The sequence below is a fragment of the Mesocricetus auratus genome, unplaced genomic scaffold, assembly GCF_017639785.1.
Source record: "Mesocricetus auratus isolate SY011 unplaced genomic scaffold, BCM_Maur_2.0 Super-Scaffold_100028, whole genome shotgun sequence".
NCBI lineage: Eukaryota > Metazoa > Chordata > Mammalia > Rodentia > Cricetidae > Mesocricetus > Mesocricetus auratus.
Window position 1 is genome coordinate 23,899,933 of NW_024429209.1, and position 135,791 is coordinate 24,035,723.

The 135,791-nt window shown below is 52.4% G+C and overlaps 4 protein-coding genes and 1 long non-coding RNA gene across 9 annotated transcripts in view; 4 read left to right on the plus strand and 1 right to left on the minus strand.

Moving 5' to 3' along the window:
* Positions 1 to 13,568, plus strand: part of Slco4a1 (solute carrier organic anion transporter family member 4A1) — a 19,419-nt gene extending 5,851 nt beyond the window's left edge. The window contains exons 2-12 of one of the 2 annotated variants that reach the window (XM_005074520.4): positions 2,439 to 3,351; positions 4,201 to 4,291; positions 5,671 to 5,792; positions 6,209 to 6,320; positions 9,771 to 9,925; positions 10,707 to 10,902; positions 11,086 to 11,251; positions 11,348 to 11,520; positions 11,814 to 11,878; positions 12,268 to 12,416; positions 12,885 to 13,568. In XM_005074520.4, the coding sequence (XP_005074577.1) occupies positions 2,535 to 3,351; positions 4,201 to 4,291; positions 5,671 to 5,792; positions 6,209 to 6,320; positions 9,771 to 9,925; positions 10,707 to 10,902; positions 11,086 to 11,251; positions 11,348 to 11,520; positions 11,814 to 11,878; positions 12,268 to 12,416; positions 12,885 to 13,025 (2,187 nt within the window). In that variant the 5' untranslated portion in view covers positions 2,439 to 2,534 and the 3' untranslated portion in view covers positions 13,026 to 13,568. Of the gene's footprint in view, positions 1 to 2,438; positions 3,352 to 4,200; positions 4,292 to 5,670; positions 5,793 to 6,208; positions 6,321 to 9,770; positions 9,926 to 10,706; positions 10,903 to 11,085; positions 11,252 to 11,347; positions 11,879 to 12,267; positions 12,417 to 12,884 lie in introns of both variants that reach the window. The other variant, XM_040732943.1, reaches the window with a different exon arrangement.
* Positions 13,569 to 40,273: 26,705 nt separating this feature from the next.
* Ntsr1 (neurotensin receptor 1) lies at positions 40,274 to 81,925 on the plus strand. The gene is made up of 4 exons (XM_005074521.4): positions 40,274 to 41,743; positions 75,905 to 76,118; positions 78,398 to 78,488; positions 79,513 to 81,925. The coding sequence occupies exons 1-4, from the start codon at positions 41,045 to 41,047 to the stop codon at positions 79,760 to 79,762; spliced, it is 1,254 nt and encodes a 417-aa protein (XP_005074578.1). The 5' UTR covers positions 40,274 to 41,044; the 3' UTR covers positions 79,763 to 81,925.
* LOC110341732 lies at positions 49,421 to 56,006 on the minus strand. Its single transcript, XR_002383715.2, has 3 exons — positions 55,903 to 56,006; positions 55,460 to 55,607; positions 49,421 to 49,584 (listed from the first exon to the last, which is right to left on the minus strand). It is a non-coding gene; the product is annotated as an uncharacterized LOC110341732 (long non-coding RNA).
* Positions 81,926 to 118,440: 36,515 nt separating the features above from the next.
* On the plus strand, positions 118,441 to 122,095 carry LOC101843142 (MRG domain binding protein). 3 transcript variants are annotated; one of them, XM_005074522.4, is made up of 5 exons: positions 118,451 to 118,691; positions 119,178 to 119,299; positions 120,246 to 120,327; positions 120,637 to 120,711; positions 121,071 to 122,095. In XM_005074522.4, exons 1-5 carry the CDS (start codon positions 118,544 to 118,546, stop codon positions 121,256 to 121,258), a joined length of 615 nt encoding a protein of 204 aa, XP_005074579.1. In that variant the 5' UTR covers positions 118,451 to 118,543; the 3' UTR covers positions 121,259 to 122,095. The 3 variants fall into 3 exon arrangements, 2 of the variants coding, with proteins under 2 accessions (XP_040588815.1, XP_005074579.1); XR_219790.4 differs by having other exon boundaries at positions 118,442 to 118,691; positions 120,246 to 120,711; positions 121,071 to 121,145; XM_040732881.1 differs by lacking the exon at positions 121,071 to 122,095 and having other exon boundaries at positions 118,441 to 118,691; positions 120,246 to 120,711.
* Positions 122,096 to 126,031: 3,936 nt separating this feature from the next.
* Positions 126,032 to 132,493, plus strand: Ogfr (opioid growth factor receptor). Of its 2 annotated transcripts, XM_005074523.4 has the most exons (7): positions 126,032 to 126,251; positions 127,782 to 127,850; positions 128,396 to 128,474; positions 129,349 to 129,427; positions 130,126 to 130,192; positions 130,593 to 130,741; positions 131,212 to 132,493. In XM_005074523.4, the coding sequence occupies exons 1-7, from the start codon at positions 126,111 to 126,113 to the stop codon at positions 132,179 to 132,181; spliced, it is 1,554 nt and encodes a 517-aa protein (XP_005074580.1). In that variant the 5' UTR covers positions 126,032 to 126,110; the 3' UTR covers positions 132,182 to 132,493. The 2 variants fall into 2 exon arrangements, with proteins under 2 accessions (XP_005074580.1, XP_012972145.1); XM_013116691.3 differs by lacking the exons at positions 126,032 to 126,251; positions 127,782 to 127,850 and adding an exon at positions 127,871 to 128,176.
* The last annotated feature ends 3,298 nt before the right edge of the window (positions 132,494 to 135,791 follow it).

Sequence of the window (135,791 nt, forward strand, 5' to 3'; positions counted from 1 at the left end):
CGTGTGTGCAGGTGCGCACGGCGTACATGTATGTGAAGGGCAGAGGACAACCTCGGATATTGCAAGCACCATCTACCTTGCTTTTGGAGGCAGGGTGCCTCTCTGACTTGGAAGGTAGACTAAGCTGGCCAGTGAGCCCCAGGAATATGCTTGTCTCCACCCCTTCGGTGCTGGGATTGTAAGTGTGTGCAACGTGAAATTCAGCTTCAAAGGGACCGTGCGTTCCGGGGACTGGAACTTGGGTGCTCGTGCTTGCAAGACAAACACTTTACCAGCTGAGTGTGGCCCATTCCTAAGCATTTGTTTTTATTTATGTGGCTGTGTGTGTATTTGCCTTCTGTGTACAGGTGCCCACAGGGGCCAGAAAAGGGCATTGGACCTTCTGGAACTGAAGTTATAGATGGTTTCAAGACACCTATGGGTGTTGGGAACGGAACTTCAGTCCTCTAGGAGAGCAGGGAGTGCTCATAACCACCGAGCCATCTTTACCACCTCACAGCTCTGTCTTTCTCGAATAAGATTCTGTAGCTTAGGTGGGCCTTGAACTTGCGACCCTTCCATCTTGACCCCACTCCCATATGCTGGCATTACTGGTACGTGCCACGTGTCTAATCAACTTTGCCACCCTAGAGTGGGACGGTGGCAAACGTCAGAAAGCCACTTGGCTAATATTTAAAGTAGGATTTCAGTTTGCTCCTTTCAGTGCAGAATGCAGATAAGTCTAATTTTAGATTGTGCTTCAAATATTTGTCAGTGTTCTTTGCTCAGGTGAAACCATGGCGATGTTGGTGCTACGTGACACCTACGCCTAGAATGCTTCTGTGGTGGCTTTCATTTTCAGGGAAGAAATGCCTCTGTTTCCCGCTGTCCTCTACTGACCACAAAAAGCTGCCATCTGAGTTCCATTCTACCTATGTATACCGATCTGCCTGTCACCCGTGTAATCAGTCCCCAGTGGCTCTCCAGGGATAGGGTGGCGGGAACACAGTGGGCACGAGGCCAGCCTGGATTAAAGGCAAAACCAAACAGCACTCTGGCGACCTTGAGTTTGGCAACCTCCGAGTCTTTTCCTTCTGGCTCTGTGCCCTGAGTCTGCTTTCTGTTTCAACCCCAGGTTCCAAGTCTGGCGTGCAGTATGGCCGTTGTCACCTTCTACCTGGCCCTACCCACCCTGCTCCTCTCTGTCCCTCCTCTTGTCCTGTCCCACTGCGGTTTGAGAAAGTAGAATAAGGGAATTGACTCAGGAAGTAAAGAGCTTGCTGCCCAAATGTGAGGACCTGAGTCAGATCCCCCACTGCGTACGGAAAAAGGACAGGCATGGCGACACTCACCGGTGATTTCAGACCAAGGGAAGCCAGATCAGTGAGCTCTGGGTGTCATAAGACACCCTGTTGTAAAAGATAAGGTGATAAGCTGGGGAGAGAGCTTAGCCTGTGGAGACACTTGCTACCATGTCTGATGACCTAAATTCAATCTCTAGGACTTACATAGAGGAAGAAGAGGACAGACTCCAGCAAGTTGTCCTGTGACTGTCAGATGCAATCTGTGTGTGAACACTATAATTTTAAAAGTAGAAATTAATTGGGGAAGACACCCAATGTCGACCTCTGGTCTCTACATTGCACATATGTGCGTGTATACACACGTATATACAAGTTACTGTGACGTTTACATGGGCCCTGGCTACACTGGCTGCCCAGAGAAGATTTGAGTCTTCTTCTGGCAGCATGAGAACTGTCCCTGCCTCGGGTACTATCCTCTGGCACTGTCTTCCCCAGGCAGGAATACGAGCTTGTAGAGAAATAGTGGCACAGTCACTGCCACCAATTATACCAGGAATGTGTATGCAAGCATCTCTACTGTTCATAGTCTCAAAATACAACTACCGATGCCAACTTGTGACAGTCAGTCTGGGACCAGTGTGGGGGGGGGTGTTGTGTGTGTGGTGGGTCACAGTGTCCTCCGGAAGATGTCTCTGTCGTACTATGTGGACTCTGGAACCAGCAGCCATGTGGTTCAGGTCTGAATTACCGCTGGCTGACCGTCAGGCACTTCTGCTCCTACAGTAGAGGACAGCTCAGGCAGGCAAGGCAAAGCCAAGAAGGGATGGAGTGCAGGCCAGGCCACACGGGGGGCTTATAGGCCTATCCATGTCTCAGCTCTGCTAACTGCTTGGTGACTTCTAGCTTGTATCTCTTTTCTTCAGTGTTTTCGAGTGTGGCCACACCCTCAAAGTCTGCTGGACCAGGCCAGGTGTGGCTCACCGGCAGCAGGGCTGTGGTCAGGAGCAAGATGTGAGGGGCTGGCCAGGAGCTACTCCGGGTCGGAGAAACCTTATTCCAGTGATGGACTGTGTGGGAGCCAAGTGCTCGTGTAGGAACTTCAGCCGATTAGGGGACGGGTAAAGGTTTGCTAACGAGGAGGAATTCTATTCACAGAATAGACCCAGTGACAAGAGGCTCTCTCATCTCGTCAAGCCAGCTCTGAAGCCATCTGACCTGCCACGCTGCAAAGCCCTCGGCACAAGGCCGGAGATGCCCCAGCACGCGATGGGGGACAAGCATTTCCTTCCCCTCCCGAAACACGTCTTCACCAGCGCGTCCCCGGCAGCCACAGACAGCGGGTGTGGTGGGTGTGACACCCCACTCAGCAGCAGAGCGTCCCCAGCCTCCCTGCGCTCGGCCCACAGCCCCCTGGGCTCCTCCAGCCAACCCCTGTTCGAGCCCCAGGTTGAGAAGCAGCGGAGCAGCCAGACAGCCCGCGGCGGCGAGGTGCAGTACGTGTCTGCGGGGCCCAAGAACGCACTGTGCGGTTGGCGAGCCTTCACCCCCAAGTGCCTGCAGGTCTTCAACACCCCCAAGGGCTTCCTCTTCTTCCTGTGCGCAGCCTCCTTCCTTCAGGGCATGATAGTGAACGGCTTTATCAATACCGTCATCACCTCCATCGAGCAGCGCTTCGACCTGCACAGCTACCAGAGCGGGCTCATCGCCAGCTCCTACGACATTGCCGCCTGCCTCTGCCTCACCTTCGTCAGCTACTTTGGGGGCAACGGGCACAAGCCACGCTGGCTGGGCTGGGGCGTGCTGGTCCTGGGAATCGGCTCCCTGGTGTTCGCAATGCCCCATTTCACCGCCGGCCACTATGAGGTGGACATGGACCAGGGGGTGGGGGCGGGGGCGTGTCAGGCCAACGGGAGTCACGTGGAGTGTACGGACTCGGGCCTGTCCAGCTACAGGCTGGTCTTCATGCTGGGCCAGCTGCTGCATGGCGTGGGCGCCACACCCCTCTACACACTGGGTGTCACTTACCTGGATGAGAATGTCAAGTCAAGCTACTCACCCATCTACATCGGTGAGTGGGGCTTGCCAAGGAGTCAGGAGGGGTAGGCGACACTGGTGGAATGAAGTTGAAACCTTCTGGGAGTCTGGCTGGGGCGGGGGAGATCTTATGTCCTTCCCTTAGCCACACGACCCAGGTGCCTCTAACCTGAAGTGACATAGCCATCGGGGAGGGGGTTCTCCAAAGGCAGGAAGAGTGGGTGCTAACGTCGGGTAGGGCCTGCTCAGGGAGCTCCAAGTCCCCAGGCAGGGCCTTGGGGGTGGAGGCAGCTGGCGCTGAGCCTGTGTGTGGTTTGGAAGGAGCCTGTGAGAAGAGGTTAAGTGGAAAGGAATGGAGCCTGGCCCCCTGTGTGCTCTGTGCCCGGCCTCACTAGGTGGGAAGCAAGTGGAGAAGATTCGGGAACGCTGAAGCAGAGCCAGGAAGCAGCTCCTAGGTTCTGTCAATCGTGGCCTCCGGCCTTCAAGGCAACTGCGTGCCCGTGCCGTGCCGCTAAGCTGGCTGTCCACCAGGTGGCCTCGGATAGGGGCGGTGGTAGCGGGGGGGGCAGCTCAGGGCTTACAGCAGGCTCCGCTCTCTCCCCCCAGTGGCCTCCGTCTCCTGCTTTGCCCACGTTCCTTCCGCATGGACACTGCCCTCACCATGCAAAAGCAGTGAGTGAGAACGATGTCCGAAGCCCACTTTCAGGGCACGTTTTAAAGGTTGATGCCTGCGTGGCATTCCTGGTCGCCGGCCACACAGATGCACTCTGACCGGAAAGGGGTCCACAATGGGGCCTGTAGACACAGGGACGTGGTGGGGGCGCCTCTTAGGAGGGCCCCACCGGGTGGCCCGTGACGGCTGCGTGCTCTGTTTGCCTTTCAGCCATCTTTTACACGGCAGCCATCCTTGGACCCGCGGCAGGCTACCTGATTGGGGGAGCCATGCTGAATATTTACACAGAAGTGAGCCAACGGTGAGTAACCGGGCCTATCCGCCTGCCCTCCTTGGCGCCTGTGGGCCCCAAAGGATAGGTCTGATAAATACAACTTGAGGTTGGAGCAGGGGAAAATCTGGGCTACAGGGGCTGGGGGTATGAAGAGAGACTCGGGGTCTTTGGGTGGCTTCAAGGACATAACCAGGGAAAGGTGGGAGACGGGGGTGGGGGGTGGGGGTGGGGAATGGGCTCAAGGTCGCACGATTCTGAAACCCTGGCCATGCGTCTTCAGGCTCTTTAAGTGACAGGCCGTGCATCTGTATCTTTAGTACCTAATTCCCGTAAATGCAAATGGGAGAGTGAGGAGTGAGAGGGATGGAGGGAGAGGGATGGAGGGAGACAGAGCTCGGGGCCTGGGGCTGGCCCTGGCTGACTACTGCCCAGCAAGGCTGTGCAGGTGGCCTGGTCCTGTGTCCTACCACGGAAGGGCAGCTCTTGTTGAGTTTTCCTGGTGGCTGTGCTGGGTTTCCGGCACCACTCCACCTTGGGACTCTCTCTGCAGATGGCGCCAGCGAGGTTTCTAGTGCTCTGCCCTCTCCCAATGCCGCCTCTAGCCCTGGGTTGATACTATGGGGTCAAGGGTGCGTGGTCTATGCAGAGCCTGAGGTAGGTCAAGGCTCGTGTCCCCCAGATCTGGATGTGCTGTGCCCTTTGGGGTCTGGGTTCTGTGTCACTCTGCACATGGGGGTGGGAGCATGATCCAGGTCTCGGGGCAGCTTCCTTATTGGACCAGAGCAGAGGGTTTGCACTGCTGTCCTGGCCTTGCTGCCTAGAGTCCTTCCCCCATCCTTCTCCTGTCCCTTGTCCTGCCCATCCCTCCATCCCCTACCCCCCCACCCCTGCCCCCTTTTCTTCCAAAGTATGAAATCCCATTGGCCAGTTGCTCCCTTCCCATGGCTTTCCCCCGTTCGGTTTGAGAGCCCTCCTCTCTCCTCCTATGCAGATGGCAGTCGGAACCCTAATGGTTCCCGGGTGGGTAGCTCTGTGAACTCCAGCTGAGCCCTTGTCCTCTGAGCTCTGTGGCCCTGAGGATGCCAGCTGGTGTGGGGAGGGACACCAGCTGTTACTTGAAGCTCCTGTCCCCAGTGGGCCTTGCCCCCAGGGTCTCAGTCTGAGACCCAGATGCAGCTTCCCTGGGTCTAGCAGGCAGGGCCTGAGTGAGGAGCCGCTACTCCCCTCCCAGGGGATAGCCGTATCAGAGGGCTTCTCCAGTCTGAGGGAGAGGCTGTAGTCCCATGGGCCCCTGTTGCCCTCTGCACAGAGATCCTAGGGAGAGTGAGCAGGCTACCCCCATGCATGTACTGGAAAGGACATGTGCGTCTGGTCAGTAATCCAAGGGCCACGGCTTCTCCCAATAGGACGGATCTGACGACTGACAGCCCACTGTGGGTCGGCGCCTGGTGGATTGGCTTCGTGGGAGCCGGGATCATCGCGTTCCTCATCGCCATTCCCATCCTTGGCTATCCCCGGCAGCTACCGGGTGAGTTCCCTGCCCTGGTCCAGAGGTCCCATGCAGAAGGCAGGATAGAGTCTTTCCTGTCCTTTCCCCCTACTTCCTGTATTTCAGCTAATGAGGAGTGCAATCGTTGGTCTCTGTGGAGAGGAAGGCTGAGCAAGCCAACCTGCTGTCCCCACCTGTGTCTCCACCAGAAATGACCCCTCCACCCTCTTCCATTCTTCCAGGCCCACGTGGCCCTCTGCTCTCCCAGCTACAATCCCGTCACATAACAGCCTTACCTTTTCTGGCCCAGACCTTAGACTGCAATACTGCCCGCGTGTCAGCATGCCGTGTCCCCAGGTCCTGAGGGGTGGAGGGGTCGGGGTGCAGGGGCAGCCTCCATGGAGTATGTGATGTCCTCTTGGAGCTTCAGCTGTCTACTGACTCTACCCCTGCAGGCTCCCAGCGCTACGTCGTGATGAGAGCAACTGAAACACAGCAGCTAAAAGACCACAGCCACAGAACAGTGAGCAATCCGGCTTTCGGCAAGACTGTCAGAGACCTGCCCCTGTAAGGAACACGCGTGCATGTGTGTGTGTGCGTGTGCATGTGTGTGTGAGTGTGTGCTGTGCCGTGGGTCCGACGCCACCCACAGCCTCTGAATCCCCCTTCTTGGCCCACCAAGCACCCTGAGGCAGGTGCAGCAAGCTCCTGGATGAAGGCACAGGTCCTGGTTGAGGGCAGAATCACTGTGGGAAGCCCCACAGAGCAAATGTCTTTCCTGCAGGCCCTGGGGCCCTCCCCCCAGAAGGCCCCTCAGGCAGTGTAGACCACTCTTGTCTTTTCACTGGGCATCACCAATGCATTTGCTATCCGAAACTCCAAGGAGGTGCAATTCTGTACCACCTAGGACGGAGAACCACAGGAGCAGAGGCCTCTTCCAACTCTTGCCTCCCTCATTGGCCGTTCATCTTCCCCTGGGGTGGCCTTTTTTCTGTGCGCTACACCTTGGCTCCCTTTTCTTCACTTCCTGCATCCCCTTTTCTGTCTGTCTGTCCTGGCTCTGCTGTCTTTACGCATCAAGGTACAGTCTCTGAGCTACTGGGGTCTTAGAGGACAATGTGGATTCTAGGAGTTCCTGGTATCTACCTACTGTCTGCTCCTTGCAAAATTGAGGTTCCCATAGACCTAGGGAATGTGGCCTTTGGGACGCATTGCAACTCCTTCTTACGTCCTGATTTTATGAATGGTGGCATCTAACGGACCACTTGGGAGTGGAGGGTTGTTGTGGGTGGGGCTGAGTTCCACAGCCTGTCCTTAACACAGGGAGGGCAAGGGGAGCCCCCGCCCCCAGAGAGCCCAGAGGAACAAAGTGAGGCTGGTCTCACAGGCTTTGTATCTCATAATTGCCCACCTAGGAGAGCCAGGCGCCGCTGCCTAACTAAGAGGGCTGAGCTCCAGGCATGGCTGAGCTGGCTGAGGGCCTGCTAACCATGGTCTAGTAGTTGGTTTTAAAGTTGGTCTCTCCTCACCCCAACAGCAGAGCTGTCTGGTGTCAAGCCCTCTGGTGCAGCAGCATAGCATGCCTAACCCAGCTGGGGAACCTGGGCCTCTTACCAATCACTCTGCACTAAGAGACAGAGGTGCATGACCAGGGTTGGTGTCTAAAGCCAGTTGCTGGAACAAACACGCACAGTATGCCTCCTTTACGGTCAGGGCAGTCGTGGCCAGTTCTCGGGAAGACTCAAAAGTCTCAGCCAACCACCCTGCAGTGGGATTAGATGCCCTGTGTAACACGTTCCGCATGGCAGAGCCGCCCTTATCCTCAGCAACCGACAGCCTGAAGCTAAGCAGGCCTAGGCAATAGCTTAGGAATGGATCAGCCTGTCTGTGCATGGCTATATCCCACACCAGCTACACCCCAGCTGCGGAGGGGGGTGCTGTGAGGGGTCAGCACCCTGAGCCTGTAGGGTCCCTGTCGGGGCTGGGTTCCTCCACGCCTGCCTTCTTTCTTTCTTTCTTTCTTTCTTTCTTTCTTTCTTTCTTTCATCAAAGCACAGAGCTGAGCGATTGGCTGGGAAGACTGTTCAGCCCTCAAGTTAACAAGTAAAACGTAAAAGAATCGGGTGTGTTCTGCCTCAGAAGGGATCCCTGTGAGTGTGTCACTGGGGCCTGTCGGACCGCCCAATGTTCTGGGTCCGTGCCTAGGAATCAGGAGGTTCCCTCATGGAGCCTGCTTACGGGCAGCGCTGGGGCTGTGAGCCGGTCCCGGTGTCTATTCAGAGCAAGGTGTACTTTGGGCTCACATCCTCCCCTGGCACAGTGGGAAGCTGTGCGGAGGAGCTCTCTCACTGATGCTCAGGGCCTGTCATCTCTTCGGTCTGGATCTGTCGAAGAGAGCGACTCCCATGGGGGTGGGGGTGGGGGTGGGGTGGGGTGGGGGTGGGGGTGGGGGGCCACTCACACAGGAGGCAGGGAGCGGGCACCAGCTCACCAAGCATTGATGAGCCAAAGGAGCAGAATAGATGCGGCACAGCATACGAGCTGCGGTGTCTGTCCTCTCCCTGAGAACCGATCGCCTTCCCAGGCTTCTGCAGGCAGGCATTGCTACAGAAGACAGTGTAGCTACTGCCCCGTGCATTAGCCAACACTAGCGTAGTTACTGCCCCATGAGCTGGCTTCAAAGGAAGGCCTTGCCCCTGTGCGACCTGTGATGAGATCCTTGCGCTGCAGTCCCTCGCACGATGACCAGCTGTGTCCCCCAGACTCCGTGCCCAGGGGCTTTGCAGTGTTACACGCCAACCAGACTTCTGTGATATCTCATGTTTAACCCCACGGTCAGCACATAGCCCTCACCCCCAGGGAAGCTAAAGCCTGACTGCCAGCCAGCAGGTAGGCAGTGCCTCTAGAATCGCTGCCCGGATGGGTGTGCTATCCTGGCACGGTCTGTGCTGCCGCACCCCGGCTACTCCGCCATGTGGTCCTGGGAAGGCAAGTCAGGCACCTTCTTATTGTGTGACTGATCCCTTTCACATCCCGGGCTCGGGGAGGGAAAGAGCCGGGGGTTGCAGTGTTGGGGCCTTAGATTCTCAGGACTCCAGGACAAAGTCACTGTGGGATTAGCAGCCTGCATCTGACTACGAATCCTGTCATCACCCCTATAGCCACTGTCCCCTAAGTACAGGCCAGGAGGAAGGGAGTTAGTCAAACCCACTAGGGACTCCTTGAAGGCCCCTGTCTCCAAATGCAAACTCCTGCCCCTTTCTCCCCAGAGCTTGTGGTTGGGAACCTGTGCCTCTTTTGATGACTCCTGTGCCATCTAGATCTCTGTACCTTGGTGACCTCTTACCCCTTGGAGATCCCCCCACTCCTTGGTAGTCCCCCTCCTAGGCCTGTCCAGCCCTGAGCTTGGCCGTCACTCTCACCCAGAGCCTCTGCTACTTTGTCACAGTGATCACCGTCTTCTCACCCAGAGCCTCTGCTACTTTGTCACAGTGATCACCGTCTTCTCATCCAGAGTCTCTGCTACTTTGTCACAGTGATCACCGTCTTCTCATCCAGAGTCTCTGCTACTTTGTCACAGTGATCACCGTCTTCTCACCCAGAGCCTCTGCTACTTTGTCACAGTGATCACCGTCTTCTCATGCAGAGTCTCTGCTACTTTGTTACAGTGGCTACCAGAAGTGATTACTGTCTTCATTCACTAGGGGGAGCTCTCTCCTTGTCCCCACACTGGAGATAGTCATAGCAGTGACTAGTGTTTGTAACCGGTTTCAGTAACTTTGAGGGTAGGTGTGCCAAAGCCTCACAGTGGGGGCCATTAATTCACTACCTGCCCGGCCCAGCCTTCCAGCCCCTCCCGGTGTCTCTGGGATAGATGTGGGTACCACTTCGTCGCCTCCACAAAACCAGGGTCCCTTTGTGTGTGAACAGCCTCAGGAATGGCGGGTTCCTTGCACACACAATGTGGCCCATTCTGACGGTCCGACTCTTTCTGGCTTCTGTTCCCCTTTCACCCAGCTCCATCTGGCTCCTCCTAAGAAACCCCACATTTATCCTGCTCTGCCTGGCAGGGGCCACTGAAGCCACACTCATCGCCGGCATGTCCACCTTTGGTCCCAAATTCTTCGAGGCCCAGTTCAGCTTGAGTGCCTCTGAGGCTGCCACGTTGTTTGGTAAGGATTCTGAGCATTGGCGTCCTTGGCAGAGAGAGCTATGCCTCCAGCGCATGTTAGCCCCGGCCTTCAGACTCCCAGTGGACGATGCTCCGAGAGGGAGGGCAGGGTCAGCTCCCACTTACAAGCTGCTTTGCCCACCACACATTGCAGAAACAGGCTGAGCCTGGCTATCCCCACGAGCCATGCAGCTGGTGCCCCTAGAGTCTTGGGGATCTAAGTTCAACTCTGGGGCAGGCTGGCCTTGCAGGGACTGCAAGAGTGGGTACCATTAGAGCCCTGGCTCAGCCAGCACCCATGGGCCCCCTCCCTATGCTGAGGGCAGGACTCGGTCTTACCGATCACACTTTTGGCTGGAGATGCCCCATGCACTGGTCAGCACCGGGCTCAGCCTAGGGTCATTGATACCAGGGTGGATGGAAAGCATCAGCTGTAGACCACCCTGTGGGTCTCATGGTCTGGGTAGTGAGAGGGTGTCATACTGGTGACCCCACTCTCCCCAGACACACCCCCTTACCTGGCCCCAAATGCTCATACCCGGTGGTCCCTCCCTTTCTTAGCACCTTTCTGTGTTGACAACCCCACCCCGTGTATAGCCACGGATGGGCCTTAGTCATCGAGCTCTGGGCCTCCAGGTGGCCTGAGAGATCCCACCCTACTCCCACAGCTATCCCTGAACACCCACGGGGCGCTCATTCTCCCCTTTCCTCAGTGTCCACGGTAACGATGCGACACCACAGGACTGGGGTTTTGGGGGCCTCTCACTGAGTTCCTTCCTCAGGATACCTGGTGGTGCCTGCGGGAGGTGGTGGCACCCTCCTGGGTGGCTTCCTGGTGAACAGGTTCAAGCTCCGTGGCTCTGGGATCATCCGGTTCTGTCTGTTCTGCACCTCGACAAGCCTCCTGGCTTTCTTTGTCTTCCTCACACACTGTCCCAACATGCCCATGGCAGGCGTGACAACCAGCTACGTTGGGAGGTGAGCCTGGTAGAGCGCACCCCCCTCCCCGGCATTCCTGAGGAGGGCTGGCACCGGCGTCGGGGCAGGGCCGGGCAGGGCAGGGCAGGGCGGGGCAAGGTAACAGCAACACAGGGGCGGGGAAGGGTACCAGCGTGCCTGCACACCTGCTGACCCACCGTCTACCACAACCTCTTTCTGCAGCCCCCTCCCTGAAGGCCACTTGGACCTGAAGGCGGCTTGCAACGCCATCTACTGCTGCCAGGCAGAGCACTACAGCCCCGTGTGCGGCTCAGACGGCATCATGTACTACTCGCCCTGCTATGCGGGCTGCCCTGCGGGCGCTGAGACGGACCCGGTTGGCCAGAAGGTGAGCGTGGTCACTGCCCACTGCCCACCACCGTGGCCGGGACCGGGGAAGCCTCCTGCCTTCTTGTATGATCAGCGTTGTTGTTGGGCTCCCCAGATATACCGAGGCTGTAGCTGTGTCCTTGAGAAGGTTTCCTCTGGCTTGGGCAATGCTACCGCAGGGAAGTGCACTTCCACCTGTCAGAGAAAGCCTCTTCTTCTGGCTCTCGTGTTCGTTGTAATTATCTTTACATTCCTCAGCAGCATTCCGGCCCTGACCGCTACCCTACGGTAAGAAGCTCTCACCACATTTTCCCCCCTTCTCTCTTTCAGTACCAGCAGGTGGCGCTCTGCGGATGCTGGTGGGGCCCCCCGGGGGTAGCGTGCAGGCCCGGGAAATGGGCCTCGTTCTGGGTGGCATCGGGGCTGATTGTCTCTGGTCCCCAACGAGGTGTTTGGCACCTGGGGAGGTGGCGATGTGACCAGGACTCTTGCTGGCTTAGGGGTGTGTGTGTGTGTGTGTGTGTGTGTGAGGTTTGCGGCCAGGTTGCCATGGGCTCTGACATTGCCGTTTTGCATTGCAGGTGTGTCTGTGACCAGCAAAGGTCCTTTGCCCTGGGGATCCAGTGGATTGTCGTGAGAACACTAGGTACTGTGGGGGTGAGGAAGCCACGTGCAGCTGTGCGGTGCCTTCACGAATAGGGAACCTAGGGGGTGTCCTGTCACCAAGCTGTGTGTTCCTATGCGGGTACGGGGGTCGTGGCCACACTGAGATGGGCCTTTTCCCTAGATGCCCACTAGAGGGCCCCATTGTCATTTATTTACCCGGTAGGTTTCTTTGCCTCTACACAAAAGGGCCCTCTTGAGAAACCTTGACACTCCTTGCCCAATGCCAACTCTTCAGGAAAAGGAGTTAAGTCCCCTTTGTGCCCCCTGAGAACGATAACGGTCGATATGGCCTTGCAAAGGACTTCCCCCTGTACCCCCTCTTCCTTTCTTCCCCCACCAGGGCATTAAGCGAACTCTCTCCTTTGGCAGGCAGTATTCCGGGGCCCATTGCCTTTGGCTGGGTGATTGACAAGGCCTGCCTGCTGTGGCAGGACCAGTGTGGCCACCAGGGTTCCTGCTACGTGTACCAGAATGAAGCCATGAGCCGCTACATGCTCATTGCAGGGCTCACTTTCAAGGTGAGACCGCCTTCCGGGGGTCTGGCTCCACCGGGGCCACTGCCCACCCTCTCCCTCACCATCCTCCCACTCCGCCCCCCCTACTCGGCCGCACGCAACGGAACAGCCATGGGGTTCCGGGGAAGCCCCGAATCATCCAGGTGACCTCACCTTGAGGTCTTTTCTCAAACCTTCGAAGAGCCCGCGTTGTCTGGGGCAAGGGCTGGCGCATGTCTTCTGGGGGACCCTGTCCAGTCAGTGCCTAAGCCCTCCCACCTTGCCTTGGCTCTGCCTATAACCAAATGGTAGTTTTCAGTCTCTAATTGAAGTTCCGCCCCCCCCCCGCCCACCTGCCCCACGAGGGATTGGCTACGCAGGAAACGGTGTCGGTGTCATCTTTGTTCCAGAAAGAGTAGGGCCCGGGAGGGTGTTACAAAAGCAGCCCCCAGGCTGAGCACAGAGGGGCAGCATCTCCTCCTGTCTCCCCAGGTGTTGGGCTTCATCTTCTTTGTCACTGCCTACTTCCTGTACAAGTCCCCGAAGGCGTCCTCAGATGGCCTGGAGACCTCCCTGCCCAGCCAGTCCTCAGCCTCCGACAACCCCACAGAACAGCCCCAGAGCAACGTCTGACACCGCGGGCCTGAGGTCTCTTCTGGTATTCGTGAACCCCCACCCCTCACAGGGCGGTAACCCTTAAGGACCACGTGGAACCTCGCACTGCATTCTGGGGCCTCGTGCTGCTCCGTACTGTGACTGAGCAGCCTCTGGGACACTAAGGGGGGAAGGAGTGTGTCACATACGAACCAGACACAACCCCCAAACCCTAGAGTCTCCTAGGCACCACTACATTTCACGGAATGCCACCTGGCCCTGACTTCCTGTGTCTACTGAGGAGCCCCGAGCAGGGCAACAGTGCCCCGGGTGGTATAACCCTGTGGAGCCAGCTACTTGACGCTTTGCTTGAATCTGCTCCTGCTGCCTGTGCTTGGAGCCCGGTGGAAGGTCTCTACTGCCAGGCAGGAGCAACTTGAATCGATCGTTATGTCTGGACTTACATTTTGCACTGAACAGTGTTTATGGAATCAGTTTTGTACCTGGTCATGTGACTCGTGTCCGAGCAAACCGTTTTTGGTTAAGAGTGTGTACATAATATATTTTAATATTTAAAGTGGTGATCTTTGTGTAGTGTGTTATTTCTATGGGTCTATGATTTGGCAGGTCAGCCTGCCCGTCTTTGATGTAGGTTTCCATAGCAATAGGCTGTCCCAGGCACTGGCTGGGCCCACAACACTTCCCAGGGAGCCTTCCTACTGCCTTTGTGACCAGAAACAAGACAACAGTGGTGTAGGCTTCTGCACCCTGGCCCCAGACCTCTGGACCTCCCCCACTTCCTGGATGACTCAGGCCACATCTGTGAACCTCGGGGTTGGGTACAGGGTGGCCGGACGCTGCTGTCAGTAAGGTGTGAGGTATGTGACCATACGTGCTCTGTGCAGACACAAGCACATGCAACGTGAAGGTTGCATGATGGTTTGAGTACAGAGTCTCGAGGCATGCGCACACACAAAGGCACCCATGCCCACACGGATAGCCTCCATGCGCAGGCAACCCAAATCCAGAGGAATGAAGGTCGCAGGGCCCCTGTCCCAACTCATGGCCCAGCCCCTCACATCTGCTGAAAAAATACCGACGTGCTATGCTTTGGGTCTCACACGCTTCACTGTGTGTTGAGAGGGGGCAGCTAGAGAGAAGGTCCGTGTGGGCATGTGCGCATGTAGAGGTCAGAGGAGGACCTCCAACGTCACTCCTCAAGCACCATCCGCCTTGTTTCGTGAGATGAGGTCTCTCACTGGCCAGGAGCTCACAAAGTAGACTGGGCTATCTGGTGGAGGGACCTGCCTGCCTCTGTTTCCCCAGCCCCGGGATTGCAAGTGTGTGCTGTCATGTCTGGCTCTTCGCCTGGGTGCTGGGCATTGGCCTCGGGTCCTCTTGCTTTCATGGCAAGCGCTTCACCAACTGAGCTGCCTCCCCAGACGGTGAGCCTCATTTTGAAAGGCTAGCGCCTCCAATCGTGACCAAGGCCACTGCAGCTTCCTTCTTATCACAGCTGGACATGGTGCAGGTCACAGCACCTAAGCCTGTGACCCTTGGGGCTGGAGCTCAGGCTTGCTCAGAAGTCCTGTCTAGAGAAGTGATGGGTACCACACAGTCACACCAACACACAGATAGACAGACAGACAGATACACACACACACACACACACACACACACACACACACACTTGCACTCCAGCTCAACCTGCAACGGCCATCGGGGCTCCCAAGGCTGTCAGTCATTCTAGGAGATTATGAATGAGGACGACAGGGAGCACTCTTTGTGTAGGTAGATGCCCTGGAGAGTCAGCCTGACTTTCCTCCCTGGAACCTGCTGGCTCCCACCAGCTGAGCCGTGAAACGCTGGGGCTTCCGACCACAGCCTTTCCCTCTGAACACGCGGCAGTCCCACCCACGGACTGTATGACCCCAAACAACCTAAACAACCTGCGTGGCTTTTCTGTGCCTTGATTCCCTCCTCTGCAGAAGACTTCAGGTCGCCTGTCTCAGAAAAGCTGGTTGTTGTTCATATCATCTCCAGCAGCATCAGGTTCAGACACCCGTCTGGTACTCACAGTGGGGTCTGAATACAACTTTTTTCCAGACCTCACACCTGAAGACCTCTGCACACCCCACTGAGGAACTGACCAAGTCCACAGCGACTTTTTCTGACTGTGTGCCTGGATGCCTCACTCTGGTTTCTGACTGACTGTGTGTCTGGGTGCCTTGCTCTGTTTTCTGACTGACTGTGTGCCTGGGTGCCTCACTCTAGTTTCTGGCTGACTGTGTGCCTGGGTGCCTTGCTCTGTTTTCTGACTGACTGTGTGTCTGGGTGCCTCACTCTGTTTTCTGACTGACTGTGTGTCTGGATGCTTCACTCTGTTTTCTGACTGACTGTGTGTCTGGGTGCCTCACTCTGTTTTCTGACTGACTATGTATCTGGATGCTTCACTCTGGTTTCTGACTGACTGTGTGCCTGGGTGCCTCACTCTAGTTTCTGGCTGACTGTGTGCCTGGGCGCCTCGCTGTTTTCTGGGCACCTTCATATCTTCTGTGTGTTTTTAGCTGAGACCCTGACATTCAGCTGACCCCACCTAGAGAAGAGACACTGCAGAAACTCCATCAGTTGGATGAGTGTCCCTTTCATGAGACATAAGCTAAGATGTTCTCGCTGGAGACTCCCATTAACTGGGTGTATTTTCATCTGTTATGTCTGGTCACCCCTAGTGTGGTCACCCAGGAACAGAGTGGCCTCAAATCAGAAAATATTTCATCTGAGGCCACTGGGGATGGGTGGGCGAGCCCAACCTGAGAGCAGACTCAAGAATCACCATCCCAGGGACAGAGGCCAGATCCCACCAGTACCCTTCCAGCTGGCCCCCAAGCTACCAGGACTCAGGCCATTCCAGCTCTTAGTCACTCATGGTTTCCTCCCCAAGACAGAGCCCCAGGACCTATCCCATTAGGGCACTAAGACCTCAGGGACATGACTTTCAGTGACTCACGCTATGCAAATCCCCACATGCTAGCACCCAGAGAACACCTGTGGAATAAATACACACTGCTCCGAGGCTACAGTCCTGCTGAATGGCACAGGCATGTGGCAGAAGGCAGCAACAGCCTAGCCCACACCTGGCTACCCTCCAGCATCCTAGGGATCAGAGTGAGGGACATATTAACCAGGCTGCCTGTGGGGAAAAGACAATCCCAGGATTAGGTGTCGCTGTGACTGAGATTTACTAAGCTCTGAGGAATGTTTCTGGTTTGTGGTCTTGGGTTCTTTTCAAGTAGCAAATGCCAGTGAAGGATCGATGGCTGTCGGGCCATATTACTTTTATTCTCACATTCGGTTAAAAATAAGCAATCGCAGAATTGCTTTAAGCCTCAGACAATGCCTCCTCATTCCTGGTTAGCAGACATCTGGAGGGATAACCGTCTCCTTCGATCATAGATCCCCAGATGGAAATGAAGGGCTTCTATGCACACAGAGGCCGTATACCTGGAGAGCTCCATGCCAGAGGGTGGCACACCTGGGAACTGCATGGAGGTCACATGCCTGCCAGCGCACACTATGGATCTGGGCTGTCAGGCCCACATCAAATGCAAGCTACCATTCCCAGCATGTCTTCGTCACATTGGTCCAGTTCCGGGCGCACAAAGCCCTCTGTGCCCCCATGCCAGCCCAGTGGAGACCCAGGGCAGCTGCGAAGCATCATCTACCCATTCCCCAGCTGGCCAGTCCCTGCTCCTCCAGCAGAGGCCTGGCATGGGACACACCACTTATAGTGCGGCTTGGTGCTCTGCCCCAAGACTGCTCCGTGGAGCTGGAAGCTTGCACATCATCTCCCTGAGGAGCTACAAACGTGCACATTCTAGAGCCTCTGACTCAGGGGCCCAGAAATCTGTGACCTTAAACAAAAAAATCCTACCCCATAGTGCCCAGGTTCTCTTTAGAGAAGCACTGACTCCCAGAGGTCTCTGAGCAGATGTGGCAAAGGCTATCATGTTTAGTACCAAGAAGGACGGGAGGGTGCAGGACCTCCGTACCCAGAACCACCGCAACCCAAGACCTTGCCTGCAGCCCTGCAGTACTTAGGGTGGACCAGACCCATCCCTGCAGTATCCACATGCACTTAGGGTGGAACAGACCCATCCCTGCATTATCCACATGCACTTAGGGTGGAACAGACCCATCTCTACAGTGTCCATGTGTACTTAAGGTGAACCAGACTCATCCCTGCAGTATCCACATGCACTTAGGGTGGACCAGACCCATCCCTGCAGTATCCACATGCACTTAGGGTGAACCAGACCCATCCCTGCAGTATCCACATGCACTTAGGGTGAACCAGACCCATCCCTGCAGTATCCACATGCACTTAGGGTGGAACAGACCCATCCCTGCATTATCCACATGCACTTAGGGTGGAACAGACCCATCCCTGCAGCAATCAGTTCGCACTGCACTGACATGGGTAAGGTCTGAGAGGCCCTCAAAGGTCCATTGTGACTGCTGGGAGGTCCTCGGGTCACTGGCAGCATCAGGCTGTGCTCCTGCAACCCTTTACGGCTTTGTGAGAGCTGCGGCAAAGGGGGCAAGCCTCATGCCACCCACACTCTGTTTCTCCTGGAGAAGCAACTGGCACAGCACTCACTCTAACCCATGCTCCTCTCGTTCCCATCTGCTGTCCGTGACGATGGCTTCACCAGAATCTTGAGTGTCGCCCCAGACTGTGAGCTAACGAACCTCTGGCATCATTTCCTTATAGCGATGAAAAAGACTTGTGGTTCCAAACTGAAGAGGAAGACAGAAGGGCTCCAGTGATGGCTGAAACGATGACCTTGTGCAAATCCGGAAGACAGAATGTTTTACACGGACATGAAGCAACCCCTTCTGCCAGCGGTGGGCACAAATGCCCAAGTGACACAACAAACAGAGTTTGAAAGTGATAGGCGCAGGACTCCCAGGCTCCAGAACATCAAAGTGAGCTAAGGGAATGTCACGCCCACCGTCACCGGCTCTGCAGGCTCAGCCATCCCTGCTGTGGGTAACCCCGCCACACATCAGCCTGTGAGGCCATCTGTCAAGACCAGCCTGGGATAGGCAGAGAGGGTGGGTTGGGGAAGAGGCAGGTATTTTCGAGGCAGACATTGTGGGCACTCCAAGCAACGGTGACTCCTGGAGAACAGAAGTGCTGCTCAGAGTGAGGGACTCCCGGGAAATGGAGGCCACCCAACTGCCGGGCAAGCCCAGAGTGTCTCTCTGACCTTCACCTCCATGGCTATGACCGAGAATGTCTGGGAAGAGAGCAGCATTCTGCCACACGGGGCCCTGCCATAACAGAGCTCTGAGGCCTTGCGGCCATGGCCTGCTCAATCCTAGGACCACTAGGTGGCTGTTTGTGGGTGGAAGCTGGAAGCCCATGGTCCCCAGAGGCCACGTACGAATGAGGCAGGAGAGGATTTCAGGCCACAGTAGCTCTGTGAGGACCCAAGATCAGTGCAGTCCAACCCCATGAGATGATCGTTTGCGCCGGGATTGACTTTAATCAGCAACACATTAGAGGGGCTCATGTGATAACAGCTTAATGACTGTTACAGGGATAATCTATTTTATTCTCAGCTGGTTCCCGTGGTAATTACATTTCTGTTGTGTTTAATTCATAACTTGATAATTTATTCCAAGTTGTGTTGGCCTTAGACCATAAGCTCTTGGGAACTTCCTCAGAAGGAGCCCAGACTGAGTGCTTCCTCCTCTGCCTAGGCTGACAAGGATTCCTCTCATTGTCTGTCTTCCCCCCTCCCTCCCTCCCTCCCTCCCTCCCTCCCTCCCTCCCTCCCTCCCTCCCTCCCTCCCTCCCTCCCTTCCTCCCTCCCTCCTTCCCTCCCTCTCTCCCTCCCTCCCTCCCTCCTTCTCTCCTTCTCTCCCTCCCTCCCTCCTTCTCTCCCTGTCTCCTTCCCTTCCCCTCCTCTCTTTATTGAAGACAGAGGTTTGGGATGGCAGTTCCAGATCAGGGCACATTCTCTACCAAGCGTAATTACTTCCTGTATACTCTGTTCCCAGCCCCCCACGCCCACCCACCCACCCACCAATCATGCAAGGGCCTCATGGTCTCTGGGCAGACCATGGGATTGCAGGCATTCTATTCCTGCCTCAGTTTCCCTACTTCCAGAAAAGAGGTGGCACCATGTCCTGTCTTCACTGGCGTAGAACACATCGTTGCCTGGTTTCCAGCGAATGCAGATTTTTACCAAATAACAAAAAGACATCTTCTTCATGCTTGTCTGGCAGGGAAAGAAAATGGTACTGAATGTGGGGAGGCTGTGGCGGCCACACTGGCATCAGGTGGTGCCCTGCCAGGCATGCGACCTCTTCTTGGAGGCCCAGTCTTCCTAAACACTCCATCTACTGTGTGAGCATCTTCGGAGGTTGGGTACCAACATTTCCAAGCAGATTGAGAGTTCCTGCCTCTAATGGAAGTAGCCAGCCACCACTGCAGGAGAGTCTCAGGTGTCCGGGGTCCCAGGTCCCCAGATTGTCGCTGAAGCCAAGGCCTCTGACAGACACCTCCCACACCGTCCCCCAGATCCATCCCCATCATTTAGTTCTGTGAAAGCAGTTGAGGAGCACTTGGTGATTAACTGTCAGCAGCCCAACTGCTGGGCAATTACCACACCTGAGAGTCACTAATTAGGGACCTGATTAGCCCCAGGCCCCTTCCTGGCCCACCTGTGACCATCTAGGAAACACAACAAGAAGAGCTGCTGTTAATTTCTCACACAGAGAGCGAAAGATAGGCCAGTGGGCAGCCAAAGACAGGAGCCTTTTGTAAAAGCCACGATATTAATATAAACCAAGACTTGTCAGGACAAGGTTGGTGGGTGGGGTGGGGTGCTGGGGGTGAGAGGAGGGGGGACGGGATTGGAGGGGGAGAGGAGGCTAGCAGGGGAAGCTGAGGATGGTGAGTGGAAGTGGGTGAGCAGGGAGGGGCTCTGGGGCAGCTCAGTGCGAGCCCCTTTGTCCTTTGCACGTGTCTGCAGCAGGTTGTTTTCTCGTTTGATTGCTCTTAGGAAAAAAAAGAGAAAGATGTACCATACAGTTTGTGCCTTGCAAATAGTTCTCTTCTAATTGAATTTTTGGCCAGGGTCATGATGAATGCCCAGGACACACATGGCCACTGAGCCTGTGCTTTGGAGGAAGCGCGGTTCCTCACCTGGGAGGCACCCACAGGTCCCTGGTTGAACAAGGATGAGCTGCAACTTGGAGGCTTAGGCTTTCATTCACTCTAGTTCTGGGTGGGGCTCTCCAGACTTCCTCCAAGAGTGAAAGCTGACCCCCCTCTCCTCCCTCCTTCCCTTTCTCCTTCCCCTCCTCTGCTCCCTCCCTCCCTCCTCTCCCCTCCCCTCCCCTCCCTCCTTTCTCTCTAGCCTCTCCCTTGTTCTCCCTTCTCCCTCCTTCTCCTCCCTTCTCTTCCTTTCTTCCCCTCTGTAGTGATGGAGCCTTCTCTCTCCCCGACTCCGCAGCTGAGAGAGTTCTGAGGCCTCCGAGCTGAAGAATTAGGAAGAGAGCAGGGTCGGGGAGCTCTTCCTTCCTTCCGGGTGGGTGGTGGTTCCTGGGTCCAGAGCCCCATTGTATGGCTGGGTGATCTTAGCCCCCACATCTGGGGAGAGCTGACTCTGTCCTTGATCAGAGCCGCCCACAGACTCTTTCTGAGAAAACCGAGCCCTGCGTCTCTATAAATCTCCCGCACCCCTGTGTGCAGCTTCCTGGCTAGGATGACAGGTGATGGTTAAATAGCTATTCACAAGACATTATCTCCAAGCACCAGCTCAAATGAGCCTTTTCTCCCTGCGCAGCTGAGACAGGCGCGTCCCTCTGTTTACCGAGGACAGCAGTCGGCTGTGGAGAGGCGTGCAGAAGTCTACGACTCCACTAATGCCACAGTTGTGACTGAACGTCATGTTCTATAGCTCTGGAATGACGAAAACTCAGCCACGCTGAACAGCAGGGAGGGGGAGAGGAGGAGGAGAGGGAGGGGGAGAGGGAAGAGAAGAGGGAGGGGAGAGAGAGGGGGAGAGGGAGGGGGACAGAGAGGGGGAGAGGGAGGGGGAGGGGGAGAGACTCCTGAGGAGAGTGTGGCACAAAGGGGGGAGGAGGCCCCTGGGCAATAGGAGATACCCCTCCACCCACACCCTCCAATGAGGAACCCTTTGCCATGTAGTGCCAGGAGCCAGGCAGGATTGCAGCGGGGGAGGGGGTAGCAGCACCCAGAGGGTTTTCTCTGCCATCCTAACCCACAGCCCCCCCCCCGCCAGAAACTCCTGCTCCTCATCCCCAAGTGTGTCCCCACCTATGAGCTGTGACCCCAAATGCCACCTCTGTGTAACCCTGACCCTGGGCGCCCCTAAACCTGCACAATACAACCTCCTGACACACACACCATCAACTCCACTCACCCTGACCCTGCTCACTTGCAAGCCTGCTCGTATCAACTCCCCCTACCCATGGCCCCGCTTACCCTTACCCACCCCTTACTCTGCTCACCTCTGGCCCTGATCCATTCTGACTCCAGCTAAACTTTGACCACACTCACTGCTGACCTTGCTGACCCCTGACCCTGGTGACACACACACGGGGAGCAGCTCTGCTTCTGTTTCCTGAGGCCTCTGTGGGGAAACAGCGCAGCTTTGGCTTTGAATGAAAGTCCAAAGCATTGAACCTTTGAAGGCGGGGCTCCAACTTAACATGGAGGTTGACTCCAGGGGATGGGGGTAGTGGGGGAGGGGCAGCAGGAACCCCCGCCCTACTCCAGGTGTAAGTGGGGGCAGCAGCTTGCTGTGGTTTTCTGGGTAGCAGCCATGGCTCAGCCACACAGCACAGTCACGTGACTGCCACACGGAGCCCACAGGACCGGATGCAGGGCTTCAGGGCTGGGTCCTTGCTAGCAGGAAGAGGTCTCATTTTTGTGAGACACTCACTAAGCCCTTCAAGGAAGTCACATGAGCACCTATCTTGTCAGAAGCCCACATCAGGACTTTAGTCTGGAAAGGGAGATTCATCACAAGAGCCCCCGGAGTTCAGCCAGGTGTGATGGTACTCCCCGGCCATACCAGCTGCACCCAGAGGCACAGGCAAGAGGACTGTCGTGTTCCAGCCACCCTCTGGTCTTTCCCCTATACTGATGGAGCATAGCCTGATGCAAACCAGGCTTTCTGTCATCCTTGCTGATTGGGTTGTTCTCTGCGCCTCCTGCCCGTCTCCTGAACCGCGTGTCTCCCTTGTCTATCCTGTCTTCCATTGCATGTGGCATTGTGTGAAAACCAGAGTTGGGAGAGGTAATCCTAGCGCCAAAGAGGCCAGACACACAGACACACAAGCGGATACTCAAAGGTCTCTGGGCAATGACCCCGTAGTCCCTAGGACTGGGCGAGTGGTGGGTTCCTGTGTGGGATGTAATAGAAGGGACTGTTGGGTCCCGGCCCCAGTAGACTGGGTAAGCCGGTGTCCAGCACCTTGGTCGCTGGGGTAACACATCTCCATCTCACACTCACCCCTCGTGGGATTGATTGTTTTTTTTCCCAGGAATGTCCTGGCGGTCTCTGCTGCCCCTTTAAGATGATCTGGAAGGCAGTAGCCATGCCTAAAAAAAAATTTCACCGAGGTTGGTAAATCAAGACTGCCACCTAGATGAGGACCTTGGCGAGTGGAGAGGATCCTGGCCATCGACATCCCAAAGGCTGGTTTGCGTTCTTCCTGATTGGAGGACACCAGAGTTTAGAGGGCAGGGGGATGGAAAATAAGGAACCACCATGGCCGAAGGAGGAACTGGGCTGAAGGAAAAGCCTTTTGTGAGAAGCTGGTCTGCAGGAAGGAGGGTCAACTTCACTTTACTCCTTAGGCCACTTACGACTGACTCTGCTCACCCCCGACCTCACCTCTGTGACTCTGCTCACCCCCAACCTCCTCGCCACCTACCGTGCTGAGGCATCGTCCGTCTGTTGTACACCCGTGCCCTGAGGGACAGCCCTCTATGGATTCCTAGCAGAACATAGTGTATGGCCTTACCTGCACCTGCCCCGTGTCTGTCTCGGGGCCACAGGGTTCTGTAGGATCTCATAATCCCCAGGGTCAAAAAAATCACTTTCCCGTCCACCTCCAGGGAAGAAACCGCTTCAGAGGGCCTGCCTGACCCGGTGACTTTCCGCCCTCCCACCTCAGGGAGGGGGAATCCCCACAGGAAATCGAGGGAACGAAAGAGACCCACAGCCCCATTCATCTAACCGATTCACAGAGCCCCGGGCAAAAGCCCCCTTCTCTGCTGTTCTAGTTAAGGTTTCAGCTCTGCCACTTATTTCGCAGCAGAGGGGCTGTGGTGACATTAGCGTTCATGCGCACGGCGGTGGGGCACCACAGCAGACGATTCAGAGATGACCCCTTGGTAATGAGAAGGCCAACACCCTACCAGCTTCCAATTCAGCGACGAGATGATCTACAGACTCCGTGGAAATGGTCCCATCAATGCCTCATCTTTGTTTTACTGATTGCCCTGTTGGCTTTGCTGTGGTAAGCGCCGGGCTCACTCGTTAAAGTCAGGCTGGTGCCATGACCCCACGTTTCTCAGCCCGCTTCAGCATTTTTCAGCTCGCAACTGCCCTCCAGTGTGTCTTCTCACCGTCCCATGTGTCCCTCATCATTGACGGTCATAGCTGACCATTCTCTGGCAAAATGGAGAAACTCTCCTCGAGCACGGGGCAGGTTCAGGATGGAGGCCAGTGACAGCCTTCCGGCGGGGATGTGGCCCAGCTCAGCACTGTTGAAAGAGAACTGTGGCTGCAGGTGGCTCCTGGGGTCACCAGCCACACTTAGGAAAGCCCCCAGAAGAATTCAGCCTTCCAGATCCCGGACTGAGATCTTTTGTACATACGGCTTCTCCAGGGGAGACACAAACAAGCGTCTATGCACACCCCCCCCCCGGACAGAGGCCCGGCAACACGCCAAAGAAATGGTTCTACTCAAGTCTAGTGTAGTGAGTCGGTGAGTTTTCAGGGTTTCTTACAGGAAAACGCACGGCCGAGCTATCACTGAGAAGCCCATGGGTAAGCTGCACAACTTTGTGGGAAGCTTCCCCCTTTCCAAGGGTCTCCCCTCCCCAGCCGCTGTTACTGTGGATATAACCCCAGGCCTTGGGGATCTTGTAAGCTTCAGGATCTTCCTGTGTCTTGTAAGTTTTGCTTACTTCCTAAGTATCACAGGCCTCCTTCCTCTTTCCAGGGGTTTCAATTTGGATAAAATCATGAGACGACAAATGTGCTCCGGCCTTCAGGGCTGCTTGGCAGGATCTTATGGACAGGTCTGGAAGACTGAAAGGAAGGAAATGCAATACTAGATGTAGCCCTTGTTATGGTGTGCCTGTGGGACATCCTTACTTGGTCTCTAATCTGGAAGTACTCTTTGGAGAGGTTGTGGAGTCTTTGGGCAGTAGGCAATCATAAGCTACTAGGGGCAGACCCTTGAGGGTTCTAGCCCTACTCTTTCTGGTCTTGACGGCTTCCTGGCTGTTTGGCAGGTGAGAAGCCGCCACTACCATGGGTAGGTCTATCCCTGCTGCCGCTGTGGTGGACAAGGATCCCCTGAACTGTGAGTCACAATGAACACGGCCTCCCTTAAGCTGCACCTGTCAGATGTTTGGTCACAGAAATGAGAGAAGTTAACTAGGACAGTCCTCAGAACCCTTTTCAAGTAGCTCGCCTGTGCGCCGGCGGCCTGCTGTTGGGGAGCCGACACAGGAAGAAGTAAATTACCTCCATTATGCTCCCACTCGCCCAGAGCCGCTCAGAAACAATCATCTCAATTATTATCAGGCCTGGGAATTTCCAGGGAAGAAGGGAATTATTTTCATGTGGACATAGACCATGCATGGGCCCTAAATTTGTTCCTGCCCCTCCATTTTTCCCCCATCCACAGTCTCACAGTTGTGGTAGAAGCCCCGGGAGTCACCATCCAAGGCATCGTCTGTGCTCAAGGGCACACAGCCACCGCGTCAGGTGCCGGCGAGGGAGCCCGAGTCAGACCAGCTCCACGAAAAATGGGAGCAGAGCAGAACACATGCGCCGTGGGACTTGGCAATGGCATCGAAGCTTCTTGCCATCCCAACGCTTCCCTGGGCTACCAGAAATCCACTTAGCAACCAGCGGGGGTGATGCGTCCATCTCGGACAATGCCTGTCGGCATGTACCACTCTTGAGGTGTTTCTGACTGCCTGACAGGCAAGGGAGGAGAGGCCCAGTCCACTCTAGGCCCTGCATGCCTGGCTATCAGGAGTGAAAACCTTGGGACCCCATAGAAGGAGTAGGATAGGTAGGGTCTCAAAATAGAGACCCCTTTTGAAGGGACTCTTGTCGGCCAGAGCATGGCAAATATGGCTCTGATCGGGCTTACTGTTCTCCTCCCCGCTTTCCTCTCCCTTGCTAAAAGCCATTAGATGACATTCCTAAAGCTGGCCACCAAGGTCTATCCCCTTATCTGGCCACTTCCTCCTCCTGAGGCTGACCACCATGGTCCAACTATCAAAGTGTTGAAATCCAGCAATCAAAAGCTCCCTTTGGGGGAGCTGGGGAGATGGCTCAGTAGTTATGAGCACTGGCAGCTCTTCCAGAGGGCCCTGGTTCAATTCCCAGCACTAAATGGTGGCTCGCAACTGTCTGTAACTCCAGTTCCAGGGGATCTGACACCCTCATACAGACACATATACAGGCAAAACACCAATGCACATAAAATAAAAATCAATTATTTATTTAAAATAAGCCCCCCCTTTTGGCTGCCCTAATTAACATGCCCATCAAAATTAAACAGCTCATACTAACAAGGCTTTTCCCTTTTAACTTTACAAGCTGTCATTTGCCTATTACTACATCTGCCTCCTTTCTATCTAGAGGCAGTCTTTTGTCCCTCCCGGACAAATGCTCCTGCCCCTTCTCCCCTGTCCTCTTTCTCCTGTCTTTGTCTCTTATGTCCCCGCGCTTTGTCTCCCTGGGGCAAATAAGTGTTCTTTGTGCTAAGAACCTGGTCTTGGGGTGTCTTGTGCTGAATACCTGTCTCTTCACTTCTAGTCTTCACTTTGCTTCTTAGGTAGGCAGATGAGAGCTTCTGGGCTGTAGCCAAGGTTAGCAAAGGGTCAACGGGCTGCCCCCAGAGGACAGGTTGATAAGAAAAAGCGACTTTTTGGGGAAGAGCCTACAGATTCAGAGACTCCAGAAAAACTTATCAGGAGCCTGAAAGATGGCTCAGAGAGTAAAGGTGCCAAGCTGCCAAGACAGGCAACCTGAGTTAAATTCCCCAAGACCCCACATTGTGGAAACAAAATGCCGACTCCTCCTGTAAGTTGTCCTCTGTCCTCCACACATACTTGTTATGGTATGTGCATGAACACTCACACATGCATACACACACACACTCATGCACACACAAATAAATAAGTATCCTACCATCATTAAACTACATCCCCAGTCCCCCAAGGTTTTTATAAAAGTTAAAAAAAAATACCCGTCTCTTTGCTCATTATAGACAGATGCACACTCAAAACATCATGTTGAGTGTGTGTGTGTGTGTGCAGACAGAGGGAGGGAAGGTGCACACATACACACACACACACACACACCACACAAAGGCTTAGATTCCCACCATTGTGATGGTAACGACATTTGAGTCTCCCAGGCAAGTCCTTGTGAATGTGTTGGAGAGAAGAGGTGTGATTTCTGTGGGCACCATAATCTGATTTTGTTTTAGCTGCTCATTTATTTGGGAACTCAGTTTTCTTGGGCACACTAATGCTCCTTTCCCCTCCACACTGATATTTTTAAGAACCAGATTGTAGAGCCTTGCGGTGCACTCAGAGAGATTTCTGGAGGAAACAGGCAGCAGGCACCAGCGTCTGCTGCTCCCCTAGAAAAGGGGGGGGGCGGCAATGAAGTCTGACAAACCTGGGCTTTTTGGACCACGTAACTATAGAGTTTCTTGCTCTAATGGATGGAGTGCTTCCTGGGTCTGGAACCAAGAGGGGTCCATTTTGCTCCTTGGCACTGCAAGTGACCCCTGCTCATCCCGCATTGGAAGATGGACAGATGGATAGAAGAACAATGGACAGACACAGAGAATAAGTTCCTGCTGGCTTGAGCCCACCCAGTTAGAAGATACTTGTCACCAACTAACTGCGTGAAGATCTCTCAGTAGGGCCGGTAGAGGCCCCTCAGAGCCTATTCCTGGAAGGGGATCTTCTGCTATGAAATGTCCAGGTTCTCTGTGTCTTGAATGAAGAATTGAGGAAGGCACACACACACACACACACACACACACACACACACACACACAAAAGCAGTAACAAAGGGATAGAGTTATTAAACGTGAAAGCAGAAACCACACTCCACACAGTGGGAGTCACCCAGGCAAGTCTCAACGGTCATTCATTTCTGGGCCCAGGGGCCTTTTAATTACGCAAGGAAAGGGAGTTGAGCCCACGGAGAGGGTGGCCCTTCCTTTGACTAATATAGGTGATGGACACCCATGGACTATATCACACTATATTCACTGCGCAGGAACCATCCCATGATCCTGTGTTATAACTGAAATTGTCTTTTCCTTAATGTATGCATGGATCTCAAGGGGAATCCCCCCACTGGGTTCTACTATCCACCTGTGGTTGGATTTATTTGTTTGCTGGGGGGAGTTTGGGCAGTTCAATGGGCAATCTGACACAGCACAAGGGGGAGTCTTATTTATTTATTCTGTTTTTTCCAGACAGGGTCTCTTTATGTAGCCCTAGATTATCCTGGAACTCACTCTGTAGACCAAGCTGGCCTCAAACTCAGAGATCCGCCTCTGCCTCTGCCTCTCAAGAGTGCTGGGATTAAAGGCGCAGTACCGCCATCGCCCCACCCCTCGGGGAAGTCTTTTCCAATGATTGGGTCCTGGGATTAACTTTCCTCTGACCCCTAGTCCTATTCATTTGACCCTTCCTTCCTCCCTCAAGCCCATCCTGGTTGATGCCGCCCTTCTCACGGCTCCATCCCCACTGATAGTTTGGAGTTTGCAAGTTTGGCCACCTTTGACAGGGAGTCCACTAAGGTTGCCGGGTCCTTCTGATGCTTCTGCGATCCGATGGTTGGTTGTTTTTTGTGAGACTGCTTGGGTGTCCCTGGACTCCTGGTCACCTTCCCGGGCTCAGCCTCACAAGCACTGGGGTTATAGGCGAGAGTCAGTATACCTAGCTTCTCGTGATTAAAACCCGTGCAGCAAGGCTGCCGTACTTCACCGTTGTAGCCCTTAGCGGGGGTCTCCCAGGAGCTGCTGAACATTTCCAGTTTCTCAGGCAGCCTGTGTGTGAGTGAATGGCTAGGTCAGGACCAGCACGGGGGGCGGGGGTGGTGGAAGCAGTTGGAATTCTACCTCTGTTTGACCCTAGTGAGGCCTGGAGTACAATCTACAGCTTAGAGCTTGTCTTGAGGGACAGGACTGGGCTTTTGACCCGTCCCACTAAGGTTAGTCAAGGGACTCGATCAGCCTAGAGGTATAGACTCCAGTCAACTTCAGCCAACGCCTGGTCAGGGTACGGTGATTCTAAGAATAGTTCCGTTGAGTTCTTGGCTGCAGCTCTTTGCACTGCTAGCAGGAGCCCCAGAGGCATCCTCACCATACCTGTGACCCGTCTGAGTGTGAACCGCAGACAGTGTGACCTGCAAGGTTGGAGAATCTCACCTTTCAACCACGCACTGTGGTTCAGCAGCGGGGTGTATGTCTCCCGTCACGGGAATGGATCTGAGGCCAGAGGGCATCCACTAATGTTCCCCATCATCTTGCATACTGGGGAAAAATTTTTTTGACAGAGACACATGGCTAGTAACAGAAAGGCAGATAATTTCTTAAGGGAGAAAAAAGATTTTTAACTTGGAAATGAGTCTGAGCCACAGAGGTCAAGGCTCCAGAGAGACTGAGAGAGAGTGGGGCCATGTGAGTGTTCTATGAGCTGCATGCATATTATTCATATTTATTCATATTTTCTCAGATGCTGTTTTGTCCATCCCCTAGTCACAGGACTGTCCCCCAAGCAAAGATGCTCCTATTACCCAGGAAGTTGCAAAAGTCAGGACTCCACGTGGAAAACTGGGATTTTAAATCAAAGGCTCTCTCTTGGCGTCTCCATCGCTCAGGAAGTTACAAGGGATTCTGTGCCGGGGATGGTGGCTGGAGACCCAATGCAGGTTTCTTACTGTGTCACAGTTCCACGATATATCACCGTGACAGAATGTTTTCAGCTCATGGTTTGGGAGAAGACGGCTCACCGGAGTGGGGAAGGCATGTGGAGTTGGCAGTGTCTAGTAACTTGTTGGCTAGGTGGCCCTGAACTTGGGCTGAAATCTGTATAGCTGGAACTCTCAAGCTTCCTCCAGCCCCTACCCCCCCCCCCACCCAGAAGCAATTTAATTTCCCTTACAAGGCTCTGCATCCTAAGGTTCCACAACATCCTAAACACACAAGCACCAGCTGGGGATGATGTGTTCTAACACATGAGCCTGTGGGTTCATTTCGCATGCAAACCATAATGGATGGGTGTCCTGGGGTGGGCCTTGCAGCCACAAAGAGTCCCTTAAGGTGAACCACCTGTGCTGTAGTCAGGCACTGGGGAGTCAAGGGGGCTGGGAGCATGACTAGTTTTCAAAGTGCTGCTGCTGGCACGGAGCTAGCTAGCCTCTGGGTCAGGATGGGGTGAGTGCTGACCGTGGTAATCAACGGTAGGTAGAGATAGCATCACAGTCATGAATCTCTCAAGCAGTTCATTACCTCTGGAGATAAGAACTTGACAAGCAGACACCATAAACCCCCCAAACCATGGGCTCTCCAGCCTGGGCCATTTCTGAGGGCTGAGGTACCTTGTCAGGTTTGGGCATTCTGAAGCACACTTGAGATGTGTGAGGTGACTCCTTGGTGACAGCAGGTAGAACCTTGTGGCTCTGACGCCCCCCCCAAGAAACTCCCAGGAAGGATAAGCCACGATTTCCTTTATTGATTTTGGAAGCAGCCAGTTCCATGGGAAAGTTCCAGAAGTTTGTTGACTTACAGGTTTGCTCACTGGATCACATATTTGACCACTGCTTTGCAAGTCTACCTAATGCTTTCTCGTATCACTGCCTGGTGTGTCCTCTGCTGTCCTCATACCCGAGAGCCTGTTCAGTCTTTGTACTCCATAGAGAGACTGGGGCGTGGCAATCCATGCTGTCTGCCTGAGGCTTTGGTCACAGATGGCAAAGTGGGTGACGGGGCCCAGAGCTCCAGTTCAGTCTCCAGCCAGTCTATACTGGATGCCTCTCAGAACAGAGTTCTCTAGATCCTGGACACTCTTGGGGAGGGGGAAGCAGCATTCACCTCTCCAAGGCTTGTCCAAAGTGTGAGGACATTGTGGGGACACCAGCATGTGGTCTCATCTCAAAACAGTAGCACACAAAGGCGCAAATGATGTCCGTGAAAACAAAGTAGCGTGGACGTACGCTGGCTTACACACAGGCCCCACTCCCTGAGGTTCTTCCCTCTGGGCAGGACCCACACCCTTGTTGAAAGATTCTCTCTGCCGATGCCATGGCAGTCTCCCAGCGCAGTGTGAAAGGAACAGCCCTCATTCGTGCAGTTGCTACAGTGCCACCAGTACCAGCAGCAGGACTGGCCAAAAGACTGATGAGCCACCCAGCTGGGCTCCAGTGACCTCAAGTGGCATCAGCAGCACAGAAAGATGGACCTGGACTGACGGCATTGATGCACAGATCCAACCCTTCCTAGAGAAAGGACTATCCAGAACAGACTCCCGGAAAGGTGGCTGGAAACCTTCCTTTCCCCAGTGTCCCATCTGATAAGCTGACCCTGGTTTTTGACTGGGGTGTTGGGACATGACGGACGTCACATCGTCTCTGCTAATGATGAGATCTGTGGTAGTTCGTATGGCATCAGTCCAATCTCAGAAGGGGGTAGAGACCACAGTTAGCCAGGTGGGTTGTCACCTCTGCCTCTATGACTGACCCCAGGAAAGGTCCTGGACACCCAGGCTTGGAGAAATGGGTGCCATCTAGACTCCCCTGCTAGAAGAAATGGGACTGTATTGGTCCCTCTTGATCTCTGTCTTCAAGCCCCAAACCCCTGTCCATGTTATGGTGACCTGTCCTCTCTGTATGTGAAGATAAAACTTGTGTGATTTGTCCCCAAGGTCCCTGACTATTTAACAAGTGACAGCTGTGACTGGCGTCCCTGGACCATAAAGATGATCTTATTTGAAGTATCAGGCAGAACCTACTACCTAGGTATCACACAATGTTGAGTCCAGGCAGGGTCCACATGATGGGTAACGCAGAACCAAGGCTGCGCCCACATTCTCAGCCTCAAGATCCCGGAGAAGCAATGGACGGAGTCAAGGATCAAGGGCAGACAGACAAAGAGCCTGGCCAGGCAGGGTCCAGACCTTCCTTTTCTTCCTCCGGAAGGCACAGGAAGAGGCAGCCTGCAGGGTCAGCACCTGCGTGTTATTTTGGGGGAAAGCTTTACACTCAATTATCCATGTTAACTCAACATAATTCATCCTCTGAAAAGAAAACACGCAAAGATTAGGCACAGCAGCCCCTGAGCATTGCTCAGGTCAGGCTGAGCCAGCACAGAACCCAGTGTGTGCTGGAAGGCAGGATAAGGGAGTCTGCCTTCAGGAGCCAGTGTCCTGTGTGGGGCTACAATGCATGAAGCTGTTGTGCCAAGGACAGACGCCTGGCACCTCTGCTGTTTATTACCTTTTTTTTAACTCAGGGGGGATGGAACTCAGGGTTCCTGCCCACCAGACGAGTGCTCTATTGCTGAGCCACACCCAACAGGGCGAACCCTTGCTCGGCCATCCCACTCGGACTCTTTGACCTCTTAAGAGACTCAGTTTCTCCTGAGAGCAGTCTTATGTCCCCTCCCCTCATTATCCTGAGACCTCCAAACATGTAAACCACCCAGAAGATGAGGAATGAACTGTTACTTCACTGAAGGTTTTCTTGGGGCATTCTGGAGCAAGGGACCAAAACCCAAGTCAAACCACGTTGAGAAAAACAGAGCTCCTATGACCAAAGAGTCCAAGGGACCAGCTAGACTAGGACAGGGACTCAAACCATATCCAGGAAGCTACAGCTCCATTTCACCCCGGAAATGGTTCCAGGAGACAAGACCTCTGGGCCCTTGGATGATAAGGGACCCTGGGGAGGAAAAGAGTCCCAGGAAGACATATGGTTGAGAACAAGAGGGTCTCCACAGTGAACTAAACACATCTCCTCCAAATCATACGTGGAAAAAACCCCACGGATGTAGTGTTGGGGGTGTTTTGCGGGGTGATTAGCGTTCAACTCATACCAAGGACTAGAGCTCCTCTACACACACTAATAAAAGCCCCTCGTCTCTCCTGCTGAGTGAGGACCTAGCAAGGCGTACCACCCACAAAGCAGACGTGACCCTCACTGGACACAGCATCTGTCTTGTTCTTGGGGGTGGAGTCATTTACAAGCCACCGGGCATCTTACCTTGTGTTACGGCCACTCGTATGGGCTAAGATAGATTTCCTCCTCTCTCACTCATTTTGTCTTATGACTGCCACCACAAACAGATGCCTGCAGGTGGACCTACCCTTTCCACATTCCCCGAGCCAGGGTAGAGGGGATGGAGGATGCCGGGGCCCCTGGCAGACACTAACAAGAGCCCTGACTCACTGTGTGGATTGGGTTAGTGCCAGCTCAGTCACCCCTCACCTATCTCCAAGCATCCAACAGCTATTGCCACCTGGATGCTAGTTTCCTCTGTCCCTGCCCCTGGCAGGACTGGTCCTTGGGGCTTCCTACCCCCTCCCCTTCTCCACCCCTGGTCTTACCACCAGCATGGCCCGGAGCTGACAAGGGGATGCTGTCTGCAGTCACCAATCTTGGGGCTTTCTCCTGGGAAGTGAGACAAGAAGGATGGCAAGGGCAGGTTGTGCCCTGAGCATGCCCACTGGTCATTCATTCATTCATTCATTTATTCACCCGGGCTCTCCCAGAATAACTGAGGACAGAATATGGGGGGGCCCTCGGGACTCATCATTGCTCTCCCATGTCATCAGCATAGGGGTACCCCCAAGGTTCATAGTCCACCCTAGCCATGCCCTTCCCCATCCCAGCTGCATCCCTTCCCAGCCACACCCTCTGGTCCATGTGCATCCCCAGCTACACCCCCCCCATGGCAGCAGCTCTCTCCCTGTCTTTCCCTAGGTGTTCCTGCTGGAGACGCTCGCTCAGCCGCTGAGCAGAGGGGGGCCTAAGATGTGGGGCCCAGTGGAGGAGTGTGCTGCCCTGTGTGTGCACAGTCAAGAGCAAAAGCCCATCAGCACCGTCATACGTTTTCACTGCTGTAGGAGGTCTTGAAGCGGTCTCTTTGTGTAGCCCAGCCTGGCCTTGATCCCGTGGTTCCCCCCTGCCTCAGCCTCCTGTGTGTGCCGTTTCCCGGCGTCAAAGCTTCTTTAGGAGCCTCCGCCTGACTGGACCGTGCGCTGGGTGCTCACTGGGTAAGCGTGCTACGCCCTGTGCTTTTTTGGGGGGGTGTCTGTTTCCTGATGCTTTGAAACAAGCCTCCCACAGACGCACCTGGCACCTTGCAGTTCTGTAATCACAGCCCAGAATGGGCCTTCCTGGTGTAGAATCAAGACGTTAGGGAGTCTCGTCCTTTCTGGAGGCCATATGGGCTTCCATGGTGGTTGGGGGGTGGCTTCTACAGCTGTCTTCTCCCTCACCCCTCATCCCCACATAGAGACCCTTCCCATTTTGGGGGGTGGGGGTTCCTCTGACGGCTCAGGATAAATTCTTAGTCTAGGCAGTTAGCAAGCAGTCACCTCACAGGTCTTCTGGATGTCGGGAGCCTGTCAGGTAGCTGACACACGTACTGTCTCAAACTACTAAGGACAGTTCCATGGACACTATGTGGATGGCGCTCCAACTTTACAAGACGTGGAAATTGAGGCGCAGGGTACTGAGACTGACTCAGTGAAGGTGGCCAAGACTGAAGCCACTGGGTCAGACCCTAAAGACTTCGCCTAACCAAGGAGAGCAGACTTTCCCAGGCGGCAGCATCAGCCTTAGGCGGGTGAGAATATTCCCAAGCTCCAGCCAAAGGGAGAAGCTTTTGCCGGCACGGTAGAAAAAAACTAAGGAATGCTTCAGAACCTAAGGCAGGAGGATTGCCGTGAGTTCAGGCCCCACTTGACATGCTTGATGATTTCAATGGTAGCCTGGGACACAAAGCAAGACCTTGTCTGAAGCAGAAATAAAAATAAATAAAACAAAAAGCGAGGACTTAAGGCTCTGCGGATGGCCACAAGGGCTTTTCTCCCTCTCCACTCTGGTTATTGTCTTGGGCAAAGCCAGTGTTCAGCACCCCTTGTGGGAGGGGCACGGGGTGGAGCGAAAAATCAGGGTCCCTAAGCAGGTACGGAAGACCTCAGGATTCTGTGTCTGAGGACCAAGATCCAAGAAAACCGTGGACTGGGGGACTTAGCATGGGATACACATGTGTGTATGCAGGCAGTTCTCGGGAAGGCTGGAGTACTGGGGGGACAGGACACGGAACAAGAGAAACACAGCTGTCCCAGAGCCGTTGCATTCAAGGGGCAGAGATAGCTTTGGGTGGGGGAGAAGTCAGAAGAAGGTAAGCCAGTCAGTTTTGGGTGCTCCTTTGAGGCAAGCCCTGATCAGGAGTGGGGAAGGCAGGTCCACACTGCACACCGCAGGCAGGCCTTTGGGAGACATGTGCTGATGTTGGCAACCTCAGAGCAGAGTATGGCAGAAGCACATGATTCTGATGGGCTGCTACAGGCAGTGAGTGAGGCTCTGGGCGCTTTAGTCAGAGGAAGTGAAGGATCTCTGGGTGACTTGGGCGGTAAGAGAGCTGAGGGCTGTCCTAGTATGAAGGACAGGGATGGGGTGACCAGCAGGGAGAGTAGAGGAAGGAGAGACCAAGGGGCAAACTGTTGGGTGAGTGGGACGGGGAGTACTAGTATTTTGTGTGCAACACCCCACAGCTTCCTGAGCTAGCACCCCTGCCTGCTTGGTCCTGAAAGGTTCCTGGACTACAGCTTTGAGATCAAGATGAGGCAGTCACACACACACACACACATACACACACACACACACAGACTGACAGAGGCATACACTCACACATAGACACAGAGAGACACATACACACACCGAGACACACACACACAGACACTGATACACATAGACACAGAGAGAGACAGAGACAGACACAAAGAGAGAGACACACACACAGACACACAGAGAAACACATACACAGATACACACACACAGACCAACAGAGACATACACACACACATAGACACAGACAGACAGAGACACATACACACACAGACACACACACACATATACACACACACACACAGAGACATACACACACACAGACTCAGAGAGAGACACACAGACACATACACACACACAGAGACAGAGACATACACACAGAGGCACACACACACACACACACATATACACACACACACAGAGACACACACACACAGACTCAGAGAGAGACACACAGACACATACACACACACAGAGACAGAGACATACACACAGAGGCACACACACACACACACACATATACACACACACACAGAGACATACACACACACAGACTCAGAGAGAGACACACAGACACATACACACACACAGAGACAGAGACATACACACAGAGGCACACACACACACACACACACATATACACACACACACAGAGACATACACACACACAGACTCAGAGAGAGACACACAGACACATACACACACACAGAGACAGAGACATACACACAGAGGCACACACACACACACACACACATATACACACACACACAGAGACATACACACACACAGACTCAGAGAGAGACACACAGACACATACACACACACAGAGACAGAGACATACACACACAGACACACACACACACACACACAGGCTTGATAGCCCATTCCAAGAGGACTTCAGACACTAAGGAGGGTGACTTTTAGGCAAGTGCATTTGGCAGCCACAGCAACACTCTGGGAAAGAAGTCCCCTGAGGAAGAGGAAGAGGGTGTAGCGCCTCCCTGCCTGGCTTCTCCCGCTGGCCTGCATTCAGATGGAGCTAGTGCTATGTGAATGCTGGTGTCTTCTCAGAGTGACATTCTGTGTTATTTGAAGAGGGACGGACATTCGTTCTAAGACTCCCTCAGCAGCCTTCACAAGAGACCACACCATCTGCAATGTACGTGTGGGGAAAACAGGTCCTGCCAATTTATTTACCTTGTCAGAGCTAATCGCCAGGGAAAGGTACAGCTAGGACTCCAGATCTCTGGCCCCCAAATCCCATGACACCCCTCCCTTACCAATAGCCCTATATATCCTGTGGCCCTGTGGTAACATGTCTCTTGTAGTCACACACACTGCCGGCAGCCACCCCACTCCCTCTCCTGGTTCTTCCCTCAGAATACAACTTGTGACTCCAGAGAGCAGCCAAGGCTGAAGGGCTGTCTGGAACTATGGAAGGCAAGGGTGACCATTCTATAGCTTGCTGGACCTGGACTTGGACCTTGGGCATCTTGCCAGAAGCCCCGGAGATGCTATGAGCATCGCCAGACCACAGGGAGAGGAGGGGCTATTCCCCACACATGCACATGTGTTGTTCTATTTTTAAGATTTCTCTTGGAAGGCATAGCGTGCCTTGGAGCATGTGCAGTTTCCAAACTGTGAGATGGGGCGTACAGCTCAGCTCTTCAGAGTGTCTGCACTGCCTCTCCCGTTGTCTGTGTGCACTCACATTCCACAGAGGACACCAAGTAATAGTGATAAACACGACCCAGGTAGGGTATACACACCCACAATGGCAGCACTCGGGAGGCTGAGGCAGCCGGATCCCAAGTTCAAGGCCAGCCTCAGCATCTTTGGGAGACTCTGTCTCGAAAATAGAAAACAAGGTCCACAAAGGTTGCTCAGAACTTGCCGCAGAACTTGGATTTGATCTGCTGGACCCACAAACTGAAAAGAGAGAACTAACTCCCACAAGTTAGTCCTGTCCACTAATCAGTGCACACACACACACACACTGGCACACATGTGCCTGCACACACACACACAGCCACATATACACACACAGTGGAACACATGTCCCTGCATAAACACACACGCTCATGTGTGCACGCGCATACACACACACACACACACACACACTCAGATACATAAATAAAGTGTTGTCCAGGAATGGTGATGGACACCTTTGATCCCAGCACAAGGAAACAGAGGCAGATAGATCTCTAAGATTTTGAGATCAGTCTGCTCCACAAAGTGAGGTTTAAATCAGCAAGGCTATACAGTGAGTCCCTGCCTCGAAACAATAACAAAAATATAATTAGAAAGGTTAATGAAGACAAGTAAATTAATGGCCTAGGGATGCTGTTCAGCGGTAGAGCGCTCGTTTAGCGTGTGTGAGGTCGTGGGTTCAATTCCCGGGACGACAGAAACAGAAAAGAAGCAAATAAATAAGTGTTTGATGAATTAGGCGTCTGAGCGTCAGGGGCTTCTTGTAAGACAATAACTGGCGCACTATGATTGGAAATGTATTTGGCTTTTAAAAAGATTTTCTTTATTTTTAATTACGCATACTTGTGGGGGGTGGGATATGAGCCAGACAGCAGTAGAGACCAGAAGAGGGTGTCAGATCCTATGGAGCTGGAGTTGCAGGTGGTCGCAAACCATCTTCTGTGGATGTGGGGAACTGAACCCCCGTCCTCTGCGATCAACAGTGAGCCATCTCTTCAGCCCTTGTTTAACCTTTTGAATTTATTAAGAAGCTGCCTTACCCAGCAGTGGTCTAGGGAACAGGGGACGGAGACATGGAGCCTGAGAGGATAGTGGCCCTGCTTCTACTGGAGCCTGTCGGACACGGGACACGATGAGCAGGGTGGCTTCTCATGCTCTAAGTGCCGGCTGTGTCTGTCTGAGCGGTGTTGGGGGACATGTCACCAAGACAAACAAACGAAGATGCCAGCTCTCAGGAGGCTCTTTGAACTTGACTTTCACGCACAGATAGTAGCTAAAAAGTCCACGCAATGATGGGACCTCGGCCTTGTCCGTACCACACAAGGGACCTGGGAAGCTGACATCATCTTGTATTCTAGCTGTCTGCAAACCCAGACCCTGTCGATAGACCTGGGCCCTTGCTGCCGAGGAGATGGGTCAGCTCTGATCCTGAAAAATGGGTCCAGACCAGGAGCAACTGTGACTCCCCCCAGCCCACCCTGGTTTCCTGGTCCCAACACTGCAGTAGCTTAAGCTTTGCTTGCCCACAGCTGTGTAGAGGTCAGCGTGGGACTTGAGCCATTAGGATTATGGCTGGGTCACCTATGGACACAGTGCTCAGTGACATGATGTTTAGGGAGGCCCCTGTTTCGGGAAGCATGGGTTTGCAGATACAAACTTGCAGTTAAAGGTTCTTCCGTTGGATCTTCCTGGCTCAGAGCAGAAAGAACAATCCAGAAGGATCTAGAGGCATGGTCACTGGGATGCCTCCTGTGAGGGCCTGCACCATCCTTGTACGCAGCCAGGCCTTCTGGATGGCATTTTCCTAGCTGGTTTTGAGCAAATATCTTGTCATAATATTTGTGCTAAGTTGCCATTTATGAGTTTTTAAAATCTTTGACACTACCGCAAAAGAAAGCTTTGGAGACAAGGCTGGCTTAGCCAAAAGGTCAGGACTAGAAAACCAAACATGAGCTCAAGCTGCCTTTGAGATGGCCTCTCCCAGGTGACTGCAGCTCCTGTTTCCAAAAGAGTACATACGCTCCTGTGGTCACTGGCTACGGCCCTCCACTGGGGAACCCCCTGATGGAGGGAGCCAGATGGCACTTTGGGTGGTTGGGTCTGGGTGAGACCAATGACACCATGGGGCAGTGAGGTATGGGCCTGATAGAGCTCAGTGTTAATACGTCCTAACCACGTCAAAGACCAGCAGGTCCTACGCCACCCCCTCTGTTCATTTAGCTGGAGCCCACATAGCATTTGTCTTATCTGGGGCAGTTTTCAAGCCTACCTTACTAACCAGAAACCATCAGTGCAGATTTAGGTTTCCCTTTGACAAAGGAGGAAGGCAAGGCTCAGAAAGGCAGAGGCACTTTCCCAAGTATTAAAAGGCTTGTTCAACTCCTACAGCCTGCTGTACTGATTTCTAGGAAGGGGGCACAGTTGCTTCCTTTGAAGACAGAAATGTTTAAACACTGCTTCTCATGTGTCAAGATTCCACAGTGAGAAGACCAGCTTTTGTCTGAGCAGGCAAGCCCAAAGCAGGTTGAAAGTATAAACCTGGGGGGGGGGGATGTCTCTCTGCTGGCTGAGCCTGGGTCTCAGGTCAAGTTTGAATCCCTGGTCTGAATTGTGCGTCTCTCATTACCCACCAACTCTCCACAGCCCACTCAGGCTTCCTAGTTCCAGCACAGCAGATGCAGTCAGCTGAGTTCATGCAGAACTGCAATCCCTGAGCCTTCTTCCCTTCCTGCCCTTGGACTCCGCAGGATCCAGTATGAGTTGTCTGGATGAATAATAGTGCAGAAGGTCTAAGAGGGTCGAGTAGGGAAATAGAGGCAAGGGCCCTGGGGCAAGCAAGATGGCAGCAAGCCTGGACATTCTTACCAGGGTCCCTGACCAGGGGGACAAGATACAAAGACCTTTGTTCTCCGGGGTCCAAGACAGGGGCGGGGTCCCCTGGGAAGAGCTGAGTGCGCAGGCTGTAGTGCTTCCTGCAAGGACAGATGCCTCTCTGTGTCCCACAAATCTTCCCTCCCCCTCCAAAGCCCTACATGGCCCCAGCTCTGTAGCGACCAGATCCAGGTGACTACAGAGGACAGAGGGGCCCATCATACCCAAGGGCAGCAGAGGACCGCGGGATTGCCTGGGCCTGCATGGAGAGCTTGGGCTGCTCTGCCTTCCTGCTCTCTGCTTTCCCTCGTCCAACGCTGCACACGCTAGAGCCTCCCTGGGTGCGTATGGCACCCTGCAGGCACCCAGAAGGGTGGGGGCCCAGCCAGCTGTACAAAGACCCTGCCATACATACTAGGGTGCCGCCTCTTTCTCCGCCTTCCCGAGTACATCCCCATGTTCCTGAGGGAGCTGGAGGCGACGTGGGGTAGCTTCCTTTTTGAGGTGGGAGAAGTTGGGACAAACGGTCGGGGAAGAGAAGACTGCTGCCCCGGAGGGGTTGAAAGGAAAGATCCAATATCCCCTCACTCTGCCGCACCCCATAAAGGAATCCTGGTTCCCTGAGGCGCTCATCCCAGCTCAGGTTGTCCCCGGGAGCGAGCAGGGGCGACAGTCAGCCAGTACCCGGTGGGGAGGGGACAGTGGCTGGGGCCGCCTCTCTGCTCTCCAGCACCCTCCTCCACTTGCTGGGCGCGCTGCGCAGCCGCCAGCTCAGTGGAGGCGCGAGGAGCCCCGCAGGCTCCGGCGCAGCAGGAGGTGTGCGAAGTCGGGGTGCGGGGATAGCTCGAAGCAGAAGAGGGAGAACGAGGGTGAGCACGCTGAGCAGCCGTGCGTGCGCTCTGCCCTGTGCCACAGGATCGCCTAACGAAGCACAAGCCAGCAGGGTCTGAGTCCTGAGGACGTTGCTGCCACCCGGGCATTCAGAGACCCAACCACAGAATCTAGAGGTCGAAGCAGCCCCAATCTGGGATAGGCTCGGGACCCCGAGCGTTCCCGGGAAGAGCGGAGCCAAAACGTAGATCCCAGACTCTGGAGGAAAAAGAAGTGTGGATCCCGGAGCCGGCGTGTTTCAAGCCCCAGAGCTCTCAGGATTGTCTGGATTGCGCGCTTCGCCGCTGGACCGACACACCCCCCTTAGCTTCCTCGCCTTCCTCTTTGGGCGCCTCCTCACCTGCCCCGGAGGAACTTTCACCTGCAAAGGTGCAGGACAAAGCCACGCACCCGCACCCGGTGACCACCATGCGCCTCAACAGCTCCGTGGTGCCGCAGGATGCCCCTTTCTCGCGGTTGCAATCTGGACTGGAGGCTATGCTCCTGGCGCTTGGCTTGGGCAATGGCTCTGGCAACACCTCGGAATCCGTCCTGGCAGCGCCCAACAGCGACCTGGACGTGAACACTGACATCTATTCCAAGGTGCTGGTGACTGCTGTATACCTGGCACTCTTTGTAGTGGGCACTGTAGGGAACTCAGTGACAGCCTTCACTCTGGCACGGAAGAAGTCACTACAGAGCCTGCAGAGCACTGTGCATTATCACTTGGGCAGCCTGGCCCTGTCTGACCTGCTCATCCTGCTGCTGGCCATGCCCGTGGAGCTGTACAATTTCATCTGGGTGCACCATCCCTGGGCCTTTGGGGATGCCGGCTGCCGTGGCTACTATTTCCTTCGTGATGCCTGCACCTATGCCACAGCCCTCAATGTGGCCAGCCTGAGCGTGGAAAGGTACATGGCCATCTGCCATCCCTTCAAGGCCAAGACCCTCATGTCCCGTAGCCGCACCAAGAAATTCATCAGTGCCATATGGCTAGCCTCAGGGCTGCTAGCTGTGCCCATGCTCTTCACCATGGGCCTGCAGAACCGCAGTGCCGATGGCCAACACCCTGGTGGCCTGGTGTGCACACCCATTGTGGACACAGCCACCGTCAAGGTCGTCATCCAGGTAAGAGTGTCTAAGTGGGGAGTCTGCTATGTCACCTTAGAGAGCACACACCAAGGCAGTCACTGTTCCCATCTGACTGTGTCTTTCCATTGGAGCCACACGGGGACTTTTAGCAATGTCACCTCAGGAGCCCGAGTGAGTCAAGGCGCCACCCGGGGAGTGTTGCCCTGCGGAAGGAACAGTGCCTCAACAGCACTTTCTTCTCCTTTGTCCCAAAGTAGGCCCCAGTGACATCATCCTGAGTGCTGTGTACCCAGAGAGCTCAGCTGCTCCTAGGAGGCAGGGCAGGGCAGAGAGCCTCCAGGAGCTCTTCCCTCCTTCCTCAACTTCCCACTCCCAGCTGCCCGTCCCACCCCTGTTTCCTTCCCTCCCGCTGAAGAGGGCTTGAGCCCCAAAAGTGACGTCCCTCTATTTACTCTAACCCTGTGGGTACTCAGGAGAGAGGGCAGTCATTCATCCGACCACCAGGTTGCTCCCCATCCCCACCCCCTCCCCATGCCTTCTGGCTGCGTCTCCTGGACCCACCCCCAGGAGCTGGAACTTTGATCTTGGGCACATTGCTAGCTGAGCTGCAGTTTCCCCATCTGAGAAGTGAGGTGGTAGAGACATTGAAGAGAGAGCTGTGAGGGGCATTCGCATGTCCCCGGGGTGCTAAAGTCCTCACAGGCAGTGCCCGCCCTTGTTGCCGCCAGTGGCGATGTTTCTGTAGAGCTGTCTGGGGTGTCTGGGTGTAGTGAGGCAAGTAAGATAGTATCCACAGGGGAAGCCAGAGCAGAAAAGAACACTTTAAGCCAGGCATGGTAGTGCCAGTTCTCAAGTTTGAGGCAAGCCTTGTGCTACATAGTGAGACCCTGTCTGGAAAACAATAAAAAAAATTTTTTTAAAGAAAAGAAAAAGGAAGAAGGAAAGTTGTGAATAATTGATTGGCCCCAGACCCTGGGTGACCACGGAGGCACAGGGAAGGCAGAGAACGGGACGGTCGGGACGGTGGTTCCTGCCATGTTTGGGGGGGCCTCCAGGAAAGCTGGCTCTCCCACATGTCCATCAGTTTCCTCACCAAGTCATCCATAGCCCCCCACAGCCTCCCAGCAGGATTCCGTGGTCACGTGGAAGCCACGTGGTATATCCAGGTGCCACACAGAAACCAGCAACACTCAGTGGGTTGTAACCAGCATTCAGACTCTGGGCAGTACTTAACTCGACAGGTCATCTCTGAGGTGGGCCACGGGGCCAGAAATACACTTGTGCTACAAGTGTCCCTGGATGCGGCCCCTCCCTGGATGCTGCTCCTAGCAGGTATGATGAGTCTGGGCTCAAGTTCTCCATCAAGAGCCTGCTCGTTGAGACAAGCACATTTGGTGCGTGCTCCCTGTGGTAAACATCAGGCTGATCGAGGTGGCTTCTTGCTTCCTTTGAAGCCTGTTTCCTCCTTGAAGCTCCTGTCTTTGATCAACTTTGTAGGAAGCTGGGCTTCCCAGCCCACACTGCTGGGGGAATGGCGGCTTCTCCACCTGTAGGGCCTCAGCAAGGGGGGCAAGCCCACAATTCATCCTTATCTCCTGGTCATTACCCTTCCTGAGGTTCCTGCAGAACCTCTATTGGAGCCACAGAACCCATATGGCAAGGTGTCTCCTCCCTCCCAGGGCTGCGTTGTCTGGGGTTTGCCCATTGCTTGGTGGCTTCGGGCCCCATTTGACAGGGTCCTGGTCATTGTCCATCCATCAGCAATGTTTATTGAGCACCCGACCTGGGCCAGGCGCCCCTCTGTAGCTGTCATGGTGTTGGTTGAGTGTTTACAAACTGCCTGCTGGCTGCCTTCATGCCCCCTGGAGAGCAGGGCTCCCATTTTTCCTTAGGAGATGCAGCCCCATTCTCGGTGATAGCGGGTGTTCTTTGTCCATCTGACATTAACTGCTGACCAGGCTTCTCCGGCTGGGAACGCAAGCTCTGCTGGGTACTTGGTGAGAAAATTCCTCAGGCCAGGCCTGGGCCCTGTCACCTCCCTCACCACTGTCCACCATTTGAAGATGTGTTTTATTTCCTGGGGCTGTAGGGTTTGTGGCAGCCACCAGGATGTCTGGGTACCTGAAGCAGAGCCGACTGGACAGCCTCTGCTTTACTGCCTGTCCCCAGTCAGGGCTGGCAATCCCATGCCTCCATCCTCATGACCATATTTGGAAGTGTTGATGCGTTGGCCGCTTTCCAAAAAACGGGGACATCCCCCTGCCCCCGAGTTTGCGTCTTCTGTGAGGACTGGCCACCCTGCCCTATTTAAGGATTCCATCTCAGGCACTTGCAAACGAAAATTATTCAAAAATGAGCTGAGAGTTAGGTGGTAAACCCTCTGAGAACAGCCACTGTTTGGAGATCAGGTGTTTGGGGTGTAGCCGGATGGGGTTGGGCTGGAAAAGCAGTGGGAGGAGCAAGACTGTAGGTGAAGCCCGGTGCCCAGCTTCTTCCAAAGGCTTGAGACCTGGCTCCTATACCAGTGACAGGAGGACGAGCTGGCGTCCAAGGTTTCCTCAAGACTCACATGTCCCTGCCCAATCCTGAGCCATAGGTGGCCCCGAGGCCACCCAGGCCAGCTTCCTACTCTGACCCATACTTGTCCTGCTCCTGCTCCCTTGCTCTAACCTGCTCTATAAACGTCTTATGGTTCTCTGTTGCTGACCTTGCAGCTTATGTCCCAGACTATAGCTTACATAGGTGCTGTGTCCACATGCCCATGGGGAAGAAAGGTGAGCCCAGGGACTGTGTCCACCCTCCACAACCTGCCATCTACCCAGTCATCCTGGGAACGCCTCTTTTCCCAGTGAAAATGAGAGTGTTCCCCTTGTACTCAGACCCAACTTCAGATGCAGCATCAGCACTGGAGAGGGTGCATCTTCACCCCAGGGACAGGAGAGGCTACAGCCCATACAGGGAGAGGCTGTGCCTGCAGTCGCTGTATCATGTCTATAGCAGATCAACTGCGAGGTGACAGGCACATTGAGCACCAGGCTGGTCAGGGGTGACAAGGAAAGGAGAAACACTTTGACTCCACAATGAAGAAAATCGGTCCCAACAGTTTACAGAGACACAGTCTGGGGGAAAGTCACAGGTGTGTGTGTATGAGTATGTGAATGAAGCAATGTTGGGTTTTCATCTTTTGTATATACTTGTGGTGTTTCATGATCAAAGTTGTTTTTAATGACTCTGTGTGTGTGTGTGTGTGTGTCGTATGCTTGCACATGCTCTAGTGAAGGTTTGTACGTGTGGAGTTCAGAAAATATCTTTAGGAGTGAGTTCTCTCCTACTGTGAGGCCCAGGTATCAAACACAGGCTGTCATGTTTGTGCATTGAGCACTTTTACCCAACTGAGCAGTCTTGCCATCACGGTGATTAAAGGTTCTTTTGGGTTTTGTTTTTGTTTTTGTTTTTGTTTTGTTTTGAGATAGGGTTTCTCTGTGTGGCCCTAGTTGTTCTGGAACTCACTCTGTAGACCAGGCTGGTCCCAAACCCACAGAGATTGGCCTGCCTCTGCCTCCTGAGTGCTGGGATTAAAGACATGTGGCACCATGTCCAGCCTGATGATTGAAGTTACTATTCATTATTATTATTATTATTATTATTATTATTATTATTTACTAATGTGTGCATAGGAGGTTGTGTACACCTGTACCCTGGAGCTGGAGTTACAGGGTTGTGGGCTGCCTGATGTGGGTGCTTGGACTCAAACTCCAGTACTCTGGAAGAGCAGGAAGCATTCTTAACCTCTGACCCATCTCTTCCCCCCCTGGTCATAGCTTTTGAAAGCCCAATATGCTGTGTATTGCTGGACATAGGGGTGCATATCTGTACTGCTAGTTCTCTGGAGACTAAGACTGGGATATATAGTAAAACCTGGTCAGAGAGGACTTGGGGTAGGGTGGGGTGGAACTTGGCTTATGAAATCTGTTGTTCAGACTATCCGGACTGTAACTGGGCATCGTGGGTAAGATTCTAAGGCTGTGGGGAGTAAGGAAGACCGAGATGGTCTTCCAGAAGGAGGTAACCCTCACCTTGGGAACAGGGCGATATGGCCTTGTTGCTGGTCTGACCTGGCAAGGTCATGAAGGATGGGGACATGCAGGCAGTCCAGGTGGGGTCCACACCGGGATCTTACTTCTCAGAAAGCAACAGGGGCAGCGCCCTGTATTGATGTCAATCAGGTGGCTTGAGAGAGCACTCGTCCAGTGTATCTACCTGACTGTTGGTGATTCTTCTGGGGATAAGGGTCATTGTCTCCGAGAGATGAGGGAGCATGAGCCCTGGAGGAAGAGCCTGCTCCACAGCACCTCAGGGTCTGTACGTGGAGCTCCTGTAGCACCCAAGCGCTGGGCTCTTAGACCTCGTCCTCAAACTGATGCTTTTCGTGGATACTGTTCATCCTTAAGGCCTTTGCCTGCCACCCTGTTGCAGAGTGTCGAGGGCAAGTGGGGTTGTCTGTCCCGAGACTAGCCTCATGCCATAGTCTCAATATGTTGTACTGGGAGGCAGAGACTCTGTTTGGTCAAGTCCAATAGTGGGACAAGAGATGCTCCCATGGCGACATTCAAACACTGAGGCTCCTGGGCCAGCCTGGCGTGGAGGGCACCGCCGTCATATCGGACCATATACCAGGGTTGGAGGAGGTTTGTCTGTCTGCATTTCCCGAACCGTAATTACGCAACCTTGTTTGATTTTCTAGCTGTGTTTAAAGGGAGGAGAGACTCTCAAGCCTTTCCTCCCCATGTAGCTATCAGCCAGTGTTTTGCCATAGACACAGAGGACAAACTAGAACAGAGCTGTTGATCAGCTTGGCCAAGTTGAAAGTCCCCTGTCTTCCTCCAGCCAGACACCTGTGCCCTCTGTCAGAGCCAGGGCTGGTTTGGAAGGCAAACCAGATACAGTTGGTGACTTGGCAGATACTCCAGCACCTGAGTATCACCCAGGAACGGACAGTTTGGGGGGTCACCCCAGAGCAGCAGTGCAGAGCTGGGTTCAAATCTCTACTCTGTAGATGGCCAGCTACAGGACCCCGGGGCACTGTTTCCTCACCTGCCGACGGTAGATGAGTTAGTTCATATCAGTGTTTGTTGCAACTGCCGGAGACTGGGAGTTCTCAATTCCCAACAGGCTGGTTTCCTTCCACTCCAGGAAACAACAAAGATTCACAGGCAGGCAAGGCCTCTTTAGAAGAGCAGAGTACAAGACACTATTACTCCCAGGATGCTCTCTTTACCAGAGCCTGAGAGCAGTTCTGTCATCTTCGACACCCCACACGGCTCACAGGACACTTGGTCAGGGAACCCAGCCAGCTGGCCAGCCCCTACCCACCTCCTCTGGGAGATACTTGCTGTCCGAGGCGGAGTCCAGGACCGGGTCTCTCCAGCAGTTTATTCTAAGGAATCCTCTGAGAATGTGGAGGCGTTAAGATCGGGGACACGGCTTGGTAGATCAAAGAGGGTCCCTCATAGGCTGCCAGGGAGTGGTGTGCAGTGTCAGGGAAGTGGGGGGAGGACACTGGGACAGACCTGTGCTGTGTGTGCCTAAGGAACCGGGAGGAAGCTGGGTTGGCTGGAGCCATGAGCATAATGGACAGACGGCGCGACGCGGTGGCTTTTACTCCAGGAAATGAGCAGCAGTGAGCTCCCCAGCAGAACAGTATGGAGGCATTATGTCTAAAGGGTACAGATCTGTCTTTCTGATGCTCAGGAAACAATGTTGGGAACAGTCAGGGTAGTGAGAAAGCAGCTGCCTTATTCCAGAAGAGTGGATTAAGCTGGGGCTGGAAGCAGGCTAACACAGGCCTGCCGCCAGATTGATCTCTCCCTCTCTCTCTCTCTCTCTCTCTCTCTCTCTCTCTCTCTCTCTCTCTCTCTCTCTCTCTCTCTCTCTCTCTCTCTCCGTCTCTCTCTCTCCCTCTCTCTCTCTCTCTCTCCCCCTCTTTCTCTCTCCCTCTCTCCCTCCCTCCCCTCCTCTCCCTCTCTCCTTCCCTCTCTGCTTCTTTCTTTCTTTCCTCTTTCTCTTCCTCCTCTCTCTCACCCACACGGCAGCTCACCAATGTCTGTGACTCGTTCCAGGGGATCCAACGCCCTCACACAGACACACATGCAAGCAAAACACCAATGCAAATAAAATGAAAATAAATAAATCTTTTTAAGAAAAAAATCAACTTCCAAGGCTAGAGAAATGACTCAGTGGTTAGGAGCACTGGCTGCTGCTCTTCCAGAATTCTGAGATTCTGCTCCCCCCCATCCACCCACAGAGCAGCACGGGGCTACCTGTAACTCAATCCCAGGGGATCTGACATGGCCTCTGGACTCCCTGAGCACTGCAGGCACCGTGGGGAGGTTGTGCTCATGCATACATTCAGGCAAACACTCACACACATAACAATTTCCAGTTGTGTCTCCAGTTCAATTTATATTATTTTTTTTTCATTTCTCATGTCTGTTTCCTTTAAGTTTAAGGCTGACCTTACACTTGCAGCAATCCTCCTGCCTTGACCCTGGGATTACAGTGTAAGTCACCACACCCAGACTTCTTATGGCAAAAACTTAGATTGTTGGTTTAAGAACGTCATTATCTATTCTTATTGGTGGTGGTGGTTTTTTCTGAGACAAGATTTTTCTGTGTAGCCCTCACTCTATAGACCAGGCTGGCCTGGAACTCAGAGATCCATCTTGCCTCTGCCTCCTGAGTGATGGCATAAAGGCGTGTGCCACCATGTCCAGCATGAACTTCATTATTTAATGTACAAACAATTAATGATACAAAATTCCTTTGCAGTACTGCTTTAGTAGCATCTGGAGGTTTGGGTTTGGTTTTATTGCTATTGTTTGAGCAATATCCTTTCTCATTCAAATATTTTCTTATTTTCATTAGGATTCCTCTTTTGACCTTCAGCTGTTTAGAAGTGTTTGTACTTCTAGAGGCTTTGACATCTTCCCAGATGCCATCGTATGATATCCACTTATAACTCAATTCTATTGTTTTCGGAAAATACGCTCATACGATATAAATGTAGTTTGTTAGAGACGGTTTTATACCCACGATAATAGTCTTCATTGGTACATGGTGCACAAAACAGAGGCAAACAGATTATTCCTTTCCGCTGGTGTTTAATTTACCTCTAAAGTTTCAGTTGGCTTTGTAACACGGTCTTTCTCTTTCATCTTCCCATTCATTTCAGAGAGTTCTGTACCTCAAGGAACACGGTCACAATGCTTGCTTTTTTTGCTTTTGTCCTGATGTGAGATCTTACTGTATAGCCCAGGCTATGCTTTGAACATATATATATCCTCCTGCCCTACCTTCCCAAGCGTTGGGATACTGCCATGCCTTCCCCAGCGCCTGCTAAAGCTTTGCGCTTTCCTTCTTTGCGTCATCCTGCTACTGGAACTTGAAGGCTTCTCTGTGGTCACCAGATGTTACCGGAGACACAGAGGTCCCCCATTTCGGTTTCTCAGTCTTGCTAACAAAATAATTTAAGGATGGATTCAAACAAAACAAAAAGCTCAGGGATGATTTTATTAAAGTTTAAAAAGAAAACTCCCAGGGCAGGTGTGATATAAATCTCAGTAGCTGTCTGAAGAAGAAGAATGGAGAGGGGGGGGTCATTTAAGCTGCCATGGGAGTCAGACACATGGCCACAAAGCGGGGGGGGGGGAGGGGAGGGGAGGAGTGGGGGGCTTTAAAGAAAGAGTTAAGGGTCTGGCCAGCCCCCAAAAGAGACAGAAAAAGCTGGGGGTGGGGGTGTCTTTTGGATTCAGGCTTCAGAAAGGTGAGACAATCCAGCTGGACCTCATGGTGACTCACAGGGACTGTACCGGGGAATTCTAGAAGCAGAAAATACAGTATCCCCTTAAAGGGCAAATTATTCCCCCTGTCTCTGTAGCATCGTTTAAGGTGAGCCCACTTTCCTAAGTTGGCTTGACCAGGCCCAGTGGGAATGCCAGCTCTTCACCCGGGGCCAAAATTCTATTCTCTTGGTCAGAAAGTGTTTTCCTCAATGGGCTGTTACTGTGACTGTAACAATTCCATGGACTGATCGAATGGCTGTCTTTTCCTTTAGGGTGAGTCCTATTTCTAGGGCTTTCAATGGTAACTTTGATTGTTTCCCACACATTTTAAACTTTGCTGTGGTAGTTCTGGTTATGTTAACCCCTGGAGAATGCTGGTGTTTTCCTCAGTTGGGCAGGCAGTCCAGTGAGAGCAGAATTGGGTTGTAGCGTCTGTTGATGTTGGTGCCACCATCAGTACCACTCCTAAGCCCGTAGTTTTTCCCTGAACACTCACTCACCTTAGTCTCGGTTCATGACTGTGGCTCAGTCCTCAAGACCCTTACTTGAGTCACACGCACACGCCATTCAAAGACAATCCCAGGACTCGTGTTGGGTCAGACACAGCACCAATGGGTCCCTTTCTCTCTCCTCTCAGATTTCCTCCCATGATCCTCGATTTCTAGGGCTCCTTTTCTCCATCCTCTGCCAAGGAAACCAGAGTCTTCCATCTCATCTCTGCTGGCTTTTCAGCGTCACGCCCTAATAGGGCCATTCCTGCACAGAATCCGGTGAACACTGACTGTGGTGAGTCATATGGATGCCTCCCACTTCTAACTGGTCTACTTCTTGTCAGTGGGTCACCTCTTCCTATTTCTTTATATATTTGATAGTCTTTAAATTGATAATAAACGTTGTAGGTGAGACATTACAGGGGTTCTGGGTTCTGTTACTTTCCTTTAAAGGATCTGATTTCTGCTCAAGCAAGAAGCTCCATAGCTGATAGAGCATCCTCAGGCTGTTTTGATGCTATGCTGAGTAGAAAAAGACAATACACATACACGCATGTGTACACACATGCACATGCACATACATACACACACGAACACATGCACACGCACACACACACACACACACACACACACACAGGGTTTGCTCCAAACTGTTAGGGTAAGGTCAGTGTAGGTGATCCCCTGATGGAAGATCAGTGTGGAAACAGCCCCTACCCCTCTGGCTCAGCCCTCCAAGAAGCCCTCCATGTTCTGTCTGCACCTAGCCCTATCAGCACAGAACCCACAGAGAAGCCCTGTGTGGATTCATAGCATAGCCCTGAACTTGGCCTCACCAGCTAAGAAGCTATCCTCACAAAGACTCCAGCTCCCAAAGACTCCATCACAAAAACACCTCAAAGAGAAGACTGCTGAAGAGCCTCTGCTGCTGGGCACAGTCCGCAGCCTGTCAGAACACAGGGCCTTACACCCAGTGATAGTTTATGGCTGTTTACAGCAGCAGAGCTGGTCCAGTATTTAAAGGTTAAGAGCATTCTTGGGAGAGCTTTGTTTTCTTGTAACTCAGAATCGGTTCTTCTCTTTAAAGACGCCACACTTGCAGCCCCTCAGAGAGGTTCAGAGAGAGAGCCCAGGAGATGTTTGGAAATAATCTCTCCCTGGGAACTGTTAAGATGTAAACACTCACAGCCAGTCGCTGGTCTGGCGCATAATTTCCAAGAGTTCAGTAGAACCACACAATCCCCAGCTCCCGAGAGTCAAGGAGAGTGGTGCAAAGCACATCTGGGTCATGTCATTCAGGAAGCTGAGCACCAGACATCCAGGCCTTCGAGCTGGTCTGGATCCAGGTGGGGCCAGCTCATTTATAACCCTGTCTGCTGCAGGCAGGATGTGCACAGTAGGAAGCAACTGTCCAGAGTTGGGTTTATTGCCTAGGGAGGAGGAGGAGGAGGAGTCATCCCACTCCACTAATTGCCCTCTAGGATCTGTCTCCAGGACCCTGGGCCCAGCTCATGGCAGGCCCACAGCTGCTGGCCTCTGCCAAGCACCTCTGAAGACCCAAAACAACAAGGTAGGCAGGAGTCTTCCCACACTAAGGTCCCTCAGACTCAGCCACCTGGAGCTCCCCTGTCTTGACTGCCTTCAGGCCAAGAGTCCCTGGCACTGCCTCTGTGTTTCCCGTTCTACTGATCTGTGAGACAGACCCACACTCAGGAAAAGCCTTTGGACTGCTGTGAAGCCAGCTTTGAAGGCTTCCCTACTCCTACGTGGTCCTCAGAGGGGTCTTCCTGTGACAACAGGTCAGGAGTGAGAGACATCGGTGTCACTTGGAAGAACGAGGGGAAAATGAGGAAGAAACCTGACACAGGGGCCCAGCCCTAGCCTCTGTGTACACCAGCTGTGCTTTGGAGGATATGGACAGAATGACTGTCCTGAAAGCCTCCTCTGTCCCTGTAGACCTCACACAAATTTGAGACCCCAGGTTTTGCCTAGCCTCGGAATCCATTTTGCCGAGATGGACTGCACTCCCAGAGGACTTTCCCTCGAGGGCTCAGCTGAATTCCAGAAGATGAGGTGGGTGACGTGTCTTGTACTGGATCCTGACTCAGAGTCCTGCAGAGCCGAGCAGAGGAAGAGGATCATCAGGTGCTTTGCACCGCAGAGACTCCAGAATCCACTCAGACGCTGGAGCAGTAATCTGGGGTCAGGTCAGGCACACACACACACACACACACACACACACACACACACACACACACACGGCAGAAGAAATTATTTCTGGAGCAGCCAGGCACCCCTGGGGCCCCCAGGCTGTCAAATGTGCCTGCAGACTGGAAGCCGGTAATTGCAGGGCTCTTAGGCATGTTAGCGCCTGTTAAACTTCCTGCAATTAATTTTCCTGACAGCTTGTTTAAAAGGGAGCCGTCTAATGTATTAAAAATACCTGTGTTTGTGGCAGATCAGCCAGGCGATGCTCACGGAGCTCCTAAAGAAAATCACCAGGGCTGGGTGTCCACGCCGTAATTGCTCTAACCTCAAGCAGCCTAAGGTCTGTGGCTGCCATAACCCAGGGCCTGATATGGCCTTCTCTTGTGGTCCCAGAGACCAGAGGTGTGTCTCAGGGCCATGTTTCCTCCAGGGGCTTAGTGCTCCTTCCTCTTCTTCCATCCATGGTTGACTCCAGCGTCCTTGGCTCATGGTGGCATCCCTTTAGTCTCACCTTGGTCTTCGTACTACCTTCTCCTCTGTCTATCTGCCCCCTAGTGACATTTGCCATGGGATTTCAGACCCACCCTGAACCAGGACAGTTGCATCCAAATCTGATTACATGCGGAAACACTTTTTCCAAATAAGGCTCTGCTCTCAGGTTGAGAGGTTGAACACACACACACACACACACACACACACACACACACACACACACACTGCCGCCATCATGTTATCTCAGCACACCTTAAAAAGAGAAGCAGAGACTGGAGTCAAGGTCTGGTTTTGCTGGTCCCAAGGCAGGACCACTGGGCTGGAACAAGCCCATGATCTTCCGGTCTATCCCATTTTATGCTGAGATGTTACTCTTGCTGGGCTCCTAGATACATGCCAATGAGGCTCCCAGGAGAAGGCGTGTCAGCTCCTCCGTTGGCTGCCTCCTCCCCAAGTATTGTCTGAACTAACTTCACAGCTACCTCTGGATCCCATCAACTACACACACCGTGGAAAAGACGCCCCTTGACTCGACCACCTGCCCCACCTGCCTGGTCACGGACTTTTCTAGTTGCCAAGGGGAATGTGCTAGCTGATTCCAGCAGAATCCTGTCCCACACACAGTATAGCAAACTCAGAAGCATGTTGTTCTGGTTGTCACTGCCACAGCGTCCATGGCTTGAGTCTTACCTGTTGGCCCTGCTGTCTTGTAGCTTGAAGTGTGTACCAGAGAATCCCTGCCTGGACCCAGGTCTGTGAAGGTGACACTATGTGGACACTGAAGGCCAGCAGTGCTGAACATTATCAGGCTCAGTTCCTACCATAGACATTGCCTCAGAGTCTGGGGTAGCCCGGAAGGAGCGAGAAATGAGGACTAGCTGTGGTTGGGCTACTCGGGTTAGAGGGCCAGGCCCTAGGAGGGTGTGGCAGGGCAACTGGCCCTCCGTGGGAGGCTAGAAGCTCTTTTTGGACCTACGATTCCAGGTCTGTCTGCCTCCTGGGCCTTGTGGCTCTCCAAGAGACTCACTGCCTTGTTCCTGTTGTGGGGCAGCAATGTGTTCCAAGTGGCGTAAAAAATAGGACTGCCCAATCTCCACTCTAGCCTAGGATTTGATCTGGACCATTGCAACATTGCCCAGCAGAGGGTGAGTGACTGTGATTGACACTGGAACACATCTCAACCCTTCCCACGGCCTCCCACTGAGTTTTAATGGCATTCTTCCTTGACCTTTGTAACTAATTCACAAAAGCAAATGGGCATCCTGGTGGGCCCTCTGATGCTGTCCAAAATTGTCAGCAGGGTTGCCTTGTAGATAGTCAAAACTGAAGCACCGGACGACATAGCAAGACCCTGTCTCAAAAATCAAAACAAAACAAAACTCGAGTGCTGGAAGTAGAGGAAGTAAAGCAGCCAAGAGGTTGCCTTGGAGCCCTGGGTTCTCAGGAGCCTATAAGGTAGCTTCCTGTTGAGGGAGCTACCAGCAAGTGATACTCCGGTTCACTCCTCCTTCCTGCCTTAAAAAAAGGGCCCGTCAACGTTTAAAGTGAGGAGGACAGACTACTTAAGAAAGGACCTGAGGAGGCACCCATGGAACCCAGCTCTACTCTCCCTGGGCAATAGACCCCACGCTAGCTGCCTGTCTGCAATTTCCCAGAAAGCCAGCTGTCGGTGCACCTGCGGGACCTGCTCCACCCAGAAGTACCCAGCTTTCCTCATTTCCTTGCTGTTGCGCAGTCAAGTGGCACCTTTCTGCACAAACAGCAGGAAAGCAAAGCCAAGGCCAGCTCCCTGTTGCCTTCCTAAGATACTTCTAAGCCCAGCTACGCTTGCCCAGCTTTGAGTGGGGCCCATCAGCACAGGGACTGTTGAATAACAGACCACTGTACATGTGTCTGTCCCTCTTAATCCATCAGGAAACTGGATTCCTTAGGGAACAAGTGGGTTCAAGTATCAGGGTTCAACAAGGAGTGATTGCTGGAAATAAACAGGGGGTGCTCACTCCTTGGAGACATGGGCCTCCTTCCTCAGAGACAAGGGCCCAGTCAGCAGACGGGTCTAATGCCAGCACCGACTCTTTGTGAGGCTGCTGAGCAGTAGCTGTGTCTCAGCATTGCGGTGACCACGTATAGTCCCCTCCTCGGCCGCCTGTGTACACCTACCCTAAGGTTCCTATGAGAATGAAGGGCTACAATAACTGAGGGGTACCCGAGGTTAGGCAGCAGAAAGGGTTTCGGGAAGACACAGGAGTCTGCTCTGAAGGCAAAGAAGCAAGTGTTTTTAAGGGTGCTGGTGACCCCAGTATCTGACCTATGACCCAATAAGAAGACGTGAGCACGCCAGGTGGTGGTGGCGGCGCACGCCTTTAATCCCAGCACTCGGGAGGCAGAGGCAGGTGGATCTCTGTGAGTTCGAGGCTGGGCTGGACCGATAGCCTCCGAAATAATACAGAGAAACCCTGTCTCATTAAAAAAAAAAAAAAAAAAGAAGACTTGAGCTGCTCAGGCCTCCCCTCCCCAGATACACGTTGGCCCCACCTGTTCAGAAAGACCCCAAGATTCCCTCCTCCCCTACCATGTGTCTAGTGCACTCACAAGCCTGAATCCACTCCGTTAGATGAACAAACAGGAAGCCCGCCATGCAAGTGAGCCAAGCTTCATCTCCAACATATACCAACCTTGGTCCCAACAATTATTATGTTCTTAAAAATGAAGAAAGCTCATACCTTGGTGTCCCTTCACCAGGACTGTGGGGTTTAGATGCAAACGAGCTGTGGTGGTCTCATTGCCTGTCCATCCAGATCTGCTGCCACAGGCCCCTGTCAAGTGCTCTGTAGAAGACGGCCCACGATCAACTGGAATGCACCTCTAAGTCTTGCTCAAAAGGAGGAAGGAAAGGAGAAAGGAACACTGTGCTGTGGAAGGGGCTGGTGCCAGGGAGCTGGGGTTTCCACCAAGCAGATTTGGGGGCAGTTGCAAGTGGAGTTGAATCTACCAGATCACCCGGTCTGTATGGCCACGTGCTACCTACATCCAGAACCAGCCATCACTGGGTCCTTACTCAGGGCAAAGGGTCTTGGGAAACACTGAGATAGTCAGGTGGATTTATTTTGAAGCAACCACAGCTGTCCAGTTAACAGGGGGACCCCCCAAGATCTCCCTGGCTCACCCCAGTCTTCTAACTAGATCCAGAGAGAGCCGTGTGCAAAAGTAAGAGATGAGTGTCATGCCCTTGACCAGACCCAACAGGGAGTCCACTTAGAGGTGCTTGTTATTCCTAAAAACACACGCAGTTTAAAAGTTCCTTCCCTGCCCTGTCATCTACGAGTCAGCCTAACCAGCCTTTCTGCTGTGGCCTTGAAGAGGCTGCATTTCTGAAGCAGCTGGTTCCAATGATGGAGGCTGGGAAAGAGACCAGATGGAGACACAGGAACTGAGGTGTCCAGTCCTTGAGGAGAAATGAAACATGGGGAATATGGGAAGCCAGTGGCTCCTTTTGCTTGAGGAGAGATACCTCAGAAGCACACAGTATTGAGGACAGCCTCTGGGGCAGAAGGACCTCTAGTTGAGCTAAGAGCATGGCCACAAGGGAGTTTCACAAATCAGGGACCTTGTAAAATGCAGGCAGGCCCCAAGACTTCTGCAAAGCAGCAACCAAACAACCCAGCAAACCAAATCCTGACACAATACTCACGAGGACCGAGAACTGTCAGAATGGTCATCACTGCAGGTAGAATGCAAACAGCACAGGTAGGAAATTAAGGATCTGGGAGTTAATTTTTTAAAAATACTTGTGTAGGTGTTTGAGTGCATTTATGTCAGTACACCACATGCTTGCAGTGTCTGACAGGCCTAAAAAGGAACTATAGTTACAGATGGTTGTAAGCCACTACGTGCGTGCTGGGAATAGAACCTAGGTCCGCTGCAAAAGCAGTCAGTGCTCTTAACCACTGAGCTGTCCCTCCAGCCTCAGGAGTTACAACTATCAACCAACATTTTTTGTTTGTTTGTTTGTTTTTCGAGACAGGGTTTCTCTGTATTGCTTTGGAGGTTGTCCTGGAACTAGCTCTGTAGACCAGGCTGGCCTTGAACTCACAGAGGTCCACCTGCCTCTGCCTCTGCCTCTGGAGTGCTGGGATTAAAGGTGTGTGTGCGCCACCAATGCCCTGGCATAATGGACAATTTTCAGAGCAGTTTTGTAATTTGTTTGTTTGAAACAATGTCTCATTATGACAACCCCCCTACACACACACCTGTTAGTTTCCTCTGTTCAAAGATCTTGCTTTATGAGATAGATACATTATCACAACTAACAAGTGTTGACAATTTAGTCAGAATTGACAGCTCGTACTGGGGCTCCCACTTGATGTTTTACATTCTGTGGCTCTGGATAGATACATGGCATCCCATCAAAGATAGCAGTTACACTGTCCCCGCCCCCATGCTCTGGGCTCCATCTGTCCACTCTCCCCACCCCAGCTCTAGGCAACTTTCTTAAAAAAAAAAAAAGCCAACTCCATATTTCATTTTCTGGAAGGTCATACAGATGGAGTAAAGTCACTCAGGTCAGCTACTTTCCTTTGCTAATATTCATTCAAGGCTCCTTCGAGTCTTTTCCTGGCCTGGAAGCTCATTTCTTTGTATCTCTGAGTTACATGTCATTATTGCTCCATTAATGAAGAGCATTTCAGTTGCAATGAATAAAGTTTCTATAAATGTATCTGTGCAGGTTTTTGTATGAATGTAAGCTTTTGGCTCCTTTAGGGGGAAAAAAAAACAAGAATGCAACCATGGAACATTATTAATAAGTCAGTTGTATGAGACGCTACACCCGTCTCCCACAGCAGCTGCACTGTGTTTCACCTTCCACTAGCAATGATGAGCATTCCAGGTGCTCTTCATCCTGGGTTTTGGTTTGGGGGTTGTTTTAGGACATTCTCGTTTTATTCCATTGCTACATTGGTTGCTTTTCTCATCCTGTGAACGAAAGCAAATGAATGGAGGAGGGGTTTATTTGGCTCACGATTTGAGGACATGCCCCACCATGGTGAGGAAGGCACAATGGTGGCTGTAGATGCAGGGGCAGGAATGGAAGGCAGCTGGTTACACTACACTAAAGTCAGGAAGGAGGTTTATCTGCTAATAATTGAACTGCCTTCCTTTTGTTCAGCCCAGCACTCTAGCCCCTGAGAACTGACTTCCACTTTTCTTTCTTTCTTTAGGTTTTTCGAGACAGGGTTTCTTTGTATTGTTTTGGAGGCTGTCCCGGAACTCACTCTGTAGACCAGGCTGGCCTCGAACTCACAAAGTTCTGCCTGCCTCTGCCTCCCGAGTGCTGGGACTAAAGGCGTGCGCCACCAACGCCTGGCCCAGCCCTGGCTATCTTGTAAGACTCTGTCTCATAAAATCAAAGCAAAGATTAAGTAAGAAGAAGCCTCAGAAGGCAGTATTGAAAAAGACACTTATGATAGGCTGATCTAAAATATACAAGACTCTTGAAAATAAATAAGAAAGCAAACAGAAATGGGCAAAAGTCTAATCAGGAACCTCATGTAAGAAGAGCCCACACAGACAAATTAGCAGGTGAGGTTATGCTATGTATTATACCTTACAGGACTGAGCTTCATCAGCTCAGCTTCGCTGGGTTTGAATCACTGGAGAGATACATCTGTGGGAATGTCTGTGAGGGTGTTTCTAGAGAGGGTTTTTTTTTCATTTTTTAAAATTTTTTTTTATTTAGGTTAGAAACAATCTTATTTCACATTCTTTTTTTAATTAATTTATTATTTACATTCCAATCCCAGTTCCCCCTCCCTCCTCTCCTCCCATCTGCTCCATGGAGAGGGTAAGGCCTCCCCTTAGGAAGTCTACTAAGTCTGTCCCATCATCTAGTTGAGGCAGGACCAAGGCAGCTCTCCACTCCCCACACCCCTGTGTCTAGGCTGAACAAGCTATCTCTCCATATAGAATGGGCTCCACTAAGTCAGTCTGTGCATTAGAGTTAGGTCTTGGACCCACTGTCAGTGGCCTCACATACTGTCTCACCTCTCAACCCTGTTGTATCGAAGATTAAGTTTCTGCGGTGGTTTGGAAGAAAATGGCCCCCAAAGAGAGTGGCACCATTGGGAGGTGTGGTCTTGTTGGAGGAAGTGTGTCACTGTGGAGGTGGGCATTGAGGTCTCATATGTGCTCAAGATACAGCCCAGTGTCTCAGACCACTTCCTGTTGCCGGAAAGATGTAGCACTCTCAGCTACACCACTGCTCCCCGCCACGACGATAATGGACCGAACCTCTGAAACTGTAAGCTGCCACCTCAGTGAAATGTCTTCCTTATGAGAGTTGCTGTGGTCATGGCAATAGAAGCCCTAAGTTTCTAACACACGGACTGGGGGGGGGGGAGCATATTCAAACCATCACATATGTGTTGCTGTGTTTAATCAATTAGTGCTTTCCCAAGGAGTTTGCATTTGTGTTCCTAAGGGATGATGGTCTACATTTGTCATTTGTTGTGGCTGGTTCTGGTTCTGGGGTAATGCTGGCCTCACTGAGTGAGTTTAAGGTCTCCCTTTTGTCTTCTCAGAGAGACTAGTGGGAGTTATGTCCCTCTCATGTGAGTGTTTGGCAGGACTCACCAGTGGGCCATCTGGGCCCAATACTTCCTGTTTTAGAAGATTATTGAAAAGCTATTAGATTTCTTTGATAAAGACTGCTCCAATTGAGCCAGGTGGTGCTGGCACACGCCTTTAATACCAGCAGTTGGGAGGCAGAGGCAGGGGATCTCTGTGAGTTTGAGGCCAGCCTGATCTACAGAGAGAGTGCCAGGACAGCCAAGGCTACATGGAGAAACCCTGTCTTGAAATAACCCCCCCCAAAAAGTATTCCAATTGCCTGTTTCTTCTTTGGGAATTTTGGTGAATCCTGCGTTTGCCCATTTCATCCAAGTCAGGCATCTTCAATCTGAGGACTGCAGGCCACCTGTAATTCAGGATAGCCGAGTCCTGAATGTCTGGTAGGTTGGCAGGTTTCAGGCTTTGGAATGCTCTTTGATGAGAAACCACCATGGGAATCAATAAGTCTTGTCACTTCACTGCACACCATGACAAAGCACCCCAAGCAGGCTGTGGTCTGAATGCCACAAAAAGACCGTGTGTGTGTGTGTGTGTGTGTGTGTGTGTGTGTGTGTGTGTGAGAGAGTGTGTGAATATTCATGTAAACATTGGACTTGCAAATCGAAGCAATTTAAATGTCATGAGCACCTGTGGCTGTCTTTTGGAGAAGATCTGTCAGGGAAAATGCATCGTGATCACAACCAAGGCAGAAGGAGGAGGGACCTCCAGTCCTCTGTGCAGCTTCCAGGCTGCCCCTACCATTCACAGCCCCAGGAGGGTGAGAATTAGTGCTAACCTAGTGAGACTGGAGTTGTGACACTGTGATTCTCTCCAAAGCAGCTGGCTGAGGCCATAGGCATCTTGGGGACAGCTGTGTTTACCTGGCCAGGTGACTCCCCCAGGTGGATCCTAGCCCAGCCTTCCCACTCCTGGTTCAAAAACACAGTCTAGAAAGTTTTCCACTGTGACTCACCTGCAGCTCAGGGTGTGATGGGAGATGTCCTTCTGTATAAGTGTTTCTCTTATTGGCTGATGAGTAAAGCACTGATTGCCCAGTAGCCAGGCAGAAATTATAGGCAGGGCTATGAGACGAGGAGAATTCTGGGGAGAGGACACAGAGAGAGGCTGTGAGAGAAACTCCGTGTAGCCTATGAAAGAGTAACATCTGGAACATTCTCCCTAAGCCAAAACCACATGGAGATACACAGTTTAATAGGAATAGGTTAATAATTAAGAGAGAGCTAGACAGTAAGAAGCCTGAGCCATCAGCCAAACAGTTTATAGTTATGATAAGTCTCTGTGTGTTTATTTGGCGCTGAATGCAAGGGTGAGCTTCAGTGGGAGACCAAAGAAGGGGGACAGAGATATAAGACAGGGTAGTTCTCTCTTTTCACCAGCAGGTGTGATTGTGTATGACTGCATTTTTCAGTTGAGGAAGAAGAGGAACACAACGGTGAGACCTGCTCTCTGACGGGCCTGTCTCCAGGCTCGTCTCCCATCCAGCCCTGGGGCTTGGCTTAGCTTTACCGAATGCCACTTTTGAGGTTTGGTCAGGAAGAACTCAAAAGGTAGAGAGAGAATCTCCAGTAAGACCTTGTAGTGCCTTTCTGGGGTGTGAGCCCTGTTCCCACCCAATGAAATCCTGGTGCAGCTGGCTAGGTTTGCACAAGCTCTGCTGGTGTGTCCTTGCAGGAGGAGAAAGGGAGGTAGAGCTCACTTCTGGAAGGTGTAGCAACCCCACTCCTTACCTAGTACATGTGTTTTATAAGCAGTTTAAGATGAATGTCCCATTGTTGAGTGAAGTCTTCCCACCAGCCTGGTTCCAGAGCCGCATCAGTCCCAAATGAACACACAGGAGGCTGTATTAATTATGAAGCTGTTGGCCATTTGCTTGTTTCTTACTGGCTATCTCTGACTTAAGTATGTACCCCATAATCGTTAATCTAAGTATTTCTCTTACCGGAGAAAGGGTCCGAACCTGTTACTTCTATGGCGGCTACATGATGTCTGCCTGTGTCTCTCTTTCCCAGAATCCTCCTCAACTCCTAGTCCCACCTATCTTGCTTCCCTATTGGCCAACAGTGCTTTATTGACATATACACAGGACTTCCCCATCACCCCATCCTTGGCCTGGTTCAGAGTCATGTGTTATGATAGGAATGACCTATGAGGCTAGGATATCACGTGACCAGAAGTGGGTCAAGGATACTCCACAGGAATGTCAGGAAGTGGGCCTGTAGGGTGAACACCTTAAGATTTCCCTTCAAGTCTTCCCAGAAGATTTGGTGGCACATGTCTATAATCCCAACACTCAAAAGAGGCAGGAAGATCAATAGTTAAGGTCATCCTGGGCTGCAAAGAAAAAACCTATCTCAACAAAACAAATTAGTGTGTGTGTGTGTGTGTGTGTGTGAATGTGTGAGTGTGTGGATGTGTGTGAGTGTGTATGTGGATGTGTGAGTGTGTGGATGTGTGTGTGAGTGTGTGTGGAGGTGTATGTGTGTGTAGTTGGGCTTTCCTTTGGGCCACCAGCTCACAAAAAAAAGGGACTCATTATTAACTATAAAAAGCTTAAGCTTGTTCCTAACTAGTTCTTATAACTTAAATTAGCCCATATATTTTAATCTATGTTCTTTTAAGTGGCTTGGTTAACTTTACTCTATACTGCCCATCATGCTTCCTCCACACCTGGCTGACGACTTATCCTTTCTTCTTCCCAGAGCTCTCTCTGTCCAGAAGTCCCACCTATACCTTCTGCTTAGCTATTGGCCATTTAGCTTTTTATTAAACCAATCACAGTGACACATCTTCACACAGTATAAAGAAATATTCCACAACATGTGTGTGTGTGTGAAACTACAACATGGTGTGTGTGTGTGTGTGTGTGTGTGTGTGTGTGTGTGTGTGTGTGTGTGTATGTGAAACCTCTGGTGTTGTTCCTCAAGTGTCATCCCCATTGTTTTGATACATGATCTCTTGTTGGTCTAAAAATCACCTGTTGGCAAGGTGATTGGCCTCAGGGATCTTCCTGCCTCTGCCTCTCCAGGCTGGGATTGATAGCATGCTTCACCACACCAGAATTTTGTGTTCAAACAGGATCCTCAGCCTTAAACTCATATCCTCCTGCTGGCAAGGGAAGCGTTTCACCAGCTGAGCCTTCTCCCCAGGGTAGAACCACCTTTGAAGTGTGGCTGCTCTTCCTTACATAACCTGCTTCCTGCTTCTCCCTACCCCAGGACAGGGGCACTCTGTAGACTCTCCTGCATACCTGGGAGGCTCAGAGCCTGCTGCACCCATTCAGGGATGGATGTCCCCTTCTGAGGATTCCTTACCAGCCCTGGAGAACCCAGTGTCCTCAGTCAGTCCTAGGGGAGGGCAGGCAGTAACTTGGCACAAACCAGCTGTCAGGAACACTGTAGACAAAAGACAGAAGACTATGACCAGCTCCAATCCTTCTTGCTGAGCAATGCCAGATCCTGAGGGGGTTACCAGGTGCTCTATTCCCGTGGGTCCTGAGAACCCAGCAGCATCAGATGCTTAGAGGAGGCTCTACTTCTGGAAGGTCAGCCTGTACTGACCCGCATGGCACCCTGGGCAGCCCCATTCACAGCTACACAAACCCCCACACTCAGTGACTTGCAGAGGAGGTAGGAACCAGGATGGAACCCCCAGGAGGGGATGATGAATGCCTTATTTGCCTCAAAGCCCCGTGGCATTTGAGTGAGACTGCTTCTGTACAAAAACAAAACAAATAAATTCTCAGTGTTCAGCCTGGAAGCACTCAGTCTAACAAACGAACAAATTATGTCTTTGTGACAAAGTCATTATTAGAAGGAAGATGAGGTTTCTTTTGAAGTGGGGTGAGGGATCCAGAGTAAAGTGATCTCAGCCCAGGGAACAATACACTTTCCTTAAGTCCTTCCTCTTGGGGTCCCTCTCCTGCGCCCATCCCAAGGGGCAACAGGGTAGAGCCCCCTACCCTGTCGTTACCCTGCTACAGGTAGATAGTGTAGGGTTATGGTACTGCCATAGACAGTAAAAGAGGTACCAGGCTACACCACCAAAAAGGATGTTTGACTCAGGGCTGGAGAGCAACCCTCACACCCTCACCCAATACCCAGCAGTGAAGGATGTAAGATCGTCATTATTAGCTGAGGTTTTCTCCCAAGGGGTTTGGTCTGGAATCTGTATCCATCCATCCACCCCCTTACCACAGCCCTGTTTACAGGCAGGTGCTTCCCAACTCAATCTGCTGATTGGTAGCCTTCAGTGGGAACCGCTGGGTGGTGACTGGAGGCTGCTGCTGGCTGCGTGGAAAGTTTACTTCGTATCTAGCTCATCTGCAGGAATGGGCGGGGGATAGATGCTAAGAACTGTGGAAGCTATGGACTGCTCTAAGGTGCTCAGCCCAAGTGGAGCCAGGCAGGTGGGGCAGTCAGGCTTGTTCCTGGCCCCAGGTCTGGATGACTGTACTTGGCATTAGGGAAAGCCTTGAGAGCAGGGAGGCAGCTCCCCCTTCATTCTTGAACACATGGAGAGATGCAAGCCATGCCACATCTCCTGCATCAACAGGGAACCAGCGTAGACACTGAGTCTTCTAATGGGCAATAAAGGCTGAGAGTTGGGAGAACAGTAGAAAAGACAGGAGGCCCAGTCCCCAGAGACTCAGTCTCACCCTGAGCATCCCTGCATCTGGTTGTAGGGCCCTGGCATGCATCTTGAGGGTCATGGACCCAGAACCACACTAGATTAGGCACTGATCACACATCTTCCCCAGGGTCATGGTGGGGGCTCCAGGCCCCAGGACCTTACAGCACCTGGCAGCCCCCTTTGCATCTTCAGCGCTTTCAGAGATCTGGATGGGCCAACAAGATAAATAGGAGCAAAGGCAGAAACCATCAGTCACAGTGTACAGAGACACACGTGTGTAAGCAGGCATGATACACACAGGCACAACTGAAACTCAGACCTGTGCACATTTGCACACAAAGACACACGCGCACACACACAGATGTACACATGGATACATGCTCGTGCCAACGCAGCTGAGCCAGCGCTTGCTGAGTGCTGGTGCCTGTGGGAAAGCAGTGTGGACACAGCCAGCTCTTAGACCCCCCCAGGCAGCGGGGAACGCTGTCTTACCTTGGCCCAGTACCCCCAAGATCACACTGCCTGGTTCCACCCAACTATGAACAGCAGCAGGAGGCTAGTTCTATTCTACCAAGGGTTAAGGAGCAGCTGCCAGGTCTCCAGTGGAGACCTGAGGGCCGGGTCCAGTGATAACTGCCCTCTCCGCAAGAAACAAATGTGAGCTCTGCTCTCTGAGCTCTGCAGAAGCCCTGGTATTGGCCACACAGTGCGGACTTGTCTAAACCCAGTTCCAGTCCTCAGGCTCGTGAGAAGGACTCCGCCCTCCCCTTCTGTTCCCTCTTCCCTTCTTATTTCTGGGAGTTTCAGGAAGTCTTTCTGGAGTTGCCGCATGTTACTGGGGAAGTGGGGGAGAGGGCTTTTCATCTCGGGGTTACTAGTGTCAACAATAAAAGAATTTAAGACGGACGAAATGCTTGAGGATGATGTTAACCATCTGAAGGAAAAATCAAGGGCAGGAAAGGTGTAAATCTTGGCAAAGGAGGGAGAAGAGAGAAAACACCGTGCCTATTTTTTAAAAACTTAAGCATGGAGGTTTGGCAAAGCAGGCAGCCGTGTGGCCAACAGGCAACTGAATGGCAAAAAGGATGGATGGTTTTAGAGAAAGAATGAATAAGCCCAAAGTACCTAAGATGGCATTCTTAGGCTCTTAGCAGCATTCAAAAGAAAGAGGCAGAAGGGGAAAGTTACACCCATCTGATTCTGGACTCAGAGGGCTGAAATACTTAATAGGTCCTGATGATGGCTCTGGGGCCATCGCACAGCTGGTGGGAGGGAATTCTGGAAAGGAAAAGTGCATCATTTCATTAAAGGGGTAAATATTCCTCCCATCTCTTTAGCGAAGCCTCGGGCGAATCTGCCTCTCAGAGGGGTGTTCCTTAGCCAGACCGTCGACCTGCCCAATTGGAATAACTATTAGGAGAAGAGACAATGGTATGTCTCCACCCAGAGGAAGATTCATCCTTTTGTCTAGGAGGCAACAGCTTTCCCTTAATGAGCCTTCAACACTACTGTAATGCTCCTTTCAACCCTTACAGTTAGGGTTTAATTTTGTTTTTGTTTGTTTGTTTGTTTTTGAACTGAGAAACTGGAAGAGACAAGCATGTAAGGGAAGCCAGGACTGTTTCCTCCCATGCTTGAGATCCTGGTGGTGTGGCCCACGCTGGCCTCCTCCAAGATCACTGTTCAGTCATCTCCTTGGTGACTGAGACCCTCGGGACCCTGGAAGGAGGTCATGGTATTTACGGTGCTGTCTGTGCATGTGTGTCCATGTGCATCTTCGTCTCTATCCATAGACTCCCCACGTGTGCTTGAGAGCCTGTGTACATGTGCAGCTTCCAGAGCACAGAGCCACTGTGCCGGCATGACCGAGCAAGTGAGATGCCAGCAGTGCGCATAGCACCAGCTGGGGACAAAGCCACATAAAGGACCTGACTTGCTAGAGTCTCAGAGAAACGGCCACATGGGTCCTCTCCCTCTTACTAACCACTGGCCTTGACTCCATTTCAATCATGGTAATTTGCCTTCAACACTCAGCCCAGCCTTGCTGTGGATTTTCTCCTGTAGCCGCTATGGTCTGGGAGAATTTACAGACCAACGCCTGAGTGCCTTGAAGTGGCCATTTCAAAGCCATCAAAGGAAGCTCATCTAGCCGGCAGGAACAAGATTAGCAGGGCAGAGACTGCAGCCCCACAAGGAGCCTGGCTGGATGGCTGGATGCAGCCCATGCATCCCAATGCCTGGAACAAGGCTTCCTGCTGCTGCAATTAGCATCCAGGTCAATGGCAGAGCCCGGCAGCAGCCGCAGCATAAAAAGCAGACCTTTGACTCTGCCTGTCCGGCGGGTGCAGCATGCACCTTCCAACCAAATAAAGACAAGTAGCCACCCCTTCCTGCTCTCCCCCAGTCCTGCTGCCCCTCTTCCTTCCCCTCCTCCCTCTCCCCTTCTCCTCCTTTTTCTCCTCCTCCTCCTTCCTTCCCCCTTCTCTGCCTCTCCTCCTCCTTCTCTTATATGCCCCCGGAAGATTGTGTTTGTCTGAGACAGGCGGGGAGGACTTCTGGGAGAAGGCCCTAGTGCAAATGCTTACTCTGAATGCTCCTGGAATGAAACAAATCTCATTCCGCATACACCTTGGACGTGCCTGACGAGGCACCCTAGTGAGGCTGACTGACAGCCCGCGACATCCAGCAGAATGCGAATTAGGATGCCAAGTGCCTGCAGAAAGATGGATTTGTTCAGTGACTTGTACAGGAACAGGTTCTACATGGATATTTCCGAGGGGACGAAGTCCCAGTTGCGGATGGAAGGCATCTAGAGGAGCCACTGGCCAGGGTCGTGGGTTTCGTTGGAGGCACATTTGGGGAGATTCGTGTAACTGGGGTGAACTCACCTTTCATCATGCCGTGAGCACAAGCGTAGGGGTGCTACCTTCAGAGGCTGTGGAGCAGGAGGGCAACGCCCTGCTTGGCAGCAAAAGGCTGGAATAAGCCACAAAAGAGTTCTTGCCTCCACCAAGTACAGCCCATTCTTAGGGTTATTTTAAACCACGTTGGATGTGAAGTAAAAGAGCCTAGGAGATGGTCCTATTCCTCAGAGTCCCTAGGAATAAGACAGGTCCTCAGTCATGCACGACACTAGTCTAGGCCTATTGGCCATCCTAGAACTGAAAACCGTGGCCAAAGGCTTAAGGCGGGGAGGACCAGAGCTCTGACGGTGGCAGATGGTGTTCTGCGGCCTCTAGGTGGCATCTGGCTGCTCACACTCAAACACGTGTTTTGGCTCCTCTTCTTGATCCTTCATGCTCCTTCTATACACTGGGCACTGGTGTGGGAATACAGCCAGCCCCAATGACTATGGTGGTGCCCATTCTTCTCAAAACGGACTGTGACATGACTGCCACTCGGTATGTATTCCATGACCATAAGCACGACCTTTCAGGCAGGAGCCTGCAAGCTGAGGCCCTGAAAGTGACATTTTATTGGCCCGCAGCCCCACTGGTCATTCACACGTTTTGTGGCCAGTTTGGGCTGTGGTGGCCAAGCTGAGCAGTTGGGACAGAGATCCTCTGGCCCACACAGCAAACTCACTCCCTCTGGCCCTTCACAGAAGGTATCTGTGGACTCCTGCTCCGGGACATAGGAGGATGGGGAGGGAGGACCCGAGGTCAGGGTTCAAGAGGTTCCCACTGTCAGGTTAGGGGCACTGATGACCCATCTCACCTTAACTCGGTCAGGCTTCTTTGCTTTGTGGGCCTAATGGCAGGGCTTCTTACTCTCACCCTCAGCAAGGACTCAAGCCATGGCAGAAATGGTGAAAAGTCAGCGTGATGCCACCCTGCCCGAGAGCTTGGGTTGTAGAGTCCTGGCCCTGCAAACACTCAGCAATGCTCCTGTGCTCTGTCCAGCACAGGGTCCTTGCTGAGATTCAATGTTAAGAAGCCTTTTCAGGTGTCACCACCACTTACCCCATCACCAGGACCAGCCACAGCCCTGGCCCCTCTCTACCTGTATCTAGTGTAGGCTGCCATCCTTGACTGCTGCCCAGGTTCTGCCTCCCCTGAGGGCAGAGCACCCCAAAATTATGTACACAGTTATGTCAATTCCCTGTTTCTCCACCAAGGGCTCCTGACCCTGTCAACCTTTCCAGGCCCATAGGATCCCAGCTCACAAACAAGCATAAAGCTCTCTGAAAACAAGCCAACTTCACACTACCTTGAGCTCACCTCTGCCTCCTGCTGAGGCCTCCACCTCCAACTTCTGCAAGTAGGGCATCTTGCAGACGTCAGGCTTTTGGTATGTGACTTTGAGCCTTAGATAGAGTGAGCTTGGGACGTCCAACATCTTAGACAGTGCCAGAGGGTGTAGAATGAAGGGGTATATAAGCAGCCCCATAGGAGAGATGGGCAGGCACAGCCATAAAGTTCTGGAATTTCCAGTAAGAGCCAGGTTGCACCCCCTCTGGTCTACAGCCTGCAATACAACCCACTTCCAACTCAGAACAATAATCAGCAACCGTCTGACTGCTGGGGTCTGTCTGTGCAGCATAGCAACAGATGGTAAAATGACCAAGGCCCCCTCTGCACTCTTTGTGGAGGGACATCAAGGCTGGCTAATCTGAGACTGTGAGAGAGCTGTGAGTCTGAGGGAAGGCTCCTCAAGTCCCTGACTCTCAATAATCAGAAGGCTGACTCACAGCCTGGCAATGGGTGGGTAAGCCCTGGACCAGTCTCCCTCCTGCCCTAGACACAGACAGGGCAGGAGAAGCTGTGGCTAGCAGCATGCCAGAGATTCATCCTGTCCTCAGAGGGTAGTTCAGCCTTTGGGTTGTCTGTGACTTCAGAGTTCAGTGGGGATCATGAGGGGAATGATCAGGACCAGGCTGCGTAAGGTGATCTGGCCCATTCTCTCCTGCATGGGGGGGGGGGGGATGGCAGGCCCGCAGTGAGGCAGGAAGGAGTTCAGGGTCACTTGATAAGATCAACTCTGGCCTTCCTCTTCCTGCCTTCTCCCCTTACCTAGAGAGAAAGAATTTATACCTACAGCTCTCTCATTCACAGGCACTATGGAGAGTGAGGATTTGCAGGCTGTGGCATTCATAAGAAAAGAAACGTCCCATGTGGCTGTAAAGGCAAAGCATGGAAAACCTAATGAGGTAATGGGATGCCATGAGGGCTTGTAGACAGGGAGGGAAGGGCAGTCTATAACAGAGAAGCTCTCTTCTCCCCAGCCCCTCTGTTTACTGTTCAATAGCCTCATCTACCAGCCTTCCCACCTCAGGTATGTGGGGGGGGGTGAGTGTGTCTGTGTGCCTGTGTCTGTGTGTCTGTGTGTCTGTGTCTGTGTGTCTGTGTGTATATGTCTGTGTGTCTATGTCTGTATGTCTGTGTCTGTGTGTCTGTGTCTGTGTGTCTGTGTCTGTGTGTCTGTGTCTGTGTGTCTGTGTCTGTGTCTGTGTGTCTATGTCTGTGAGTCTGTGTGTCTGTGTGTCTGTGTGTCTGTGTGCCTGTGTCTGTGTTTGTGTGTCTGTGTCTGTGTGTCTATGTCTGTGTGTCTGTGTGTCTGTGTCTGTGTGTCTGTGTGTCTATGTCTGTGTGTCTGTGTGTCTGTGTCTGTGTCTGTGTGTCTGTGTCTGTGTCTGTCTGTGTGTCTGTGTCTGTCTGTGTCTGTGTCTGTGTGTCTGTGTATGTGTGTCTGTGTCTGTGTATCTGTGTCTGTGTCTGTGTGTCTGTGTCTGTCTGTGTGTCTGTGTCTGTGTGTCTGTGTCTGTCTGTGTGTCTGTGTCTGTGTCTGTCTGTGTCTGTGTCTGTGTGAAAGAGAGTATGTGTGAGTGTATATGTGAGGGAATGTGGGGGTATGTATGTGAGACTGTGTGTGTGTGTGTGTGTGTGTGTACATGCGCACAAGGGTGTGGAAGCTAATGGTTGATGTCAGGTATCTTCCTCTATCACTGTCCACATTATTTTTTGAGATAGCCTCTCGCTGAACCTAAAGTTTAACAATTGGTCAGACGGCTGACCAGCAAGTCCCTACCTTTCCAGTCACCATACCCCCAGTGTTAGGATGACAGGCATACGTCTGAAGGGAAATGCATCTAGGGAAGAGGAGAGGTGGGGGGGTTGGGAAGAGTGGGGTTGGAATGTATGAGAGAAGAAGAAGAAAAAAGCAACACTTTGCTAACTAGCTGTCTCTCGAGCCATCTGCTGCCATTTCTAAGGAGCATTTACTTCTGTCTGCCCTCAGATGCCCCACCGTCCTGCCCAGCAGGAAGCTGGCTTGAGGCAAAGTGTCCCCTTGCCAGAGGTGAGACCCACAGCCTGGTCAGCCAATAATAAAAGGCCAGAAGCCTAGTTTTGTACAAGTTATGGGTGAGTCCTCCGACATGCCTGAGGCTCTGTGTGGGGGAATGAAAGGCCTCTCTCCACCACCCTCTTCCCTGGCATGGCCACCTCTAAATCCTCTTCCTGTGGGTGGGTGGGGACACTGCCTTCTATTGCTATAATCAGATTTATCGAGCAGGGACAGAGCACTAATCCCATTGAGGCGCTGATGTCGAAGAGCCAGATGTCCACGGGGAAGTGTGGTGGCCAGCTTTGGCAATAGGTGGTAATTAGAAACTGGGAGGAGCAGGCAGGATATTTGCTGCACTACCCGCACAATTACATGGCAAGGAAAAGCACACAGAAAATTGCGGGGCTGGAGATTCAGCTGCAATGAGAATGGGGTGGCGTGGCAGCCAGTCCACAGGGATGGGCAGGGGGCTGCGTCCTGGATGCCTCACACTAAATGCACACCCTGAGATGCATTGTGCGTCTTCCTCACACCCACTGAACCCCAGCAGCCAGTCTTGTACCAACCTTGCAAAGCCTCCCTCCCAAGCCCAGCTGAGGGCTTTGCATGATCACCGAAATTACGAAGCTAACGTCCAGGAGTCCCAGGCTCTCCTGGCATGGAACAGAGAACTTTCTTGGATGGCTCAACCTTTGTTAAGGGCTCTAAGTGCACTGCGTTGAGCTCTTGGCCCGATGTTTAATCCTTCAGTGTCAAATTAGCACCCTGCGTCTTAGGAAAATGCAAACAAAAGGCGTATCAGCAAAGCTGGTTGAATTGGCTTGTTTTTTTTTTTTTTTAATCAGGGACACAGCATATGCATCTTAGCAAATGGAAACAGTTGCCCGTGAGAGGAAATGCTGCTGTCCTGGCTGGCATGGACAGAGCCATGGGCTCAGTTCAGCCACACTGCTTTCCTGGCTGCAGGTATAAAGAGAGCCTTATGCGCAGGCTAGAGCCCTTTCCTGCTCCACTGTGTTGGGTAAAGAGGAGGGGTGTGGGCCCGGCAGTGCCCAGTCCACCTACTCTGAACTGTGCTGCCCCTGAACTTGCTAGGGAGGGATCTCGAAGTCACTTGCTGCTGCTCAGCAGAACTCCCACAGATTTGAACATTCTAATGGGCTTTTTGGCTGACAGATATTTGAAGGCGTGTCAGATATTTGTCAGTCCTCCCTGCACTGAAGACTTAACTTCCCTATACAGATGGCTGGGGGGGGGGGGCAGTCTTGAGAGGGGCTAGAAACATTGAAGCAACTTGCCACCTGTTTCTGTCCTCCACCAAGGAAGCAAGCCCCATGCTGCCGCCAGTTGTGCTGAGGGTTCTGGACGCAGGCTGCTCTGCGCCCAGCCTGCTGTAGTAAGCCCTTCCCAGACACTTGAGGTCTGGCACAGGTGGACAAGGGCAGAGCTGTTGAGAAGGTCATTTTGCTAATCCAATCGAGGCCTCTGGGCTGAGTTTGTGGTCTTCTGACAACCAAACTGGTGCCAGGCCTGTCGCACAGCCCGGGGCACTGACAGGATGTGGAAACTCGGGTTTTCTGTTGCCGGGTCCACAACCAGGCAGCAGCCTCTGCTCCTCTGGACAGCAGGACGGAAGAGTCTGCCGCTCACACCGGAGGTGGCCAGTACGCAGAGCGGTGGGAGGGTGGCGCGTGCCGGTCTGCTGGGAGCAGAAGGGTACCGGGGTCCTGCGCGCAAGCCATGTGGACCAGAAGCACTCTTCGCATAGGTGGGGTGCTGTCCGTGGTCCTGACATCCCATCTAGGACTTAAGAACTACAAACCTCCCAAACCTCCCAATGGGACTCTGTCTGAGGTCCAGCCTCTTTCAGTAAGTCCAGACCAGAAAAGAACAAGGGCCCCAATAGTGGGGTGGGGCAAAGCAAGGAAGTGGGCAGAAGCTTTCGAAGAAGTTCCCAAGGACTCCCAGTCTTTGTGCTGACTACTCCCCAATCTGGTGGCCGCCCAAAGAGGTATCACCTGGAAACTGGAGGGATGTGATCAAGCACACTCATTTTCATCTGGCTGGGGTCCCGTCTGCCTCTTTGTCTCCCTTCTGAGCTGCAAGTCCTGGAGCTTCAGTTTCCAGTCCTGGTACACTTGGAGCTCGCCTGGGTCGAAACCACCACTCCCAGACACCGACAAGCATAACAGGGATTCAGGTGGAGACTGAGACAGCGTAGCATCCTGGGCCTGTCACTCTCTGTGACGTTCTAGAAGGGACTGCTCCAGAAATGTCCTTATACCTTAAGATCTCTCCTCCTCCCTGTTAGCCACTTAACTAGAACCAGGCATCCTTAGGGGCTCCTAGACAATGGTTTCTCTGTCCTCTTCCACAGTCCTACCCTGAGAACAAATGCTGTGGAGTCACTCTCATTCCTGGGCTGTGTCACTTTAAGAGACTCCCCCCCCCTGTTTTCCAGGCCCCAGCTGCCCACCTGTGAAACGAGAATAGACCCACTAGATACAGGCTTCTTTTGTCCCTATTATTTCCCAGATCTGGGAATAAGTGATGGCTTTGGGGTGACATGGGGGCTCTTGTTCACACCAGGGCATCTGATGTAGGGCACTAGGCACATCCAGTTTGTATGATGAGCGAGGTATTTCAGCTCCAACTCAGAAAGGGCACCTAAAGCTTGTACTGAGGTCCCCATACAGGTTGGTCAGGTTTTCTGCAGTGCCGAGCTGTGCCTTAGGGGAACACAGGAAGCCACCACGTTTTCCTTTGCTTTCTTTTTTTTTCCTTTGCTTTCTTATACACTTTCTCCATAAACTGTTATCTTGGGGCACCTGGTGTCAACCAGTGCCCCCCAAGGAGCAGATGCATGGGGACTGGCCAGTTGCCTCGGTGGCAGGCATTCGAGTCATTCTGGTTTTGTTGTTTCAAACGAGGCTGCACTGACAGCCTTGATATCAAGTCTTTCTGGTATCCATTGTGCTGCAATCCCTGGTCTCAGCAGAGGTGGAGAAGGGAGGCCAGGAATTGTGAGGAACCTGCTAGTGCTGGCCTTCGAAGACTGTCTTCTATCTGCAGTCTGCCCCAGGCTAGACCATTGCTGAACCTGTCCTGGCTGGGGCTCAGCCAGTCTTACAGAGGAGACAGCCTTCTGCCAAGCTAGCCTAGGCTTGTCCTGAAGGTCACCACACAGGGAAGGACTAAACAGGAAACTTCTCATACCTTACCCTTCCGTCTTTTGAAACTCTTGGATTTTGCAGCCCCTTTGCCTCCTTCCCATCCATGTGGGCTGCTTGCTGGAGTGAATGAGTTCCACTTTTTATCAAAACACAGTGGGCTTAACTAGGGGGGTTGGGAGGCTCAGAATTGCTCTTCAGAGGGGAATTCAGATGAGGATGAGAGATCCAGCTCAGGGATGGGGGCCAAGTCCACCTCTTGATGGCTTGAGTCAGGGGTACATACTACCATCTGCTTGAAATCTCATCTGTTGACAGACAGACTATATCACACACACACACACACACACTCACACACCACCTGTGTACCTGTGCACAAGCTTGGACTCACCATCCCTGGCCATAGTTTCTTCTCTACTCTGTCCTTTATTCTGCCTCCCTCCTTCTCCATGAAAATGTAGATTTAGGGAGGGCCGTAGATAGGCTACCCCTATCCCTCATAAAGAATCATCCCAACTTCCTGACAAGAAACCTCAGCCTGCTTCTTTTGCCCACCCTGATGGTAATCCTGGGCACTACTGAAGGCCCCCAATGATGCATATCAGTCTCTGGATAACACAGAATCAGAGTGGGACCTGTTTTAGGTCAAACTGTCCAAGGACACAGGATTCCTATCTGTTTTGAGGTTCAAGTCTACACCTCCAGCCTCAAGCCCCTTACTCTCCTGTTTTCTGCCACTTTCTGGAGCTCCTTCCTCATGCCCAAGCATTTCCAATCCGAGCTGAGGGGAGAGTGACAGCCAGGGTGGAATAGAAGGCAAAGGACACCAGAGGCCAACACGCCCTTTGTGTCTACTGTCCAGGGTCCCCACCCAGCTTTATTCCCAGGATCTGGTCATGGCTGTCCTAACCACAAAGGTGGTGGTGGAGGGTGGCCCAGCACCTAGCTGGCCTTAGGACACTAGGGAGGGCACCCATGGGAGTTGGTACATATGTCTAACACAGGAGAAGAAAAACAAAGAAATACCAGGAGACACAGACACACAGATGGGGAGGCAGAGACAGAGGGGACAACAGAGACACTGTATGGCATGTGCTGTGCCTCCCTAAGACCAGCAACACTGAGGCTGGCCTCTCCCCAGCCTTTACTCATTTCAGCTGAGATGAGACAACTCTTCCCACAGCAGATTACTAGAGGCCCCGCCCTCTCCTGCTTTCCTGCTATTGGCTGTGTCCCTTCCTACTGCTCAGAGTCACAGATCAGGGTCCTATTGGGTCAGCCCCTGGCATGTTCTCCAGAACACCCACCCAGGCTGTTTTGGATGGGCACACTGGAAGATGCTGTGGGTGCTTCCAGCTAGGTGGGATGGTACTGAGACATTCTTCTGTGAGCTCAGCATGACCCTCCAGCTGGCAGAAGCCATAAGTGACCCTCAAGGCTATCCTGTGTGGGCAAGACTGGGATGCCCATGCAAGTTGGAAGCAGACAAGCTGGGAGTCTGGGCCACACCTGGTGAGGATCAGAAAAGAGCTCAGTCTGGGAACCTTAGGGTTAGGAACCTGTAGGCCAGTGAAGGCCTAGAGCCAATGCCTGTCTTGCTACTCTGCTTTGGCTCGGGACAGTCCCCGAAGTAGCTGTCTGCTGCCTGTGTTCAGCGAGGTGTGGTATTTCGAATGTTTTGACATTTTAAATCTGTGTTGGATACATTCGGCGTGTTTAATTCCACCATGACTCACCAAGAATTGAGTCAGTGTGTCTTCTGGGATGGGGCACAGCTGGACCCAGAGCCAGCCGAGAATGTCTTGCTGCCCTCCCTGGGCCTCCAATGGACTGAGCAAAAAGCACATGGCAGGAGCAGCTCTGGCTCCTGACCCTGGGGGTGGGGAGCATGGAACAGACCCTCTGTTCTCAAGGTCAGAGGGGATACAGCTTGGGAGGGCACACAGGACCCAAGAAAGAAACAAATCCATGACCAGCCTCTTCCGAGTTACTGACTCCAAGTCACAAGAACCTCAGAGATTTGGTTTCCCCAGATGTAGAAGGCCTGGATGGATTAGTAGGGCTACAGTTTTCCAGACGTCCGAGAGGCACCATGTGGGTGGGAAAGACTATGGAGGCATCAGTGTTAACGGTTTGCCTGCAGAGTGAGAGCCAAGGGCTCAGCCTCACTGAACAGACCATGCTATCTCCAGACCCGGGACTCAGAGCCTGGACCCTTGTCAGATCACCTTGGGTTTTACCCAGTCCCGGGAGCAGATGCTGATCACTTCCAAGCCCGTTAGAGTGGGAGCTGAGCGTGAGGAGGAGGTCCAGGGGACGGACTGACTGGTCTGGTGGACGGGCTAGGTGGGCATGGCCTTCCTAAGTTGTGAAGTACCTCCCAACCCCAGCTCCGAGTACACTGGCATGATAGTCCCCAGGTCTGGTGGATAAACGGCTTCCTCTTGCTCTCTGCAGGTTAACACCTTCATGTCCTTTGTGTTCCCCATGCTGGTCATCTCCATCCTAAACACTGTGATCGCCAACAAACTGACAGTCATGGTGCGCCAGGCCAACGAGCAAGGCGGGGTGTGCACTGTGGGCACCCAGAACAGCTCACAGCACAGCACATTCAACATGTCCATCGAACCCGGTCGCGTGCAGGCCCTGCGCCACGGAGTCCTCGTCTTACGTATGTAACCTCAGACCCTGGGGAGTAGACAGAGCTGTGGGGGCCCAACCCAGAACCAAGTAGAAAGGTGTAGGATAGAACGGGGGATAGAATGAATGTGGACTAGAACAAATGTGGGATAGAATGTGGAATAGAACATGGGATAGAACGGGGGATAGAACGTGAGATAGAACGGGGGTTAGAACATGGGATAGAATGTGGGATAGAACGGGGGATAGAATGTGGGATAGAACGGGGGGGGGGGTAGAACGTGGGATACAATGTGGCATAGAATGAATGTGGGATAGAATGTGGGCCCAAGCCCAGCCGCAGCCCTCTGCTCTCTTCACTCCCTCATACCTTCACTCACCAACCAGACGCTGGGTGCCACCACTGAAGGTGAAGTATTGCTCCAGCCCCCTTGCGGGGAATCAAGTCTCTTTCAAGTATGCAGATAACCCCAGGCACATGCACAAGTGAAGTCACATGACCAGACCGGGCAGCTGGGGACCTCCATGCGGGCAACATATAACTATTCAGGACTAGAAGGTCCTGGTAACAGAGTTGGAGGCAAAAGATATCCCAAGCAAACGCCGGGTGGTCAGACAGCACTCGCAATGATGCTGGGCAGAGGGGGTAGGCCTGAGTCCTGCAGCTGATACAACCTCAGGAAACAGTCATCCGGTGTGGTGGATGGGAGAGACTCAGGACAAAAGTCCTTTTATCCTCCAGACCTGTGTCTTGCATCTTTGCTATGGCTGTGGCTCCTTCCTGGTCCTGCCCCCTTCAGGCTTGCTTCCCAGCAGCTCCAGGTGCACATGGCAGCAAGGAGTCCCCCAGGCCAGCACCTCAGAGCCCAGAGTGGCTGGCACCCGCTCTGTGTGGGTCTAGGTGGCATTCTTCACAGATGCCCTCGCCTCTACCCAAAGACAGCATTCTCAAACACCTCCTCCCAGGGATAGATCTCAGAGCAAGCACCTCGTGTCTGCACTAACCTAATGTCTCTCAGGGTAGCTGGAAGAGTGAGTGAGGCCATGTCCTGCTTCCAAGGAGGAGCCTGAGGCTGATGGTCGAGAGGAGCATCCAAGGCCTCTAGCAGAGCTGTGTCTGGGGATGAGGGATGTCAGTGGTCAGTGCTGCCCACCAGGACGCATCTGGGCCAGGGCACCCGTCAACTGCCACAAAGGTCTATCTAGTGCCGAATACTATTCCATCGTACGGTGCTCACTTCACGGTTCAGGAGCACACATTCCTGTTGAGTGCGTGGACCACAGGACCACAGACCAGCGTGGCAGCAGCTCCACCTGTCTGTCCACTGGCTCCCAGGTCTCTTCCATTTCTGTGACTGCGAATATGGGGTGCAAGTATTTCTTTCAATTCTTTCAAGTCCATTCCCCAGATATGGGGGTACTGGGTCATGTGTAATTGTTGCTCTTATTTTTTTATCTTTAAGAATTGTTGCTTAAAACCAGTGGCTGCAACATTTAACATTCTTGCGTCTGTTTGGTTGCTTTGTGTGTATCTGCTTCGTGTGTTTGCGTGTGTGTACACACGTGTGTGGAAGCCAGGGGTTGACAGCGGGTGCCTTCCTCTTTTGCTCTCTGCCTTCTCTTTTGAGATGGTGCCTCCCACCAAACCTGGAACTCACTGATTCAGCCGTGCTAGCTTGCCCGTGAACTCTAGGTATCCACACTTCTCTCTGCATCGGTCTGCAGTCTCCTAGTACTAGGTTACAGAAACACGCTGCTGTGCCAGGTGCTTTTTACTGCCAAAAAGGAAGAAATGGAGAGAGAGAGAGAGAGAGAGAGAAGGAGAGAGAGGGAGAGAGAGAGAGGGAGAGAGAGAGGCAGAGAGAAGGAGAGAGAGAGGGAAAGAGAGGGAGAGGGAGAGAGAGAGGGAGAGAGAGAGAGGGAGAGAGGGAGAGAGAGGGAGAGAGAGAGGCAGAGAGAAGGAGAGAGATAGGGAAAGAGAGGGAGAGAGAGAGAGGGAGAGAGAGAGAGAGAGAGGGAGAGAGAGAGGCAGAGAGAGAGAGAGAGGGAGAGAGGGAGAGAGAGGAGAGAGAGGGGGAGGGAGGGAGAGGGAGGGAGGGAGGGAGAGAGAGAGAGAGAGGGAGAGGGAGAGAGGGAGAGAGGGAGAGAGAGAGGAGAGAGAGAGAGGGAGAGAGGAAGAGGGAGGGAGGGAGGGAGGGAGGGAGGGAGGGAGGGAGGGAGGGAGGGAGGAAGAGGTCCATGACCACAGGATGCATCTTTGTCTCTTGTGGCTCTCTCCATGTTTCTCAAACAAATGGCTCTGTCTGGCAGGGGCTGTTGTCATCGCCTTTGTGGTCTGCTGGCTGCCTTACCACGTACGACGACTCATGTTTTGCTATATCTCGGATGAGCAGTGGACGACGTGAGTACTTGGACTATATAGCAAACGGGGGCAGAACTGCCATGAACCCCACAACCCACAAGCTGGTCTGGAATGACGTGGAGCTTCTAGGAGCCTGTCGCCCCAGGGAGGATGGCTGTAACCCAGAGGTCAGAGCAGGTGGCAGATCTTCAAGGTCATGCCTGAGACATCTGTGTCAGACCCGAAGGTCCGTTGGGCCACAGCCACCCCAGGATTGGACTTGAGGGCTCAGCAGACTCACACAGGGTGTCGTGACTTGCCACAGCAAAGGGAGAGGAAGCAAAGTCAGGAGAGACAGACAAGTTCAACTCCCAGATGCATACAAGCCACTTGTGAGCGTCATTAACTGGGCAACTCACAGGAGACTCGGTGTCCGGGTTCTTAGAGGAGACTAGTCCAAGAGACCCCCTTCTGCTCACCCTGACCCAGGCTCCCAGAGGGAAAGTAGGTGATCAGCATGACGCCTGTTTTTACAAACAAGGCCGCTGATGATGAGAGGGTCCAGCCACTTAGCAGGCCTGCTCCATGAACTCTTTCTGCACCCAGAACACGGCTGCCGGATACGTGAGTGTCAGCACCTTGAGGGTAATAGGCACCAGTGGACAAGACACAGTTTCTGCTCAACAGGGAGATAGTAGTTAGCACAGGAACAGTCCTGTGAAGGTTTCTGAAGCTCAGGGATGTCTCGGGGAGGGCGGGGGGGGGGGGTGGACACAACACGCACAGGCGTCAGGAGCCTCAGCGGTTCCTATCTTTGCTGTGTGGTTAGGGACCAGTGGGGCCCTGGAGCTTCCGAACAGGACTCTGTGGGCAATTAAAATGTGCTACTGAGAGAAGCAGAGTAGAGCAGAGAGGCCTCCTCACCCAAGTGGGGCTGTGGTCAAAGCCGGATCCACCAGATAACCCCGGGGTAAAAGGCCCTGAGGGTTGGGGCTGGTATCCCAAGCCACCATACAAGCCCATGCCTGGTCCCTGACTTGCTGAGGACTCTGGGGGCTCTAAATGCCTGTCTCCTCCCCCACAGGTTCCTTTTCGACTTCTACCACTACTTCTACATGCTGACCAACGCCCTCTTCTACGTCAGCTCCGCCATCAACCCCATCCTCTACAACCTGGTCTCTGCCAACTTCCGCCAGGTCTTCCTGTCCACGCTGGCCTGCCTGTGTCCTGGGTGGCGGCGCCGGAAGAAGAGGCCGACATTCTCCAGGAAGCCAAACAGCATGTCCAGCAACCATGCCTTCTCTACCAGCGCCACTCGGGAGACCGTGTACTAGGCCCTAGGGAGGCTGGGCTTGAGGCCTCAGCCTGTGCTCAGGGCAACACCCTCCCAGACCTCTGGGGGTTAGCCAGGGGTCAGTCTAAATCGTGGCTGGTGAGCCCCTGGGGCACCCTGGAGAGCTTCTCTTTCCAGTTTCTCTTTCTTTTCTTCCAAATCTGCCCACCCCCCTCCTCCCAGTTCCCTATTCCTGCTCCCCATCCCCCCTCCTACCTACCATTTAAAAAGGAGAACAGAGGCTGTTTCTCTCCCTGCCCCCCATAAGGCCTCTAACAAGAAGAAATTAGCGCTCACCAAGGATAGCCTCCTTTGTTCCCGGACTAATGGATGTTTAGAAAGAAGAAACAAAAGCGCTGGGACCGGGCCCTTGGGCAGACGGGATGTTGCAAACATAACGGCACCTTGTAGCTGCACCGGACGGGCCAGACGGCGACTGAAGCTGGACTTGGGCTCAACGTCCACAGGCCAAGGCTCCATCGTAGCTTCCCCCTGCCTCCACTCCTGCCTGGTCCAGCAGATTCTGTGGCTCTCTCCGAACCTCATGCCCAGACCCTTTCCTTGGCAGGCCGGCACGTCACCTCTCCCAGAGTGCTCCAGGGAATCCTGCAACGTTCCCCTTAAGGCTCAGGGCCCACAGCCGAAAGCTGAGAGGATTCAGCTATGGCCCACTAAAGAAAGCCAAGTTCTCACACGCTTGGGAAGGACAAAAGGGCTGGCCTGAGTGCATACAGAGCTAGGACTCCCTCTGTTTCAGGCATGTCCTCGCAGGGATACTTGCACTGGGACCTTGGCCCCTTGGATCTGGAGGAGGATGGCAGATGAGTGGGGCCCAGCCTCCCCTGTCCAGGTGACTTTGGTGGGGGGGGGGGGATGCACACTCCTGTGTCTCTCACACAGCTGTACAGACTGAGGTCTGGCAGCTGCTGGCTTCAGGGCAGGGCTCCTGAGAAGGGCACTGAGCCAGGCCCTCAGCAGGATGCCAGTGTCTGAGCCTCTGCAGGTAAGGAGATGCCAATCCCCCGGCATCCAGCTGGCCAGCAGCCTGGACTGAGGCATATGCCAATTTGTTACCAGCTGCCAAGCAGCCGCCCTGGCCCAGGTTCTAGGCGCCCAGAAAAGCAGGCACCCTTCATCTCTGGGAGCTGTCTCCAAACAAGACAGAACCATCTAGCCTCCAGCCAAGAAAGTTGGCTGAGTGCTTGGAGACGGTCCCAGGATGCCCTGGACCAGCAGGGCAGGAGTAGCGGGAGAGCCAGAGAGCCAAGCTCAGCCTTTTGCAAAAGAGTCCTGGGCCCCATTGTCTGGAAAAGAAATGAATAGATGGTAACTGGTTTGCGTGAACAGTACTACCATGGGACATGGGAGGCCTAGTCACAGCCCAGGGCTAGCCTCTACTCCCTGTGGCCTATAAGACAATGGGTTGAATGTTGGGGTATGTGTGGTCCCCCAGATATAGCCACTCTGCTACTTGAACCCCACAAAACACCACTGCCAATATCATGACCTCTCGGGTAATCAAAGGCAGGGTCTGGGTGAGTCAGGCTCATGGGTGACAACAGGAAGGTATGATCATCCCAGAGGAGGCCTCTCACCCAAGAACTGTCTACATGGGAGCCCCTCCCAGCCCTGTGGAGCCATCTTGCCCAGTGAGTGGGTCACAAGCCAGTGCTTCTTCAGGAGGGTTTGGACTTATACCAGGCAGCCCAACCCCAGGCCCCTATCCTGGGTTCCCAGACCGTGGGCAAGCTGTTCTTCTGAGCCCCATTTCCTCATCTTGGGCTATCTGGGACTGTCTTGAAGTAAACACAAGTGAGATAACTCTGAGCCTCCCAGAAACGCTGTGGCTGTCACCAGAAGTCTTTGCTGTGGTAGTTAGCCTCTCGTCTGTGTGCTTGATGTAGTTAGGGACGTGTGTCCGTTCACCGCAAGATGTACCTGTGACCTTGGCTTGGTATCCTCAGCTCTGGGCCAAGTCAGGATGGAAATAGTTCTAGAGGCTGGCCTTGGTGTCCTGGGTCACAAATGCAGAGTCTCACCAGCCCCGCAGTGATGTGGACACAGGGGCTGTGCTCCCAAACTTATGTCAGAATGGTCCCCATCCCACCACACTGTAATCAAAGAACACCCCCCCATAGAGAATAAAGGAAGCTGTGAATACCCAGTTTGGGCCTTTGTGTATGCATCCGTTCACACAGCCATCCATTCATCCAACGTGCGGGCTTTTATCTGCCTCTGATAAGCTATGTGTTAGGGTTAGGGTTAGGGTTAGGGGTTAGGGTTAGCGTTAGGGTTAGGGTTAGGGGTTAGGGTTAGGGTTAGGGTTAGGGGTTAGGGTTAGGGTTAGGGGTTAGGGCTAGGGTTAGGGTTAGGATTAAGGTTAGGATTAGGGTTAGGGATACTGGCCACCTCCCTGCCCACCTTCCTGAAGAGTTAAAAGTCTCCCCCCCAACACACACTTACACATACACACACACACACACACACACACACACACACACACACACACACCTGCTGCCAGGCTTCACACTTGTTCTCAGCAGAAGCAGCTTTAATCTCTGGTTGAACTTCAAAAAACAAAATTTTATGATTTTTTTTTTAGACAATACAGTTTTCCTCAGAGCTAAGACGTCTACATCCAGAATGAGGATAAAAAAGGCAGCAGTGTTTCCTGGCTTTCACTCAAATGTCAAGTGGCCCGAGCTGAGCAGAGCTGCACTCAGATGTTAGACAGGCACCCGAAACGGTGGCAGCGGTAGTGATGACGTCAGCCATGAACACTCTCCAGTCTCACCTCTAAGAAAGGAGACTCAACCTAGAGCCAACAGGACCCCTTCCCTAAGCCTCAGGAGCTGCCATATCCTCCTGCCTATAGAGCTGACTCTCTATCCCCTTGGTTCTTTGGGCCCTCTGGGGTGAGATGCACTGTCACCAGCCTGCCTAGATTCTCTCTCTGCCTCGGGATTATAATTTAGTTTTAGTTGGCTTGCTGCTGCTGTGCTGAAACACCATGACCAAATGCAACTTGGGGAGAAAAGGGTTTATCTCACTCACAATTCCATGTAATGGTTCATCATCAAAAGCCGTGAGGGCAGGTACCTGGAAGCAGGAGCTGATGCAGAGGCCATGGAGGGGTGCAGCTCACTGACTTGTTCCGTATGGCTTGCTCAGCCTGCTTTCTTATAGAACCCGGGACCACCACCCCATGGGTGGCCCCAACCACAATGGGCTGTGCCCTCTCCCGTTGATCACTTATTAAGAAAATGCTCTATAGGCTGTCCACAGCCCTATTTTATGAAGGGATTTTTCTCAATGGACGTTTCCTCCTTTCAAATGACTGTAGTTTCTGTCAAGTTGACATGAACCTAGCCAGCACATATTCCCACACAATGCTTTCTGCCACAGAGGTAGGGACAGCCCAGAAGCTGCCTTTTAACCTGTCCAGCTCCCTCCATCTTCCAGCTTCTTTTTTTGTTTTGTTTTGTTTTTTGTTTTTTACAAGACAGGGTTTCTCTGTATTGTTTTGGAGGCTGTCAGTCCAGCCCAGCCTCGAACTCACAGAGATCTGCCTGCCTCTGCCTCCCAAGTGCTGGGATTAAAGGCATGTGCCACCACTGCCCGGCTTTCCGGCTTCTTGAGGAGAGAGAAAAGTCACCTTCTTCTTGGGTTGTGCAGTGTGGGAGACCAATGGCATGATGAGTACCTGAAGACAGGTAGAGGTGAGAATTGTGTCCACTTGCTTAAATATTGGATGGGGTTAGGCAGTTACGTGCATGTTATGTCTGGGTACACACACTTTAAATAAACTGAAGACCCAGGGCCACTGGCCACCCTGCCCAGCACCTACCTAGCTGCTTTCTGGACTGAGGTATGCCCCGCCTCATCCCTTTCCTACCCCCTCCTTTTACCAGAGTCAGGGACTCACACTCCATCCCTGCCCGGCCATCCGGGCAGAGGCAGGGCCATGTCTACTACAAAGTTCTTCCGCCAGACATGAAGAACTGTCTGCAACAGAGCCTCCAGGACCTCTTCCCCTTCTCCCAGAGTCTTCAAAGGACGTTGTATCCTCAGAAACATGTAAGTCTGCTGGCATCGGCCCCCCAGCCCTACCCTGCCCTGCAGAACCAGGAGCCCAGATCTAGGAGTCTGCTCTCCTAACAACTGCTCTAATGGGATGCTTCCTGACGTCCAAGTGTCACCATATCCTCCCCAGCCTTCCATCCATCCATCCATCCTCCATTCACTCATCCGTCCTGTCTGGCTTCCTCAGGCTGACTCCGTCCCCCCTTTCTGATGATGGCGTGAGGCTCTCACATACCGCAGAGAAGTCCTTCAACTTCCTCTCAAAGGCATGGGGAACTGGCTGGCATACAAACCCAAGAGACACAGACAGAAACACCAAAGGGATGAAACACGAGTGGTGGGATTCCAGGCTAGTCAGGAAAGTGAGATGCGGGGGAAACCAGCACGTAGCCTTGACCCTGGCTGCTTACTACTGCCCATCCCACTGAGCCTACAATCCTAGCGAAGCCCCTCCCAGCTCTGATTCATGTGAGTTGTGTCTCCCATTCTGTGACCTGGACAGAGGAGGAGACTGCCAGCTCCATCACCATTGCTAGGCAACAGGGCAGGGCTAGGGAGCGAATCCTACGTTCTAAACACATTTGAAAGAAGAAAGAAAGCCAAGCTTCCTGTGTCTGTGACGCTCCCCTCCCCAGTCCTCCCTTCCCCCACCACTCCTTGCAATTATGATCTGAATTCCAGTTTTTATCAAAACACCATGGAAACGATGTCCAGGCTGAGTTAATGAAAGAATGATGATGCCTGGAAGGAGGGGGCAGGGAACCCGAGTCAGAGGAACAGGAAAGGAGCAAGCAAGAGGCAGACAGAGGCAGAGAGGACAGAGGTGGGCTGCCCTGGGATAGAGGAGGCTGTTGGCACCTGCTAAGTAAGTGAAAAAGCCTCTTCAGCACAGGAACATGCACACACACACATACACATACACTACACCATGCACACACACATACACACTAATCACACTCATACTCAGTAGAAACATGTACACACACCATGCATACTCATACACACATAGAAACATGTGTGCACGCGCACACACACACCATGCACACACACATACACCAAGCACATATACACCATTCACACTCATACACACATAGAAACATGTACACACACATACACCATGCACACACACACCATGCACACATACACACCATACACACGTAGAAACATGTACACACACCATGCACACTCACATAGAAACATATACACACACACCATACATCTTCATACACACATAGAAACATGTAACACACCATGTGCATATACACCATGCACACTCAGACACACAGAAACATGTACACACACACCATGCACACTCAGACACATAGAAACATGTACACAAACACCATGCACACTCCTACAGTCACATAGAAACATATGCACACACACCATACACCTTCATACACACATAGAAACATGTAACACACCAAGTATAAACACACCATGCACACACACTCACACACATGTAGAAACATGTACACACACACCCCATGCACACTCACACACACATAAAAACATGTACACACACCAGCTGTGCATACTGGGTGAGAATACATATTTACATGAAAAGCCTAACTACACCATATGCAGATGAGAGTGCACACACATAAATTCACACACCATACACACCAACATGGGTATATACCCGATGTACACATATGCACACATGTATACACACCTGTCCTGTGCATGGCCTTCTGTCCACCTCATTCCTCAGGTCTGAGATACTTGCTGTTTCCGGTCTTGCTGGTCCACTAATGAGATCATCAGAATCTGTTCTGGGGTGTCTGGGAAACCCCTAGCCAGGCCCAGAAGTACCAGATTCCCAGGGCTTGAAGCAAAACCTCCCTTAGCTTAGCCCTCAGTCTGGCTGAGGACCAGGTGACAGCTAGGTCGGATCCTCAATAAGAGGGAAGGAAGCCCAGCTCCTGACATGAACTTCCCTGTGGGCCTCACACCTGTAGGCAGAGGGTGCCTGAAGAAAACCCACATGCTTGACTGCAGTCCCTCAGTACAGACCACTGGCCAGCTACCCAGAGAGGCGCTAGTCTCTACCCCTGCATAGGGTACCTCCCTACCCTCCCCTTCCCCACTTCTTTCTTCCTGGGGAATAAATAAATAAACAAAGTTCAAACCCTGGTCTCAGAGGTATCTGCTGCAGGAAAACGAGGCAGAAATGATCCACACAGCCACAAAGGCAGCCGTGTGAGGATGAGGTGGGGGGCAGCTCCAGGGACCCCACCCACCCAGATACTGGCCTGAGGTGAAAGCAGAGAGAGAGGTGAGGAGTGAATGGAAAAGATAGAAGGGAGCGAGAAACAGTTAAGGCAGAAGAGAAAGAGCCAGAATCCAGCCGGGAGGAGAGTGGGAAAAACTACCTGGGGATTGACCTGGGGGAGGTTCATGGAGGGCTTCCTGGAGGCCAGCAGAGGGAGGGCTCCTACAATCACCCAGGATTCTTCTGCCTCCAAGACTAGCCTCTCCTGCAGGGCATCAGAGTCTTGGGTCTCACGGTCTGGGTTCAACCTTCAGGACCTCCAGGAATCACTCCACCTGCATATTGTAAAAGCACAAAATGGTAAGGCACTAATTAAGCTCTGTGTAGATACCCTCACAACAAAAACATTCTCTCTTTTATCACTTCTGGGCCTTTTACTGATGGGGAAACTGAGGCTTAGAAAAGGGCTGGAGAGATGGCTCAGTGGTTAAGAGTGTTGACTGCTCTTCCAGAGGTCCTGGGTTCAATTCCCAGCAAACACATGGTGGCTCACAACCATCTGTGATGAGATCTAGTGCCCTGTTCTGTCATGCAAGGGTACATGCAGGCAGAACACTGTATACATAATAAATAAATAAATCATTAAAGGAAAGAAAGAAAGAAGGAAAGAGAGAAAGAAAGAAAGAAAGAAAGAAAGAAAGAAAGAAAGAAAGAAAGAAAGAAAGAAAGAAAGGAAGAAAGAAAGGAAGGAAGAAAGAAAAGGGAATTGACTGACCCAGGCTACCAGAGATGACGGTACTAGGCCAAGGACTAAAACCAGGGTCCTTCTCCCCACCTAGACGGGAGCTGGGTCTGAATATGCACACCTCTCTGGTTGGAGTAGATGTTCTCTGGCTTTCACAAACCACAGTACTGGGATCCCAGCAATCCAGACCCAGATAGTTCACCAGAGTTTGTGAAGGAGGTCTCTCGGCCACTGCTGCTGTAGCAGATAACAGAAAGAACTCAAACTCACAAACCTGCAGCTGCAACTTAGCTACCCAGCAGGGTCCTGTCTGCCCAAGGACAGTGGAGCTCAGCCCTTAGAAAGGAATTAAATGCCGCTACTCCCCCATGGGGACAGAGGTGTTTGTAGAATATTATTTTAACTAGGCAAAGATGTGTTACACTCGTTTATGCTCCCAGGATATTACTTTAACTGTGCAAGGGCATGCTACTTTTGTTTATGCTGTGTTTGTTTAACCATGTAAGGATGTGTGTTTAATTATGTAAAGATGTGTCATATCTGTTTCACTTTGCCTGCTTAAGGTACCTGATTGTTCTAATAAAAAGCTGGATTGCCAATAGTTATGCAGGAGAGGGACTGGGGGGGGGTGCTGCCAGGCAGAGGGAATCAATAGGAGGAGGAATCTAGGCTTGGGAGAAAAGGAACAAGAGAAGGAGGAAGAAAATGAGGGAGACATCCATGACAGGGAGCCAGGCAGCCGCCAGCCAGTCAGAAAGACGCGGTGAAAGTAAGATAATCAGAAGAAAGGTAATAATAAGCCCTAAGGCAAAAGGTAGAGAGAAACAAATTAATTTAAGTTAAAAGAGCTAGTCAGAAGCATGCATAAGCTATGCCGAGCATTCAAAACTAATAAGTCTCTGTCATGATTTGGGATCTGGTTGGTGGCTTAAAAAAAAAAAGACCTTGTACACGGAGGGAAGGAGGATGCCCTGGAGATTTTAAGCAAGGGAGGTTCTCTGCCCTCAGGATCTTGGAGTGTGCTCCTCACCGTCCTCCTATGGTCTGTTTAAACAAGGACTCTAGGACCCAGGCTGGCCTTGGAAAAGGACAGTCCCTTTTCAGAGCATCTCAGGACACCCAGATGGCAGCAGGGTGTTTTACAGATACTCTGAGCCACAAGGCTTTGAGCAGTAGGAACTGGATTACAGAGTGGGTTTCCACGAAATTCCCCCCAGGAAAGTCCGGGAGCACAGACATGACTCTCCCCAGGGCCTTGTTTCCTGACATACAAGGCCACTGGAACTTCATCTGAGGTGTTAGCTCCCCACAACCCTACCCCCCACTTCCACACGGTCTCGAGAGGTGCCCAGGCGGGTGGAAGGTTAACTGAAGGGAATTCCGCCGTATGCAGCTTTGAGGAGTTCCTCACCCAGGCTGGGCCACCCACACTTCAGCAAATAATCCCTCACCCATTCTTCTGTAAGTAAGCCCAGCCAATAAACTCACTCATTCACGAGCTGGGTAAACCAGGGTGGGATCATTATCTGCTCTGCCATTGGTACCCACAGATAATTGGTTTGTTTTCTCATCTCCCCAGGAAAATGTAATGCAACACAGCCCGTGCTCTGATGCTCACAGGCTGGGACCCAGGACTTGAGGCCAGGATGGATACTGTCGTAGGATCCTCAGTGGTCCCTGTAGGACTAAAGAACTCCCAACTGCAGAGGCCTCTAGGGGCCTTGCCACAGGCTCTGCAGTTTGCCTTGGTGTTGCACTAGTTAACGAAGATTGCCCCGGCCAAGGCCAAGGGCACCCATGCTCAGTAGCTTGTCTCAACCACGGAAAAGTATTCTTGGCCTCTGTTCTACTTGAGCACTCTTCCCTACCAGCCCAGACACTCTGCCTGCCTATAACTTGACTCCCAGACATTGCTCATGGGCATTTATGCAGCACCTACTACATGCCTTCTTCCGGGCACAGAGGTACAAAGCTCAGTCCCTCACACAAGAGAGTCACATCCTCCGAAGAGATGAGCCAGGGTGCATAGAGCATCTAGTCTCCACATCTCTAGCTCCTTCCTCCCAGAGAGGCAAACAGGAAGCCCCACCCCGGGTGAGAAGCTAATAAGCCCACAGACTTCTGCCACCAAAGGCTGAGGCCGTGGGCAGGTGTGCGGGCTTCCAAGAAGCCTGTGCCCAGCTCTAACCCTAAGCTCGGGGCAAGGGGCCCCCAGATATGTGGGCTGCTCTGCCAACCCCCACACCACACAGAGGGGCTGGCACAAGGGCCCTTAGCGTCAGGTGTCCTAAGCCCTGTCACCCTAAAGTAAGGAAGGACTGTGACCCCTTGCAATAGGACCAGGTAATATTCCAGCCTGGAACACAGTACCCGGGGCAAGTTCAGGCTCATAGGTCTGTCCTGCATTGGAACTGCTGCCTCAGGTCAGGCTGAAGAGCAACCTAGATAGGAGGAAGGGGACCCGGGGTCACGGGTGGGGGAGGTTTGGAGGAGGTGACTGCCGTCCAGCAAGCCCAGCAAGGGAATGGAGACTGGGGAAGCTGGTGAGGAGCACTGTAGGTGAAGTTCCAGGACCCTCTCTCTGCTGACCTCTTCAGGACATTCTGTGTCCTATCTCTGCACGGATGCCCATTCCCACCCACTACACGAAGGGCCTTGAAGATAGAACTGATCAACAGAGATGAGGCCCTTCCTCCGAAGCCTGCAAGAGTAGGGGGCGGCGGGTAAATCAACTCCACCCGGGCTGGAGCAAGGCCAAGAGGTCTTCCAGGGGAAAGCGGCTCAGAGCCGGGCTTCAAAGGGCTGTCAGATAAGGAAACGGAGGGTCCTGGGCGTCCTGGGTGGACTTTTGGTCCTGTGGTGGCATTCAGGGAAAGAGAACTTTATTCGGGAATAGCCTGATGCGAGAGTCTGGGAGTTTAAAGGGAAAGCCGAAAAAGCAGACAGCAGGGCTTGGGGAGAAGCCACTGGGACTCCCTACCCCCACGGAGCAGCCTCATTCTCTGGGTAGCGTGTGATGAAGACGGCTTGGGGCTTGGGACCAGGCTAGGGAAGGAACGAGCAGGCAGGGCAGAAACACCCTTAAAAGTGCTGTCCACTTCTCTGCCTGGCCAGAAACTGGGGAGCCAAGCCCAAGCATCCACTACCCCTCGGCTCACTTTCCGAATGAGAAGTAATATAAACATGTGTGCTTTGTGCACTGGCCTCCGCATCCCCAGCCACTAACCCTAACTGAGGGACCCTCCACCTTGGAGGTCGTTGCGGTGTGTGTGGCTAAGGGACAAGGGCAACAATCCACTCTTCCAAACCCCAGCTTTGTCCTTTCATATGTAGCCACCCGGGGTAGCAGTGTACTCAGGAGGCAGAGTCAACTCAGGAGTTCCAGGTCAGCCTTGGCTACATAGGAAGGCTGGGGCCAGCCTGGGTTACTTTAAGATCCTGTCTCGAAAAAATAAGCAAGTGAAAGGTGGGGTTGGATCTGTGGGTAAAGTGACACAGGAGCTCGAGGACATGAGTTTGGATCCCTAACACCCACTTTTCTTTTTTGGCAGAAGCAATGTGGCATGTATCTGTAAGCAGAGACAGGGGTTATCTCAGGGGCTTGCTGGCCAGCCAGTCTAGCCAAAATGCTGAGCTCCAGGTACAGTAAGAGACCTTGTTGCAAAAAAAGAGTAAGGTGTAGCCCAGTATGGTAGCACATACCTTGAATCCTAGCACTCAGGAGATAAGGGTAGGTGGGTCTCTATGAGTGTGAGGCCAGCCTATTCTCCACAGAATTCAGGCTAGCGAGGGCTATCCAGTAAGAAAGAGCTGGTTTCAAACACACACACACACACACACACACACACACACACACACACACACACACACACACAGGAAGATATATATGATGGAGGACTGACTTCAGCTCCTGGGGGACCTGGTGCCTCTTGCCTAGTGAGCACAGTCACTCATGTGCACAGACCCACACACATACACACATAAATAAAAATAATAAAAGCCTTTTAAAAATAAGGTGGAAGGCCCATCAAGGAAGGTCTCACACACACACACACTCTCTAGAGGGAAGGAGGGAGAGAGAATACAAGCATTTCTCTGCTCAAGGCAGAAAGGCGGAGACTGAGACTCGCTCCCAAATCTGCAGTCAGCACAAGAGATGTACACTTTCATAGTCCGGGTGACAAGATGATCACTCACCAAGCAGGATGTACTTCCCGGCTCAAGTGGCATTCAGACAGGAGACAAACATGTTTCCAATACTTCTGGCTCACCGTCCTTCTAAAGAGCTTGTGAAAGGAGGACCGGAATCCAGGCAAACTCAGCCCCATTGTCAAACTCAGCCAAGCTCCAGCTGTGATTGCTTGCAAGCAGATCAGGCAGCGCCTGGTGGTACTTAATGGATACTCAGACCTATTGATCAGATGAATGGAAGGAAGGCCACTTCCTCTGCCAGTGCTGGGGAAGGAAAGGCTGGACAGTTTAATCAATATCTCTGCCCACGCACAGCCTGGAGGTGTGTGCTTAATGTGGGGTCGGCAATCAGGGAGTCAGAGTTCTACTCCTGTCCCTGGCATTCCGTAGGCCAGGAGAGAGAGGGACGCAAAGCCTCCATAATGATCTCTAGGTAGACATTTGTGTCTTGAAGCTGCTTCTGCCTGCACAGCCCTGAATAGAGCAGACAGCAAGACCACACACAGTCAGCCACACACTTGGATCTGGCAGCTCCTGCTGCAGACAGGGATGGAGAGATTCCCCAGGGCAGCAGCAGGTCTGGGTGTTCCAGATTGTGATTGGTAGAAATAGGGGAGCAGGTAAGAGTTCAAGTTTCCTGCCCTGGTCGTCCCTCCCCAAAGCACTGGCTACACCTCAGGACACACTTGTTTTATGGGTTTACTGTACTCTCGCCCTCCTAGTCCCTAGTGCTCAGGGATGTCAGAAGTTCCATGGTACCTGAGCTGCTGTCTCTCAAGGCTGGGCAGATGTCCAGATCTCTGCCCTCTGATGTCCTCCATGACATTTTACCAGCTGTCTACCGGGAGGCAACACTGCACCTCATTTGCCCCCAAGGCCCACAGCTCTTCTGCAAGCTGTTGACTCTAGGGTTAACTGTGCCAGAGGCAGAGACCATGGCAGAGTCTGCACTAGAGTGCCAATCCTTGGGGTAGACTCAGACCGTGGTCTCCTGAAACTAAGCAGATCCTGGAAATATGTGGTTTCCACAGCAGCCCACAAACAAATGTGGAAATCAGAGGGAGGACCAACAGCCCAGCTCCCTCCCCAGTGCCAACGTCATAGGGGTAACTGGGGCCCAGAGCCCCAGGTCACTGAAGGCTCCAGCTGCCCTTAGGCCATCAGTGGACTTTGCTGTGGTATGACAGCCCTTAAGTTCACCCACGTCCCTGTCAGTAACACCAAACGACTCATGGTTCACCAAAGCAGACATGGAAGGAGGCCTAACTCCAGTTCGACAGTGTCTTCTCTATCTTTACCAGTGGATGCTCTTTGTCTCCCTGGGCATCCTGAATCCCCACTGCAGAGTTATGTCCGAGTGCCCAGCTGAGTTTGTCGTGAGACTCTGTAGCTCCCCCTCTGAAGCCGCCAGCAGGCTATTCCACAGTGCTCTCTTTCCTTCCTGTTCTAGGAGGAAACCTCAAATCCTCGGGCTGAGGGACCTGACACAGCACCCTTTCCACGGCTGTCACGGGAGATCGAGCACGTCCCCCTTCTGCTGCTCAGTGGATTCCAGTCATAGGATGACTTTCAACCCACACCCACACTGCACTGGGGACCAGAAGGGAACTAGATCATATGCATCACTTACTTCCCGGACCAGAAGACCCACAGTTCTGTTCCCAATAATTCGCTTGCCTTCTGCCTTTCAACCCTAGGCTCTCCGTGCAACCATCTAGCAAAACCTGAAGCCCTGAGGACCGGGTAGAACTGTTTCCGGTCCTTGCCCCCAGAGTACCCTAGATGTGCAGTGGGGACCCATGACCATGAGCAGACAATGTGAAAATACTCTGACCCAATAGGGAAGGAGGTCCCAGGAGGGATGTGGGCTCCAGGTGCATTATTTTGGGCTAACAATGAGCTGGCCATCAGTTGCTCTCTCTGCTTCTCTGCTAGACACAGGCAGCTACCCACCACCCTCAGGCCACTCATAGGCCTGCTCTCTCTTCTCTCTTGGGCTCAGGAGTCACTAGCTGTGACTCCCTGCTTGAGGGGTGCCTGAGTCTGCTTCCCCACCCCAGCCTTCCTCTAGCCTCCTGGTTCCATGTGTACTTTCTTGGTATCTCATAAAAGCATTCATTTCTCTGGTGGAAATGCTAAATATGCAGGAGTATACCACACAAGTAAAGTCTTACTACCCCACCCAGAAATAATCACACCAACAGATGGGCGAGCATGCTGCCTGGCGTTCTGCACAGCTGTAGAAATGTATATATACACATATATATATCTAACTCGGGAGCAGCTCACACACTTGCTTGCCGAGGCTCAGACTGTTCCTGCCAAAAGCCCCCCATCACCGCAACACGCACAGTGCCCTCCTTCCCGGTGTGCGCACTCACAAACCCTCATTCAGATTCTGAGATAAAATGACTTGGTGACATCTGAGAGCAAAATAACCTGTCTTTGCCAGGCGTGGTGGCGCACACCTTTAATCCTAGCACTTAGGAAGCAGGGTAGATGGGTTTCTGTGAGTTTGAAGCCATCCTGGTTTACATAGTGAGGTCCAGGTTACATAGTGAGATGCTTACCTGAAAAACAAAATAAAACAAACAAACAAAAAAACTGTCTCAGGGGACTCTGCAATACATGGAGGCATCCTGTCCCCCACAGCATCCAAGCAAAGAACCACACCTCTTTATTAGGGACATAATCTGGGGACACAGTTGAGCAGCCCTCCATCAATGAGCAATAGGGAGGGCTGCAGAGAGAGCTGAGTGGGAGGAAAACACTTGCTATACACGTGTGAGGACCTGACCCCCCCCAAAACCCAGGACCCTCACAAATCTGGGTGAAAATCTGTAATCTCAGTGCCCGTAGGGTGAGATGGGAAGTGGGATTCTGGGAGGATCCCCAGAAGCTTAGGGGCCAGCTAGGCTGACAAACACTAAGGTGGGAGGTGAGGACCACAGTACCTGAGGTCGTCCTCTGGCCTCCACAGGCATGTACACCATGGGATGCACACGCTGGCATTCATATGCAAACAGACACACACATGCATACATGCACATGCAGCACACACACACACATATACGCACCATCACCACCAAATAAAAAGGAGGTGAAGAAGGAGGGGGCACCATGGGATGCACACGCTGACATTCATATGCAAACACAGACGCACGCATGCATGCATCTCACACACACACACACACACACACACACACACACACACACACACCACTACCACCACCACCACCACCAAATAATTAAAGAAAAAGAGGCCGTGAGTTTGAGAGGGGTTTGGGTGGGAGACTGCATGAAAAGGGTTGGAAGGAAGAAAGGGAAGAGGCAAAATGATGCAATTATATTTAATGTCAGGAAAGTATTATAGGGGACCAGAGAGATGACTCAGCTGTTAAGAGCACTGTTAACTACTCTTCCAGAGGACATAGGTTCAATCCCCCAACACCCACATGGTAGCTCACAACTTGTCTGCAACTCCAGTTCCAGGGGATCCAACACCCTCACACAGACAAACATGAAAGCAAACAATGCATATAAAATAAAAATAAACAAATCATTTTAGAAATATTATAATAAGTACATTTTTAAAAAACTTGGAGTAGGAAAAGGAGACAAGGGGGTGGGCAGAAACAAATATCCAGATACAGACAGCACATACATATAATCCCAGCACTGGGGAGGCTAAGGCACCTGATTGCCATGAATTTGAAACCATGTTGAGCCACACAGCAAACAAGATCTTACCTTGCTGAGTAAGATTGGTAGAGTACTTGGCTTGGCTAACATGATAATAAAACTAGACATGGTGGCTCATGCCTTGGGAGAAGGAGCAGGAGCCTCAGAAGCTCAAGGTCACCTTCAGATGTAAAGGGAATTGGAGGCCAGTGGGACTACAAGATACTCTGTTCCCTATTTTATTTTAATTTTTTAAAGTAACAATGTAGCTGGGTGGAGTGGTGTGCCTCTGCACTCAGGAGGCAGAGGCAGGCAGATCCCTGAGCTGTTGGCCAACCTGGTCTACAGAACGAGTTCCAGAACAACCAGACAAACCGTGTCCTGAAATAAAAAATGAATAAGTAAATACAAATAAAGTAACAAATGTAACTATCCACTCAGCAGGGGGAGCCAGACATTCCATTCTTTACCCTCCCCCTCTGAAAACCCTGGAAGAAGAGGTCTTGGGGTTAGTGTGAGGTCACCGTCTCTGTTCCTATGCATTTCTTTTGTGTGTGTGTTGTTTGTTGAGATTTTGAGACAAGGTTTCACTCTGTAGCTCAGATCTGCCTGGAGCATGCCGGTTTGGCCCAGACTGGCCTCAAACTCATGATTATCCTTGTTCTTTCAGCTTCTTGAGTTCCAGGGTTACGGATGTGAGTGAGCATGCCCAGTTCGCTTTATTTTTATTTTTAACTTTTGTTTCATTATGAGAGTTTGCAGACACTGGGAAGTACCTGGTTCCCTTCACTGGCTCAGTCATCTACTCCCCCCAGTCCCACCACTTAGACCACAGCTTCCTCTTCCTGGCAGTTGAAGAGACTCATCAATTGCTCACTGAACTGCTAGGCACTAGATCCTAGGGGGTCATGAATGAGACGGTGCGTTTCCAAAGTGCCACAGTCTGATGCAGTCCTCTGAAATCCCAGTCCTAACCCACACACCTGAAACCGGGACCTCATTAGAGATAAGGCTTTGCAGATGGAAAGGACTAGGATCTCCAAGGCAAGGTCCCATGGCTGGGGCGGGCCCTAAGTCAGAAGACAAGAGGACACAGACTTCAGGGAAATGGGGACAGCAAGAGCAGAGATGAACCCATCAGTCCAGAAAAAGCAAGGATCATGGCAGCTGATGGAGAGAGAGGAAGAGACACCCCACTCCGCTCCTTCCCAGCTCCCCCAAAGAGACTGACCCTACCAGAACCTTGATGGGGGATTGCTGGACTTCTGAACTTTAAAACTATAGTGCTGGGGCCTGTAGAGACGGCTCAGCTACTAAGAACACTTTTTGCTGTTTCAGAGGACCCAGATCGGTTCTTGACATCCACACGGTGGTTCCCAACCACCCTTAATCCAGCCTGATGCATCCAAAGTGACAGTCTTTGACATAGACTCAGGGTAAGAAATGGCTGTTTTTCTACTGAAGTCTGAAACCCATCATGCATCTTATATTACCACACACTCAATTTAGACACAAAAAATTTGCATTGGTAATACTCGATCCATGTTTAGATTTTGTAAACTGCGTAGCTCAGAAGATAAACTCACACATGGTGTTCCAAGCAACATTAGTTTACTGAAGTTTTCCAGTTACTGGATGAAGTATGGATTTTTTAATTTAAATTTTTAAGTTATTATTTAGTATTTTGTATGTATTACTGTTCTGCCTGTTGTGGCGGTTTGAATGTAATGGGCCCCCGTAACTCCTAGGGAGCGGCACTGTTGGGAAGTGTGGCTTTGTTGGGGTGGGCGTGGCCTTGTTGGAGGAAGTGTGTCACTGTAGGGGTGGGCTTTGAGGTTTCCTATGCTCAAGATACCCCTCAGTGTCTCCATCAACTTCCTGTTGCCTGCAAGATGTGGGGCTCTCAGCTACTACTCCATCGCCGTGTCTGCTTGCCCACCGCCATGCTCTTTGCCATGATGGTAATGGACTGAACTTCTGAAACTGTAATCCAGCCACCCCAGTTAATTGGTTTCCTTTATAAGAGTTCTTGTAGCCATGGTGTCTCTTCACAGCCATAGAAACCCTAAGACCATGTTCATACAGTATCCACAGAGGCAGGAAGGGGTGTTGGATCCCCGAGCACAAGATTACAGTTGGTTCTGGGCTTGCCGCCTGGGTGCTGGGAATCAAACCTTGATCCTTTGGAAGAGCAGCCAGTACTCTTAACCACTGAGCCATCTCTCCAGCAATGGCTTTTGTTGTTGTTGTTGTTTATTTGCTTTTTTATTTTTAATGAATTAATTAATCAATTAGTTTGTTTTTTAATTTTGGTTCCTGAGACAGGGGTTTCACTCTGTGGCCTTGGCTGTCCTGGAACTCAGTCTGTAAGCCAGGTTGGTCTCAAACTCACTACAGAAATCCTCCTGCCCTCTGCCTCCCAAGTGCTGGGATTAAAGGCGTGCCCCAATACTACCCAGCTTTGTTTTCCTCTTAAGTTAATTTGTTTAAAATAAAAGTTTAGGACCAGGCATGGTGGTGCACATCTTTGATGTTGACACTTGGGAAACAGAGGCAGGTAAATCTCTGAGTTCTAGGCCAGCCAGGGCTGCCCAGTGAGACTCTGTCGTTTCCCCCCCCCAAAAAAAAGAATAAATTCTGGAGAGATGGCTCAGAGGTTAAGAGTACTTTCTGCTCTAAAGAGAACTCAGATTTGGTTGCAAGTGCTTCATGGTTGTTAACTCCAATTCCAGGGGATCTGGTGCCCTCTTCTGGCCTCTGCAGGCACTGCATACATGGTGCCCATACAGACAAGCAGGCACACACATACGCATAAATGCAAATAATTTTTAAAGTTTAAAGAATAAACCGAGTGGTGGCGGCAGCACAGGCCTTTAATCCCAGAACTCGGGAGGCAGAGGCAGGCGGATCTCTGTGAGTTCGAGACCAGCCTGGTCTACAGAGTGAGTTCCAGGACAGCCAGAGCTGTCACACAGAAAACCCTGTCTGGAAAACCCAAAAAAGAAAAACAAAACAAAAACAAAAAAATTTTTAAAGAATAAAAGGCCCGTCGTACGGGGGGGAGGGGCTGATCAACTTGGCAATTATCCCGGCCAGGACCCAGCGCTTCGAGTCGGTCCACCCCAGCATCTACTTTATCTACAAGCTGATGGAGTGAGTTAGCGCATGGCTGTGAACCAAGCCATCACCCACCACCCTAGGTAGAGCAGCTCTGAGTTGCCTGAGAGAGGCCCACAGAGGCTCCAAAGGGCGGTGAGGCCACAGAGGAGTCTGCAGAGCCCACGCTGTCCTCGGGAAAACGAGAGAAGTGAAAGATGCGTTTAAAACGTGTACTCACAAGATTGGAAGGAGGCGGGGCGGTGGTGGCGCACGCCTTTAGTCCCAGCACGCGGGAGGCAGAGGCAGGAGTATCTCTGTGAGTTCGAGGCCAGCCTGGTCTACAGAGCAAGTTCCAAGACAGCCTCCAAAGCCACAGAGAAACCCTGTCTCGAAAAACAAACAAACAAACAAACAAAAAAACACCAAGATTGGAAGGAAAAGACAGCAGAACGGGGCCGGATGAGCAGGGGAGAATGGCGAAGCTATAGACGGCGATGCCAGTGATCCGTGTTGTAGCCGGAAACCACGTGGAAGTCCATGATCCGGGCTGCCGATGACTACCAAGGGCAGGTGAGCTTCTTTAGCGATGGTATGGTTGACTGCAGACTCACAGCCGAGAGTGAGAGGCACAGTACGCCTCTGCGACAGCCCCTCCCCCGCAAAGAAGCAGTCTAGACAGGAAGTCACTGAAGAGAACTCTTCAAAATTGTGATAAGGACGCTCAAGTATAGCTCTTCACAGTTGACGGCTTCTGGCGGGGGGTGGGTGAAGAAGGACCCAGTTATCTTTAAGGGGCTGACGACTGGGAGTTTGACCATGCTACAGTGAAGTATACGGGCAAATCCGACTCGGTATTTATTTTTAATTATAATTACGATTTAATTATAATTAATTGGGGGGAAGGTCGTAAGGACTGGGGAGTGGATGGGATCAAGGATGGGATTTCCAGATAATCCATGAAAACATTAAGTTAAACCTTCAAAAAAATTTAAAGAGTAAAAAAGGTTCATACAAAAGGTTAAAAGTCCAGTTCCTCAGCTGCACAAGCCCCATCTCAAATGGTCTTCATGAGGCTGGCAGATCCGCAACACTTGTGGACTAGGAGCTGACCTAATGGCAAGGCATGCCATCTTAGCTTGCTTCTCGGGAAGCCGAGGTAGGAGAATTGCAAAGCCAACACCAGTCTGGGCAATTTAACAAGATCCTAACTCAAAACAAAACAAAAAAACCAAGCAATTTGTAAAAAGTGGAAGGGAGGGGGGGTAGAGCAGTGTAAAAGCCTTGTCCTAACATTCATAAAGCCCTGATTTTGATTTCCAGTACTGACACAAAACTCAAAATAAGACAAACAAAAGAAAACAAACCCACAGGCAAATAGATGACCTTTCATCCCAGCACTCGGGAGGCAGAGGCAGGTGGATCTCTGAAGTTTGAAGCCAGCCTGGTCTACAGAGTGAGTTCCAGGACATCCAGGGCTACCCAGAGAAACCCTGTCTCAGAAAACAAAACAAAACAAACAAAAAGATTAGGGATGATTTGAAACATCCTAAAGTAGAGCAAAGCCCCCATAGCATAGGGCAGCTCCCTCCTGGGGCATTTCTGGTGCCACACAGGAAGTCTGTTGCTTGCCACAGTCATCTCTCTGGAGGTGCTGCCCTGGACAGCCCTGGAAGGAAATCCAGCTCGGTAGCCCCCGGCAGCTATTCATCCTTTTTTTTTTTTTTTTTTTTTTTTTTTTGGTTTTTTGAGACAGGATTTCTCTGTATTGTTTTGGAGGCTGTCCTGGAACTCGCTCTGAAAACCAGGCTGGCCTCGAACTCACAGAGATCCGCCTGCCTCTGCCTCCCGCGTGCTGGGATTAAAGGCGTGCGCCACCAACGCCCGGCTATTCATCCTTCTTATAACCCAGTTACTCTCACTATTTCTCCCTTTTCTGGCTCCTTCTCCTGCCCTTCTCACTGTTCCTCTGTCCTCTGTCACCTGCTTTTCTCCCCTTTCTCTAAGACAGCCCTGGCCATGTCCAGTTCACTTTTCTCTACCTGCCTCTGGATGTCCTCTTTCTCATATCAACAATAAAAAAACAAAAAAACTTCCCCTTGCCAAGCATGGTGGCTCACATCTTTAATCCCAATACTCAGGAGGCAGAAGCAGGTGGATCTCTGCAAGTTCAAGGCCAGCCTGGGGTACAGAGCGAGTTCCAGGAGAGCCAGAGCTACACAGTGAGACCCTGTATCAAAAAAAAAAAAATATATATATATATATATATATAAACAAACAACAGAAAGCAATTTTTCCTTCCCCTTAGCCATACTATGGAATTTGGTCATGTCAACATCTATACTAGGCATGTATACACAGGAGGATGAAAACACAGCTTGTAGCCTCTTCCTCCAAGAGTCACCTCTATTCCCAGTTACCCCAGCCCAACAGACGGGACTCTGATGTCACACAGGGAGCCAGTCAGTGTGGTAGCCTGTGTCACTGGCTGTTTGTCCGAGTCAGTCATTTCTCTTAAGCCCAAATTGCCTTTAATCGCCTCATTCCCTGACCGGCAGTCTGGCTCCTCCAAGCGGCCCAGCCATTCGTCTGCATTTAAGAACTGTGCTTCCGGCAGCCCCAAGAGAACAGACAACAGCACCCACTCATCAGCTCACTGGCTCTGCAAGGCCACACTTCTAACTGGGATACAGCACAGGTACCCGACGCTATCCCATCGTGTGGTCCCTTGGCTGTCTGTTTTTTTGCAGACTCTAGTCTGTCTGATGATGTAGACCCATGACCTATCTGATAGACCCTGGCCAGTCTGATGGATCTTACGCTAGCACAGATGGTGGCCTGTCTGATGGCATAGATTCTAGCATGTCTGATGGTATACACCACAACCTGCCAGAGGTGACCGTCTAGCCACCATGAATCCATATGTAACCATTCCTGACTATAGTCTCCTGGGTCCCTATAGCTGTCCCCCACAGCCCACCCTGTATCTACATACCTGTCACTCAGCACACATTTAATGAGTATCTACCATGCACGCAAAGCCAAGCGATGCACAAATAAAGAGGTCATGGGGTTGAGGGGAGGCAGCAGATACCCTCGGTGCAGTTCTATGCCGTGTCTCCCTGGGAGGCCTAGCAGCCCTCCACCACACCGGAGGCTCTGGCAGCTCTAGGAGCTGTGTCCCCTGCCATCCCTTTTGCAGATGAAGCGTGGACTCACATCCCCTGAGCGCCTGTTCCCCAGCGACCAAACTGGTACAGAAGGAAGGAGACTCGGTCAGGGTCTGGGTTGTGTGACCCATCTCCCACCCTTATGGCTTCACCTTCTGCCTTGACCCCAGATGGAGAAGCTGGGCTCACAAGAGACCTGACCTTTTTGTGAGGCAGACTCTGTGACCAGGAGAAATTGTTACACATCATGGAGTTCCTCGTGTTGACCCTGGCCTTGCCTTACATGCTCTTCTGCCCCCCCGAAGCCTGCCTCTCTACCTGAAGCCTCACTGGCTACAACCCCCTAGAAGTGACGGGGTGTTAGCCCCAGCTAGCCCTCCAGCCTTGGTGGTGATAGCTGATATTCCCTGTGATTGCCACCCTCATAGGCTCCAGGGAGATCTGGCGCGGGCATTCTGCAAGTGTTCCCAGGAAGTGTGATAAATGCACAACAGAAATCAGAAAGAGAGAAATTAACTTCCCTGCTTCAAAAAAGGGAGAAGCTTGCTTTCTCGTGAAGCTTTTACTTTGAATTTGTAATTGAGATGTACTTGACATGTGTGTAAACCTTCTTTAAAGCTAAATAAGCCTCTAGCAGGCATTCAAGCTGGGAGTCTTTCTGGAGGATGGGGAGCCATCCATCTCTTTGAAATTAACACCAGGGAAGACGGCGCCGCCTGCCCTACAGTCCCTGCCTGAGGAGGGGGAGCCTAACTGCCTCCTGTCTGAAAAAACACCCCGGAAGTTTTGCTTCCCAATTAGCAAGCACAGATGGGCCCCACAATCTCCAGGTGGGTTTGGGATGACATGCGTGTGACAAATGGTGCTGTCAAGTCCTCCCACTAGAGGGGCTGGTAACTGTTTACTCTGAAAACATGCATGCGATGCTTTTGTCTGGTTGGATGAAGGCAGTGAGACGCTCTGTCATCGCAGGCTGGCTGTCAGCAGTTGCCTGGGATGCACTTTGCAGACAGGGCTAATGGTCATCGGCCATCACATGCTGTACCTGTTTTTTGCTTTCTTCTGCCTTCATGGGCAGGGGGTCTCTGTTGGGGCTAGAGAGCTTGTTTTTAATTATATTCACCTAATGTGCACGAGGCCCCCTCAAACTCCACGTGGCTTGAAACAGGGTGGGGGAAAGCCTATCGGATCCTGTGTTCCTCCTGACACGTTTTCTAGCTTTCACGTGACTTTCATGCCATACATAGATGAGGCACCTTCAGGTGCCGCCGAGCAAGGGGAGCACGCTGGACCCCAAGACACCTGTGCTTGCCGAAAAGACAGTGGGCCCCTGTAGTGTCCACAACCCCCGCACACCCATCCCAACAGCCAGACACCCTGCTTTCTGCCCACAGACCATGTGTGTCTGTGGTCCTGCTCCCATCCAGTCAGAAGGCCAGACTGACCCATAGTCTAAAGACCGCTGTTGGGGCTCCGTGATTAAGAGCATGTAGTGTTCTAGAGCTTCTGAGTTCAGTTCCCAGCACCCATGTTGGATGTCAGGTCCAGAGGAATCTCCAGTTTCCCAAACTCTAGAAGGCAGTCCGTATATCCCAGAAAAGAACTCAAACTGGAAGGAAGGAGGATTTCTGGGTTAGATAAAAGCCAGCATTCCTCAGGGACTTGTGAAACCGGTTCCCACGCCCAAAAGGAGTCACTGCCCTGACTTCTGGTAGAAGGGGCATAGACTCCATTGACATGTACCTGTGACTGTGCGTCAAAGTCCATTCCAGGCTCCAGGCTCCAGGCTCCCTCCCTTAGTACTTGTTATACATGCTAGCCTCCATGTGTGCGTGCATGCGTGTATGCGTGCATTCGTGCATGCCTGCGTGCGTGCGTGCGTGTGTGTGTGTGTGTGTGTGTGTGTGTGTATGTGTGTGTGTATTCTTTATAACCGAAAGACTTTTCCCCTGCCCCCACCATCCCTCACTGTCTCCCTTCTCTCACAGGTGACCCTGGCCGTGTCCAGTCCTCTGCTGTGTACCCTTCCAGATGTCTCTAGATATATATATATACATTTTCCCCTCTCCCACGCACAATGCAGACTCCCCCTTAACCACACCACGGGGCCATGTCTTAGTCTCCTGGCCATGTTAGATGCTCCGTCTGGTCTGAGCTGAGTCAGCGCCCCAGTTAATGCTTTATTTTCGTTTTGCGCACGTGTACTTGTGCCGTAGGGTGGGGGTGGCACGTGCGTTGCTGTGGCGCCAGTGCCACAAGCCACTCCAAGGTATCAGGAAAAGAGAGACAAGCCGTCCATTTGTTTGTACTAAGAGAATGCATGTGCTGCCTTTATTGCCAGGAGAGAGAGTGTGTGTGTGTGTGTGTGTGTGTGTGTGTCTTCATTGTAAGTGCTAACAGGTCTCCCTTGTAGGAGGGAGAAGCTTTATATACAAGTTTACAGCACAGTGGAAAAACCCCAGGTAGAAGAGAGCATGTTTTCCTCCTTCTAGATGTTGATGTCAGAGGGTCAAGGCCAGGGCAGTAAGCCAGGACTAGAAAACAGAAAGCACTTGGACTGGAAAACAAGTTGCCTCGGCATGTGTGCAGAAGCCAGAAGGCAACTCTCTCTCCTACTTTGCCGAACCAGGATCTCTCTGCTGCCGCTACCACGGATGCGTACTCCAGGCTAACCAGCCCCCAAACTCCCGTGTCTACATCCCATCTCGGTGGAGACATGCTGGAATAGCATGTGGGTACTACTGCATCTGAATTTTTAAATTTTTATGTGCATGGGTGTTTGGCTTGTACATCTGTCTGGGTACTACATGTGATGGTACCCCCCAAGAGGTCAGAAGAAGACACAGGAGATTCCCTGGGATTGGAGTTACAAGTGGTTATGAGCTTTAGGTCCTGGGAATGAACCTGGGCCCTCTGGAAGAGCAGTCTGTGCTTGTTTTTTTGTTTGTCAAGACAGAGTTTCTCTGTATTGTTTTGGAGGCTGTCCTGGAACTCGCTCTGTAGACCAGCCTGGCCTCAAACTCACAGAGATCCACCTGCCTCTGCCTCCTGAGTGCTGGGATTAAAGGCGTGCGCCACCAACGCCAGGCCCATCCAGCTTTTTAAAATACATTCTGGTTCCAAATTCAAGTCCTCAACCTTGCTATCTTGCCTATCTAGTACCTCAATTTTGAGATCTAAAGACCCATCCAGACCTCTGATTCTGGTACTCATTGACCTAGTCCATGGGCATTTGATCACATGACCTAGACCATGGCCAGGCCTTTGAAAAAGTGAGCTTGGCCTCCTTCTGTGGTTCTTTCAGACATCAGATACTGTTCTACCAGGAGAACAGAAATTTCATCCACAATGTAGCTGGTGGATTCCAAAAAGAAACATCTTTAAAACTGAAAATCGCCGGGTGGTGGTGGCGCACGCCTTTAATCCCAGCACTCGGGAGGCAGAGGCAGGCGGATCTCTGTGAGTTCAAGGCTGGGCTGGACCGACAGCCTCGAAAACAGTACAGAGAAACCCTGTCTCGTAAAAAAAAAAAAAAAAAAACCTGAAAATCAAGTCGGACATTACAGGGTCTCAGGTTTTTACTGAAGAAACACGTACACAGACAGAGGTGTCTGCAGAGTTGCTGATGTTTGTAGCCATGCAGCCATGTTGTGAGGGAGAAAGGCTTCCGGATGGAGCTCCAGGGATCACTCCTCCATCACATTGCCCAGGACCTAACGAAGCTGTCCTTGGGGCCAGCAAAGACCTGGACTGTCACTGTGAGTTTGTTGGTGATGCCCACCATGATGCTGTCTTCTGCTGAGACCTCCTTTTACTTGAACACTGAAGATCCGACTTCGAGGGGTCTGAAGTCAACATTGGCCCAGGGGATGTTGTATCCAAAATAGCTGACATCAAAACTGCTTGTAGCCAGGTGGTGGTGGCGCACGCCTTTAATCCTGGCACTCAGGAGGCAGAGGCAAGCGGATCTCTGTGAGTTTGAGGTCAGCCTGATCTACAAGAGCTAGTTCCAGAACAGCCTCCAAAGCCACAGAGAAACCCTGTCTCGAAAAACAAAAAACAAAAAAAAACCTGCTTGTAACTCAGAGACTTCCCTACCTGTGGTTGCAGCTCCAGAGGGTCCAACATCCTCTTCTGGCCCCTGCACACATGACTGAGGTGTTTCCACTCCCACGGGCTCCCTGCTGAGACTTTATCTGCACCTCTAACAGACTTCTAGGTGCCAGCGTTTTTCGCCAAGAAATGTGAGTCTACATCAAAGGGGATATTTGTGGTCACACATCTTCCCTGATTCCTGCCTGGCTACAGGTTTGTGCTGTAAACCCCCCATCCCCAAAGACGTATAAAAAGAGACACCCCCCCCCCACTTCTGCCACGAAAGCCCTGACACCTTCTTTTCAGAGCCATCACTATGCTGTCTGTCTCTGGTGCTGGGGCCTGAACTCCTCAAAAACCTCCGCCACACTGTTGTCTGTCAGTCTGTCCATGATGTTAGTAAATGCTTCTAACGAAACCCCTTGCCCCCAGCAATTCATCGCAGTGCCCTCTTTTTTTTGTTTTGTTTTGTTTTGTTTTGTTTTTTCGAGACAGGGTTTCTCTGTATTGTTTTGGAGGCTGTCCTGGAACTCGCTCTGTAGACCAGGCTGGCCTCGAACTCACAGAGATCTGCCTGCCTCTGCCTCCCGCGTGCTGGGATTAAAGGCGTGCACCACCAGCGCCCAGTCGCAGTGCCCTCTTGAACCCACATCAGAGACCTTTAGCGATGGCCGAGCTGTGAATCCAGGCTATCCTTGGGGTCCAACTTTGTTCCTGACCCTCCATGTCTGTAGAGTTTCTGCTCAGTGACCAACAGAGGACTGGCAATGGGATATGTTAGGAACTGGAGGTGGGCTTCTGTCCCTAGTCAGAGTTCACAAGAACTCTGTCCAAAGTTTTTCTTGAGGCTTCCCAGAAAGTGTCTGGTGTCTGCTATCTAGAAAACCACTGACATACAGGTAAGAACAGGTTTGATGGCCTGCGGGGGGAAGGAGGGGGAAACAGTCTTGGAATCTACTACCAGGACCAGCGGACTACTCTCGTTTCTGGGGCCCAAGCTGGCCCCGCACTCACACTTGCTGCTGGCTCTGCACCGGTAAGGCTCTTGTAAGAGGCGGTGGAGGAGATCCATGTTTTCCAGCCTCCCTGCACCCCCAGCCTGCTCAGCCTCAGGGAAGTGAGGATATGCCAGCTGTCCTGTTGAGATTTCATAAGCAATTGCAATGTGTCAAGCTCCGAAGGAAAACATGATAAATACTTGTAATTTCCCTCAGCCGAAGAGGGAATGCCCACACCCAGGCAAGAAAAGGAAGGGGCTCTGAGTCTCCTGCACCCACGCTCCACAAGTTTGGGAATGTAGAGAACATGAGAGGGTCTCTTGCCTCAGACCCCAAAGCCCTGGGAAGGCAACCAGTGAGGTACAACCAGCCAAGCTGAGAGAGACCTGGGGCAGCCCAGCTCACTGCCAAGAACAAAAGAAATTCCTGGGGGCTATCGGTGATCCAGCTAGCCAGCCCAATTTCCCCATCTTCACTGCAGCCTTAGGGGAACCAAGCAACACCAGCCTCAGTGACCAAAAACTTCAAGGAAAGAAAAGCCCACTAAGGGGGACTGACTTTGGGTCCCTGGACAAGCCAGACCAAGGCAGTGCCTTTCTCAAAGCTCATAGCAAGCATTGCTCTCAAATCATCATGTGGCTGGAGGCTATGAGAAAGAACCCTGTGGCTCTTGGGATCAGCTTGGCCACAGCCTAGGCAGGTGCAGTACCCAACAGGCATGTATGAGATTTATCAGACACATCTTTGCTCTAGTTACCAACAGACAGAAGAGCTGCCGGTGTCACTGTGGACTGGACAAGTAGGGCCCCTCCTCCCTTTAGGAGCCCAAGTAACCAGGGATTTTGTGTGTGTGTGTGTGTGTGTGTGTGTGTGTGTGTGTGTGTATACATATATTTGTCCCCCACCCTGAGACCCAGATGATCTGTGGCTCTGAGTCCCTGACTCTCGGCCCAGGAGGGAGGAAAGGGTTTATAAGGCTGGATGTTACCGCATGGATCAAGGACAAGAGGTCCCTCACTCTGAGATAGCACTAGCCTACGTCCCTGGCTTACAGTTTGTCTGTCTGTCCTCTCTCAGCCTGCTGCACAGGGGTTGCCATAGCCTGAATTCACAGACCCTGGAGAGATGAACTAATCGGGCCCTTATCCTAGCAGGCGGCAGGGTATCTATCTGCTACAGGCCCACGTGACAGGGTGAGAGAGTGGCGCATGGTGACTAAACAGAACCCTAACCTCCAGAGCTGGGAGTCACAATCCCCGTGCTTCGTCAGGGCAAGGGAATCTCAGATGTGCACTCCAGAGGGTTGAGCCAAGGATATCCCGCTCCCCAACAATCTGGGATTTGTCAGGGCGCAATTTGGGAACCCCAGCTAGAGCCAAGCCTGCCACCAGCTCACAGCTCCTAGGTTCTCAGTGTTTGCAACCCACATCCCATTTTCACCGGACGATATCTCCATCCTCCATGAGCCAGTGTGGAGCCAAGCAGGTTAGACTCAGATCCACGTCCTTCATGGGGTGCTTAGCACCATTGGGTGACCTATAGCTCCTCCTCCTCCTCCTCCTCCTTCTTCTTCCTAGAAGCACCTTAACTTAATTGATAAATGATTCCTTCCTCCCTCCCACCCCCAGAACCATTGGCTGGGGTGACAGTCCCCTAAGGAACATCTTCCAAGACACAGGAATATGGTCTACTCCAGCCTCCTACCCACAGCCTCCCAGACACTCCACGGTCCCCAGTTAGCTCCCCATTCCTCAAAGGAAGCTGGGTCTGCTTTGCTGTTTAACCTTACCTCAGAGATCAGAGGATTTGGTGCAGGAAGGCAAGATGTGGCTGCCTCTCCAGCCATCAGTGGACAGCTGCCCCCACAATCTCTGCCTTTGTCCATAAGAACAGAGGGTCAAGATCTCCCCTTTAGGGCCACTGTGCTCCCCCAAGCCCAACCCTGAAGAAGCAGCAACCTGTCTCTGCCCTAGCTTCTGGGATCCCAGAGCTACTCCCACCCAAAGGCTCCATCTCCCTGTGAACAAAGGCATCTAGGCAGCCCTGGGGAGACCCCAGGGCTTGAGGACAGCCAGGTGTGATCTCTGGGAGGTGAGCTAAGGAAGAGGGTCATCTCCATCAGGTACATCTTCCTACATCCCTCTCTACCCCCAAGAGTCATAGTCTCTGCCTACAGACACCAGCAGCTCAAAGTGAGAAGAAACTATTTTATTTAATAGAAGCATCGGGAGACACTGGGCTTCACCAGAAAATTCTATCTCCGTGGGGTGAGGAAAACCAGGGCTCAGGTCAGCCGCGTGTGACATTACACACGTGCCTTGTTATTTAAAAGGAAGGGAGCAGCACCGCTATAGGAGGCTTCCACCCGGCATCTCCTTTCCTTCCAACACTATACTTTCTCAATATCTGTGTGTGTGTGCGTGTGCGCGTGTGCGTGTGTGTGTGCGCGTGTGTGTGCGCGTGTGCGTGTGCGTGTGTGTGTGTGCGCGTGTGTGTGCGTGTGCGTGTGTGTGTGCGCGTGTGTGTGCGCGCGTGTGTGTGCGTGTGCGTGTGTGTGTGTGCGTGTGCGTGTGTGCGCGTGTGTGTGTGTGCGTGTGTGCGTGTGTGCGTGCGTGTGTGCGCGTGTGTGTGCGTGTGCGTGTGCGCGTGTGCGTGTGTGTGCGCGTGTGTGTGCGTGTGCGTGTGTGTGTGCGCGTGTGTGTGCGCGTGTGTGTGCGTGTGCGTGTGTGTGTGCGTGTGCGTGTGTGTGTGCGCGTGTGTGTGCGCGCGTGTGTGCTCACACGTGGGTACACATGTGTAAGGAACGCACCCAGGCACGCAGGCTTGGTGAGCGTGTGCCCACCTGTGCGTGGGAGGGGAGAAGACAGCCTCAAGCGTCTTCCTGCAAATGCTACACCAGCTATTTTCCCTTGCCGTGATAAAATAGAGCAGTCGAGGCAACTTGCAGGGGAAGAGTTTGTTAGGGCTTATGGTTCAGAAGGAGAGTCTTCAGTGGTGGTGGAGGCAGGACAGCAGGCAGCCGAGACTGGAAGTTAAACAATCACATTTCCGACCCCACACAGGAAGCAGAGAAAGCAAACCGGAAGTAAGTCAAGGCTGTAAACCCTTAAAGGTCACTTCCGATGATGCGATCCCTACGGCAAGGCCACACCTCATAAAGGTTCCGGGAACTGTCCCAAACAGCACCACCAACATTTCAGCAGGAGTCCCGGAGGTGATGGGCTACTCCAAGGAAACTGTTTTCCAGCCGGGCGTTGATGGCGCACTCCTTTAATCCCAGTACACGGGAGGCAGAGGCAGGCGGATCTCTGAGTTCGAGGCCGGGCTGGACCGATAGCCTCCAAAACAATACAGAGAAACCCTGTCTCGTAAAAAAAAAACAAAACAAAAAAAAACTGTTTTCCAGGCAAAACAAGCTGACGCACACACGAGCTCACCCCTCTGTGAGCTGGGCAAAGTCAAGCCAGACAAATCCCAGCACGGAGAAGGGGAAGTGGGCACAAAGTCTCACCGCTTTGCGATGGATAGCTGCTTGGAGATGGAAAAAAAAAATCATCCCCCTCCCCCACACTGGAGTGATGCTGGGTGTGTCAGCCACACTCCAGGGCAGATCTAATCTAATGCTCAGGCATAGTTGGCCAGCACAAAACAGATCCCTTGTTTGGTGTGTGTGTGTGTGTGTGTGTGTGTGTGTGTGTGTGTGTGCATCATTTCCTTTGTTGTATGTGTGTTTTCTTTTCATTTTTTTATAGACAGAGAACATGAAGTTGGGTGAGGGAGGAAATCTGAGAAGACATGAGGAAGGATAGAATACGATCAGAATATATTTCATGAAAAAAACGTTTTAGGTAATACTTGAATTATTTTACATGTTAACCCTATAGCCACAGTTTTGTATGACTAAAGACATTTACTAGGGTAGAGAGGAGCATGCAGGCTCAGACCCGACCCAGAAAAGCAATTTCTTTTCTCTCTGATCCCATTCTCAAATACATCAAGGACTTGCTGAAAAGAAGCTCGTCCTTGTCGAGAGACATGAGAGGTATTATTTTATTTTCTGTTCCCTGCTGCATGAGCCTATTCCCTCGTAAATGCCCCTTCTCTCCACATTCATAACGTTTGCCCTCTCCGTCCTCTCCTGCACTGGTCCCATTGGGCGTCCTCTGATGACTTGGACCTTACATTCCTGAGTCCCGGTTTACCCTCATCGCAATGTTTAGACTTCCAATGTTATCTTTGCCAAAGATCTCCCTAGAATTGGAGTTACAGGCGGTTGTGAGCTGCCTCACCTGTGCGCTGGGAACTGAATTCAGGTCCGGGCCTCTCTCAGTGACTCTTCTAAGTTTCTGTCCCTCCGGCCTTCAATCATAGATTCTTTCTCGCTGTGTCTGTCCAGCTGCTAGTTGCAAGATACAATTTTAGCATCCCTCCTCTCAAGGGTTCTTCTCCGTCTTCTAATCCAGGTACCTGCTCGTCCGATCCTTGGACCTTTCTAGGAACCAACCCGTTTCTTCCCTTCCTTGTTGTACATCAAAGGCTCGGTTGGTATCCTGGGACTGGACAAGGGCACCGGTTCTCTGACCCCGCCCCCACGATGAGACCCCGCCCCCATGATGAGATCCTGCCTGTAGCCTCAGTGGGATCTGCCTCGTTGTCATCCCATGTGGGGCGTGGGTTGGAGATGTTTTCATCTGCTGTCATTGCACCCTATCAGGTGTTCTTCCTCCTCCTCTCCGCCGGAGAAAAGAATGTTCAATGCAGACATCAACTTGAACCAGGAATAGGGTTGTGGTCCAAGGAATTGATCAGGCTGGAGAGATGGCTCAGTGGTTAGGAGCACCTGCTGTTCTTCCAGAGGACCTGGGTTCAGTTCCCAGCCCCCATGTGGCAGCTCAGAACTGTCTGTAACTCCAGTTCCAGAGGACCTGGCACAGACACACACAGCTAGCTGATCAGCCTCTCTATGTGGACGGATGTGGTTGATAAATCCTATAATCCTATCCCTCCCCACCTGGGGAAACCTCTCTGACTGGGAGCATAAATTGAGTAAGTTCTTTTCTTGGGAAAGGAAGATTTTGGATATCCTTCTGACATTGTTCAAATTCATTTTTTTTTTTTGGTTTGTTTGGTTTGGTTTTTTTTTCCAGTTTTTTTTTTAATCTTTGTAGCCTTGGCTGTCCTGGCACTTGCTCTGTAGACCAGGCTGGCCTTCAACTCACAGAGATCCTTCTGCCTCTGCCTCCCGAGTTCTGGGATTAAAGGCGTGTGCCACCAACACCTGGCCAAATTCATTTTTTTATTTTGAGACTGAGGGCTGAAGAGGGACTGCAGGATCTGATGCAGAAGTCATGGAGGGGAGCTGCTTACTGGCTTGCTGCCCCTGACCTGCTCAGCCTACCTTCTTATAGAACCCAGAACCAGCAGTCCTGTATGGTACCACCCACCATGGGCTGAGCCCTCCCTCATTGATCACTAAATGAGAAAATAAAATACCTTACAGATGGATCTCATCGAAGCATTTCCTCAACTACTGAGGCTCCTTCCTCTGATGACTCTGATTTGCGTCAAAACCAGCCAGGACAAGGGGCAAAAGGAGGAAGGAGAGGAACAGAGTAAATCAGAGCTGACTGCAAGTTCTTTGACGACTGATGGCCACTTTACTTTCGTCAGAACACTCACAATGCCTTTCTCCTATCTGAAGTGTCAGTCTTTGCCCACAATGCCACACATGGTTGATATTTCCTCATCTCCGATTTGTCCTCATCTGAGTGCACTTTGTTTCTGCCAAGTCAACCTATGGCCCTCAACCCTTAGATTTGCACAGGTCTCACAGCAAGCTGTGATGTTCCGGGGCTGCCTCAAGGATTGTGCTGGGGCAGAAGAAACTATCTCAGAGTGTTTCTTCTTGTAAAAAGAACGGCTCCTCCTGCAGAGAGAAAACTGATATTCTCCGTGTTGGTTCTGAGAAAGAACAGAACCAGCCTCCGTAAGCTGGATTAACAGGAACTATATTGTGTGTGTGTGTGTGTGTGTGTGTGTGTGCGCACGCGCGCGCACACACGCATTCACACACCTGTTTATGAGAAAGTGTCAAGGCCAGAGGACAACCTGAGGTGTTATTCCTCAGAAACCATCCAACTTGTTCTTTTTTTAATATTTTATTTATTGTGTATACAGTCTTCTGCCTGCATGCTAGTGGAGGGCACCATATCTCATTACAGATGGTTGTGAGCCACCATGAGGTTGCCGGGAATTGAACTCAAGACCTCTGGTAGAGAAGTCAGTGCTCTTAACCTCTGAGCCATCTCTCCAGCCCCCCCCCAACTTGTTCTTGAAACTGGGTCTCTCACTGCCTGACCTGGAGGTCCACCACTTAGAGGAGGCTCCACCACAAAGCCCCAGGAATTTGCCTGCTTCAAACCTCTCCATCACTAAGAGTACAGATATATGCCACTATTTATTTGTTTGTTTACTTATACTTATTTCAAGACAGGGTTTCTCTGTATAACAGCCCTGGTTGTCCTGGAACTCTCTTTGTGGGCTGGCCTCAAACTCACAGTGATCCACCTGCCTCTGCATCCTGAATGCTGGGATTAAAAGTGTGCACCACCATGCCTGGCTCCCCACCTTCCCACCCGCCCACTCCCTCCATACCACCCCACCCTCCACCTCCCACCCCCCACCCTTTTTTATGTAGATCCTAAGAGTCAAATCCAGGTCCTCACACTTGCATGGCCAACAATGTACTGACTGAACTATCTCGGAACAATTCCTCGTGCCTGCAAAAAGAATTGCTCCTACAAAGAGAACACTGGTTTGTTGTCTTTGTTGGTTCACAGAGAGAGCAGAGCTGGTCTCCGAACACTAGATTAGTGGGGACCACGTCGGTCCTTTGAAGGTAGATTCAGCCTTCTTGGTCACATTGGAACTACTTGAGACTGAAATGACTGGTAACACAGGCACAGCCCCCACAGAGGGCGTGGCAGTTGCGTCACTGTCCTCTAGTGATGCGGAAGTCATAATTGCTCAGGGCCCCAGGGATCTTAGTCGAGAACAAACGCATTTCTCCTACAGACAGCACAAAGCCTTCGTGTTACAAAACAGGCGGGGGAGGCAGCCTCATGGGCAGAGAGTTATTGCTGACGTTTGGCTGAGTCACAAGTAATGCTCAAAGCTGGCATCAATAAAAAGCACTCTAAGATCAAGGACCAGTGACCCTTAGTGGCCGAGAGGCAGGCCCCTTGAGACCACGAGCAGTTGCCTGCACACTGTCCTGCGGTCAAATCAAGCTACTAGCACCACCCAGGGCAGAGCATCTTCTTATGCAGGCTCCCGCCAGAGCAGGCTGCAAACCTCAAGCCTGCTCCCATTGCCTTTGGCTGTCCTACAGCTCTCTCCATCCATAGGAAGCCAGCCAGGCTTACTAGGGACAGAGAAAAGGGTGAGTCATTCAGGCCGGAAACACGGAGAGCAGTTCTGACCTCACTACTTCAGAATAAAGGAACATCTGGTTTTCAGAGGGGCACACTGTGAAACCTGCCTCTCTCCCTCATTTGTCCAGCATTGCTGTGCCTCAGTTTCCCCATCTTCCAGAGGCAGTAAGGGCACAACTTTTTAAGATTTCCTGCAAAGTTTAGTGACACAAAATCCATTGGCAGATGCCACTACTGGCTATGTGAGCAGAGGCTGTCTTCCCCATCCCTTAGCTGGGAATGTCAGGACCTGGACAAAACTGCTTGACCCTCTAAGTCACTCCCCACCATCTGGACAAGGGTTCTTGTCAGCCAGGTGCGGTTTGTAATAACAAAGGACTGTGACAGAGTTGTTGTTGAGACACATGAAGACAGAAGACAGACAGGGAGCTCTCAGCTTTCCCAAGACCAGAAAACATGTGGGGTAGCATGTCCCAGAGTGGTCCTGAAATTTGATCCCCTAAAACAAGTCAAACCCCAGAAAGAACACTTGCCTTCTGAGTATCATGGCAATCCTTCATAGACCCCTTCTGAAGATCTGGGTTCTATTAAAGTGCTCTAGCGACTCCGGGGTGCACCTCCCTTTGGGTCCTGCTGGCAGATTTCAAAGCTAAAGGTTTGCATCCAAAGAGTTGGTGGACAGCGCCCCCTACAGGCAGGACTCTGCAGCCTGGCTGCAGCAGGTTACTCCGAAGGCCTTTGTAGGTCCAGGGAAGCCCATGACTTTCAAAGACCGCAAACAGCTTTGAGATGGATGGAAATAATCGCATAGGCCCTTAACCACGAACAGAAAGATAGAAGAGATGGAGGTAATCAGTGTTAATCAGGCTACCTGGCTGCAATTCCAGTCGGCAAAGATTGGGACTGAAATGTAAAGTCCAGGTCCTATCTGATGGCTGCTGAGTTCTAGGCTCCCTATGTCCAACACCCCGCAGCCTGCAGAGGACAGCACAGCTGTTCTTAGTGTTCATATGTTCAAGGGAGGTCCAGAGGGCAGCCAGTGGCCCTCAGGTGAACACATGTGAATAGGATCCCCAGGCAAATTCTCTCTCTCTCTCTCTCACTCTCTCTTTAAATTAGAAACAAGATGGTTTTACACGTCAATCCCAGTCCCCTCTCCCTCCCACCCCCTCCTAACCGGCAGATTGTCTCTTGTCCTCCAGAGTGCTGGGTCTCCAGAATTCTGTACGGGAGCAGAGTGAGGTCAGCCATGCTACGGGAAATTTCACTACTGCAGAGATGCAATCTGCAGGGAGACAGTGTGGCCAAAGGCGGGCTGCATCTGAACAAAGCTTTTACAAATGCTACTTACTCCCACTGGGTCCAGTTCTTGGGAGTGGGGACAGGCTCCCACTTGTTAGCCGTGGCCACCGCCTTCCAGAGACAATATCAGATCCTCAGGCCATAAATGCGGTTTGGGAGGCTAGAGATGACACCCGTTGGTAAATGACTGCTCTGCTAGAGATGACACCCGTTGGTAGACTGCTCTGCTAGCATGCATGAAGCCCTGGATTCAGTCCCCAGCGTGCATATCAGCACATACCCACTGGCCGACAATTAGGAGGTGGAGGAATGAAGATCCAGATCCACGGCAATTTTTGGCTGTATAGTGAGTCTGAGGCCAGTCTAGGATACATAAGAACTCGAATGACTAAATGAACATATAGAAAGATGACACTTGCTTGAGACCTGGTCAAACTTACACAAGACTGACATACAGACTATAAGGCTTGCACATTCACTGAACAAGGGAAAGCCCTCCAGGCCCAGTCAGAACCCTCCACCCCGGGGATCAAGAGTTCCAGCACTCACATCTGTCTTGTAAAAAAGATTTGAGCAGCATGGATCCCAACCAATGAGGAAAGGGTTGACCAGTTGGCTAGTGCACCCATCAGCAGATATCACTGTCCAGTTTATATGCTAATCCCATCTGTGAAGCAGGCAGCCAGGCTACAAAGCTAGTCACAGTCCCTGGCCCCCTGGAACTGCCTGAAGACCTCACATAGAATACAAGTGTGAGCAAAGCTCACCATTGATTTCCACAAGTGGGTGAGGTGCTACCCAGACACCTGCTCCAGGCCAAAGGGACTCAGCTCCCAAGAGGTATGAATTCACTTTAAAGCTGTCTACTGGGATGACCCATTGGACACCCAGGAACCCAGGCTGTAGGATCACACACATGATCAAGGGCTAGTAGTCCACCTCAGCTCGTTGTTAGAAAGCAATAACGAGAGAGCTACAAAATGAACAAACACAGCTTCTTCTTAAATTCATGGGATTGAGGGGCTAGAGAGATGTCTCAGAGGTTAGGAGCACTGACTACTCTTCCAGAGGACCCAGGTTCAATTCCCAGCATCCACGTAGCAGCTCACACCTGTCTGTCACTCCAGTTCTGGGGGATCTGACACTCTCACACAGACATACATGAAGCTAAAACACCAATGCACATACATAAAATAATCTTTTAAAAAGTGGGTCTTTTCCACTTTCAAAAAAATAAATTTATGGACTACAGATCCTACATGTGTCTGGCTCCGGCTGTCTGTTCTGCTCACGAAAACAGAAAGTCAGTTGGTTCATGAGGCAGTAGGCAGAGTCCTAGATGCTGGCCTCAATGCTTAGCTTCTTACTATTACCTGGCATGGAGTCCGTCCTGCAGAGACCTGCCACAGCTTCACAGAAGGAAAGAATGAAGGCATTCTTCTCTCCTAAAACACCCAACCTGTCTACAGGCATCAAGTCTGATTTGCAAGATATGTCTGGAATGACAGTCAGGTGTTTGCAGACATCACGCCTGGTGGAATATGGTGTGAGTGCAGTGGTACATGCAAGCCACACAGACAAGCTAGGATAGAGGAGGCTGAGGGTCACGCAAGGGAAGCTCCCTGTGGAAGGAGGCACTTGAAAGAGGATCTTACCTGGGAGGGGTGAACCAGAGCCAGAAGCAGTGAGCAGCAGGGTTCCCCACACCCAGGCGTCTGGAGAATAGCCAGGATATTATTCTGAACACCTGTTCCTGGGCGCTTAATGTATGATGGGTCTCAGCCTGGAAACTTGCGTTACGGCAGGTCCCAGGTGGTAAGTATAATACGCTTCGCTTCAGTCTTACAGTAATTAAGTCAAGTTCTGGATGCCAGACAGACGGAGACAAGAGCACAGGCTCTGTGGGATCATAACTCCAAGCTACATTGTAACTCCACGTGACAGCAGTGCTCCGTCACACACACGCGCGCACACACACACACACACACACACACACACACACACACACACAAAAGTCTTACAAAGGATCTCAACCTCTCAGTCACACAGCTGAGAGGCAGCAGTCAGAAAGGGGAATGTGGAGGGCATAGCTGAGGGACAAATGAGTCGAGACGCCTGTACGGATGGCAGGTAGGGCCCATGCACAACTAACTGGGGTGACTCAGACCTCAAGGAGAGACCACATTCTTGTGTAGACTGCTCTGCCCAGCACTTGGCCCCACCGGATCCTGTGTAGCGCTGTGGCTATTAAGCCAGAGTCATGAGTCCCCAAGAGACCACCAGGAGTCTGAGTTCATATGCAAAAACAAAGAGCCTTCTTTATTGCAAGCTCCAGCATGGGCTCTCTCCGTTCTGACTCGGTGGTTGGGTCAGGGAGAGCATGGAGCTTAGCTATGGCAGGGTACTTAGGGAGTAAAGGATGGGGAGTTAGGGAATTCTGGATTCAGAAGGGGGCAGCAGTGAGGTAGAAGTTTGTCAAACAGGGGTTGGTGCTGGCATTGCTGCAAGGAAATTGTCAACCTATATACAAGTTAGGTAAACCATTTTTTTTTTGAGACAGGGTTTCTCTGTGGCTTTGGAGGCTGTCCTGGAACTAGCTCTTATAGACCAGGCCGGTCTCAAACTCACAGAGATCCTCCTGCCTCTGCCTCCCAAATGCTGTGATTAAAGGCGTGCACCACCACCACCCAGCTTGGGTAAGCCATTCTTAGTGTTCTGGAGCATCTAGGATTTGTCTCAATTCTGATTGGCCCCCCACAGGGTACAGTCTGTGGGTTTTTTTCCCTGGGTACTGTAAGGGTGAGGTCTAGTCCCAGTATTGTTAGCCTGAAGCCTGTCATGGCTGCACTATGTTAAGTTAGGTCTCCTCGGTGACCAGACCAGCAACTAACACCTGTCTGAGTTAGATGACAAGGCCAGCAGGACCCAGGTGCCGAGGGAGCACTGGACTCTGGGACTGTTACGAGCACCCCAGGCCAGGGCCACTCGAAGATAAGCAGAGCCTCACTTCTACAGAATGTGGTTGGTAGGCTTTTATTTTTACTTATTTATGGTGTGTGTGTGTGTGCCTGTGTGCGTGCGTGCGTGTGTGTGTGTGTGTATGTGTGTGCGTGCATGTGTGCAAGTGTGTGTGCTCGCAAGTGTGCATGTGTGCGTGTATGTGTGCAAACGTGTGTGTGTGCGCGCAAGTGTGCACATACCATGATATGGATATAGAGGTTAGACTTGGTTCTCTCCTGCCCCCTGCAGGATCCAGGGGTGAGGCTGCAGTTATCAGGGTTGTGCACAAGCAGCTCTATTGGATGAGCCATCATCGCACTGGCTTTTTTTTTTTAAACAACTTTATTGAGATGCAATGTACATACTGTATAATTTATTACTGGCAGGGGGAGACAAGGCCTGATTTTTTTAACATATTTAACTTTGGGACGTGTGTATCGTACCATGTAGACTTGACTGGCTTGGAACTCCCAGGGATCCTCCTGCCTCTGCCCACGCCCCACCCCACCCACAAGGCTAGGATTAAATAAGGGAGGCTTGCGCCGGCTCCCTCTCTGGCCAGAGCCGGAGGCGGGGAAAGGGTTGACCACCAGGGGGCGCGCCGGCACCGGAAGCCAGCCTTTGTTGCGCCTGCGCGGACGCGGATACGCTGCGATCTTCCCCCCCCCCACCTCCCCAGCCCAGGGAGCGCGCGCGCCCTCCACACCGAGCGCGCCTGCGCGGAACCTGTAGCAACCCTTCTCTCCCCGGACGCTTGTCGCTCGCCGGCGGCCATGGGGGAGGCCGAGGTGGGCGGCACGGGCGCCCCAGGCGACAAGGGCCCCGGCGAGGCAGCCCCGAGTCCTGCGGAGGAAACGGTAGTGTGGAGCCCGGAGGTGGAGGTGTGCCTCTTCCACGCCATGCTGGGCCACAAGCCTGTCGGTGAGCGCCGCGGCGAGCCGCGCACCCGCGTGGGGGTGGGGCGGGCAAACGGTCGGTCTGGCGGGCGGGCGGAGCCTGCGGCCTCTCCCGGGGACGGTACCGCCCACTTCGGAGAGTGCCCTGTTAGTCTAGGACCCCATGCATGCACGGCTTTCCTGCCCGTGAAGCCCTCTCCCTGGGGACGCCCCTGATTTCCCTGCCCTTGAGACACTCCTACCCTAGGGACCGCCTCCACTGTCCCCGCCTCTGCAGCCCCTTTGCCCCGGACCCGCCTACTGTATACTTTCTTGCCTCTGGGACACCCACCATCCCCTTTGACACCAGACTCCTGCATCTCACATACACACACACACACACACACACACACACACACACACACACACACACAAACCCACCCTGCCATTTCATACCCCCTGCCCCTCCAACGTCCATGCTGTCCGCCCAGAGGCGCGGCCCTAACCCCTAACCCACTGTCCTGCCTCTCAGGGGTGAATCGACACTTCCACATGATTTGCATTCGAGACAAGTTCAGCCAGAACATTGGGCGCCAGGTCCCATCCAAGGTCATCTGGGACCATCTGAGCACTATGTATGACATGCAGGCACTGGTGAGTTGGACCGTGGCCCACCCGCTTTGGGGCTGGAGGTGTAGACAAGTCCCACGTCCTGTCTTCGTAGGGTCATCTGTGGTGGTACAGGACAGAGCCCACCGGTCACTTGGGGTTCGCTATGCAGAGCAGAGCAGAGGTGATCTCAGTAGATGAGGCCTCTTCCGCGGGACAGCCCAAGACCTGCTTTGAAAAGCACTAACGAGTGATGATGGTCTCTGACCGATTTTTCAGGGAATCTGCTGTAGATTTGGGGTGGTCACAAGGAGTCTTCCAGGGAGATCGCTGGGTGCCGGGATGCAGAGAGTAGCGTCAGCCTCGGTGTAAAGTAGTAAGGGGTCCCGAGTGCTCTAGGTGGAGGCTGACCCTATCTGAGTCCCATTGAGGTGAATTCGGATACCTCTGTGGGAGCCACATGTAGCTTAAGAGGTAGCAGCTGTCTTGTCTGATGGGTAACTATGTAACAGGTTTGGAGAGCTAGCAATGTGTGACGGGGCTCGCAGGGTAACAGTAACCAAGCTGGGGCAGGTTTGTCTAGAGTGTCTGACCCGGCAGTGTCCCTCGATACCAGGATGGGTGGAGCTGTAGGTGCCTGTGGTCATGGTGCCCCTGGGGAACATTGTCCTGGTGGGAATGGTGCAGTGGTGAGCCAGGTGAGGTCCTGGTGTGCATATCAGCGGGGCTGCCATGTCGCCAGGGTCCTCTGGGTGGCATGAACCTGGTCCTTTGCTCTGGCTTTGTTGGGCTGGTGCTAGCCTGGTCCTCCCTAATCATTTGAAAAAAGCCCAGCTGCAGTTGCCTCTGCAAGCCAGAGGAAGGAACCCCCACCAGCTAGCTCAGCCTCCAGCCTGCTGCTCCTGTACACCTTAGTAGCTGACACCCTTGTTTTCTGTTTCTTGAAAATACAAAAAACAAAAACAAAACAAAAACCGCTTTGTGCCGGCAGCACGAGTCTGAGATTCTCCCATTCCCAAATCCAGAGAGGAACTTTGTCCTTCCAGATGAGATCATTCAGGAGGTCCGAGAAGGTGAGACTCGGCCACCATCGGGGCTGGGGATTAAAAAAGCCGGACCAGGCCAAAGGTGGGGAGGTCTGGGGCCTCCAGGGAGGTGTAAGGATCCTGCTCAGACCCCGCCTCCAGTGGCTCCTGGGAGGTTTTGGGAACCGAGGGCTGGGGAGAGCGGTGCTCAAAGGCAGTCTCCTGATGGATGCCGTCTCGCGATGGACGCCGAGGCCTGTGTGGGCAGCGAGAATCGGAAGCAGTCATGGCCAGACCGTCCCCCAGCGCTGGCCACCACCGTGGGTTTCCAGTGAACGGCAGCTGTCTCCTCCACAGGAAAAGTGGTCATTGAAGAGGAGATGAAGGAGGAGATGAAGGAGGATGTGGACCCCCACAGTGGGGCTGATGATGGTGAGTGTGGCATGCCTCAGGCGGAATGAGATCAGGAAGCTATGGGGTCAGAGGGATGGAGGATCCACCTAGAGGTGAACTCACCTCAGGCGGGAGGGAGGGCCCCTGAAGGCTCATGGGGGGCCAACATTCGGCTATGCCTTCCCGTGAGACCAAGGCCAAACCTGGGAGCATCAAGTGTGCTCAGACAGGAGACCCTAGGGAGACTCGGCTTCTCTTGTAGCCCAGCTGCACAGGACTCCTACCCAGGGGAGCGTTAGGTGCAGAGAGCCTGATGTACATTTGATTATCTAGCTGAACAGGAAAAAAAATGAGTTTGTGTATATTCTTTTTTTCAGCCAAATGATTTTGTTTCTCAGTTTTTTCATCTTCAGGGAGCTTGGGGAAAGCATTAGAAAAATCCAGCAAAGACAAGGAGAAGAACTCCTCAGACTTGGGGTGCAAAGACGGGGCAGACAAGCGGAAGCGCAGCCGGGTCACTGACAAGGTCCTGACTGCCAACAGCAATCCCTCCAGCCCCAGTGCTGCCAAGAGGCGCCGAACATAGACACCTCAGCCCCAGGTGCCACAGAGATGCGCTAATGCTGCAAGCCCTCACTGCCTGCTCTCAGGTCCCCGCTGGATGTGACCATCCGGCAGAGATGCTAGTGGGGGCTTCTACGGTGTCATCAGACCATCAGAGCACCTGACTGGTCCAGAAGACCCGCGTCCACAACACTTGGATGGTGAAGCCTCTGGCCAGCCTCTTGCTTTCTCCTGGTTGGTTCCCCTGTGCCCACAGTGTGTGGAGAGGAGCAGGTGCATGGGACCAGAGGACGAGAGTCACAAGCAATAAGACGCCGCCCTCACTGTCCTCTGAAGGAGGCAGCCACTCACCCTTCCTAGATACCCACCCACTCTTTGCATCTGCTTGTCCTGTGAGGCTCCAGGGTGCACTGGCTTCGGGAAAAGGTGTCTTTGGAGTTCACACAGCATACACTGTGCACAGAAGGCCTCCCTCATCTGGGAAACAGAACTGGATATTTTTGCCTCATTCACTTGTACTGTAACAATGTATATAATTTGGTTCGTATTTCACTATTTAATTTTTAAGAAGCCTATTTTACTAGTTTTTTGTATGAAGAAAAATTACTGCAGAAGTTAAACCTGTGATGTGTTTTTTTCTGAGATGTTTTGTTTTAAGGTAACTACTGAGATACCTCTGGCTCTGTTTTTATATGCCAGATACAGAGAATTTTTAGCGGTTATTTTTGTAATTTTAGTAATTTGGAAAAGACTAAGGACATGAAATAAAGGCACAGCCATCGGACTGAAGACTGAAATGCTTTCAGTCTAATGGTTGAGATGCTTTCATTTGGAAAACATTAAAGCATTTAAAAAATCATCTTGGCAGTTGTGTGATTTGCTACTAAAATAGATGTTTTTGTTGTTTTTCCCACAGAGAAAAGTATCCCCACCCCAGGACTCATAACTGTAAAGCACATTTAGACAACTTCCTGGCATCACTGAATGGCAGTAAGGTGTTGAGCCTTCATCCCAGACTAGCAGGACACCCACTCCTAACCTTCAACACTGCCTGCACAGCTGCTGTCTGCATTAGACCTGAGGCAGCTGCCTATTGTCCTTCTAACCAGATGTGTGGGATAAGCACACTGAGTACTGACCAGACCATCTTGACTGTTGTCTGAAACCCCTCCCGCCTTCTGTAGGGCTCCAGGTGAAGAGGACTAGCCCAGTGTTGGACTCCAAGCTGCCTGTACCAGCCCACTGCCACTTCTAGTTAGGACAATTGGGTCATCATGAACATACCACTAGACCCTCCCTGGAACAGAAAGCATCTTGAGTGGATACAGTCTAGGGGGATGAGAGCAGGCAGGAGGTCCTGATCAGTTTGTTTTAACAGCAGGCTTTACCCAGTAGCCCAATGTCCCATTCCTGCCACACTACCTCACAAGAGTCTCATGTGGATAAAACTCAAACTGCTGCCGCCCTCACAGGAGTGTCCCTACATCCCTTAAGAGATATCTAGGTAGCAAGGCAGTGGTGGTGGTGCACGCCTTTATTTTTTTGTTTTTGTTTTTCGAGGCAGGGTTTCTCCGTATTGTTTTGGAGGCTGTCCTGGAACTCACTCTGTAGACCAGGCTGGCCTCAAACTCACAGAGATCTGCCTGCGCCCCCCTTTAATCCCATCACTCCGGAGGCAGAGGCAGGCAGATCTCCTGATCTATGGAGTGAGTTCCAGGACAGCCAGAGCTGTTACGTTACACTGAGAAAACCTGTCGAGATGGGGGGGGGGGGGGGGCATGCTGCTGGCATGAAAGCACGTCACAACCTAGTAATATGACCTAGAGTTCGGCTAGGACACATGCTTTCTCCCAGCCTAGGGTGGGCTCTGTGCCAACAAGAACTGAAAAGGAAACCAGAGTGCAAAGGAGACAAGGATGCCAAGTACAAATATGAAATGCTAGTAGCTGTGACACGAAAGGAAATGTCTGTGCAGTTGACACTTTTAGTAACTGAGAAGCCGCCAGTCGGTGATGGTGCACGCCTTTAATCCCAGCACTCGGGAGGCAGAGGCAGGCGGATCTCTGAGCTCGAGGCCAGCCTGGTCTACAGAGCGAGTTCCAGGACAGCCTCCAAAACAATACGGAGAAACCCTGTCTCAAAAACCAAAAGATAATAATAACTGAGAAGCCATGTTGGTGCTGTGACTGACAACCTCCACCATAGGGCGCCCTGTGCGGAGGACACCAGGGACCACAGGACAGCTATTATGTAAAGCCTCACACTTCGAGGCTTTCTCCTTCCGTGCTCTGGTTGCAGTTTAGTAGGGATCATTCAGGTAGGTGTGGCCTTACCTCTCCCAGTCTGGTTCAGGGGTGGTCAAGCAAGGAATGGGCATGGCTTCTGCCCTGAAAACAATAGAGAATACTAAGTAGCAGCAGCAGGCTACAAAGTGTGTTTATGGTGTGTGTGGGGGGGGGGTGGGGACCAGAAAGGGCAACCGGCCTGATAACAGGGCTGTAACTTGTTATACCTGAAGGAAGTGTTAGCACTGTCCTAACCTGAGCTAACCTGCAAAACTCAAACACCAACGGTGCTACCTCCTGTGTGGACAGAGACCCCTTTTCTGCCTGACTCGGGGAAACAGTCTGACCCTCCTTCTAGGTGAGGCAGCACTGAACCACACTGGGCATCACCAAACCAAAAACACCCGAGGAAGGAGCAGCGTGTGTCAGCCGAGAGGCAACTCGGTGTGACTGTGACTGAACCGCTGACAGCACCGTGGTGCGCTACCTCTTGCAGATATTATCATCAGCCCAGGGCATGTCCATCTTTCAACTCTCTGGGAGTTAGGGGTGGGTGTTGTCCATCCAAGGGATGGCCAAATCTTGAAATCCCAGCACCCCACCCCACCTATGGCTTCCCTGCCTAATGGCATGTTTAACCAGGTCCCAGCCTGAGCATGGTCAGTGTCAGAAGCAGACAGAGCTCCACGCTGCCACCTGCAGAACCTGAGTTGTAGTTTTTGTTTGTTGGGTTTTTTTTTAAGATTTATTTATTATGTATACGGTGTTCTGCCTACATGTATATCTGCAGCCAGAGAGGGCACCAGATCTCATTACAGATAGTTGTGAGCCACTGCGTGGTTGCTGGGAATTGAACTCAGGACCTCTGGGAGAGCACGCAGTGCTCTAAACCTCTGAGACATCTCTTTCTCTCCAGTCCTAGTTTTTGTTTTTTCTTATTACATTTTTATTTAATATGCCTATGTATTTGCGTGGGTTCACATGTGGAGGTCGGAGACAACTTTCCCAAGCCAGTTCTTGTCTTCTGCCATGTGGGTCCCTGGGATTGAGTTCAGGTTGCTAGGTTTTGATGGCAAGTGCCTTTACCCACTGGCCTATGCGTTCTCATCACTCAGGTGAAGCCAGGATTCTTGACTTCACGGGGTGCATCAGTGTGAGGCAGAGTTAGAGTTTGGACAGGTATTTCTAGCATGGAGTTAAACGCGTGGGTTGATAGAGTGTGTTTGGGAAAGCAGAGCACTACCAGATGTGGCTGTGGGATTCTCAAGGGAACATGGCATGTGAGTCTCTGCAGCGGCCATCAGTCTGATCTGAGTGGTTTCTGAAGGTCCAGCTCAAGCCGTTGCTAGGCAACTTTAACAGATCACACCATAGTCTCTGTTGTGTACTGGACAGTTGCTACAGACAACGTATTTTTTTTTTTTTTGGTTTTTACGAGACAGGGTTTCTCTGTATTGTTTTGGAGGCTGTCGGTCCAGCCCGGCCTCCAACTCACAGAGATCCGCCTGCCTCTGCCTCCCGAGTGTTGGGATTAAAGGCGTGCGCCACCACCGCCCGGCTAAACCATTACTATTTTAATATTATTTGGGATATGGTTACATAAAAGGAATATTTTCTCTATCTAGGCAGTCTTCAAGCAACTTTTGTCAACTGTCCTAGAATTCATAACTCTCACCTGATGAGAAACTTCAATCATACTGGAATGAGGGTCCTTCCCCCTGCTACCCACCCATGCCCCCCTTAACACTCCCTTTCTATCTTGCCTAAAACAGTCCAAGTCAGCCGGGCGGTGGTGGCGCACGCCTTTAATCCCAACACTCGGGAGGCAGAGGCAGGCGGATCTCTGTGAGTTGGAGGCCGGGCTGGACCGACAGCCTCCAAAACAATACAGAGAAACGCTATCTCGTAAAACCAAAAAAAAAAAAAAGAACCCGAGTTTGATCACAACCTAGAAGCCTTGGTGGTGTGTACCCGTAATTCCAGTGCTGGGGAGGCAGAGACAGTAGGATCCCTGGAATTTGCTGGATAGCCAGCTTCCTGGAATCTGAGTTCCAGGTGAAAGAGAGCCCCTGTCTCAAAATAACAGAGAACAAGTACACTTAACATCGACCTCTGGTGTCCATGGGCATCCAACACGCACACCCACACACCACACACGGGTACAAAGTGAGCTAGTAGAGACAAAGTGAGCTAGTAGAGACACAGAAGCCAGACAGGAGAGACCGCAGCTAATTAGACAGGTCAGAGCTGGTAGACAGAGGCACTTCCCGGAGGGGAGGGGCAGACTCCAGGGAAGTGCAAATCTCTAGGGAGGAGGCCCTCAGTCTAGAGGAGGTGCGTCTTGCGGGAGAGGATCGGGGGGCAGGAATCCCTGGTGCACAGCCTCCAGGGTTGGTCCTTCCCCGGGATCGCCTTCTCCTGGGCACCACTCCGCGCCTAGCTCCATAGGTAGCAGCCCTGCTGGGTATCCCCCCGCCGGCGTAACGGCGGAAGCGGAGCGGTGGGCGGGACCTGGCGCCGCCCCGCCCCCGGGCTTCCTCCTCTTTCACTTTCCTTTCCACGGTAAGCGGGTCCTGCCTCCACTCGATCATGGACTACACGGAGTGCGATTCCACCTGGGAGGACGAGAGCGAGGAGGACGGCGAGGACGGCCAGGCGGATGATACGGGCGATGAGGACACGGGCGACGAGGACGGCGACGCGATGGAGACACGGCCAGGCGTGTTCCAGGTGCAAGAGGGCGGGAGGGCCACACAGAGCGACACCAGGCCGTGAGCGTCCGGCCCTGGCCGCTGTCCCGAGGGGATGCCGGGCCCAGGCCGGGTCGGGACCGATCGCCGGTGACGTCAAGGCAGCGACTGATGGAGGGGTCGTGCGTGGGTGACGTCAGAGCGCGCCCCAGATCCTCGTCCTGCGTGGGTGGCCTTTCCCCGGGTTGTCCTTCCTCCGCCTCCCGCATCCGGCCCCCAACTGCAGACGGCCAGTGACCCCGGCCGAGGAGATCTGGGGCAGGGGGCTGTCTGTCTGCCACTAGCTCTGGCTACTTCTGCTGCCACCAGAGCTTGTCTCCGGGTATACTTTTGTAGCAAGCAGCATATAAGTCACAGTGTGCCATTCTGCAAGACACACTGCCCTGGTTATAGCTGTGGCTGATGGGAAGCCTAGTTCTCTCCATTGCTACCATCTCTGGCTGTCTGCTATTTTGGGGACAGTGACCCAGAATCTGGAGAGGCTCTCGGGCCGGCCTTCCAGGCACGCCAGCCCTGCCCTGTGCCTGACCACATTGGAACGAAGCAGAGGCTGGGTGGAGTCCAAAAGCTCTGATGAGAATTGTTTCCTCACAAGAGCTCTTGGATCGTACCTGAAGCAGTAGCCGCCTAAAAGCCAGTCCCAGATCTGGGCCGTGGTGGCGCACGCCTTTAATCCCAGCACTCTAATCCTAGCACTCGCCTTTAATCCCAGCACTCGCCTTTAATCCCAGCACTCGGGAGGCAGAGGCAGGGCGGATCTCTGTGAGTTCGAGATCAGCCTGGTCTACAAGAGCTAGTTCCAGGACAGCCTCCAAAGCCACAGAGAAACCCTGTCTCGAAAAACCAAAAAAAAAAAAAACAAAACAAAAAAAAACCCTGTCTCAAAAAACCAAAAAGAAAGAAAAGCCAGTCCCAGGCCTGGAGACACAGTGCCCTCTGTCCGTCACATTTGGCCAGGGAGGAGCAGAGGTTTACAGGGAAGGGGCCTCAAACACCCCCATCCATCAGACCCACCCAGAGGCATCTGGGTATTGTCTTGAGGCTGTGGCTGACAAAGTAATTGCCCTTGGGGATACAGCCCAGTGACCATACATACTATATAGTACTCAGGGAAGGGGGGCACATAAAGGTCTCAGACCAAAATGAGGTTAGTCAGCAGACCAGAGAGATGTAGCTGGGCCTTGGGGCCGGAAGAGCAGCAGCCATACACACCTTGGCAGTGTGCCGGCTGATGTGGGCCAAGGCACCCTAAAGAGAAATCGTGAGTCCCGAGAGAGGCAGGGGTGGTGGCTGAGGCTACTCTAGACCCCTCCGTCTGTGTCCACATGGAGGTGTGCTTCTGTAGTGTCTAGATTGGCCTTCTCAGAACCTCTGACACAAGGTGGGTAGAGACCAGAAGAAGAATCAGAAATACCCTTGCGTAGAACTCAGTGGTGGCTGGCCCGTGCCGTGCTGCTGCCTCCATCCTGGACATTTCCTGGGTACTTCACTCCTTTAATTCTCTCTCCAGTCCAGGATGATGGGATACCGAAACCCTCGAGCTATGCAGGACATGCGAAGGTACCGGCACCACTACCCGGTAGGTGCATATGGGCCCTGCCTTGAGACACAGTCCCCCTCCCAAACAGAGTACCCCCTGGCCTGCTGAAAATCCAGCCCTGGGCTCTGGGGCGTGTTCTTCATTGTCAGGTCAGATCCGTGCCTTTTCCCTAGTCACGGGGTGACAGACAGAGCATGCTGTCCTGCCTGAGCCTCAGAGTGTAGCTTTAAAACGAGAGACCAGCTTCCTGACAGAGCACGCGGCTCAGTGTTTCACACAGGGCTCTCTGACTGGTACATGGAGTCGCTTCGGTCTCTCTCCTCTGTACCCATGAGTTACTGGCAACCCCTGTGCTGTGTTTTGAGGTACAGAAGCGGGGAGTAACTATCTATGGCCTCTGCTGGTGGGGAGATGGAGGCGGGACTGTCCTCCAGACCTACTGGTGCTCACAGGGAGGGTCCCAAGGTGACCTTTGGGGTCTTGAATACTTGTCCCTGCTCCTGACTGCATGAAGTATGGGGGGGGTCCGTAAAGATGGCTTCCTTCTCAATGAGTCCTCAACCATCTTTTCTCTGACTCTTCAGGATTTGGCAGACCAAGACTGCAACGGCGACATGTCTAACCTGAGCTTCTACAAAAATGAGATCTGCTTCCAGCCAAACGGTACCTGCCCGCTCGTCCCCAGCCCCTCCCTGCCCTTGTCCATTCTGCTAGGCTGGCTGTTGTAGTCCGTCCCATTTTGGCTTTCAAATGGCCCTGCAGTGCCCCCTTGAGGCTGCCAAGGGGATTGGAGCTTAGGTTGAAGGGCCAGAGAGTAAGCTTTTGGCCCAGGCTGGCCTCACACTCAAGAGATCTTCCCATCTCAGCCTCCCAAGTGCTGAATTACAGTCCTGAGGCGCCATATCTGTTTTGTGGCATAAACCTTATTTGAAACTATGCAGTATAAGTAAAGTTTTATGGGTGCCTGTTTACACCCATTTATGAGGGTGCTTTTTTGCTGTAGCATGGAAAAGACCATGTGGCCACATAGCTGAGATGTTAGCTGGCTGGTCCCGGAAAACCATGCTGGTTTCTATGGAGATTGCTTTTGAGTTCAGAGTTTCCTGGCTGACAAGGTGTGTGGGTGTGTGAGTGTGTGTGGTGTGTGTATGTGTGTGCAAAGGTGGTGTGTGTGTGCATGTACATGCATGTGTGGTGTGTGTGCGCGCATGCATGTGAGTGTGTGTGGTTTGTGTGTGTGTGTGCGCGCGTGTTCGTCAGTGCATATGTGTGCATGTGTCTACACGCCTGCATGCATATGTGTGTGTGTGCCCTCGCGCATGCACCCCAAAGAGGAAGTAGTGCACCCCTCATTGACAGAAGTGGGCCAAGTTGCCTACAACTAGTACATCTTGTGTCTGATGAGCTATGGATAGCTCTGCTGAGTCCTTAGAACCCTAAAGAAATTGAGGGTAGGTGTTGATTGTGACATATCTCTGGCTCCTGAGTTATGTCAAGGAGGCCTCCATAGGTGACTTTTCCCCCATGGGACTTCCAGGGCTTTTAATTGAGGACATTCTTCAAAACTGGAAAGACAACTATGACCTTCTTGAAGAGAATCACTCCTATATCCAGTGGTGAGTGGAACTGAATAGGTAGGCCTTTGGGAAAGGGGGGGCGCTGTTATGCTGTGTCTAGGTTTAGGTATGTGTGAAGCACCCCTTCCTTTCCATAGCCTATGTGTATGTAACAGGTATTGCCCGCATACCTCTACTTAGTGGCCCCGTTGCCGGGCTCTGGGGAGGTTTTGTGTATAGTTCCCTGGGCAGGCCTGTCTGTCTAGAGGGCCGCCTGGAGCTTGACTACCTCTGACTTGGTTTCAGCAGTGCTCGGGTGAGGTGCCACACAGCAGCCTCAGAAGCTATATATACCATTTCCTGGCAAGAACAATGTCCCTTGCTTGAGGACAGCCCGCTGGACTGCTCCCAGTGTCCTCTTTGCATGAATACACTATGACAGTAATTCTGCAGGACTACTGACAACAAAGAACAGACTATGAAAACATAGGAAAGAAAGTTCTGCCCCCCCAAAAAAAAGGGTGACAGACACACTGGTCTTGCCCATTTTGACTTTGCACCACAGAGCTCACTGAGCACGTAGGCTGAGGCTCCAAGCAGCCATCTTACCTGCTCCCGGCTGAATGGCATCCTCACCCAGTCCCTTGGGTAAGAGAGAGGCCGGCCAGCCCCTCCCAGGAATAAGAGGGAGGCACTGAATTAAGAATAAACAAGTTGCTGCCTGATACTGAAGTGCCTGTACCCTCGCATCCTCGCAGGCTGTTTCCTCTGAGGGAACCAGGAGTGAATTGGCACGCCAAGCCCCTCACACTCAAGGAGGTTGAGGTACGTTCCCTTCCTAGGCTAGACTGAGAAGTCAGGAGAGCTACCCCTACCTGCAGAGGGGTCGCTGTGACAGTGCCCATGCTGCCTCAGGGGCCAGAAGAGCCCCATGGTGCCCCTGTGGTATCTAGAAGTCTGCCTAATGAGAATGATGCCACCTGTTGGCCTCAGAGAAGGGGGCCAGCCCTTAGAGACTGTGAAGTAGAGGTAAGGGACAGGAAGGAGGGTTTTGGACAGGGATAGCAAGGAATGCCTTGCAGCGGGTGACTCGGGTTAATAGAGGTGACAGCTTTCCTAGACCCCAGAGAAGAAGGCTGGAGATGTTGACAGTGGCTCCACCCTATGTTCCTTGGGAGCAGTGATGAGTGAGGGCCACCTGAGCCCCCAGGGGATTGTTTTGTAGGCATTTAAAAGCTCCGAGGAGGTCAGAGAGCGTCTCGTCCGGTCCTATGAGCTCATGCTGGGCTTTTATGGGATCCAACTTGAGGACCGGGCCACCGGTGCCGTCTGCCGTGCACAGAACTTCCAGCCACGCTTCCACAACCTGAACAGGTGAGGACAGGGCCCTGCTGGCATCCTCCCCATCCCCTCTGCTCCGCTTTAGTGTCTGGGGCCGGGTTTCCAGCAGAGACACCTAATACAGGCCACAGAGGGTAGGTGCTGTGTTAGTGTTGTAAGGTCATAAAGGCAGCAGTTCCTTGCCTTGGGAGTTTTCACCCCCTGCACCCACCCAGGAAGCAGAGGCAAGGGAAGTCTACAGACATCTCAGTCACTCTGGGTCTGCCTAGATGCCAGCCCCTTCTAGCATTCATCGGTGATTCCCAGACAGGAGTCCATGGACTGGGGAGTCCTCCCAGGACTGGCAGATCCTGTCCGCAGGGTCAGGGTACACAGGCCACTTTCCCAGGTGGGGCCCCCGAGAAGACCCTGGAGATTTGAGATAGAGCCAGCTAGAGATGCCTTGGCCAGATGTGCATCCCCAGGGCCAGGTCCATCTAACCTCCTGTCACCTACCTTCACAGCCACAGCCACAACAACCTGCGTATCACACGCATCCTCAAGTCGCTGGGCGAGCTGGGCTTAGAGCACTACCAGGCACCGCTGGTCCGTTTCTTCCTGGAGGAGACACTGGTACAGCACAAACTGCCCAGCGTGCGCCAGAGTGTCCTGGACTACTTCCTGTTTGCTGTGCGCTGCCGAGACCAGCGCCGGGAGCTTGTACACTTCGCGTGGGAGCACTTCAAACCTCGCAGCCAGTTTGTCTGGGGACCCCGTGACAAGCTTCGGAAGTTCAAGCCCCAGACTACACCCCGGCCACCGATGGTCCTAGGGCAGGCAGATAAGGATGAGGGCTCCAGGAACCCCTTCCAAGAGGCTGACACCCAGGGTCGGACCTATGGATCTGGAAGGGACCTGAGTGGGGACAGTGGGACAGCTGAGGGTCCCTCACAGCTGAGCCCAAAGCCCCAGGATGCAGGAACCCTGGATGAGGACCAGGGGGATGAGGCTGAGTCACTGAGCCACAAAGAGAGCAAGAAGAGGAAGTTGGAGGGTAACAGGCAGGAGCAGGTCCCAGGGGAGCCAGATGTCCAGAGTGTCTCTGAGGTAGAAAAAATTGCCCACAATCTTAAGGAGTGTGCCCTGAGCCCTATCAGCCAGGAGCCCAGGGAGGCTGAACAGCCCTGCCCTGTTACCCATGGGGCCGGAGTGGATGATGAGGTAAGAAAACGGAGGAAGGTGGAGGAGGGGGCAGAGGGTGATGGAGCAGCCAGTAACCATGACACTGACTTGCAAGCCCTGCCTCCTACGCCTCCAGAGGGTCCTGAGGCCCAAAATGATGAGAATGGGCCAGAGGACCCAGAAAGTCGGGTGGGGCCAGAGCAAGGTGCCTCTGGGAGCCTGGCGGGGGACCCTGACACTACAGGAATCTCAATGGATGAGTCAGAGGAGATGTCAAGGATGGGGGCCCCTGCTGAACCCCCAAAGCCTTAGAGGTGCATCTCAGTCCTCTTCAGCCCACTGCAGGGGTTGTCTTGAGTCCCAGAGCCCTGTTGTTGGCTCTTCTCGGTGCCCCACAGTGCTGGCCTCTCCCTGGTGGTCACAGAAGCTTGCCACCAGAGGGACTGAGGCCCTGCCCTCAGGGAAGGCCATGGCCTTCAGAACCCTCTTTACCTCACTGTGTCCTCCCCCACTGCCCTCTGAGCCCCATGTTTGTGAACAACCCCTACGGGTCTCGGGGGAGGGGCCTCTTTTCTTAGTGTGGTGCCAAGTGAGGCCTTTTCTGAATAAACTCTTTAGACTTTGTTTTTTGGTGTGGACCACAGTCCTGTTTGGTTGCCTGGGAGGTTGGTCCCTCTAGACTTCCTTGTTGCCCCCAACTCAGAGCAGCCTGGCCAGTGCCCACACCGTGGTGCTTGGCCCATACAGAGCCTGGCAGACACTGGTTGCACAGGCAGGCAGGCACTCTGCAGACCTTCCTGAATAACAAGGTTTGATCATCAGAACCTTAGCTGCTACTGTGTCACCTGTTCAAGAACTGGGAACGAGAACTTGGAAACTGGTACATGGTCCCCTTGGGTGGGGCGGGGACAGTGCGGGGTTTGCATGTCTGCCCCGACCCTCGGGACATTCAACGTGGGGACTGGTGGACACCTAGGAGGAAGATGGGGCACGGGAGATACGAAGACGGACAACAAGACAGGATTCTGATCAAGTCGACAACTATATTTCATCCCAAAGGGATTTATAGAGGGGAAGGGAGGAGGGGAAGGAATGGGGGTGTGCTGCAGCTGCAATGAGCCTGGCGGAGCAAAGGTCAGCGGGATAGGCAGGTCATCCTGTGTCCTCTGGTAACCTGACTGCAGATCCTAACTTTATCTTTCACGTTCTAGCTTCTGTCGTACAAGCCTACACCCTCGTGACTAGGCACATATGCCACAGGTCTGTTTCCTCGGAATTTGCTCCCTATCTTAAGAGGTGGTATTTCAGCAATGTGACCTGGAGTCACGTCTTCTCTATGATGAGGGCGTGATAATGCTATGGCTGAGTTAGGGCGGAGCCCCCCCCCGTGTCTAGACCAGTCCTTTGCATCTTGCCCCCTCTCTACTGATAGGCCTCCCTGCCTCCCTGAGGTGCTCTCTTCCAGGGTCCCGTGTGGCCTGTCAGACTGGCAGCGCACTGTAGCTTCTCTGCCATGGCTTTCCCATTCTAATTCCCCAGCGCCAATCTGTCGTGTAAGGAGTCCTGTGGACCTTGGAGAGGAGGGAGCCGCACACAACTTGGTGCAAATGAGGGGGCCGGCAAGCACCGCCCTGGTGCCCTGAGGGAGAGCATCACAGCTCCCCCTGAGCTGAGCCTAGGAGTCAGTGCCATTTCTCGACAAGGTTGCAGACCTATACCGTGGACGTCACCCTCCCAGGGGTAGCTGGAGGCTGTGGGCCGCTGTAACCTCAGCTGTGTGTGATTCAGCTCATGGCAAGGCTTCCGTCATGAAATGGAGATAGATGCTCTGAGATGGACAGAAGGCATCTGGTAGTTAACTTCAGTTGGGGTCACTCTTGAAGTGCCAAGGCCCCCTCGACTAGATGGCTGGGACTCCAGTCAGATGGGGACCACCAACGCTTGACAGTGAGGAAAGGCTCTAGGAATGGCTGGCCAGTCTGACTCACTTGGCCCCCTTACTTTTTTTTTTTCGAGACAGGGTTTCTCTGTGTAGCTTTGGAGGCTGTCCTGGAACTCGCTCGGTAGACCAGGCTGGCCTCAAACTCACAGAGATCCGCCTGCCTCTGCCTCCCAAGTGCTGGGATTAAAGGCGTGCACCACCAATGCCTGGCTTGTGCCACCAACTCCTGGCGGCCCCCTGACTTTTAGGGAGAATGGTATACCTACCCAAACGGGTAAATACATAGTGTCAGCTCAAAGGCAAGTACTGGAAGGCCTGGACCTGACAGGTCTAGGACGGGAGGCTGGCCTCACCTCAGAGGTCTACAGATACTGGGGGTGTGAGTGAGCTTGAAGACAAAGCCTGCTTCAGGTACCAAAAAATGCACCCCAGGCCCAATCCAAAGGCCAGCTGTGCCTCATCCGAGTGGCATCTAAGGAGTTGCCCGTGTGCCAGACGCTAGGTGCTGAGGTGGCAGGAAGGGCTGAGCTGCGGTGCCCTGAGGAACCTGGGTCAGGGGGAAGGTTCTTTACAAGGGCTATGACACCCTGGCCTCGGGAGAGCTGCCTGACAGAGACCACGTGAGATGATGGGCTGTTTAGAGCACACACACACACACACACACACACACACACTGCACCCTCTGCTGCCTGAGTTGATCTCTTCCCTTGTCACAATACCTTTGTCTGAAGAGGTGTTTTGTTTGGTACATCTCAGACTGCTTGAGGTCAAGGCTCCCTGAGCTCACCCTTGCTTCACCCTGGCATACATTCATTCACAAGCAACCGCTGCAGAGCTGAACAGGCAGTGGGGTGCTTGACAGTGGAATGAGAATATTCTGTTGCCTCACTTGGCAGGAGAAAGCCACAGCTTCCCATTGGAGTCAGCAGCCTCTCTCTCTCTGTCTGTCTGTCTGTCTCTCTCTCTGTCTCTCTGTCTCTGTCTCTCTCTGTCTCTGTCTCTCTCTCTGTCTGTCTCTCTCTGTCTCTCTCTGTCTCTCTGTCTCTGTCTGTCTCTCTCTGTCTCTGTCTGTCTGTCTCTCTGTCTCTCTCTCTGTCTCTCTCTCTCTCTCTGTGTGTCTCTCTCTCTCTCCCCCTCTGTCTCTTTGTCTCCTCCCCCCATCTCTCTCACCCTTATCCACTCTATCCTTGTTCATTTCTGTCACACTATCCCTGCCTGCAGATGGAGCTTCTGCCATGTCCTGTAAACCCAGGGCGGTGTTAGCTCTGGAAATTCAGATTCCCAGAAAGGACAAGTAGTCTGGGGCCCTACAGCTTTGGCAAGCCCCGTAGGTGATTTAGATGTCTGAAAGGTTAAGGGAAGGGGCTAGAGAATTAGCTCAGCAGTTAAGAGCACTTTGATACATTTGCAGAAGACCCAGGTTCCCTTCCCAGCACCCCCATGGAGCCTCACAACCATCTCTGGCCTCTGGAGGTCAGGCATGCACAATACGCATGAGCGTACATTCAGGCAAAAGACTCCTATACACAATTAGTAAAATAATCTGAAGAGGGAGGATGACTGCTGTGGAGACCTGCTTCCCGGTGTGTCCTAATACTGGGTCCTTCTCTCCAGGAGCCTTGCTCTTCTGGTTGCTTCTTTCCTCTTCCCGTTCACCATCTTGCTCCCTCCTGAGGAACAGGGTGCACTATAGGTATGAGGCTTTCCAGTGGTGGCTGAAATGAACCAGACCACCCCTACCCCCACCTAGAGTCTGGGTCCAAGCTTGAGAGAGAGAGAGGGCTGGCTGGGATGGCTTGCCCGAAGTGCTGTACTGTCTCTTTATACAGGAGCCTTGCCATGGTAGGCATCCTAAAGGGAGATTTGCCGACCGTGGTCCTCTTGGGATTTGGGCAGCTTGGGTGCGCCCTTCGCAGTTCTTAAAAGATGCCCTTTACCGCGGGGATTCTTCCTGGCCACGATCTGGCAGAGGAGTGGGAG

Coding starts and splice junctions, on each gene's coding strand:
- Ntsr1 (XM_005074521.4), top strand. CDS start 41,045: ATGCGCCTCAACAGCTCCGTGGTGCCGCAGGATGCCCCTTTCTCGCGG. Junction 41,744..75,904: donor CCGTCAAGGTCGTCATCCAG/GTAAGAGTGTCT, acceptor TGCTCTCTGCAG/GTTAACACCTTCATGTCCTT. Junction 78,489..79,512: donor TCGGATGAGCAGTGGACGAC/GTGAGTACTTGG, acceptor CCTCCCCCACAG/GTTCCTTTTCGACTTCTACC.
- LOC101843142 (XM_040732881.1), top strand. CDS start 118,544: ATGGGGGAGGCCGAGGTGGGCGGCACGGGCGCCCCAGGCGACAAGGGC. Junction 118,692..119,177: donor GCTGGGCCACAAGCCTGTCG/GTGAGCGCCGCG, acceptor CCTGCCTCTCAG/GGGTGAATCGACACTTCCAC. Junction 119,300..120,245: donor TGTATGACATGCAGGCACTG/GTGAGTTGGACC, acceptor TTGTGCCGGCAG/CACGAGTCTGAGATTCTCCC.
- Ogfr (XM_005074523.4), top strand. CDS start 126,111: ATGGACTACACGGAGTGCGATTCCACCTGGGAGGACGAGAGCGAGGAG. Junction 126,252..127,781: donor CACGGCCAGGCGTGTTCCAG/GTGCAAGAGGGC, acceptor TTCTCTCTCCAG/TCCAGGATGATGGGATACCG. Junction 130,742..131,211: donor CGCTTCCACAACCTGAACAG/GTGAGGACAGGG, acceptor CTACCTTCACAG/CCACAGCCACAACAACCTGC.